The 121,896-nt window shown below is 36.9% G+C and overlaps 1 protein-coding gene across 1 annotated transcript; it reads left to right on the forward strand.

Moving 5' to 3' along the window:
* Nucleotides 1-36,692: 36,692 nt before the first annotated feature.
* Nucleotides 36,693-121,674, forward strand: Grm3 (glutamate metabotropic receptor 3). The gene is made up of 5 exons (XM_027932726.2): nt 36,693-37,160; nt 56,364-57,219; nt 96,815-97,881; nt 107,798-107,972; nt 121,601-121,674. The coding sequence occupies exons 1-5, from the start codon at nt 36,693-36,695 to the stop codon at nt 121,672-121,674; spliced, it is 2,640 nt and encodes an 879-aa protein (XP_027788527.1).
* Nucleotides 121,675-121,896: the final 222 nt, after the last annotated feature.

Here is a 121,896-nt window from a genome sequence, read left to right on the forward strand (position 1 = left end):
GAGATCATTTCAGATTTTTTTCTAAGTTGAAGAATGCTGATGGCCCTTAGAAAAAAAATCACAGTGTAATGGCTAAGAGCACAGACTACTAAGCAGGGCTGCCTGCTCAAATCCCAGCTCTGCTCACGCCAGCAAAGTAACATCTTCATCTCTCTCCATCTGTAAAGTGATACCAGTGTTTACTGCAGGAGAATGTTGGAAGGAGGAAGGGAGTTAATATATCTAATCCAACATTCTTAGAATAGTGCCTGACATATAACACTTGCCAATAGTACTATTTCTTACTATAGATCCATCTATATGTTTCTAGAGTACCCTTGTGATACATATTGTTCAGCACAGGAGTGATCCTGACCGACTAGTGGCAGAAAAATGCTTCAGACAGAAATACTGCTTTATTGTTCTGATTCCAAACACATTCTTTTCTGATATGGACAAAAGCTAAGATTTCTAAATTATTAACTTTACCCATTTTCCTTGAAAATACATCAGTGCACTTAAGGCTTGTACCTTGGTTATAACTGAAAGGAAAACTAACATTCTCATGTACATGAATGAAATAATATACCTTTCTAACTAAACCTGAGCAAATCATTTATATTTATTTCTGTAGAATAGAAATAATTTCAAAAATCACAGAATAATGTTTGTATTTCTCTATTCTTTGATTATATAAGATTTTCATTCTTTCAATAAGCCAGAATATCTAAGTTACTATGAAAATTAGCATTACTAGTAGCAATAGTAGGCACCTATTAAAAAGGGTGGAGGACTTCACTGGAAAGGATCTCCCAACAGTTCATCTCTGATAAGCTCATTTTCCTAGCATTGAACTTGTTACAACCTTCCATTCATCTTTTGCTCTTTCTTAAGGAAAAGTAGTGTTTGAGATCAGTCTCTCCGTCTCTCCTTTTAATAACTTTACAAAACTAATTTCTGATAAATTGGACAGAAAGGACAGGACCTTGACTCTTACTTGAGCATGCATCTATACACATTCAGGTAAATACACAGACATGTATACACACTCTGAAAATGACTTTCAAAATTAGTATTGGTCAGACCATATTTCCTCCAACAGTTTTAGATTCCTGATCTTTCAAGTGGGCCACTTTGTATGATAACCTACATTTCTTGCTTTTTTTTCCCTCTAGTATTACATCTTCCACTGGAATCACCATATGGGAGGAATGCTTCCCCTCTCCACCCGCCTCCCCCCCCAAAAAAAAAAAACACCTTTGAGGGTTACTTCTGGCTTTGCACTAGCCCAGTATTCACAAATGGCCTTTGCTCTTATCTTCACTGAATATACTAAGACAATTTGACAGTGTCAGTTTTCACTAGGTCTTGAGGAACTTGCATCTATGATGCTACTTCTCTGAATGCTCCCGCTGTGTCTTTGCCTGGCTGTATATGTTGCCCTGAAGTCTAGGCATTCTTAAGTTTCTGTCCTTCAGTGCCATCCTATACAATGCCATGTTTCTCAGTGAGATTATTAAATATTCTGATTTAAATCATTAATCTCTAAAAGCTTCACTCCATTCCCCACCTTTGTAAAGCTATAAACTATATTTTAGCTACCTATTGGATGCTTTCAATTACATACTGAGGCTGGCCTCAAACTTGTAATCCTCCTGCCTCAATCTCCCAAATCTCTGGTAAGTGTGTGCCACCAGTGGCAGCTCAAATCCCGAAACTAAACTCACCATGATGCCTTCTGTTCCCCAAGTAAGTCCTTATCCTAACAGCCTTCTTTCAATCTGTAACCTCATGTTTCCTTTAGTCACTTGGGTTTGAATCTTGAGAATCAGATTTTTTTCCCTCTCCTTACTCACTATGCAAAAATGAAAAGAGTCAAATAATTTTGATTCTTCTCATGAAATTCTTTATTACATCAGTTCCTTCAAGTTTCCAGAACTACCACCAACACTGACTAACTTCTGATCTTGATTCCTAACAGTTCCTAATCCTGGTCACTCTCCACACTGATTTGGTGTATTTACACATGCATGCCCACACATGTATGACTTCACATCAGCATCCTGCCTGGCTCAGAGCTTCCATATTGTTAGTCCAATAGCAGAAAAATCTCTCCAGGAGCTACCAAAAAACACAAGCTTTCAGAGTTTTTTTCTCCCCTCCCCCCAAATGCCCCATTACCTGGACCTAGTATTTCCACATTTATTCCCAATAATTTAGCCAGTGGTTCATACAAAATTCCCTTGGATAAACATGAGAATTTCTGCCAAATGCCATAGTCTTATTGAGTACCCTATTCCTATAAAACTATATCAATTTTTCTAATATCTACATTAAATTTTACTTCCTCCTCTATTCTTTCCAAAACTACAGATTCTATGTATATTAGATTGGACCATATGAAACTGACAATATTCAACTTGTTTTCATAAAAAATTGTTCATTTTACATACTTTAATCTAATATGATTCCTGATTATTTGATGTTATAGCAATGTGCCTTTCAAGTCTTTACTATTTACTTATATCATCTGGACAAATCACTTTGATCTGTGATTCTTAATTTCTTCATCTGAAAATATGGTTTAATCTGGTTTTCATATCTATCTCATAGAATTTCTGAATGTATATGAAATAGGTTGAGAATCTCAGAGGCCATCATATCAAGTATGCTAGAACATGAGCACCTTGGTAGGAAGACCCCAGGTCACACTCCAGTAATAACTGTTCTTCAGCTTCTCCATGAGCAGTATAACAGGTCCTTAAATATTAAATGACTGAATACTTGGCTGAATTAATACATCTAAGAATCTGAACTCACATATTTATTCTTTATCTTATATAGCCAAATGCAGTGCCCAAGTTTGTTTTTTTATTTATTATTACCAAAGCCTAATACAGTGACTAGTTTATAGTAGATAACTGATATATATGTTGATTTAGTTTAACTACATTTTTCTAAGTTATACAGGATTGGTAATAAATACATACTCAATGAAATTAACAGAAGTAAGAACTCTTATTTGTAATCACTACTTTGGTTTGAAGGGTTAAATTTTTAGAAAATATATATTCTGTATGGAGAAGCTTTCAATCAAAATACATGCATGAGGGCCTTCTATATTAGACATGAAAAGGTAAATGATGAGGTCTCCAGCTATAAAGAGACTATATGTTAGCAGAAGAAAAAAATGTATAAATAATTTTAAAGTATAACATGCTAAGTGTCTTAAAAATGGAAATATTAAGTCCTATAACATCAGAACTTAAGCATGCTCAAGTATGAGGCAGATTCAAACTACAGCAGAGGAAAATTCTGCAACAGATTAGAACTAGGGACTAGAACAGATTAGAACTAGGAAAATGAGCCTGGCTACAGAGGCCGTTGTCAGTGTTCAAAGAGCATGGCAAGTTCAGAAGAGATTCAGGAGATTTTAATACAGAGACAAATACAAGTACAATAGCAAAGTAACAACAATATTTGTAAGAACAGAAAAAATAACAGCTAGTATTTTTGAGGGTTTAATATGTGGGAGGCAATGTCCCAAGGCTTAACTAATTTCATCTTCAACAGTCCTATGACATAATTATTCATGCTATACCAACCTGAGACAATAAAAAGTTTTAATAAGTTTTCAGTTGTCACATGGGTAGTAAATAGTAGCATACATAACAGGTAGAGATTAGGAATTAAGTACCACTTGAAGATAGAGTTAATTATCATTTGAAGATCATCCTAGGTGATCATTTGTTTCACAGAAGAACAAAATGAAGTCACATCCAGCTCCATGTTTTAGTAGAGTGGGAAACTGGTGCAATCTATACCATTTCTATGGACTCTAAACATAGTGTTGGGATCCAAACCCAGAAGGAAACTAGAAGGCTAGGCAGTACATCAGAGGCAGAAAAGCACTATATATAAACAAACTCCATGGGGGAAGAAGTGTTGGGGAGACAATAAAGGCTGAGACTTAGAAGCTCACTCCCTAGAATATGGGGCTCCCAATAGGAAGAAGGGCTTAGTTCAAACTCAGAAAATGGAGCACTTGAGGTTCTTCTCATGCTTCTCCCTTGAAAGTACCATTAATTATACAGTCTGTATATTTTCCAAGCTCTTTGATCCCTCCATTGTACCTATTGCTCACTGATTTGGGGCATTATTGAATTAGTTCCTTTTCAAGAAAATATGTCCAGCAGGTAAAAAGCAACACTTAGTTCATCAGTTCTGCTATTTGTTAACAATTCTGCCATTTGAAACTGAGGGCTAAAATGAAATTAGGAGATCACTTTTGGATGCCATTTCTATTTCTGCTTATCAATAATATGGAATTAGTCATAAGCCGTAAACCTCTTCAAAGATGTATGAGGGTTAGGTAACTCAAATATTTACTTATAAAGAAAAAGAAGCTCATATTCCCATAAATGTCACACAGGAAATCTCTCAGCATGTATCCTCATTCCAGAACAAAGCCTTCTAACAACACAAATATCCTTCACAGACAAATATGCCCAGATACATTTCCGTTCCCTGCTAGCTTGGAATATTTGGTGAAACTCTTTTTTACTAGGCTCTTATTTCCTGTAACTTTTCCTCACTTGTCCTTTTGATTTGCATTTCCAATGAAAGTGCCCCTTTTCCCTCTCTCCTCCTCTTCCACTTTCCCACATCACTCATACCAGCTCAGTCAAATGGAGTCACATTCCTTTCTTTAAACACAAAAATTCATTTCCTTCTATTACCCTTAGCAGAGCAACATATGCTAATATTGTATTCACATATTGGGTAATATGTGAATATTTCCTTGAATTTAAAACATGTGAAGGCTTATTATTACTATTAGTAATGGACTCACACGTTTTGTTAAAATGGTTGCAGGGAAAGGATTAAATGGAGCAGGGAGGATAGCCTTTATTTGCATATGAAACCAGATAAAAGTTTAATGTGGTAGTTAGGCTTAATCTACAAGAGACCACAGGGATTTGAAGAAAAGCTATCCTAAAATAGCTCAATGGGAAAGAGCAGCTAGTCGTGTTTAATGATGATACAATCTTCCTGCTGTTAGCCTACCTCCTCAGATTTCAGTCCTCGTGTAACCAAGAGCAAATATACCTGGCTGTAAATTGCTGCACTGCTTGGAACAAATAAGCTCTTCATAAACCAAATTTATTCTTAGATAACTGCAAAGAATTCTTAACAAAATTTTAAGTCAGACCAAAGAGGGAAAAAAAATCTCACTAGTTGGCATTATGCTAAGATTTACCTGAGCAATTTACTGTGGCTTCCAATTTTTCATATTAGGTTTACCTGCTTCCTTATTTCTATTGTTAAATATTTACTAATATGCATATAATCAGTTATAAATTCTGGAAATACATGACCTGTAGAAAACCTTTCAATTATATCAATTATTATATCTGTCAGTGGCCAATTTGCACTCACCTGGTTTTCACAACTCTGCAAAGTGGGTATTATTATAAAAAGCCTAAATAAAACCAAATCATGAAGCTGTTAGTTCAGTGAATTACTAGTCCGTAAAACTAGTCAGAAATGGATGATAAAAGGATCAAATGAAGCCTTCTATTAACTTGTTTTAATCCACCGCAATGCCCTCCACAATGGTACTAAGTACCATCTTACTGTAAAGATTCCAATGTTCTCATTATTTTCTATGATAATTATAATGCCCTACAGTGTACTTTCTGATTCCTTAGAAATGCTATCATCAATCATATGCCCATGCTCAAAGCATCTGAGAAAGAGAAGCAGCACAGAAATCAGTTACGTTTTTACAGACATGGACCCTATGTTTAAGAGAAATATAGGCTTACTTGAGGCTACATAGTCCTTAAGCAGAGGAATCAAAATGAACTCCCTGGCCTGCCCAGCTTATTTTTCCCATTGTAGTCAAAGAAGATGACTTTGCAGTGTTGAGCTGAATAAAGTTTCAAATTGTCTGAACTGTACTGAATATTACATATGACGTAGTACTGAAGAATACAAATACAGTACGAAGGGTGGTGGGTGGAGACAGATCTGGATTGGTCCATGCTAACACCCAGGAAAGGCTTGTAAAGAACATCATGGGATAGGGGGAAGATAGGCAAATAAGGAAGGGATTCAAGGCAAAATAAGGAAGGGATTAAAGGCAATCTCCAGGAGCCAGATGCAGGCTCCCACTTGCAGCTGTTGAGCCTTAACTCATCAAGAGATGAAAAAGACAAGGAGCTAAAAGTTCATCTGACTGGCATAATTGGCAAAGTTTGTGAAATATTTCTATATAAGTTTGATGTACCAAACTAATCCCCAGATAAATAATATACAACACTAAAGTTATATTTTCCTCAAGTAAATTCCACTTAAGGATTTTTGATTGACAGGTGCCAATTCAAAGAGATTTAGGTACTTTTCATCTGTGACTCCGCACCATCCAATCATGGTTTCCAGGGTCACCCTGCTTGTCTTCAGTTCAACAAATAAAGGGAAACCATGGAAACCAAACTATGGTGAGGTTCATGTGGACCATATCCTGCTCTTACATCACTGGTAGAATTCAGTCAAGTGACCACATGTAGGTGTTGTGTCCACTTAAGAGGAGGAGGAGCCAGATTTAGTAAATATCTAACACATTCACAACTCTTCTGCACCCATATTGCTCTTTTGTAAACTAAAATTTTCATGTGTCCTTAAAATGAATATATCTAATGAAAATTGTCCAGGTAGGTTCATAAGAAAAAAGACATCTTTTTACATTATAACAGAAGCCCAAACTCAATGTTAATAGGTCCCTCAGTGAACAGAGGTCATCTGATTCTACTTGAAAAGTGATCGTTGCTGTAGTTCCTTCATCAATAGCCAAGCTCACCTGCTAGGTAAGATGTTAATTCAGCATGAAAAACAGAAATCAGCTTCAGCTTGGGCTTGAGACAAAGGACACACAACACAGAAACTGGTCTGAATCCCCGCAATGGCTTTATTCATCACAGTAATGTTTAAGAGATAACTTTCGAGGGCTAAGACCAGTGCTTGCACTTCACCACAAGTAACAGAGTGGATTTTATGAAGAAATTGGTTTACAGAGTTTGCTTCACTTGCTCAAGAACATAACAGGTTACAGAAATAGGACCTGATGGAATTACAAACCTAATGTAGTGCTCGCTCTGACACATACTAAGCCTCTCTGAACATCACCTACTACTTACTTCATTTGTAAAGAGGAATATAATACCTTCCTCTGAGTTCTTGAAAACTGTTAATGACCACATGCATGAAATGCATAATAGCACCAGGCACAAGTGAAATGCTTAGTTCATTAGTTATTAAAATATTAAACACCTGCTTTCTCAGGTGCTTAATAATGTGAACTTCAGTCTACTATAGTTTACTTTCTTCACTATCAAAAATACATCAAGAAACTAATAAAAATGTTCTTCATGACACATCCATTTTGGATACAGAAACCTCCAGAAAATTTACTGAGGGGCAGCTTTGCCAGCAGTTAATAAGGGTTCAAACAGCTTCTGCAGGGACAGGCCATAAAATAAATATTGTGTGTAGGGCAGCTATAGAAAAAAAAGGGAGATGAAATATAATGGCAAATTTGTAATGAAACAGCCCATCTATCAATCTATAAGCTAGCAGGCAAGAAGGATAAATACTCTCATTATGATTTCAGCATGCCCTGATTAGTTCTGTATGAAATCTATGGTGCACATTCTCCTTACCATTTAGATGCCCCTTGTCAGACTTGACCTAAGAACACTTCCCAGATTTAGAAAATATATTCTTCTGGGAATAATTTATAGGCAGCAGTGTGGCAGTGTAGTTAGTGAACCTGATTGAATGATAGGAAGAGAACGGCAGGAGGGGACCATGTATTTCTTTAGGATGCTCCATGCCCATCACAGGGCTGGACAGAGAATATTTCAGGAACTAGAGATTCAGGAAATAGAGATTCAGGATCTAGCAATTACAAGGTTTCACACTGACTCTGTTCCACAGTCATTTCCCCTCAATAGCCGACCTACTCTGAGAACAGAAAATCCAACTGTACTGGGAGATGCCAAATCCTCATATTTTTGGCTAAGTAAAAAGCATGAAAGCTCCCAAGTAAAGTCAAGGGGAACAGAATGGCATTTTCAAGCACCCAGAGGAAAAAAGTCTGACTGGAGAAGTCACTTTGGAGGATGTGAGATACAAAGATGAATCAATTGTGAGAGCCAGATAATGACAAAATTTGGAAGTCAAATATAAAGCCAGCATTTTACTCTTTACTATATAATCTCTAACTTTATTTAAACTTCACAACTTTCTTGTGAAACATATGTTCTTTTCCCCATTTTATAGATGAGGAAACTGACAGGGAAGTTAAGTGTGTATCCAAGATCACATACCTTGTGAGCAAAGCTCAAATAGTTTTTACTCTAAATCTAGTCTCCTAATGCAGTGGGTGTTGGGGTGCAATGGAAAGTTTGACTTGATGTACGATTGAACTCAATGTATAATGAGAATGAAATCAAAGTTTTAATTCCAGGCAATTTAATAGGCATTGCACAAGCATTTCATCTGTGGAAAGAGTTTTAATAGATGGTTTCTGATGCCATCTCAAATGCCTTGTGATTCATATAATATAGTACTAGAAGTATCCTAAAATACAGTATATACTCCCTCAGGGCTACAAAATTTACCCATGGTTTAAATAATATCACCATTTTCTGTCTTTACATTTATAAGATGGTGGAATTGTGGGGGAAACAGCAGTAATATTACTCAGGGAGATACAGCTGAGATTTTTCATCCAGCCATATACCCACCTTTTATATCAATGTTGCTTTTCCTCCTGTATTTCTGGTAGCTCAACTCCCAAGATTTCCATCTCCCTGGCCCTCTCATATCTTTCTTGAGCAATTCACAAAATAAGTCATTTAACTAACAGCAACTCAAAATTCTACCAAGCAACCCAATGTAATGGTGAGTCAGGAAGGGCTGGCTTTGATAAAAACTGACTACCAATAATGAGAATGCTCAATGAACAGAAAAACAAACAACAGAAAGGCTTCACATTATCACTTACTAGCAAAATCAGATCCACGCTACCCATAAACATCTGCCAAAACTAAGGGCTGTAACGAAAGAACTAGAAAATGGACAAGTTACACAGCAAGTTCCTTAGCTACTAGGATTAAATACCTCCCTTTAATTGATGGACTGTGGATTTTTGTGCCCAAGCACAGATGTGGAAGAATGAGTATTCTCAGGTCTCTAAAAGCATATGGTCTGTGGCCCATTCAGTCAAAGGCATCACTTAAATTTGAGAAAATAACCTTAGTATGAGAGTATCAACACAGGCCTCAGAAAGCTCAGAAATTTTTAATTATACATAACTTTGTTTCTTTGAGGAAAAAAAAAAGAATTCCTAAATTGATTGATATTATATATTAGCTTGTCATATTTGGATGAAATTAACTGTGTTGAAAGGTCTTACTTACCTTTACTTTAATCAGTGGTTCCCACAGAGATGTCCCAGACTAGCAGCAGCTATACAAACAGGCAATTTGTCAAAAATACCAACTTCTGAACCCTACAAGGTCTCCTTTATTAGAAACCCTGGGGGCGGAGCCTGCAACTCAAGGTTTACCCAGCCCTGCAGGTGATTCTGATGATGAGCACAGCCAACCAGGTAAACTAAATGCACCTTTAGGAAACATTAAAAAAAAAAAAAAACAGAGCCAAATGTACACCTAGAAGAAGACAGGTAGATTTATTACCCAACATACACAAATAAAAAATTAAGCTCTTCTACCAGTTTTGTGCTATTTAGCAACATATATAACATATATATCCTCATTTCCGTCTTCAGTTTCCTCTTCTCTAAAATGGGAATATCATCTAATTCACTAGGACATTGTGAGGACTAAAGAAAATATTGTTGATATTAATAAGACGAGGTTGATACTATTGCAAGCATTCAAAAGTATTAATGTTATAAATTCAAATTTACATGACTATAAAGCATACAAACCTCAACAAAAGGGATAATCAAAGGGATAATCAAATTTAAGCAAAACAAAATGTAATAGAAAAAAATTTACCCATCAGAAGAAAATGCAACCTAATGTAAATGATACAAACTGGGGGAAGATAAAACTCCAATTATAAAGTAATAGGAGTGGTAGGTAAGATTTGACGATCATTCCACAGTTCACCTTCCATTCTGGGGAGGAACAAGTGAACGTAAAGTGTCCTTAGAATAACTCATTCTGAGGGTAACTCATGCTCTCTTAACCTGGAAAGTTGAGACTTGAAAGCAAAAGATGAAATGATAATACATCCCTCAGCAATTTCTCTTGGTTCAAAGATGGAAACTAACACATTTAAGAGGCAAGATTTGACAAAAGAAAAAATTTCAAACAACAAGCTCTATTACCAGTAAAAAATAAATGTAAAAAAACAAAACCTAACCAGAATTAAAAAGATAAATCTCCCTTTCAATTCAAAATCAAATATCAAGAAAATATTTATGCATTATTTTTTTAAACTTAGTGCCTCACTGTTGCTGAGGCTGTTTTTTTTTTTTTGTTTGTTTGTTTGTTTTGGGTGATGCTGGGGATTGAACCCAAGGCCTTGTGCATGCGAGGCAGGCACTCTACCAACTGAGCTATATCCCTACCTCCTCAAGAAAATATTTATGACCCCAAAATTAACTGAGTTCCAAAAGTAGTCCATAAGGAAATTTCATTAAAGATTTAACCTCAGATTATGGCAGAGACAGGCTGAGGTGATTTCTGTGAATCAAAGCCATCTTAAAAATATTTGGGTTTTGTTGTTGTTGTTGTTGTTGTTAATGTTGTTGTTGTTGTTGTTTTGTTTTGTTTTTTCAAAAATCAATATAAAAACTGACTGAAGACTCAGAAAGCAGAAAGAGGTCCATTGCAAGGACTTCTGATTCCTTATTTTCATTTCATCCAGAACATACCCTTTGTTGACCTGCCACCTTCCAGATAATGGAAAGACTTTCAGCACAATCCCATTTTCATGTGGCCCCTTGGTGGAGCTGGTCAATAGAGGTGCACAGATCAACCTGTACACTTCATTCTAGCTTCATGCTTGCAGGAAGATGAAGGAAGCAGTGTGTGTGTGTGTGTGTGTGTGTGTGTGTGTGTGTGTGTATTGACCCTGACAGTCAGGCAAAAACACCTCCACCTGTTTCCCATCCTTCAGTGTTTCTTGGGGCCTTTTCACCCAGACATCATGAAAGCATAGAAATATTTTATTCACTTGAAAAATTAGATTCTGTGTTGTGGAGCAGAGATAAATGTACTACAGAGTTGCCTTGAAGAACAGGGGATACAGGAAGTTAATATCCCTAGTCAACTATGCTGAGTTATCTAAATAAAGGTGTTTTAGAAGACAAGCCAGTTCGAGAGACAAAGGATTTGAGTTCCAGTTTCAACTCTGATTTGCTTTAGTACCTAAAATAAGTTCCCTTCCTGCCTCTGGTCCTACTTTTGCCTCTTTAAGGATAGAAGAGTAAACCGTATGATTGGTTTCCAAGTCTAAATCTTTACCAGAAGGCTTTTCTGGGCACCACCCCAGACCTTTTCATGAAAATCTCAAGAAGCAGGGTCCAGGATATCTATTTTCATCTCCTTCAGCTGTGGGATGGTTTGTAAATTGCTGGATTCCATCACCAAGGACCATTTTTGTTGTATATGTTATATGCTCAGCGTTGATGGGTTCTCCACATAAAGGACAGACAGAATATGGTTTTTGACCTCAAAAAACTTAAATGTAAATGGGGAGTAGTAGTCCCCAGCTGTTCTGATTATCAAACTATCCCCAAACTTAATCTCTAACATGATGAGTACTCAACATACATTTTTCTTATGAACCTGTGATTCAGGCAGGCTGCCTTCACCAGGTCTGGGTAGAAATAATTCATCTCTCCCCCACTCATCATCACCTAGGGAAGCTCAACCCTACTGGCTAGAATCACCTGGACACTTGTTCCCTAACACTCTCGTAGTTACTGCTATATGTCTGCTGGTACACTTAGATGTGTCTCTCTATGTAACTGTTTGGCTTCTTCATTAAAAGGTGTTTGGTTCTAAAGGTGAGCATCTCTAGAAAGAGAGCAGCCACAATAGGAACCTCATCAGCTAGTGTCACAGGTCACACTCATTTGGCACTTCTACTTCCTTTTATTCAACATGAGGAATAAAAAATCTGCCCAGTTTCAGGGGAGGGGAAATAAACTTCACCTCCTTTTAAAAAACCTTGTCAAAGTGTAGCTGACAATTTAAACTCATGTATGTGTTAGTTGTATAAAATCTTCTCCACCTGAGGACAGAACAGCAAGGTTCTGGAAAAGAAAGTAGGACCAGAAATATTTGGGGAAATACAATCTCCCATGACAATGAATAAAATAGAACATAAAAGAAAAATAGTGGAGGGCAATAAGATATTGAGTTGTTCAGGTACAGTATACAACATTACCAAAGAACTTGAGAGTTAGACAGAAAGGTATAGACATGTTAAGGTAGGAAATTGAGCAAAGGATTTGAGCAAAGATTTCTTTGTGAAACAAATTTTTATTATCTATCTCAATAAGAGACATGTATTGTGATTAAATGTGACCTTTGCAAAGCACTTTAGGGAAAGCATTTTATAGGCCCAGAGAAAAAGGCCTTCATTCTTCTCTTGACAGGTCCACAACCCTAGCCCTTTTAAATATTTTATTTAGAAACAGGTGCCTCTGAGTTGCTTAAGGACTAAGTTGCAGAAGCTGTCTTTAAACTTGTGATTCTCCTGTCTCAGCTTCCCTAACAGCTGAGATTATAGGCATGCACCACTGTGCCTGTTCAGGAACACACTTTCTGAAGAACCAAAAGAAAACCACAATAAAGTTGGAAAAACTTTGTGAAGATTTTATTATCCTTCATTCTTCCCTTTCTGTTTAAGAACACTTATCTATAAATATAATCCTCTCCGTTGAAGCTGCATATATTGTTCATGCTCTGAGATTCAATCTGAAATCCTAATTCCAGTCTATCTCTGCAACCAGGAAAAAATCAGAAGATTTGACATTTGTTTTTAGAACTTTCATAGCAACCACTTACCTGAGGCATCAAAATGTCCTCTATTAGATTAAAAGAAAGAAAGAAAGAAAGAAAGAAAGAAAGAAAGAAAGAAAGAAAGAAAGAAAGAAAGAAAGAAAGAAAGAAAGAGAAAAGAAAAGAAAAAGACTGTGTTATCATTCTTGCCAGGGAAATTCATATTATAATAAGAGACATGGTGTATAAAGAATAATAGAATTATAGGCCTCATGAGAAACCAGGGATCAGGATCTCTGTGAACTGGGAGGGAGAGATTAGCCCCTCCTCCAAATCTATCAAATATATAATATACTAGTTAATTTCAAGTCTGACCCAAACTTCTTCCAGAAGTAATTCCTCAAGAAGGGAGCTGTCTCAGAAAGTGATAAGATGGTCCACTAAAAGGTCTTTTATCACTTACAAAGCACATTCATGAGCATAATCTCATTTAGGGTCACAAGTAACACTCTGGGGCAGATGCTATCAGGCTCATCTTACAGATAAGAAAATTGAGACACAGAGTTATTTAAGATTGGAAGAAAATTCACAAGATTGGCTCTCCAATCTTGCTCTTCTTCATAGGTCCACTACAAATGTATCTCTCCACTCAGTTCTGGGCAACATCTGGCCATCAGCATAACTCACACCCCTTCTTTCCTTGCTAAGAGGATGTCTGTGGTGGAATCTGTCCAAAGCACTGTACTAGAGTATGCTAAACTTTCCTTGAAGGGGTACAATAGCAGACACGCAGCGCCAGGCATTCTTTCCCTCTAGAGCAGCTTGATGTACAATTGGTGTCTCTCTCAGATTTTCTTTTTTTTTTTTCCTTTTAAAAAATATTTTATTTTACTTTTTCTCCCAGGTTTTCTAGGGCCCTAGAAAACAATGTAGAGGGCTATGTTGTTGACTTTACCCTGTAATGGAGAACATAACTTTCTACTTTGGAGCCCCACCAAGAGGAACCTGAGGCCCAGAGGCAGAAACAGCCAATTTCCAACAGATCATATTCCATGGAGGGTATCAGGGAAGTTTCCAAACTCCTGTTCCCATATCTGCAACATAAGACTGGTGTGAATTGAGTGCCAGTCTCAGAGGTAAAGGACAAATTCATGCCATGGGCCAGGCAGTGTGTCAGTATTGTGATGCACAAACTCGAAAAAGGAGCTGAATACATAATTAAGGAACTCATAAGAACTGTAGTGTGAGGGGCTGGGGATGTGGCTCAAATGGTAGCGCACTCGCCTGGCATGCACGCGGCTCTGGGTTCGATCCTCAGCACCACATACAAATAAAATAAAGATGTTGTGTCTGCCGAAAACTAAAAAATAGATATTAAAAAATTCTCTCTCTCTCTCTCTCTCTCTCTCTCTCTCTCTCTTTTAAAAAAAGAACTATAGTGTGGTGATTAAAATAAGTGCTGAGATGGACTTTCTACCACACAAAATATGACGCCTCTTATAAAAGTACTCTCCAAAGTATACAGAATGGTGATCCGCAGAGACAGAAATGGACTTGGCTTTATTGCTCATTCCCTGGCCTTGGATTCCTAGCCAAACTGTCCATGCCGGTTCCCTTTTCTGCCGCCATATTTGGGTACCTTGGCTCTCTTGGCATTTCCTGGGCCAATGTGATAGTAGCTGATTTATGATGAGAAGGAAAGCCAGGATTTCCATTTGCATATTTTACCTTATAGAAATATTCCTTCCACCTCTAGTACCTTCCAGTGCTGGCGTGTGGGTCATTTTCCTTCTGTAGAACAGCAGCAAAATGTTTGGGCATTTAGCCACAGCAGAGGGGCATGCAATGCTTGACTGAGATAAAGTCTATTTGACTTGGCACATGAGCCCAAAGCCCTTAAGGACAGAGGGAGGTATGTTTTATCTAATTATTCTTAGCTGAGCTGCTGGGTGGAATGTGGCATTGGCCAACAGATAGAGTGAGGCTTCTCTTATCTTAGCATTATCCCACCTTGGAGAAGGCAGGCCCCAGTTTAGAACACCACTGTCCAAACATGAAAACTTGGCACCAAAAAATCTGATTAAACAGAAAGGCAAAAACAACATAACTAGAACTGCAGAGCCCTGCAGTCACCTTGGATCAGGGGCTCACTGCCACCTCATGCTATGACCTTAGAGAAGTCACTTAGTCTCACTAAGCCTCCAATTAGAATATGATGTCAATGCCTCACTGCATATCTGCTTACCCTGAGCTAAGGATACTGAGAAATTGGGCCTTTAGAATAGGATTTTTTTAAATGGAACATACTATATCATCATTATAGTAAAAAGTATACATATCCAATCTTTCTATCCTTTATAGTTAGGAGAAATTTCTAAAAGTAGGGAGATATTTCAGATTTTCTAAACACAATCTGTAGTTTTACAAAAATATAGGAACTTCTTTTGTGTAAAGTTGAGTATATAGTATGTAGATGATTAAATGTCTCACTGAGGACAAAGACCATGTCTGTCTTCACCTCAGCATCTTGGGTGCTTAGAATTTAAGTGCACAAATCAATATTTGTTTTAGGAAGTGAATGGTGAAGAGGACAGAATCAGAACCAAATAGATGTGTCTAGTACCATGCTCAGAACAAAATAGGCTCTCAAGTATTTTCATTTTCCTTTTTCCCCTCCTTTTCTTTCAACTTCACCAAAGTTTCTTGCAAGTGAGCAACAAGCATTAAATCTCTCACTAGCAATGAGTTTCTGTTTCAGTTAGCTTTTTCATCACCCTGACTAAAAGAATTGATAAGAATGACATAGAGGAGGAAAAGTTTATTTTAGCTCACAGATTCAAAGTTTCAGTCCATGATCGGCTGACTTCATAGATCTGGGTCCAAGGTGAGGCAGAACATCATGGCAGAAGTAAGCAGTATACCACAAGCCACAGGAATCAGAGATGAAAGAAAGAGGTAGGTGGGGGTGGGAATGCACTCTGCTCACCAGGACAAAATATAAATCCCAAAGGCACGCCCCAAGTGACCTAACTTCTCTAGCCATTTCCTACTTGCATACAGTTTCCACCCAATTAATCCATCAGAAGATTAATCCACTGATTAGGATCAACCTCTCATAATCTAATCATTTTAATTTAGAAGATTCTTGCACTGTCTCACAGGTGAGCTTTGGGGGCTACCACATATCTAATCCATACCAGTTCCCCAGAATATTTTTCTAATGTATTCTTTTTTAATTTATTTTTTTACTTGTAACTGGACACAATAATCTGGCTCATTAATCCTTATTTTGTGACTATTTCATTTGTGTACCATCCTAGAGGAGAGATACAAGGCAGTGGATAAGAGAAAGAGTGGCAACTTTCAGCCAAATATATCCTTATAACCGGAAAATAGAACCAAATATGTGACTAATATGTAATAGACACACACAAATACTATAAAACATATATGTGAAATATATGTGTGTGTGATCTCCAAAACACTTCAATAGAAACCTGTGCTAGAGAGAGGATAAAGCAGATAAACTAAGAGAATTCCAAAAATATCTGTCAATACTTAAAATGGAAAATGCAGAAGTTAGAGTATGCCTTACAGATCATTTAGTTCAATCTGTTTATTCAAAAATATGAAAAACTAAAAACTCAAGAGACTTTCCAAGGCCACATAACTCATCAGAATCCAGCCATGGCTGTCATCACCTCTGTGTCACCTTCTAAACCAGAATAAATTCCTAGCCTGAAGCATTTGCTAGTGCCAGAATTCAGGAGAGCTGATTTCACAAGGCATATATCATTTTACTCCAAAGAAATATTGGACAGAGATCCATTTTTAGTAATTTCTGAGTAAAGCAGATCATTTGGAATAAGCTTCTTTGAATGATAAGGTTGGCAAACATCACCCAACTTAGACTGGATATAAAGTGGAAGGATCCAAGTGTCTCATACTGACTTCAAATTCTCATGTCAACTCTGCACTAATTTTGCAGCTTGTGTGTAGTGAAGACAACTAACAGCTTTTGGTATGGACATCATATTCAAAGAGGATTTGGGAGTCATAAACCTGGTTCTAGTCCTAGCTCTAAGAAGTGAGTTAATATTGTGACAAGACCATTCACAGCTCCAGGACCTCATAGAAGTTGGAAGAGCCATTCTACAAGTTCACTTCCACACATAAGTATTCCATTATCCTGCAAAAAATTTAAGCAGGGAACCCTTGAGCTATGCTGTGAAAAGTTAGCTGCCACATCAGCTTAACTAAGTTTCAGTATTCTCAACAAAATACTGGTATAGCCATAAAATATGCTCTCCATAAAATGTTTAGCTTCTAAACCCTCACTGACATATCAAAACAGAAATAAGAATGGATCATCTAATGTTTTAGGAGTAAAAAGAAAAAAATTCAAAGCCATTATTTTAGGAGAAAATTGACAGAATTTATTCTTAACATTTTGATTCCTGTTTTCTAAGAGCTCATTTTATTTTATTAAAAAAAAGCTATTACAAGGACAAACATGATGTTTAATATCGTTTAAAATATTCCACATAAATCCAAGATTCTGTTCTCCTTATCAGGTTGATATGCTTTCTGAGCTATCACTGGTCTACATCATCAAGTATTGAATAGTTTTAGTCTAAACCACATTCAAGAGTTCAAGTATAATATTCACCAGACATGCATAAATGGATGAATAAAAATCTCAGAAAGACTCTATTGCAATACTTTGGTACCACCAACTCTGACTGTCTATTCAACTTAACCCATTTCCTGCTTCTTCATCCCACATTGGTAAAGATCATAAACAGTTAAGATGTAAAATACCGACACAGCAAATATAATGATAATCAACTGTTTTTATTAATGATTTCTTCAAGAACATATTACAGTCCAATAAACATGGAGTTGTTCAATGTGGTTGTTCTAAAAGCAGCTAATAGCAGGATGTAATCTGAATCAGCTTCGGCTCACTTACAAAACCCTTGCTCTGTTAATTGTGATTTCACACCCCACTAAACAGCACAGCCTGCAGCTAATGTTTGTGTGGGGAACAGTTAGTGTTCTGTAGTTTGTCCTCTATGCTGCTGCTGCTTCTCCTGTCTCCCTGTGGTTAACTTCTTTTTCAAAAGCTCTGTAGACTGCAGTAGGTGCCTTCCACAAGGAAACATTCCCTTTTTGTTCCTCACCTAGCAGGAGATAGCCTGTGGATACACCTATTATTTTGTTTCTTGCTTTTGTTTTAACCTTTCACCATTGTTCTCTAAGCACAAGTACAGGGCCAACACACACTTCATGTTTCCTTCAGCTGGCTGCCATGAATCCCTGTTTTTAAACATAGAATATTTCTGCCTTGGCTCATCTACACTAGTACTCTTGTCTCTTTATCCAACTGTCCTCTCAGGAAAGGATACTATTGTATAATGGAAGAAATATGTCAGTAGGAATTCCAAATCATTTGGAGGAAAATAATAGGTCTCTAGCTAAATGGAGAACATATACTGGAAGAACAAAACACAGTATGTTACAATCACAGATGCTCTAAAATATGTGCCACGCATAGACTAGACTGTATGCTGGGCAAGAGCACTTAAGTAAGTTTTTAGGCAAGACTCTAGCAACTAAGATTCTTCAGATGATAAATGAGAGTCTGAATGATCAGCCTGGATGATTTCTGAGGCTTCCTTACTAAAACATTTTATAATCTATAAATAGTCAGATCTTAAAAGCAAGAGCACACTTTAGTTGTGGTACAGGGATAATGACAGTAGAAAATTACAGTGAAACTAGTAAATTAAGAGGTATACTTTGGTGGGGGAGGTGGATATTGTGAAATTTTTCATAGAATTAGGCTACTGTCTTATTATTCACTGATTGTCATAAAATCAACTCAGAACCCCCAAAAGAATGCATATCTTTCCCTTTGGCTTACCCATGTTGAAGATAGTGTCATTGTTCTGACATCCCATATGCCGAGCTTCCATAGATAGTAATAATACATTCCAGAAGAGCAGCCAAGTGCAAACATTGAAGAATTTGTTTGGATCAACACACAAAGATTATTCAAAACACACTCATGCAAACATGCTAGCATGGGATTTCATTCAAAGTCTGGGCAACATCCATAATATTTAAGAAAACATTTTTACTCATATTTTGTACAGTTGAAAATAAAATATATGGTGATACTTCACATTTAAAAATCAGGGTCTATTTTCTAGTTCTTAATATCATTAGTTTTTCTACCTAATAAAGAATTAATGTTTTAGACAAAAATCTGCTTTCCTCATGGTATTTAGTTCTCCTCTGGGTGTCATATGAAATGCCATCCTTCAAGTGACATCTCGTGGACCCATTACAGTCATATAAGTGGCAGCCCTCCCATTGTGAAGTGGGTCACTGGGTGTCTGTGGAGGGAGATGCTTCATTAGTTCAGCATCCATACCACTGGGGTAACTTTGCATACAATTTTACTGGGATTGCAGCTCAGGACTCTTGAAATTCCCCAAGGTTATTACCCCATATGTGTGCTAAACAGCAAGGTGTAAATATCTTGTGCTAAGAAAAAAGTTAAAGAAACATCTGCACAGTCAATGAAATTGGCTCCAAAAATGGCCTTGATGAGAAGGCTAATGGATGCCAGATGTGGAAACAAATTCACATTCAAAGGTCTCTTCCCTAGGCAGGATCATATCCAAGTGTTGTGGCCTAGAAGAAAAGTCTCCTGAAATTAAACTGGAACGTGTATAGACTTGAGACTGGAATTTAAGTGAAGTCATCACAGATATTTTAAGGGTGGGATGGGGATGTGGCTCAGTGATACAGTACTTGCCTAGCTTGTGTGATGCCCTGGGATTAATCCCTGGTACTGCAAGAAACAAAAATATGCTTAAGGTAAAAGAAGCACACACACACAAAAAAAAAAAAAAAACATGAAGGTGCCTCATGTGTCAAATTTTCTTATCTTCTTTTCAGTGTGCCCTGGGATGTTAGAATTCTCAAAGGACTCATAGGAAATTCAAAGGGCTGGGAATCAAACAGATGCATTCTACTGCTCAGCCTCTGGAAGGTCCTGATAAAGTAGGACTTAAGGTTGCCCTTAAGGTAGTTTTATGTGTCTATTTACAACAGAAATCTTGGAAACAGTAAATAAGCATATGTAAAGCAACTTGCATATGAGTTCAAAAAAATGTTAGTCAATTTTCTCATTCAGGAATGAAGAAAATAGGAAAAATGAAAGCTGACATTTACTGTAAAGTGTGAAACAAAAGGATAAAATGGTCATTCATTTAGTCAACAAATATTTATTGTATACCTACTGTATGCCTGGCAAAACATTATCCATCACAAATAAGATTATCCTCACCTGTACAGATCTGCAGGAATGTAAAAGTATAGCCATAATCACTAGTTTGTGCCAAGCTTTCCAGACAATTTGTACTGCAGTTCACTTTATGACTAATGATATGTTTTTGTACAATAGATGATGACCAAAAGTGTAACAAGTTTTCTCTAAGATAATACAACATAGACAAATCAAGTGATGTAGACTATAATAACCTAACCATCTGAACTAATTTGTTCAAACTTGGAAAAGTACACTGAGTTAGAAGTAGAAAGTAAATGGATAAAGAGTTGTCCTTGTACTTCCTAGGAATTAAACAAAATGGGCTGTTAAAGAGAAAAAAAAAGAAATAAACGGAGAAAAATCATTGAAACTAGCATGCTAAGACTAAATTTAGAGTGATGAGATATTTGAATCTGCTCAAGTGACCACAGGTAAATTCAAGTTTAGAGAGGTGCCTTGAACAGACTGAAATAGCAGAAAGATGTATGAAATCAAACAGAAAGCTGCAGCACACAGAAACAAAGATCAATAAAAGAATGATGTTATCTAACAGCAACAGAAAGGAGAAGACAAATTTGGAGCTACTGTGAGCAAAACAGCAACCTGGACTTGGTGAAAGCTTGAATACAAGAGAAAAGAATGTGAGCTAAAAGGTTGGGATAGCAAGAATAACTAAAAATAACTTTCAAAATAAATATTTGTGAACATTTTAAATATAAGAGTCTACTGTAACCAGAAATATGGAGAACACGGAAAATAATAGAAGCAAATGTCTGGGATCTACTCTCCAGATTGTTACCTATTGATATTTTGATCTTAGACCAAAAGTTTGTCTCTGTTGACAACAGTTTCCCAGTTGTATAAAATAGCATCAGGCATCATAATGGGCCAGATAGTCAGACTCAAAGGTCAACCTCATCTGAAAAGAGAAACAGTAATCTGAAGCCTTTGTGTTAGTCAGCCTTCCATACTGTAACAAAATACTTTAGATAATCAACTTAAAAAGAAGGAAAAAATATATCTTGGCTCGCAGTTTGGAAGGTTTCAGTTCATGGTTGGTAGCTTTGGGACCTGTGGCATGGCAGTACATCATGGTGGGGAGCACATGGTGGAGCCATTCAACTCATGGCACAGATGCAAAACAGAGAAAAAGGAAGGGGTTGAGGTCCCAATATCCCTTTCAATGGCATACCTTCAGTGACTGGATGACCTTCTACCAGGCTCCACCTCTTAAAGGTTCCACCACCTCCAAATAGTGCCATGGGCTGGGGATCAAGCCTTTCTCACCAGGGCCCTTGGGAGACATTGACCACTAAGACTATAAATTTAGTCTTAGCATGCCACAGCACCTGTAGACTTTAGCTATAACAGCTTGTCTATCCAACTTAAAGTGGTAACCTGCCAAACTATAGGGTAGAAGCACCCAACTATGGCAAGGATGGGGAAACCTTTGACTCTCCTCCCACTTGTCACCCTAGAGTGGACTGACAAAGTAAATTGGAGTTGTATTTTCTATTTAGCTTCTGACAGTTATCAGAGTCCCAAGAAACCATATTTTTACTATATGTAGCGTCCATGCTGTCCTATTCATCCCTGTAGTCTTAGAACCTACCAGAGGGTAGAAGAGGCTTCTGCATGGCCATTGCTCACTCACAGTGACTTAAGATACTTTACTTTACACTAGGGCTTCCACCAGGCATTAGGGGATCCTTTCATCAGGGCGAGTGCTGCTAATAAGCCACAGGGGAAAGTTACTGTCAATACCCCAGTGGCCAGTTTGTGATATAAATCCAAGTTTTAAAACTACACAGCTGTGCTTGCCATTCCTTGTCACTTCAGCCCTGTTTTCTCATTTTAAATGTCACTGAAGTATAATATACATACAGAAAAATGCTCATATCCTAACTGTGCAGTTTGATGAACTTTCACAAACTGAACACCCTCATGAAACAAGAATCCACATCAAGAAACAGAAATCTATCAAAGCTTGAGAAGCCCTCATGCTGCCTTCAATCACTAACTTTCCACACACCCAAGAGTAAAATCCAACCAGACTTCTAACACCATAGATTACTTCCACTTGGTTTAAGCTTTTATATAAACATATTCATGCAGTATCCACTCTTCTGTGTCTAGCCCTCCATTTGTCACCTGGGGAAATGGTCCCTTGTGTAACACAGGAGTGCCATAATTCCATGCTGATAGCTTGGGTGTAATACAAAGAAAGGGAAGCAAACCTTGAGGCTCTGTTATAGAGGGTTTTGTGTTATACCGCCTCTTTTCAAAGCACAGGTAAAATCAGAATCACTTTAAACAGTTCAAAGCTATACAAGAGACACACAGGTCCTGATAGCTAAAACATTATGTCTAAAGTTACAGCTATACCATTGGGAACTTCCTACATTTGAACATGTACTGAGATAGTAAAGATCAGTCCTCCATAAAACCCATATAGGGAGTGGATAGGAGGGGAGAAGGGAACCCAAACTCATGGACACAGGCACAGTAGTTGTGATGAAAGTTAAAGGCTACTAAATGCTATAGTATTTGCCATGGAATTGGAAGACTAGCAATTGTTATAGAGGGCCCAAGCTCTTTGTAGTTAAGGCCCCTAATGCCTGTGGCAATGAAGATGAAGTCAGAGACAGTTTGGCTGGTACAACCTTAGGGAATATTCTGCTTTTGGAACAGGAGTCCATTAATGTCTTAGCCCAGACTGACTCAGAACAAGAAGTTCCCAGTGCCCCCGCAGCAAAACTCTGTACAATAGGAGTGGATCAAAGGAGCAGGGATGAAAACATTTTCTAAAGAAATAGAATAAATTAAATTGCTGTGAGCACCTTGAAACTTTTCTTTTTGTGTTGGCGGGGGTGGGGGGGTGTCTCTTTCCATCTGCTCCTGGCATTTTATGATATTAAGCACCCATTAAACACTGAAAAATCCAGAATTTACTGGACACTTTGGAGCTTAGGTCCCCCTGGCATCATTCAGGCAACCAGCAATTTCTCAGGATCACATCTTCCAGAGAGGAGCTGCAGAATTATCACCAGGTGGTTCTGCTCACTAAATGAAGAAATAAAGGCTAGATGGTTAGGGTTGTCCAGCCCTGGAACAACAGTGGCTTTGGACTATCGCAATTATGTGGTAAATTCAGAATACCCCTCCTAATTTCACCAGAGCTACTGGCAACTATCCTCACTACCACAAATTCTAATAATAGGTACTAGTTATTGAGCTATTATCTATTGCTTCATTTAAAAATAATCTCATGCAATAGATATTATTGTTGTCTTCACTTTACAAACATGTAAGACAAGGAACAGAGATGCAGCCAAATCATGGGGTCATAAAGTAGATTTAAACCATTGACTACAGAGCATGTATTCTCAAGCAGTAGTTTTTCAACAGAGATTGTAACTCAGTGGTAGAGTGCTTGCATAGTAGGGTTAGGCCCTGGGTTTAATTCTTAGCACCACAAAAATAAATAAACTGAAAGTTAAAGAAGTGACTTGTGAAGTGTTTGTTTCATTTTTTTACCACAACCCAGTGAGAAATTATTTCACAATTTAACACAGAACAAATAGTTATATACAGACATATAAATGCCTAAAGAAGATTTTAGAAAACAATATTCGTACTTTCTACATAAATGTTTTAGTTAAATATTTCTATATTATCAGTATTTCCTTTAAAATGTTCATTGTGATTTACGAATATAGATCATGATGCATAAATAGGGTGCGAAAATTTGATGTGCAGTAGAAAAGCACTGTTCTAAGGTGCTATGCTATATTGCTTTCTCAGGATCTTCCTACTTGATTCTCTAGGAATGGAATTTAAGGGCACACTATGTAATTAACCACTAGTAACTGTTTAACACCCAGATCTTGGGAACTGTATGGGGACTGATTTTTAGTGGCTGTTGATTTTTTTGATATAAATATTCCCACCATGGCCAGTTGTTTGCTCCCAACACGATGCCACCAAATACAGATTTAAGAAGAGATACACATTATAAACTCTTGAGAGCTTGTCCCAGCTGACTGTGGCACAAGAATGATTTGCCCCAGAATTTTTCAGCAAAGCAGAATTGAAAAATGTATATTTAAGGTCATTTTAATAACCAGAATAGCCTCCCCTTGCCAGAAATAACTTTTAATGGTATTTAATCACCTACTTGATGAAGTATGATTTTAATCTGAAATCTTATAGAAGTTGGCTTATAATTAAGCACAGAGTTCATAGGTGCTATGACTTGAAAACATTTTAAAAACCCCTATTCTTAACTATCTGTACTCTAAGATATCTAAAATTCCATGAATAAAATGTTTCTCTAACTTTTAAGCCAGTATTTGGTCCACTTAAAAGTTGATTATCCCTGAATGGGTAAAAAATAAATTTGCATTTCTGTGATGAAAACTAATTGCTTATTATATAAGATGATTTTTCATCTGTTTTTTGTTACTATAAGAGAATTCCTGAGACTGAGTAATTTATAAAGAAAGCAGTTTGGGCTCACAATTCTGTAGGCTGGAAAGTCTAAGATCCAGTGGCCACATCTGGAGAGAGAGATGTGCTGCGTCAACTCACTGGAAAGCAAAAGGGCAAGTGGGTACATGTGGAGATAAAGCAAGAGAAATGACCTGACCTATGAAAAGTAACACAAATGAGAAATTAGAATTCTGATATCAGCATGAAGGATGATGTTGGAGTACTATATTTTAGAAAGACCCATCATAAATAAGGTAGCACATTAGGAGCCATCATGAAGCCTGGGACCATCTAAGAGTTAAGATAGCATCAGGAATCTACAGAAAAGCATAACCAGGAAAACAGTTGTGGAATTAAAAAATTATCAATGAAGAATAATTTTAGTTTTAGCACATAGCATGTGCTTAATAAACTTTACTGTCATTAATGGAAAGGGACTGGGAAAGCAGAGAGATGCTATTTTGGAATTGTTTAGAGGCAAGTTACAAAAAAAAATTCAAACTGACTTAAGTTTAAAACAGGAATTTATTCTCTTATGTAACCAGGAAATCTTAGTTGGATTAAGCAGCATATATAATATTGTTAGGTATTTTTTTTATATTTTCTCATAACTTGGCTCTCCATTTCTCTGAGTTTATTCTCAGAAAAGTTCTTGTCTCATGATGGTAAGATGGCCAAAAACAGCTCCCAAGTTTATGTCCATTATTCTGAGCTTCTCTGAAAGAAATTACCCTGATGGTTCTTTATTTTTTTTTCTTACATTAGCCTGGTTGGTGATAATTTAACCATAGGCTCATCCCTGAAGCAGTGGCTACACCTAGACACTCTGGATATTCAGGTATGTCACAAGCTACCTGTCAAGCCCCAGGAGTGGATTTGCCTCACCTTAGAAGCATATGTTTTGGTTCCCAACGGAAAACTATACTGTAGCTTCCAGAAAAATAGATAATAGATTCCAATCAGTCAGACTACAAAGGAAAAACCAGTTGTGTTTCAGCTAATGAGGATTTTGCTTAAAAGTAAAACTTTCCCCAAATCTCCAACATCATATCCAGCAAGTCAATTCAGGGCTAGTATTCAAAAGGCATAACAACTAGTAGCAAGTTAATAAAATGGAGAGGAACCATAACGTTGAAGTTGGAATCCAAAGATACTAGTGTGCCTGAATTTAATACTTGAATTTCCAGATCATGAAGAAATTCAAGGTGTAGGTGAGAGATTCTGGAGGACACAAGAGACATAAGAACAGCCAGAAAAGTGGAGGAATGCTCCAAGGACTTGGAGGATTGGCCATTTGCCAACTTGACAGAAGTATTTCAACATTTGAACAAGTAGTACAATTGTACAGTGTGTACCAGCTAGATTTCAGCCTTGATTCAATCTAACAGTAGCTATAAAATTAAAGAAGGATGTGGTATTAAATGCTACATTCAGAAGCAAAGATTTTGAATTATGGTATCATTCTTTTAACAGAAGGACTCTAAAAGGCCCCAAAGAGTTTCTAACAGGAAATATTCAAACCTATACATATAGAAAGAATAAAATCAAACAACAAAATTGCCAAAGTGGTAATGGAACTCATCTTTTCTTACTGTTTTTTATTTCAGAAAATTTAGTTTCCATGAAACTATTCTAACAATGCTTAGTGAGTAGACTCACAGATATTCTTCAGTATTTATCCACACATCAAACATTTCAGTGATCTTCATTCCTTCTTATAGGTTTGGTTTTTCTTTGATGTTCTTTTCTGTTAGTTTGATGTAATTCCTTTAGCATTTTTCATGATGTAAGTGTACTGATTATGAAATCTCTCAGCTTTAGTTGCCATATATATATATATATGTGTGTGTGTGTGTGTGTGTGTGTGTGTGTGTGTGTGTGTGTATAGGGTTAGGGTTAATCCTAACCTAACACTAACCCTAACTATATATATATATATATATATATATATATATATATATATATACACATACACACACACACACACACACACACACACACACACCTATATACACTGAACTATAGTTTATCTGGAAATAGAATTATGTGATGCTTGATCATTTTTCCCCCTTAGAACTTTAAAGATGTCCTCCCATTGGTTTATGGCTAACATTGTTTCTGCTAATAAGTTGATTGTCATTCATATGGTTTTTGTGCATATATGTGTTGTTTTACCCTGAATGTTTCCTAAGTTTTCCCTTTACCTTTTATGTTATCAACTTAACTTTAATTTGCAAATAAATTATTTTATTTGTAGTTTTCCTGCTTAGGGTTTGCTGATTTTCTTGGTATTATAGTCTTGTTAACAACCAAATTTGGGGAATTTTTATGCATTATTTCTTAAATTTTTTTTTTCCTTCCATATTCTCTCCTCTCCTTCTGAAATTCTAATTACACTTAAATTAGACTACTTAATATTTCTAAGCAAAAAACTGAAGCTTTGTTCAATTTCTTCTCAATCTTTTTTCTCTCTGGTCAGATTGGATACTTTTTCTTATTAAATATATCTTCTAAGTTCATAATTTTTTCAGTTCTAATCTGTTACCTTCCTCCCATGAAATTTTTGTTTTAGATATTTTACTTTTGAATTAAAGAATTATAGTACAATGTTTTTTGTAGTTTCCCCTTTCTGCTGAGTTTATTTAATTGTTTTAGCATTTGTAATAGTCAATTTAAAGTCCTCATGTATTGATTACAAATTGTAAGTCATTTCAGGGCTTATTGCTAATGGTGTTTTCTCTCTTTGGGTGACACTTTTTAAATTTTCCTATATATCAAAGAATTTTTATTGCATGTTAGTCACTATGAAAGATATGTTTGTAGGCAGTTTAATTATGTCATTTTCCTTTAAGAGTTTTGTTTTAGGGGCTAGGTAAACAATAGGTGGATCATTTTAGTTTTGTTACATTAGTTGTAGTCTTTATTAGGGTAAGTCTGCTCTGTACTTCTTCCTATGACATGCCCTTTATTCCAGAGCTTAGCCTTCATAGAGTACTGCCTTTCTGGGGTTTTAATGAAAAGTATAAAGTTGCCTAGTTTGATCTCTGCCTTCCAGCTGGGTTGGATCTCTCACATCACTCAGATATGCAGTCAAAACTGCATATTCATATGTTCTCCATCTGTGCATTCCACCAATTACATTTACAAAATAGGAAAAATTTCTAGAAAATTCCAAAAAGCAAAATTTTAATTTGCCACATGTTGAGCATTAATCTGAACCCACATGAGTGACATGAAACATAGACATACCCTGCTGTAGCCTCCTGGCAGTTCACAGATCCACAGTCTCTCTCCAGATTCATTGTTTCAGCACTATTTCTTTCTTATCTTTGTTATGTACTATGATTGAAGTGTCTGTAATGAACACATACAGACATTTATTTAATAAACAATACAATATAACAACTATTTCCATAGCACTTATATTGTACAAGGTATTATAAATAACATAGAGATTATCTGAAGTCTATGGAAGGACGCAGGTAGGTTAGGTGTAAATACTAGAGCATTTTATTTAAGAAACTTAAACATCTGAGGATTTTATTATTTTCAGGGAATATTAGAACCAAGTCCCTTCAAGGTGCTGAGGCACAATTGTACATAGCCTCCGATATCAACATTTATCTCTCAACCCTAATGCAGACAGGTGCTATCTGTTAGATTTCACCGAGTCGTGCCAAATAACCAGACAAATACTTACACCACCCCATCTCCACTCAGCTCTCTGCTCTGAAAGTTGCAATCACTTTAATAGCCCAGACTCTAATCTTTTATCTGTTTAGGCCAGTAAGACTTCCACTGCTTCAGGGTAGGAAAGTGTCCCCATGCATAATACTAAAGAAATCAGAGGGTAATTATGGGAGATTTATTGGGTGATTCTCTTGGTAATCATAGTTTGTTTATGTATTTTGTTCAATTTTATAGCTATTTCCAGCAGAATGGCAAATCCAATACCAGTTACTATGACATAGCAATAAGCAGAAGCTACAGATATTCTAAAGACATCATTTGGTACTAGGCAAAGATGGTGCTTTTTTAAACATTTTACCAATCATACACTAAAGAAAATTTGAAAGTCAGAAGTGATACTTTGGTGGAAACATGTGCATGTTTTCTTTTGTGGACTTGGGCCATAATGCTGAAGTTTCCCTGAACGCTAATCCTAGTTACATGCTTACAACTTACAGTCACCTTGAACAATTTGTTCTACTTTCTTTCCCTCTCTTTCTCACCTTAACAACAAATAATGTAATTCGTTCTCACCAGAATCAGTAAGAGTCAATTTTCTGTGAGAACACTTCATAATCATGCAAGAACAGAAACTATATATTCCTAGGTATTATTAATAATGGCCATTTGATGGGCCATATTGCCCATCGGTAAAGAATCCTATAAAGGTATTCCTCCATTTCACTCCTTCACCATTTTGTCCAGAAGCAAAGGGAAAGCTTTTGACAAACCTAGTTTTTAAACTCTCTGTTCATGCTGACAAACCTGTAACTTCTATTAGACTTGGCAGCTTCTAAGAGAATGAGACCAAAGGTAAACCACAGGGAGTTTAGGGAGGCTCCAACTCAAAGATTTGTACTGGGGTTAGGAAACTTGAGGATATTAAAAAAAAAAAAAAAAAAAAAAAAAAACAGGATAAATGGTAACACACAACATGTGTGAACAAACACACACACAAGAGAAAATACTGTGCACTTTGATGTTTAGGGAAATAAAGATTTATTGAAGGGAAGTGAGCAGATCTTTCATGTATTTTTATATTGAGTGACCCAACCAAGTTCCTATTGATTAGAATTATATAAGAGCCAAAATTTAGCACAACTGTAAATCTGTTTCCCTACATCATAAAGACACTTTCCTCTAAATTCAAAAGATAAAGGAAAACAATGTGTGATTTTTAAGTTTTAAATTTTATTTTGGTCCAAGGCCAAATAGCAAAATGGGCCTCTCTAAGGAACATCAATATTCCTTTTTTGGCTCCATTATCTCATCTGGCAGTATTGTCCTCTTCAGTGTAGTCCTCCAGAGTTCTTGGGCCACTTTCATCTTCTCTATGAATACAATAGGCTCATAGGAAAGGGTCTCCTTAAAGAATGCCCACTATTCAACCTAATTTCTTAATTATTTAAAGTGTTACATACATTATAGGATTTCAAACAGCCTTAAATTCAAACAGAGGAAAAGCTAAGCTCTTCTCCCTAACTTCAAATCTTTGTCTATAGGCCTGGTCTACACTATGCTATTCTGCCCCATCCTTCATACTTTCAATGGACTTTACCTTTCATTAGATGCTTTACTGTTTTTAATTTTTATTATTATTTATTTTTGTGGTGCTGGAGTTTGCACCTAAGGCCTCACACATGCTAGGCAACTCCTTTCCCACTGAGCTATATCACCAGCCCTGGTGCATTACTTTATATTCCTTCCAATCGCTGTCGGATCAACAATATGTATTTTATTTCTAGTTTCTCCAAATGCTCTCAACTTTCCCAGTTTTATTATACATTTTTTCCTCTAAAAAATCGACCAACTGTTCAATATTAAAATGTCAGTTCACTTTAATATTATACATTTCTCTGTAATATTTTAATATTTTAATATTACAGATTTCTCTGTAATATCATTTTTAAAATGACCTTCTTTGAGTGATTTTCTTCATTCTCTGGATGGGCTTTCCATATGATTTTTCAAATCTCTTGATCAGACTCTCTCAAAAACTTAAATGCTACTTGGAATTTATCATGTACCCAACATTTGACAACTGAGTGTGAGACACTGTGGGAAACACAAAGCATTTAATACATTGTCCTTGGTCCATAGTGTCTTACCATCTAACAGGAAACAGGAACAATTTTCAATGTAAAAAAAAAAAACAGTGCAAATAAAGCATAAAACAAAATATGAGCCCCATGACAAATACAACAGGGTATGTAGTAATGCATCAAATGGAGGGACCCCTCACTGCAGGAAAAATGAGGAAGGTTAAAAAGACCTGCTAAAAGTGATTGAGTTTCAAACAGTCAGCTATTCATAATAGCTTCTTAAATGTGTCCAGGAAAAAAAATATACCTTTTTTCTTAGTAAGAATTGAGGAATTAAATCATGTAATGATTTATTCTATCATTAAAAATAGAGGTGCAACAAAGCCCCTGTTTACTCAGTTGAAAATGGCAGTCTAAGAGCAATGGTTATGCCCTTTGTTGCCTATAATTCTGACAGTTAATAAATTATAAAGTCACACTCATATTATATATGGTAGGAATAAGCTCAACTTTGCTCCAGATGGTTGAGTGAGCAGATTTTGAGCACACACAGAAATGCTTCAGCAACTTAAAGGTTTATTTCCAGGAAAAAAAAGGAGCATGGTTTCTGACATTATCTATCCCAAATAGACCCTCTCTCTTTTCCCTGGATAACTACTTATTCATTAAGTTGAAGTGGATTTTGTTTCCAACACTAAGTCCCTGAGCAAAGTCAAGAGAGGAAGAAAAATACATGTTAGCATATGCAGAATATAGAAATGTTTCCTGCCCACATATTCCAGGGGTTATGGTCACAGCAAATTCTGAGATTCTATTAGTGCACTGATTAATAAAACATTGGTGAGCAGGTTGCCTACCAAGGGCTACACATGCTTGTTTATAGTGACACACCACTCTTCATCCCTGAATGGAGAACTTTGACTGTAGAGCTGCAATTCTCCAGCTGCATATGAATGTGGCTGCAGGAGGGAGTCTGTTTATCTGGGGAATGTGCTGCCAGCTGATTTATAATGAAAGGAACCTGAAAAGAAGTGGTTGGTGCCCTTTTCCACAATCTGATAAGCTATTACACAGAGATAAACAATGGCATTGAATTAGGCATATTTGTCTATTTTTTTCAATGTTAAATTTTAATTTTTTCTTCTTTCAGTTTCTTAGGGCTTCATTTTAAATACTACTAAATATTTCTAAATTATGTATAGTCCTGCAGTCTTAATCATTATAAATTCTACTTTAAGGAAAAGGTAAATAAGAAAATACTAAGACAGTATAGTTAAATATTACTCTAATTGATTTTTGATTTGTAATTCTGTAAGACTACATTAAACATTACTTGAAGATAGCCCTGTCAGAAGGTTTAAAAAATGTTACATGACATTGTTATCAGTCATAATAACAATGTTTTATGGCCAATATATCTAGTTTTTTAATATTTATTTTTTAGTTATAGATGGACACAATATTTTGATTTATTTTATTTTCATGTGGTGCTGAGGATTGAACCCAGTGCTTCACGTAGGGTAAGCAAGTGTTCTACCTCTGAGCCACAATCCCAGCCCCAAGCATATCTAATTTCTAAATTTATTTAATATATGTTGTATGAATGGATTGCTTTTTTAGTCAAGCTCTTAATAACAGTAAATCCATGGTATACTTACTTTCAAATATTTCAAAAATCAGGTAATTATTTGAACACTTTTCCATCACTCTATATAAAAAATGTCTAAGCATTTAGAATGTTATTTAACATTAGGGATAATGCTTATTTGTCTATAATTGAAGTGTATATTCTTGGTATCTAGCTCATGGCCTAGCACACATATAGGAGGAATTCAATAAATATTTGATGAATGAATGTATCTCTGAGGCTTTGAGATAAGATATTATGCATTTTTTTAATTTAGTATTCTCCTGACCAAAATCACAGATGTAAATGTAGGCCAGTTCTCAGCCACATACCTTGTAGCTTCACAGGAACTTAACCTCAAATGCAATTTCCAAAATCAGAGGAAGAATTTTCTTTTCCATGTATACAGGTTGAAAACCCTTATCAGAAATGGTTGAAACTAGAATTGTTCAGATTTCAGATTTTTTAAATTTATTATACATATAATACATACAAAACGAGATCTCTTCAGAATAGGACCCAAGTCTAAACATGAAATTCATTTATGTTTCACATACACCTTACGCATGTACCCTGAAAGTAATTTTACATAATGTTTAGTGTGCCTGCACTTTGAGTGTGGCCCATTTCATGTGGTCAGGTTTGTAATTTTCTTTTGTGCTACCATGTCAGATTTTGCAGGATATCACATTACAGATTTTCAGATTAAGGATGCTCAACTGCTACAATATTACTTTCTAAATATTTACCTGTTGGCACTCTCCATCAAAGAACACAATAAAGAAATATCATCTGGGGCAATTAGGTGTGTAATGAGATAAAAACAACCCATTTCCCTTCTTTAATCTCCCATTTCCCAAGCCAGGAATTAAATAGTAAAGAGTTATTTGCAGACGTAATTATCATTGATATCTACTTTCAAGAAACATTTGTTGAATATCTTCTGGATTGCAGCCACTATGCCAGCTCCGAGGTATATAGAGATAAATAAGCACAGACCCCACCTGTAAGACAGATAGATCAATATATACTTCTACCATTACTGTAATGCAGCACTTCATTTCAAGTCTTCTTTGACTTAAGGCATTTTCCTAACAGAGAAATAAGTTTACTATAGATTATCAGGTCATCTTTACTCTATGAATAGTCAGAATAGTCAAACTTTCTTCATATTCAAGAGATGCCTATATTTTTAATAAACATACATGGTAAGCCCTGAGTTATTGACTTTCTTCCAGTTAACTGTTCTCTGTTATTAGGCAAATAAAACAATGATTTTGTAGAGCAATTTCTGCATCTTTATCATTAGCAATAATGATCAGTATCTTTTGCCTTCCATCCAAGGCTGTTTCACTTCAAAGGGAATTGTACATAAAGATCAAAGAGAGACCAGAAATTGATACAAGACCAAAAAAAAAAAAAAAAAAAGTGAAAAAGAAAAAGTAAAAAAGGTGCTGCAGTATCAACTTCTTAAAAAATTATTATTATTAGACTTCCTGGTGTCCTGTGGCAGGAATCCTAGAGATGCCCTGAGTTAACATTGAGCATTCCAAGGACTGCAGCCGCCCTCAGTGCCAAGATTCACACCTAAATAAATAAACAAAGCAAAGCCCAGCTGACTGTGTGTCTCAAGAAAACAACTCATCATTTGTTCCACATGAAAGGAACAGAAAGCAAGTGGAAAGCTGGGTTTTAAAGGGCACTGCTAACATGAGAAGGGAGAAATGTCAAAAATGTTGAAGTAAACAGTGGACTAGTACCTGTCTCAATTTTTTTTCATTGAGAGTTTTTGTTCTTGGTACCTAAATAATCCTAAATGCTGTGACATTTCATTTATTCCCACAAGCACGTACAGGAAACAATATGAATTATAATGCAATAGCAGATATTTCTTGAAGGAGCTACAGCAGGAATATAAAGCAGGAAATAAACAATTTATCTGGGGAAGAGAGAGGAAAGAATACTTAGACTTTCTTGGCAGAGACTTCTGAGTCCTACATGACAAGTAGGTGTTTGCCAACAAATGAGTATAGAAGGGCATTCCTAGCAAAGGCAACAGCATGGGTGGGAGCAAGGGGTCATCAGCTCATGAGCATCCACTGAAGTCTACACAGTTCTATGTCTGGAACTGGGGATTTAAAGGCAGAGGGGTGACAAGGCTGATGAGCACAATGAGCAGTAAGGCTTGACAGCTGGCCAGGAACAAGCTCATGGAGCACTGAGAAATGCTTACAAGAAGTCAATTCTTAAACCTGTAGGCAAGGAAAGATCGGTAGAGTCTGACAGGGAATGGGCCACTCTAAGCAGTAATTAAGACTGTGCATTAGAGCGGCTCCTCCAATGGGACTCTATTCAGATTGTTAACATTGGCTAATTCATCTGGGAGCATACAAGTGGTGGTGTGGCTTCCAGGATCCTGATTGAGTCTGGAAGCAGATAGGAGAGGCCCTTTCTTCCTAAAGCCCCAACAATATACAATCACACATAAAAGTAGGAGAAAAGACAGGCCAACTGGACCACACACTCAGGGACAGGTGGCTGCACCCTCTCAGGAGAATGCTCCAGAAATCACAGGCTGACACACCTCTCACATGACTCTGAAAACAGTAAGCACATTTCACCTTGCAGGAGGGAGGAAAGAGTGTGAACTGACCAAAAGTTTGCTCTAGTGCTAGGGAGCTGGGTGTCTGAGAATACCATGGCTTCATGGGTTCATGTGCACATGGAATTGGCCAGCTCCAGTGTTTTGGAAAGCTCCATGAGAAGACCCCAACTACTCTCAAAAGCATGATCTTCACAGCACAGCTTAGCCTAATACACAGTGGATACATACATTCTACCCTGTCCCAAGCTACAACCTACTTTGCAAACCCCAGCACTAGCACTTATTGCATATCTTGAAATGTGAGGCCACACCAGGAACTGCCTGTGACACTGGCTACATGACCAGCAATCATACTTCATCATCTATAGCTGTACCATAAATTTAAAAATTGTACCTGAAAAAGTGATATCTTAATTCATAAAAACAGTGCTTTGTTGGGCTGCCAGCAGCTCTATAGAATCTATTGCCATGATCCTGATAAGAGCCTGGCATCATGAGGATAGGGAAGAGGCAATGGCTTTGGCAGAGGTTAAACAGGCAGACTCTTCAGGGATTAGTGGCCAATAGGAAGAGGGTAGAAGAAGGTGAAATGGAGAGGATGCTGGAGTGTGGATTTTTGACTTGAGAGCCTGGACACAGAGAAGATCCATTCTCAGAGATAAGGGAGAGTTTATGACATGTGGACCTTGAGGTGTCCTAAGGATGTGTGGGTAAAACTGTTTAGCAAGCAGATGACCAAGGAATTTGGAACTCATTTAAGTGGGTGGTGAAACTATAAAAAAAATGAGTTAGACCAGCATAGGGAGTTGAGAGAAAAGGGGAGGGCAGCTGTTCAGCAATGGAATTTGAGATGTACCCAGAAATGAAGCATGAGAACAGAAATCTAGGAGTTGTAACATGTAGACAATAATCAAGATTTCCATAAAGCCCAGGTAAAATGAAGAGTAGAGTGGGTTTTTTTTTTTCAATGTAGAATCTAGTTGAATAGTAGCTTTTTCCAAAACCATTTTATTATAGCAGTAGGAACAGAATCTTTTATCTTTTTTTTTTTTTTTAACCACTGAGAAGTTGTTGGGATTATAGGTATGCACCACCTCACCTGGCTGAAGACAGAACATTGAATACAGAGGGCTGAGAGCATCTAGGATGAGAGGAAGCAGAGCAACACCACAAAGATTGCTTTGGAGAGCTCATGTATGAAGAGGGGAAGAGGGATGTGGTGGTAAAAGTGCTGACTTGGTAACAGAGTTAATTTTGTGTTTTGTTTCCAAATAGAAAGGCCAAGAGTCCACAAAAGGGGCAAGTTTACACATGAAGCTGAATGAGAGGGGATACAGGTTGTTGTCCTACCAAAATGAAAGTAAATGACTGAGTAGGGTACTGGACTTGGCATTAGAACAAGAGTCTGAACCCTATCTCCAATCTAAGTACATTGGCCAAATCACTTTACCTCTTTAGTCCTCTCCAGCCACTTCTGTGAGATGGGACCACTAAAGTCCACCCCATCATGTATTATGAGGACCTGGTAGGCATACCTGTGGGACAGTGTCTGGGCCATGGTGAAGTGTGTGTTTGGGTATGGCAATTTGAGTCGTTAGTCCATCAAACTTCTGATGGGAGATCATCAATGTAATCATTGTTGCTTTCTTTACCATATTTGTTCATATAATTTTTATCTCTTTAGGAATTTGGTGACAGGCGCTGTTAGTCTGATCCTCCCTTACATGAAGGCCAAGACAAAGATCCAGTTTGGAAATGAGAAAGGAGAACTAGTGGGCGACGTTGGCTCTATCTCTTGATATCTCCCAGAGGCGCAGAAAAAGGATTCATGAAGATGTGGACAAGACTTCAAGTTCTTACTTTAGCTTTATTTTCAAAGGGATTTTTACTCTCTTTAGGGGATCATAACTTTATGAGGAGGGAGATTAAAATAGAAGGTGACCTTGTTTTGGGGGGCCTATTTCCTATTAATGAAAAAGGCACTGGAACTGAAGACTGTGGGCGAATCAATGAAGATCGAGGGATCCAACGCCTGGAAGCTATGTTGTTTGCTATTGATGAAATCAACAAAGACAATTACCTTCTACCCGGAGTGAAATTGGGTGTTCATATTCTGGATACATGTTCAAGGGATACCTATGCTTTAGAGCAATCACTGGAGTTTGTCAGGGCATCTTTGACTAAAGTGGATGAAGCTGAGTATATGTGTCCTGACGGATCGTATGCCATTCAAGAAAATATCCCTCTGCTCATTGCAGGGGTCATTGGTGGCTCTTACAGCAGTGTTTCCATACAGGTAAGACTGGCATATATTCCTGCTAAAAGCTGTGTCTCTTTGCTTTTATGTCTTGGGGGCAACAAAAGAAGGCTATCCTAATAATTTCATCAATGGATGATGTCATATTTCTATCAGTATTTGATAACACAGGTAGCTATTGCAGCATAACACAATGCCCTGAAATTCAATTGTTTGACCCAATTACTTATTAGTTTACAAGCCTGAAGTAATGACTTCACTCCTTTACAGTAAGCCAGTGGTGACTAGGCTTAGCAGTGGGTGGTTTTGCCCAGGTTGTCTCCTAGAATCAATGCTCTAGCCCATGGAAGTTCTCAGAGTGATGGCAGGGGTGTGAGGGAATGCAAACTCAACTGTATAATTCCTCTTCAAGCTCCTGCTTGTGTCATATCTGCTAGTATCCCATTAGCTGAAGCAATTCCACGGGGCTCAGCTCAGAGTCAAGAAGCAGGAAAGAATGGCCTGCCCACAGTAAATAATAGTGCTACATAATTCCATAATAGAGTATCCATAGAAGATAAAATAAGAATTTCAAGCCATGGATAAAAGCAATCACAGGAAGGTACAATATCCCTGAATTCACACACATTTTTTACTAAAACATCATTTTGTTTAGACACAAAATAAAGAACTTCTCAGTATATAAACTTTAAAATGTATGCAGAGAAGCCAGATAATTAACCCTCTCCTCAAAAAACAAAAAGACTTAGCACATAAAGTAGATACAAAGCTGATAAGTGATTCTCAGGTTTTGTTAGAAAAAAAGAAACATTCAAATTCTTGCAGTGCTTATGTACATGATCATAGAGTTCAGAGACAGAACAGAACTGAGAAATCATGCAGCTCAACCTTCTCATTTTCCCAATTCCCAAAGAGATGTTGGTCTCAAGAAAACTCCCATTGGTAGGAAGCACAAACTCTAGGATTCAGATCTTTTGTACTTTTCTGCTTTTTCAGCTACCACGTGTGATTTCAGTACTTAAAGTTCAATTTGTTTTCTGGTGAGAACACTATTGTCACAGTATTAAAAGTCCATGATTCTAAGAGTAATACACTTTGCCTCCTACCAAATTACTGTAATCAAAGCCCAAGCATTAAAGATACTCACATTGTCTTTGTATGTCACAAACCCACTTCAAGTGGCTCTATTTGCATTGGAATAGCCTTATTTCTATATCCCAGATTTGCAGCACTTAAAATTCTACGTGTTATTCTGTGTTGTTCTAAATGAGCTATTTCAAATTTCTTTCCCTCTTTAGAGCACACAGTCATATTATAAGTAATTAGGATAATTGGTTTTTCATAAACACCCTTTGACTTCATTAGATGAATAGAAAATATTGCACATCTCAAAGCACAGCATGTTAATTTTGTCACTATTTCTATACTTGGGTCAGTAGAGGTAGAATTTGTTATTGGAGAAAAGAGAAAATTTAAGATGTATACCCACCATACTTTAATAACAATTTCATCTGTGAATGTCAATCATTTCACAAATATTTATATTATACCCAATGTTACTGTTAGTAAGGAACAGGAATATATGCTTTTTCTGACATTAATGCATCCCAACATAGTAAATAGCACTATTCCAGAGCAGATGTGTCATAATGATTTATCCAAAGTATTTAACAAGCTATATATTGCAAAATAAATTTTTTACCTAATTTTACTCTTTTGATATCTCAAAAGAGTGAGACTGGTTTAAGGGGGGAAAAATGTAGGCTTCTAAAACTCTTTACTGGTCCTCAAGGGAGGAAATCACTAATCTTACTCATCAAAGGACCTGGCTTTTTATTTCATTTATCTAGTCAATACACCATAAAGTCACAAATGCTGATATGGTTTTTGTCTCCTCCACTATAAATAAACAAAAACTAGTATATAAAAATGAGTATAGATTTGGACATCAGAAAGACCTGGGTGTCAAGTCCAACATTGCCATTTGCTGGTTAGTTGTAAAATGAGCAAAAGAGAATCTACCTCAAAAAGGTGTGGAAAGGAGAAATTGAGAAAATTCATGAAAAATTCTTCACCCAAAAAATAAGATTCATTAAATGGTTACTATTGTGTTCCCAAAATTATAGGAAAAGTCAGCTGAGAAGCTACATTTAAAACCAATTCTGTGGCCTTTGTAGTGGCCAGGCAATCTAATGAGATCATGGGCTGGTCCCCCAGCAGGTCAGTCTGGATAAAGAGCCTAATGTGTGCTCTGCACTGTGACAGGGTTAGAGAGAATACTAAAGTCATATAGAACACGTTCTTGACTTCAAGGCATTTAAAGCCTGGCTGGGGGTTCAGTACAACTGTGAAATAGCAATTACTCTAATTCAGTAATTAGATGACAGAATGAAAGTTGCATTAGACAAAGGTTGATAGGGCCACAGTGAGAAGTAGATACTGGATCTGAGGATATTGAACATAAATTTGTGGTAAATGTTTATGGGGAAGGGGACAGGACTTTGGCAAGAGTAAGGAGGTGAGCTAAAGAGAAAGGGACAGAGTAGGGATCTCCATTCCCTCCTGACTACTCAGGCTCTGATTAGGCCACACCCCAGAACAAAGTAAACCTGGGAGATGGAACAAATGGTCTCTAAACAGTGACCTCCAGGCACCCTTCCAAGGAAACTTTCTACATCAGACCTTCCTTTAGCAAAGCATCATGAATGAAAAGAGGTCCAAAGAGGCCTTTACACAGCTAAGAATTGAAGTATGTTATCCTTGCAAACATATTTGTCCTTTAATAAGAATTCTTAAAAGTATCCTTAGTGTCAATCCAAAGTAGTAGGCTCCTAATGGTGAATGTACTCTTGTACATTAATGAGGGAGACACTATAGAAGATTTGTGTGGGTATCGTTCTTACTCACCCTCTTCAGTTTCCATGAATGATTCTCATCATGCACCTGGTGTCTGATGACCATGAGGATAGCATGTGCCTGGTTGTCCTGCCATCCTCTCTTTTCTCCTTTCAACTTCCTCAATATATCCCGGAAAGTGTTTCTGCTTGAACTGAATTAGGTCAGGGAAGAGGATGAAACTGTAAAAGCAAATGAGTACAAATCTATAATTTAAAAAATGTCTGTCATTCAATTGTCACTAACTGAAGCCCAGAATTTTCAGTAACAAAATTGCCCATTGGGAGAGAATTTTAGACATTCATATTTGTGCATCTTCTTTCTGTGGCTGGGTCAGTTGTTTAGATGTTGTAAACTCTGGGTTGCTTTATTGGCCATATTGCCTCAGGGGGTACTTTCTCTACAGCCTCCTTTTCTTCCAACTAAAGGAGAGGAATTCTTAGGAATACAGCAAAGGAGACATCTCCTGCTGTGTTATAGGAGAGGGCTTTGAATGGAAGAGAGGGTTCTTAAGATTTGCTGGGTTAAGCCAATCACCATTGATGAAGACCTAGATAATTATTTTCCTAATGTTCTAATTAAGGATGACAACCACTCTGTGGTGGTCCCTTCACAAAGCAACGCTATTTATTTTTTAATTGAGTATTCAATAAAAGCAAGCATCAAAATCCTTCTATATTAGCAAATGGAGTTGGGGGGTCTATTCACCCCTCTGGTAAGTTCTTTTTCAAAGCATTTTAATACTATATCCTAATCTTCTCTATAAGCCTGCAAACCCCTCACTTCAGGGAAAATAGTATTTCTTCAAGAAGCGAATCAGGTTGGTTGCCTTTAGCTAGGCAACTGTCTTTGTGGTTCTTATATAGAAGCAATATTCATGCTTGTGCTTTTCAAATAGGCTGTAGTTAGTTCCTAAGTGGTTCAGTCAAAAATGTTCCTTGAAATGTGCCCAAAATGTTCCTGACTCTTTTTGGAGGATGTAACATTTTCTCATTCTTTCTTGCCTAAGTAGAACAAATTTTCAATGGAACATGCAAGTATAAGTTACCCAGTCATTGTTTCGTCTATGAATATTAAAGTGACCCAAGCAACAAATGAGGATTTGGGTTAAATGGCATCTAAAAGTTTAGCTCATAGAAAAGTCAGAGGTTTGTCTTGAATCTCCTTTTCATCGCTGATATAGTTATACCCTTTTTCAAGATTTCTAGTACAATCTACAGCCCAGGAACTCTAACTCTGAGCAGCAGTTTTTATGACATAGTTTATCATGACATGACTTTGGACATACGATGCATTTCTCAGATTATATCCCTGGGAAGAATTACTCTTTAAACCAAATTCTTTGCAATACATTTTGTAGATTTTAGTTACATGGGGGAAAGGAGAAAGAGACCGTTTTATTTTACTTCTTCCACCCAATTCCATAGTGCTGGTAGATTTTGTGAACCACCACTGGTCAATTTGTACCAAGCATTGCTGTACTTTAATAATTTATTCCTCATTCCCCCTCAAATGATTTTGGGAAGGTCATACATTAATTGCTACTCTTATAGGAAAATTGAAAAAATAGTCCAAGAATACAAAAGCCTTCACAGAGTTAGCTGTCTCCAAGTTCTGAAAGGCTGCTAATGGAAACAGTTACATTTTCTCTGTGGATAAATAGATTGAATCTAGAGCAAAGTTTCTCAACCTTGACAGTATTGACATTTTTGTCTGGAAAACTCTTTGATATGTGAGGTCATATATTATTGTAGAATGTTTAGGAGCATCCTAGTCTCTACCCATAAGGTGCCAGCAGCCCAAGTTGTGACACCCAAAAGTATTTCCATACATTACCAAGTTACAAAACTAACTCCTTTTCTCAACGAGAATCTCCAATCTAGAGGAAGGCATATTTGGAGCCAATAGAAAAATGAGTTCTGAGAAATGAAATTGCCTATAAGTGAGGGACAAGAAAGAATAATGTCCTCTGTTACCAAAGTTGTTCAAACAAAAACCAACCGTTTATTAAAAATAGCAAAATATCAGATTAGTATTTGAATTATATGGCACTAAAGGATGTTGCTTAATTTTATAATTGTATGTGGTTAATCAAAACATTCTATTAGGGCCTAAGTGATTGCAAAGGAAGTATCTAAAACAATGCAAAATAAATAATAAGTACTTTTCTATCAGGATCATTTTGAAGCAGCAGTCTAATTATTTTTTTTTTACTAGATTGTGGAAGTATTTTGTGAATATGATGACTTAAGCACCTAAATTACCTATATATTCCAACTAAGGAGTATATATAAAATTATTTTTCATCAGAACATTGCTTTTACTAAGCAGATATATTTTAGACACATCAAAAACTGTTGTGTAGTGTCTAAATGACATGGAGCAGAAAGAATGTAAAATAAAACTCAAAAATAGCAAAGCATCTTACAAGCCTCTGAGGCATGTAAAAGCAAATTAGAAAATGTCAATAAACAGGTGCAAGTGTAGGACCTGGCAATTGACAACATAAGTACTAGGAGACCAGGAAGAATAACAGAATGAGCAGAAAGGAATGAAGTTGAACAGGAAAAAGATATTTAGTTCTGTTTAAACAGAAAACCTACCTCTGAAGTCTCCCTAGGAAGTTGCTTTCTTATAGTATAAAGAGGGGTGTCTTGATAGACCTCCAAAAAGAAAACAGTGTTTCTTATAATGGTAATACAATATGCTTTAGCTATCCTACACTATCAATCCTCAGCTGAAAACCTGTTTTGGAGTAGCCTTTCCCAAGCTCCTACATAAAAACACACCTCTATTACTACCTTATTAACTCAATATAATTTTTCATATTTATTTTTTCAATATATATATATTTTTTCCTCCAAACTATAAAGCCACTTGAGTTTAGGAACCACATCCATATATATTTGTTTTATTGGCTCCAAGGATAATGGCTCTACCAGGTAAGAAGTGGAAAGGTTTCAAATGAATTGAAAGAAGTAATATATTATAAACTGCTGCATGTCCAAACTGCTGAAAATCCCCAAATGAATCTTGGATTGGGGTCATGACAATGACCAACCTATTGTACATCAGTCTGGATGTTTATAAATAAGAAAAAAAACATTTTCCTACAGTGGAAAAGTGAGTTTGACATAACAAACAGTTGATGTAGAAAGATGAGCATGTGAAACAAAATTACCTCCATCCCCTCCTCACTGTCTGCATCTATGCCACAAGATGCCTTGACTTGAGAACAGCTCAAGGAACTCCAATCCATTGGTCCTTAGAGCAACTCTTTCAGAGAAGACTGTTTTAGTCAGTTTTCTCACTGCTGTGGGTAAAGGATCTGACCTGAAAACAAGTGTAGAGAAGGAAAAGTTTATTTGAGGGCTCACAGTTTCAGAGGTCTCATTCCATAGAAGCCTGGCTGTGCTCCTCAGACTTGAGGTGAGGCTGAACATCATGGCAGGAGAGGGTGGCAGAGGAAAGCAACTCACATCATGGTGATCAAAATGCAGAGAGAAAGATTCAACTCTCCAGATACAAATATATATACAAAACCAAACCCCAGTTCCCACCTCCTTCAGCCACACCCTACCACTTCAGTTACCATTCAGTTAATCCCTCCCAGGGGATTAAATTATCATTGGGTTAAAACTCTTTCAACCCAATCATTTCTCCTCTGAACCTTCTTGCATTGTCTTACTTCTGAGTTTTGGGGGGACACCTCACATCCAAATCAAAACACTATCCAAGACTCAAAACAACTGGATACTAAGAACCATTACAGATAAGCTTGGAGCCCCATCCTTATCCTAATCTGGCTCTATGCAATCTTTCTGCAGAAAGAACATGAAGAGTGCCTGTGCTCCTAGCTAACACTGTGCTCCTAGCTAACACAAAGGAAAAGGGAACAGCATTATGTCCTAAAGTAGAGCAGAATGAAAGCACTCAAAATGTATTTATTAACCTATTATCAGTGTCTATCACTAAAAAAGTAAAAGTGATAGATGTATTTGGTGTGTTCAATGTTGCAAATAAAGCGATTACAGTGAATCATTTTATTTATTTATAAAAGAAATAAGTGAAAACCTACACATAAATTTTTTAGAGTACCTTTCTCAAAAATTTTAACACTGTAATTAAAAACTCTAGGACTAGGACTTACTCAACCCCTTATTGCTGTTTACTCATGTCTAAGATGAAGATAATAATAATAATATCTGCTTTAGTCAGCTTTTTCACCACTGTGACTAAAAGATCTGATCAGAACAATTTTAGGAGAAAAAGCTTATTTAGGGGTTCACAGTTTAGAGGTCCAAATCAATAATACAGCCAGCTCCATCCCCCCAGAGACTCCAGGTGAGGCTGAACATCATGGCTGAAGAGTGTGCAGAGGGAAACAGCTCCCATGATGACAGAAAACAGACAGATCCATCTCCACTAGCCAAATAGGAATACATACCTCAAAGTTACTCCCCCAGTGCTCCACCTCCTCCAGCCACACCCTACCTGCCTTCAATTACCAATTAATCCCATCAGGTGATAAATTCACTGATTGGGTTAATACTCTTGTAACCCAACCATTTCTTCTCTAAACCTTCTTACATTGTCTCACAAATAAGCTTTTGTGGACCACCTCACATTTAAACCATAACAATATCCCTTTCATTGAATTATCATGGGAATTAAATAAGAAAATAACATAAAAAGCAACAAAAATAATGCTTTAGCTAATAAGCATTCAACATTTTAGCAGATATTATTATCTGTTCATTTTTCATTTTGTTTTGTTGGTTTCTTTTAACATCTCCAGACTAAGTGGAACAATTTCAAAAATAATTGAGACTCACAAAGGTTAAGTACCAACCTCAAGTTTCTATCAGTTTACAAGTAGTGAGATCCTTCGAATCTAGATAGCTTGCCACCCACACTGCTGTCCACATCACTCCCTCACATCATCTAAGCTTCAGAAAACTTTACTCAAAAGTTATCTCAGAATTTTAAAATTTATTTTCTTCCCAGACTTTTCATTGTAAAGCAATTTCATAAAAGCTGTTATGAAACTTCCCTCCGTTGCTCTTGCTTTGCCTCCTGCAAGGAAGGGCAATGATGTTCAAGGACTTCATCACAGTGTGGGAGGAACCAAAACCAGCAATTAAAAATGCTTCTGCTAACATAGTTTCATTGTAGAAATTTCTCATCAGAAGTAATTGTCTAAGATATATTATTTTCCCCCTTTGCTTTGGAGTTAATTTGTTCCTTAATTAATTCCCCTTCTGTCATGTATTTATTTAGAAACTAGTGAAAGACAAGAGGTTACCGTCAGGACCACTCTTCACAGGTCATCAATTCACAGGGCAATAGAAGGACCTATGAACCAGGCTTATGCTGCAGATCTCATATCCATCATGGAAGCCATGGATTGAAAAGCAAGGGATATAGACATTCTTAACATATTAGCAAGGCTTTTATGGTTAGCGATTAATAGATAAACTAATTGAAATAAGATTTTCTGTTAATTAAGACATGATTTGACTTTAATGACACCAAGTTCTCTTTTCAAATTGCTATTAAATATGTGCCTTTTAATGGATCAACATGTACAAGGTTCACTATTTCAATATAGAAAGAGCCAATTCTTAGCAGTTGATAATAATGAAAGTCCAGTTATTTAATGTAGTAGAAGTGCTTCTACTGATCTATGAAAACATGCAGTTGAAAACTCACAGAGTGTTTTTCCAATTAGTAGACTTTGGGAATTTAAGCACAGTGTTCCAGAAACACCTGCAGGTAAATTCTAAGCAAACAGTGATACTCCAAGCAGTATATCAGTAGGACTTGAAACACTAAAATTGTGATGTTGCTATTTTTGACACCACCACCTGGTATATTATGGAAATCCCTCTGTTACTAGTGACAAAGTCTTAATTCTTGCCAGCTCTTTGACTTTACATTCCAACAGAGGGAAGTACAACACGAGAAAATACAATCAAAATGATACTTTCAAAAATTATCTTCCAGGGCTAGGGTTGAGCAGTTGCCTGGCATGTGTGAGGCACTGGGTTCCATCCTCAGCACCACATAAAAATAAACAAAATAAAGGTATTGTGTCCATCTCCAACTAAAAAAAGAAATTTTAAATTATCTTCCAAATAATGATCAGATTTCCTTGCCAGGTGGTTAGAATGGCAAAGCATGTTGAGAAATATGCCATCATTTAACAGGATTGAATTTGCAAGGTGTACATCCCAGGGACTAGTTGATTCCTTCCAGGAACTATGCCTCCAATTTGGATGGATGTCACAGGTTTACAGTGGGGCTTCTTAGAAGATAAACCAGGTAATGAAGCTGTCCCAATGTGGAACATATTTAGTGGCATGTGATGTACAATTTGTCCAGAAACTTTCTATAAAAAGTAACTTTCCAACAATATTTAACAGATTCATTAAATATATATTGTTCATGCTTACATAGTTGTCTTAGATATATAACTCATATAAGATTTGAAGAAAGGCAATGATAATGTAGATTGTTGTCACCAGGCAAATTTCAACAGCTATAATGTCTATTTGCCTCTCAGCTCTTATTTCTACACTAAAGAAAGTCTTTGTGTTATCTTTTCTGTGATGCTTTCAGAAAGTTAAAAATTCTTGAGCCTTTCTACAGTTTTCAACAACTATAAAAATTTATGACCTGCTTCCTTCCAAGGATTCAAGCTATCCTATAATGGCACAAATTAAAACCTGAGCACCTGAATAATGACTATCAACCAATAAAATAGTTTAGGCAGACTCAAGTTTTTTCTAAACCCCCAATACTGGTATTTCTATTATTAACTTTTTCAGTGTTATTGGAAATATGAGGTTCCTGCCTTCAAGAACTCATAGTCTAAATGAGAATAAATCTTTAATCTGTCTACTGATCCTTTCCAGACTTTTTCTTTCCAAGTTGGATGTCATCCACTGTAGTCTTTTTAAAATATAATTTTGTTCATGTCATTCCCTTCCCTAAAAAATGTTCATGGCTCTTTATCTCTTAAATAATAAAGATCAAAATACTTATAATGGCACATAAAATATGTTGGCAATGTAACCACAATCCTATGCTTCCTTGCCTTCTACTAATCCCTGGGAGGTACTGGGTACCGTGATGACACAGAAGGATCTGGTACTATTAAGCAGTGTGAATGTCTCTCTGTGTTGTCTCCTCTACCTAAAAACTTCCTTTTCCCTTTCTCTGCTTATAAGACTTCCACTTATTTTTCAGAATCGTGCCTAAATGTTATGGCCATATCTTACCTGAGTGTAATTAGTTGCTCTTTCACCTGAGTTTTACATGAGCTTGTATACATATATCTCAAAATTTTATCTTTGGCTGGTTTTTTTTTTTGTATCCTAGAAAATGATAACCTCCTTGAGGACAATGAAGGCACAATGCCCTCATTTTAAAAGAATATCTTGTATAATAGGCATCAATCAAAGTTGGCTGAATGAGTGACTGAGTTAGACATTGTCATCTTCTCTATCACTTTTATAGTCAATGAGTTAAGGGATTCTTATACATTATAATTTAAACCTCATATAACTTCCTAAGCCAGGAATTACTATTCTCTTTGTACAGATGAAGAAACTGAAGTACATGGAGTTAAAATAAGTGGCCTAAGGCCACACAGCTAGTGAAGGAAGAAGCTAGGGTTCTAATGCTGGCCTGTGGCTTGTCTGATTCCAGCTCTATGCACTCAGCCATGACACTTTTTTCCTTTTAAGCCTGACAGCTCTGTTGAATTAATGAATAGTTAACAAAGAAATCATTCCAAATGTCATAGTTTTGTTTGCCACAAACAGTGTATATCTCTGTGCTCTAAATTACCATGGGACTTCTTTAGTAAATAATGAGCACTTAAGGAAACAGGCTACAGCCTTCAGCTCCCATGTTTGTATTCTTTAAACCACCAAGAAGGATTGCAATGCCTCTTTTTTATTGATAAAGCTGTCTTTGTCATATTATTGTTATTACAAGTGAGTTCAGGGGTCATATAAATACGATTGCATCAACTTGTAACTATGTTAAATCTTCAAGGGACATTGTCAAAAATCAATACCTAAGGCACTAAGGGACATGTTTTTGACAAGTCTGTTGGTGTCAAGTCGCCCTGGGAGTTATCTTTCACAGGTACTGCTGGCTAGCACAAACACTCTGGGTGAGACATGACATAGACCTTTTGACCCCATCATCAGTGTCCAGAACCCAAGCCAGTTCAGTTCCATGTTTTCTCTTGCAATTAATCATGGGGGAAAAAGAGGAGCAAAGAGAGATAAAGACTGTTCCAGTGGGCAAAATGCCTCCTTTTCTTTCTTCTAAGTACCTGCTGAGTCTGAATTAAAAAAAAAAAAAAAAAAAAAAGGTTATTTCTGAGATAATTTCTTGTTAGCATGGGAGCAAGACAGACCCTTGTTGAATGTGGAGTGGCATTGTCATGGTGAAAACCCTGTCAGGACTTAAAATGCTTGTCTTCTGCACTAATGTGATTCGAGGAATCCTTCTTGGTCTGTGTGGCATTTCAGTCTCAATGATGAGCCATGAGAATACCAAAATAGATAACCTCACTATTCATGAATCCCTTAGTTTCAAATGAAGAAGAAAATGTAAAGTACATGACAATCTAGATTGCACACCACAGGTTTTGAGTGCAATTGTTTCAGGAAAGATTTGGGACACAAATCATGGTAGCTGTGAACCATTTTTCAGGTTTCTGCTTCTATTAAGGAGTTCTTTGTTTGGAATACTCATGGAACATGACTGAGACTGAGTCATGCTATTGAATGGGAATGGCAATATGGAACTTTGACCCATGAATTTTGGGGGGTCCTGGAATGTAGAGTTGATGACTTTTGCAGATTCTACTAAGTAAACTGACATTTGCTATATTTCATTAAATGATTAAATCAAGATTAATCCCTGACCTTAACACATGAACTGTAGTCAACTTATTTCAATGGAAAATGTTTCCAGATGTGATGCAGATATGGCCCAAAAAAGTGACTAATCCTTCCTACAATAACAATATGATTGGCATCCTCTATGAGCAGAAAACTTATGTGATGTGAACAGCTTGAATTCCTCAGGCAGTTTCTCAACTATCTACCACCTCCAGTTCCACTTTAAAATACAAGCCAATCTGGGATTTTGTATGGTTAATAGTTTGACTTGATCATTCTAAATAGAAAGGGCACTGAGGATTCCTAGCATCAAAATTTCTAGAATTTTTTTTTATATGATAACTTGGGCTACAAGGTAACAGATGGTTCAAAGGGTTGCCCTCAATGGTTCTCTTCCAGGCTCAAATATAAGCATTTAACTGAAAGAACAAAACAAAACATTCAGCACAGTCATGTGTGACAAAACAATTAAAGGTGTAGGCTTATTCTTAGAGAACAGCCCCAAAGAGAGATGAACTGTGAACAGCACAGAATACAAAGGCAAATCCATGGAGGTTATTATCAAGTCTCCAGATTCTTAAGACAGCAGCAACACCAACTTTTAAAAAATGTATATAGTTCAGCTCTGTAAATAGCATTTTTCTTGGAAGTAAGCACTTGATGCCTCTTTGCCATCTGGAATTTTTGTAGCTGAGCATAGGTCCACATAAAAACCAGTTGTTGCTGTTCCCTTTAATGTATTAGCACAAGACTCAGAAGCCCATAACTTTTGAGAGTAAGGAAAATTTCTTTAGTGAAAACTCTTTTTAAAGTCTAGTGACTATAAATGTGCATAATCCTTTTTGTTTTCTATTAGAAATAGTTGGCATTGTCACGACAGAAGGCACAAAACTCATGTTTGAAATGGGCATATCATGGACATCCTGAATAGGAAGAGTGACCATAGGACTGATGTGCGTGCTCACAGTTGACTCTGAAATTTTCCATCTGACATTCTCTTTTTTCACAACATGAAAAGAATAGAGGACTGCCTGAGGTCCTTCTCAGAGTTCACACCCTTTTGCTCTCATGATCACAGGATCACTGAAATAAAGCATGGCACTTGAAATCCTAAAAAGAAGAATCCTTGTGACTTGCTTAAAAATTGTCAAGAGAAGTAAAACTCTCAAATAAATTGGTGTGCAACTCATAATTCCCCATCAGTAAACAGTAGGGTTTGGATGCCTAAAAGAGCAATTGGGTAAAATTTGGCACAATCCTAAAGTAAGAATAATGTGTGAGCAACTGATGCAAGCTCGAGTATTTGGCTGCTTCTATATCCTATACAAGATGCATTTCTCTCCAGAAAAAAAAACCCTGCTTTACCAGTAGGCCTTAGTGTCAGTTCATTGGGCAAAGCCTACCTGAAGTATATATCTATTTGAATCTTACTTTAGGTCTACATGGTTTGAGAACCAAGGCTTTATGATAAGGCCTTAGTTTGTTTTCCTCAGAACAAAAATGCATTTTTCAGTCTAAAGAGAATTAGTATAATGGCCAGATCCAGTTGACATAATATTGACTTCCTTTTGTATATTCCTAGTTTATACAGAGATAATTTAGAGAAATTGGTTTTAAATTTAGGAAGGTGAAGCCCATCCTAAACCACCCCAGCTTACAACTATAAATATGGAAAAATGACAAAAACACTTATTTTAGAACATAGCATCTGCTGGAAAACATAATAATCACTGATTAGCATCCCAAACATGTCTTCTTCAGTTAAAAAGAAAAGTCAATATATTTGTGACTTGATATGCTACAATGAAAACATTGCAATTCCTAGTCCTGGACAAGTTCAAACCACCAAGAAAATGGCTAACCCAAAGTACTTGAATATTGAATATAAAACAATAATATACAACTACACATGGAAAGGGCTCTGATAAATGTCATTTACCTGCATAGAGCCTCACAGGCCCTAAGAAATAATGGGCTATGCTATAAGGTCATGGTGCTTCTCATATAAATGATAAAGTCAAACTCAATGGTGATATTTATGGCTCGAAACTTTCATCCTCCCAGTGGAAATTTCCCAGTAGATTCTTAGAGGATCACTATTATCTCCATTGATGGTCAGTCAGTAAATGGCATTTATGGAGCCACCAAGAAGCACAGACTGAAAACTGAAAAAATACACTTTTGATAACAAGAAATGACAGTTTGCTGTCCTCAAATAAAGGAGTTTATGGTTTCAGAAATAAAGATAGACAAGTATGTTATACCTTGAAGTGTATCATCACAACTTTATTGTGAGATGAATCAGTTATGAGCTTGGGTAGCAAAGTGGACTGAGTTAATCTGGGAAAAGGGAGTACAGTAGGTAGTCTCAGAATTCATGGGATCAAATCCTTCCTCTAACTCCTTGAAGTTTCCAGTAAAATCCTGAGGCATGTTGTACCTCAGTTCTTCAATCTGTAAAATTGAATAATGATAGATTCCTAGCCCATAAGATCATTACAAGAATTAAGGAGACAACACATCTACAACAGGTAAAATAGTAGCTGGCACAAAAATATTAGGACTATTAAAAATATCAGAGATTTTTAAAAAGGTTTCTCAAAAAGAATATCCAAGAACAGGAACTTAGATAATGGGAAGGCTGAAATAGATCTACTCTGTCCACTTTTGAGAAATTCCACATTGAAATCTAAAGTGATTTCTTGGACATGCCAAACTTCAACATTCAACTTTTCATTTGTAAGTTCATTTTCCCTAGTTTTCTTCTTATCTCATCACTTGTGTGATTTTTTCTCTTAAATCTGGAAACTTGTATCTCATCCTATGTAATATCACCTGGATTCCAAAGAGAGAGCCTTGTCCTTTGGGGAAATCAAATGGCGAGACCCCAATTTTAGCTTTTCTACCCTTGGTTATAAAAATTTAGTAAAGACATTTTACCCTGGAAACTTCTACTTCCTTCCCTACAAAGCAAAAGACTTAAATTATCTTTTTTGGTTTCTTCCAGCTTTAAAATGTAATACCTTGGAACTTATTTATATGTTCTCCAACAGCATTGATAAAACAATCAATCTTACTGGACCACCATATACAGCTTTCTTCAAAGCTGCTCTCTTTGAATATATTTAACTTAGTTATCCAACTCCTATAACTTTTCATTTCACCCACAAATCCAAGTAACGTCACCAATACTTTGTTGAAGACATGGTCCTCCTAGCTACAATTCTTGCCTAAAGGGTTCAATGAATGTTGAAAAGAAGTCTTTCTGAAAGAATTCACTCTCAGTGAACCCTTGCTGACTCCTAAAAATTGCCTGATTCATTTCTAAGTGTTTATATGTTCTCAGAAAATTCAGTGCTAGGAAAACATATCATGCTCGTTGACTTATACTTATTTTTGATTTATATTTTCTGAGTTTTCCCTTCTTCACCCCCTTTTATCCTCAGTCATCCTGTCATTGATTTCTCAATGACTGTTTATAATGATTCCATGATTTAACCTAAAATTTCTTCCAAAACTCCTTGCTAAAGACAAACACAATATGATTAGGAACTTTTCTTGTGGTTTTTCTCCTACCTTAGTGTGAGTTAGCCTTTTCATACTACTTATATTACTATTTCTATGTTAGATTCATCCTTAATGGGGAGAATGAGAAAGCAAGAGGGTCTGAACAGTGACTTTCTTTTACTGATATAGAATCAACTTTCCTATCCATTAGTTCTATTTCTTCCTACACATCTTCTTCTGAAACATAATTTCAAAAGATAATGACAACAACAAAAAATTTGTTCCATTTCCACATTCTATGCTTTTGTGCCTCTCTTTCTCACAGGTTCATGCTGGTCTTTTATATTGTGCATGGGGATGACCCCAACATATCTACCATCTCCAGTCACTAGTTGTTTTCACAATCAAATGTCCCAGTGCAAGCCAACAACCCAGCATATTTTTTGGAGCTCTTATCCTCTATGTCTTGTTAAAACTATTCTGTATTATATGAATTATTTTTTAAATCTTCCTCTCTCTTATGCTATATTCGTTTTTAGAATCTGTGTCTATATGAAGCATATCTCTTCTTTTAAAATGTGTTTTTTCTAAAACAGCTATAACTAGATCCTGGTTTTCCTTCCTCCTCTCCTACTAATAATAACATGTTGGGTAACTTTCTTTCAAGATTTCACATTACTTCCCTATCATAAAATGATTCTTCCTTTACCATTCAAAGTAATGTCCAGTGTGTAGGAGTTTCCCTTATTTCTTCATGCTTTCTCAAATAAACCATATGGACAGTAATGAATGTTTTAAATGCTCAACTTTTAGACAAATAGAACAGAGGACTCAGCTGACAACTGCCTGGACACCCCCTCCCAAACCTAATTTAAAATTTTACATTAAAAAGAAAGCTCCTACTTATAGCAGTTAAGCAATTTATGGTATGTATCATGACATTGCTCTCTTGTTCTTCCCATCTGCCTGTCTTTCTGGGCTTTAAGTCTCAGGTGATGGTCACACAGTATAGGGACAAGAAGAAGTTGTAAAGGGGTGACCATGGTACTTGAAGTCAAAAGACTTGGTTTTATATCTTAATCTGCTTCCATATTCTAGCCAAACAACTATGAAATGTTTCCTCACCTTGTAGAACTCAGTTTTTACATATTAAAATAGAGATAATAATATCCACCACAAAGGGATGTTATAAATATCAAAGAAGACAATATATACACATACTCAATACATTGGTAACTGGTTTTACAACAGAACAAACACATTTTTAAAATGTATTAAACAAACTATGAACATTGTTCTTCTCTAGAAATCAGGTTGGTATAAGGTGAGGGAGGGGAAGGAAGGAAAGAAAAGACATTAATAATCTACTGCCTTCTACCTTCTGTAGTATTTATTTTTAAATTAATCATGTTTATTCTTATAATCTAAAGAAATTAATTTTAAAAGGAACAACTCACTATGATAAAAGTAGTTCTATGATGCTTGGCTTGATTACTTATTTGTATTAAATGTATTTTTAATGTAAGTCTGAATATCATAACTTTGAACTATGTTATTGGCCCATGCTATTCATATAGGTGATCCAATTGAGATTATACATATTTATTAGAGTTCCATCTTAATGTTTTAATTCACCAAACATGTCTTCTTTTCCTAGAGTTGGTTGTAGTCTCCTCATTAAACACACATGCACAAAGTTATATATAACTTTCCTAATGATGGCAATGATTGCGGTTTTATTCTAGCCCACAGTCTTCCTATACAGGCTTCAGTTCATTGTGCACTTTTCCATGTTGTCATTATATCTCAAGTTCGTTGTCAAACTCATTTTCCTGTGTATTCTTCGTTGATTGTGAATTGTTCTTAGAAGTCCCAGAGAGGTAGACATGAAGCCATAGTATTCTAGCAGTCAAAAGACAAGAACATGTTTTCTTTATCAACTTCATTACTCCAGCCTTTCTGGGAGAAGAAAGTTCCAGCCATTTAGAATCTTTTCACTGTGGTTCCTACCTGTCAGAAAATAATGTCTCTGTGTATTTTATACTCTGTCTCCCTAAAAAGTTCAGTTCCTGATGAATATACTTCAAGATGAATAAAGTACCTATATTGCATTAAGAGATGGTCTCTCCAGTGCTACCAAGAGAGTCCATAATGAAGTCAAATCTCTGCACAGATAGGGCTTTATCACCAAGCCTGTCAAAGTGGCACATTAATCCAATGGCAACCAGGTACTCATTCTAGAATAAATGATAGTACTGTCTCAGTGCCACCTGCCACTTCAATCAGGCTGAGTAAACAAGTAATACTACTGTTTTCAAATGAGTCAGTATAGGTCATTTTTTCCCCCAGATTGTAAGAAAAGAATAAATACGTGGCATACTAGGTTTCGTCCACCCATTCACCTCCATTCTCCCAAATTTTCCCATATTCTGAAATGCCAAATGCAAAAAAAAATATTTTGAATTCTAATTTTTCATTATGTTGTGTGTCAAGCTCTCGATTGTCTGGCTATTCAATCTGTGATTAAGTGAGAAATACCAGGATTTGAAAAGATACGGAAAACATTTTGATAGCTCTGGGCTATATCAAGTGTTAGTTTTAATAGCAGGCCAGATCTTCAATAACATGCTGTGTAGCTATGTATGAACTTGGTTGCTGGTTTCCTTTGTCACATGAAATGATGATTAATCAGGACTCAGATGTCAGTTGTTTTATGTTGCTTATGCTCTTTGCTAACAGCTGCCTATTTCAAGCTGTGCTCCCTACATGTCAAATATAAATGTGAAACCACAATTTCCAGAAGGAAAATTTCAAAGCACTCATTTCAATGCACTTAAAGTACATTAAAATATTCAAGTTGTTTCTGATTAACATCCACTTAGAATATTATATATTTTAACTAAAGTAGGTATAGAAACAAAAGTTTTCAGAAGACTGGGAGAATAAAAACACATTATTATTTTGTATTCGTAATTATATATTTCTATAAATGCTCTATGCAATCCTCCTCATTAAACTAGTGTCACTTTCCTTTTCATTTTTACAATTAATACATTAAAATACTGTTGACAGCTGATTTTTAAGATACTTAAATTTTGATTCAGAATAAGCTTTAAACATTTTTAAGAAGGAGGTTCATTTTTGACAATGTCCTCAATGCTTCTTTGATTTATAATTTTAAAAATACTGTAAGAATAGCATATTTGTATGTTTTCCCTTCACATAGTCCAAACGGAATCAATTTTTAAGAAAATGAAAACAGAAGAAGTTGGTCAAGTTTTTCAAAAGTTTAGAACAGTGTATGCCGAAGTTTTTGAGTGGACCAAATAGAATTTCAGTATAATTGATTTTTTTCTTTTGCTTAACCTAGATAATAAATGTCTAATTTGGACTGTCCATGTGGCACATAGTTCCCAAATTAAACTCTTTCAGAGACTGCCGTTTTTAGCAAAAGAGGGGGAAGTGAGAATTAAACACCCTGGCTCTTTCTATACAACTGCAGCCAAGTTGTCTAAAAACTGAATTTGGCCAATTCACTGTAGTTCATTGTTTGAGCTCTAGCAGGACCCCAGAAACTTATAACAACCACACTGAAGGCATCTGAACAGTTTTTCCTAGTCTAGGGTTTACCATAGTCTAGAAAACTCTACCAGGTGGTGCCCTTCTCATTTAGTACTATGCACTTTCCCAGAGCAAGCACTACCTGCTTTGGATCACCTTCCTAATATCCAAGTAGAGTATCCAGGGAAGGGTCTGATATACTCTCAAGAACTGATTTAAAAAAAAAAAAAGTGTGCTGATCTAGAGATGAAAGGGTACTGGTCAAAGGTAAGGCAGGTGTTATCAGTTTTCATGTTCATTCATTTAATTTCCTCGAAGTTTTAAAGAAAGAACTCCCTCTCTCTCCTTCTCCCAGGTGGCAAACCTGCTGAGGCTCTTCCAGATCCCTCAGATAAGCTATGCGTCCACCAGTGCCAAACTCAGCGACAAATCACGCTATGATTACTTTGCCAGGACCGTGCCCCCCGACTTCTACCAAGCCAAAGCCATGGCCGAGATCTTGCGCTTCTTCAACTGGACCTACGTGTCTACTGTGGCCTCTGAGGGCGACTACGGAGAGACTGGGATTGAGGCCTTTGAGCAAGAAGCCCGCCTGCGCAATATCTGCATCGCGACCGCAGAGAAGGTGGGCCGCTCCAACATCCGCAAGTCCTATGACAGTGTGATACGCGAGCTGCTGCAGAAGCCCAATGCGCGAGTCGTGGTCCTCTTCATGCGCAGTGACGATTCACGCGAGCTCATTGCCGCAGCCAGCCGCGTCAATGCTTCCTTCACCTGGGTAGCCAGCGATGGCTGGGGCGCACAGGAAAGCATTGTCAAAGGCAGCGAGCATGTGGCATATGGTGCCATCACTCTGGAGTTGGCCTCGCATCCTGTCCGCCAGTTCGACCGCTATTTCCAGAGTCTCAACCCTTACAACAATCATCGCAACCCCTGGTTTCGGGACTTCTGGGAACAGAAGTTCCAGTGTAGCCTCCAGAACAAGAGAAACCACAGGCGGGTTTGCGACAAGCACCTGGCCATTGACAGCAACAACTATGAGCAAGAATCCAAGATCATGTTTGTGGTGAATGCTGTCTATGCCATGGCCCATGCCCTGCACAAAATGCAGCGCACCCTCTGTCCTAACACTACCAAGCTCTGCGATGCAATGAAGATCCTGGATGGAAAGAAGCTGTACAAGGATTACTTGCTGAAAATCAATTTCACAGGTAAGCAAGGCACCTTTAATCATCTTCTATGGTGCAAACAGGTGGAATCATACAGGAACTAATACCTTTGTCCCCAACCAGAAATCCTTGTTTCAGAGCCAGAAAAATTCAAACTGTTGAACATATATTCAAGGTACAATATGAAGGCTTTTTGAGGTTTTTACTTATTTTTAAGTAATCTTAGTTGATTTAGTATATGAGAATCAAAGGTCCCCTAGACTGATGGCCCCACTGTGGTAGCTGCCCGGATGTGGGCCATGCTACATTTGCTCTTTCTCATTGTTAGCTGCAGGATATGACACATGTGACATGGCCATTTAATCTCCTTTAGCAGAATTGGCAACTGTCTAAGGAACATGAACTTCCAAGCCTTCCTTGTGGGAGACTGAGCAAAAGAATCTCATAACTTTCACAGTGGGTGAGAGAGAAAAAAAGTCACTTTTCCCAGTGCTTAATTAAGGGCAAAACTGAAAAGATACCCAGAGATTGTAGTTTATTTCTTCTGTTATACAGAAAACTTTCCCTATAGGTTTTAAGAGTTGTGGTTTTTCTCGATTTATGGTGTTCAGTGAAACTTTTTCTGAGAGTTTTAATATATATAATCAAATTGAGATTAATGGAAGTCATTTTGATCAGTAGTGACCATGCAAAGTACACTCTAAGACACTTTTGCTGCCTCTTCTTTTATTTCTAAATATGGTCTGAGTATTTCTAAATATAGTAATTTGTTTTGTTATCTATCTATCTATCTATCTATCTATCTATCTATCGATTTATACTGGGGATTGAACACAGGGGTGCTTTACCACTGGGATACATCCCTAGACCTTTTTACTTTTTATTTTAAGACAGGGTCTTGCTAAGTTGTTTGGCCTCACTAAATTGCTGAGGCTGGCCTTGAATTTGTAATCCTCCAGCTTTAGCTTCCCAAATTGCTGAGATTACAGGCATGCACTACTCTGCCCAGCTGTATTTTATTTTAATGCATCTTTAACATATAAAAGAAAAATCTTTAGGTTTGCATTCTGTACTAAGATATCGTTTCATTAAGGGACTAGTTCCGGGAACTCAGGCTTAATGCAAATCATAAAATGGTAATTAATATTAGACACAAACAAAAATGATACAATACTTGCATTTGCCTAAATTGCTAATAATCTTTCATGCTTTAGGGAATCATTCAAGACTACATAGTCTTTATCAATTTATTTATCATCTAAGACCTGAAAATGTATACACATATATGTTACTATCATTGAAGCAAAACTGGAAGGTGTCACATCCATATTAAAGGTGGTGCCTCAGAAGTACAGTGGTCTGGGCTGGGGTTGTGGCTCTGCAGTAGAGTGCTTGCCTAGCATATGTGAGGTGCTGGGTTTAATCCTCAGCACCACATAAAAATAAATAAATAAAATAAAGATATTATGTCCAACTACAACTAAAAATATAAAAATTTTAAAAAATAAAGAAGTACAGTGGTCTGCAAAAATTGCTGGCAGTAGGCAAGAGAAGTCTGTGAACATTAGCTCCTATTCTGGAATTCTCACCCACAGGCAGCCTTGAAAATAAACACAAATAATGCCATCATGCATTTTTTTGCATAACTTGTTTTCTTCACTCTCCCCAAAGGGAGACAAAAGCAATACAAATCCATACTGTCACTCTTCCCTCTTATTCATCTGATAGAAATAACCTCTTACCATTAGAATGATTATTAAAAGTTGTCGTAAATTTTTGCATTCTGCATTCCCACATGTGTATTGATTCATATAGAAACAATAACATATATACACATATAAATATAAATAGTACTAAATAAACATTCATCTCAAAATTCCAGATCACTTCTGATTGACATATCCAGAAGATAAATGAATCTTAGAGTCATTAAAAAAGAATTCCTTTACTCTAAAAGTAAATGAACTCTGGGTTATCCAAAATTAGCATCTACAATGCATTTAATTCTTAAGATAATTCAATACTAACACCTTCAAACTACTCTTGAGATAACCATTTATCTTTATTCATCACATTTATTAATTAACTTTGTTTTTCTAGTTTGCTCATTAATCCTTTGATGAAAATAGACAAATATATCCACTTATCAACACGAAAGCTCAAGATTTCAGAGAGCCTTTGCAAGGTGATTTATGTAACCAAAACATTTTCCTTCATCTGACTGCTTGGTTTTTAAAAGCCAAAGAAAAGTGAAGAAATAATGCCATTATTAAGATAAATAAAACAAAAGTATCTTCTTTTTTGTCTGTCTTGTTCAATTACTAGCTCTAGTTCAACAACTCAGTTTGGCTATGCATACCTGACCACAAAGTGCTGCTTTAACCTTTTCAATTTGCCATACATTACCAGTCCCTCTCCATCTCTGAAGAGAGCAACAAGATGAAAAGCAGGTTAAAACTATAGAAAATACAGGAAATGTATATCGGCTACAAGGTGAATATGCTTAGCAATAAGAATTAGACAAGATGATTCATAATTAATGGGAGGGTACCAAGATATTAAATTAGCTGAATAGTAGATTTTTTTCAAAAGATGAAGATTGACTGTAAGAACCTAGCACTTTACTAGGAGGTACATAAATAGAAGAGAATGGAGGTCATAGTATGACAATTTGAGTTCATAGTAACCTGTATATGACTAAATATATACATATTTTTAATTTAGATATAGATTAAAGATTATAAGCATAAATGTCATATTACTGACTTATGATTGAAAAAGTATCAAGTTTCTTTTCTTTGTCAACTGTTGCAAAACAGGTGCTTGGCATTTTTTTATGATATGTTATCTCTATTTTTCTAACTTGAATATTGATGCAATGGACTAGGCACATAGTAAACACTTAACAGACACTAAATCTGCTCAGTTGGGCCAAAAAAGTTCTTTCAGCCATCTGCCTGTTCCAAATGCATTTACTCCAAGATTCTTCTGAAAAGGGACAGTGGTAACCAATTCTCTAATAACTCTCACCTTTACAGGATGAAAAAGCTAGGCCTCCTGAGTATTTTAACCACAGAGTTTAAAATATTCTCTGATGTTTGGTGTTTTCTTACTAGGTAATACAAGCATTGGTCAACATGAGTTTTGTTTAAAGTTAACACAGTTTAAATATTCCTTTTGCAAAATAGATTTTGAAGAGCTATGCCTTATTAAATTTCTTCTAAATAGTGAGTTTTCTGACATGGATTGGATCCCATGTATACCCCACATTCACTCTTCTTTCCACTGAAACTACATGTAGTTCCCCCAGATATGTTTGTTATGCCTTTGTTTTGCCTTCCTACCATCTGAACATATCAGTTCTTCCACCTAGAACACTCTAGCCCTGTTCCCATCTGCCATATCTGCCTCTATTCTTATGTGTCTTCAATAGTCAATTTACTTGATATTTGCTAAGGAAACTTAACTTGAACTTCTAAACTGAATTAAGTGCCCCTCCTCATTTTCCCGCATTGTTCTGGCATTTTGCTTTCCCTCATACCTTCCATCCAATCTGCCAAAATATCCTGTTGGCTCCACCTTCAACATGGATCCAGGATCTGATCCCTTCTCATCATCGCAATGGCTACGACCACCACCATGGTCCCAGCCACCAACACCTCTAGTCTACATTTCCGTATTATCCTTCCAATTAAGCCTACCTCCAACCAGCCTCCACAATCTATTCTCTACCTGACAGCCAGAATGCCCTTTAAAAATGTAAGGCACAGCAAGTCTCTCCTCTGCTCACACCCTCCAAGGAGTTCTCAGGCTTCACATGATCCGTCAGGCCTGAGAGGCCCTGCTGGACCTGCCCCCGCCCCTCAGCTCTGTTGGTGTCCCATAAGCTCCCTCTTTCTCACTGCACACCATCAAGCACTGTTTGTACCCCAGGGCTTTTTTTTTTTTTTTTTTCAGACAGTTCTCTGACTATAGTGCTCTTCCCCACATATCCCTGGGCTAATCAGCTCCCTTGCTTGCCTCTTGTCTTTATTTATATATTACCTCCTCTGCCGGAAAACTCCAGGGCGTCCCTCCCACCACAGTTGCCCCCTTTTCCCTTTAACCTGCTCTTCTTTCTTTTGATCTCATGGTTTTTTCATCTCCTGCTACACACATCATTTATTACTTTCGTGTTTATTCTTTATTGTTTGATCCTCACATTAGCATTTTGGCTTCAGGAAAACAGAAGTCATTACTGATTTTGTTCACTCGTGTGTTCCCAGCATAATAGGTGCTCAGTAAATATTTATTTACTATGAACAGCATTTCACAACCAAACTAGGATTTTCTTCTCATCTCTATTGCCAGAACTGTGAGCTCTTCCAAGGGACAGAACATATATATCATCTCTTATCTCAAATACCTAACAGTTTCGGGCATAGAAGAGGCATTATATAAATGTTTACTGAAGGAATGAGGAACGAAAAAAAATCAATCAACAGATTTATAAGGTGATTCTTTCATGAAAATTTAATGTATATGTTTTATTTATTAACAAGTGAATTTCAAGAAAGAAAAGTGTACTATATGACTTCTGGAAATGGCTTGCTTTTACCTAAGCACTCTCCTTCAGTTATGTTCTATCGTTTCCTTTGAGATAAATGTAAAACCAAATACCATTAGAGCTTGAAGATATTCATCACCATCTTGTAGAGGCAACTCCCCAAAATGAAACCCATTTTCCTATGGTCATACATCTGGTTAGTGGCAGGGCCATGATTGAAATCTAGTTTACCAAATCTAGTGTTGCTTTTAGACATACACAAAGGCTCTGGGGATAGGATGTCTTTGATGTCAAACACTGAACTGAACACAACTTCTGGCACATACTAGATATTAAGGAAATGCTTATCAAAAGGTTTAAGATATGCTTCTTTTTGTGTTCCATTTTATTATCCCTTCAATGCTCCTGGGCCACTTGCTCAACTAATTGGAACAAAGTGGTGCATCCAACACTCGAACTTTGGAAGGTGGAACTTAAATCCCAAACCTTAGAATATGATGTTTGAAAGCAAATTTTTAATTAAATAAATTTTCTATGTGAAAGAGTCATGGTATCCCAACTTTCAAAAGTAAATATTTAAATGAGAATTATGTTTCATGTCATGTGACTTTTCAAAGTGATTCTGAGTAAAATTTTGCCTGTGCAGCATATAAAAGGAAAACATAAACTACCTCAGACAGTTAAGAACAGAGGAAATAGAGAGGCCTATTAAACATTTAAAGAAATGCAATGTCACTGTCACTCTGTTCACGGTGCAGTACAATCTCTCTCACTTTTCATTCTCAGATCAGTCCTAGAAAGTAGAACAGAATAAAATCATAGAGTTACAAAGGACCTTCCTGAATGATGAGCTTTGTGCCTACTCCTCACTTGTCAGAGGTGGAAATTTAGGATGTCAGCATTATTATCTTCACTTACTAAAGCACACAAAAGTGGACTCAACTGTCAGGGTGACGTGGCAAGTAGAATACACTCAATTCAAAAGAAAAAAAGAGTAACCATTTATTGAACATACTACCAGAAGCACCCAATACATATCCAGTTTCAAGTGGACACTATCTCAGGACTCATTCTTAACATTCCCCTGTGTGATTCTCAAGGGTGGGCTACCTACCATCTTTGAGAATAGAGAAATCAAATATTTGATTTCAGAGGAAATTTGTCCAAGATCACATAATAAATAGAAGATACAACAAAGCCCTGATTTAATCATTCATTCCACAGATATTTAAATGTGTGCCAGGGCCCTAGGGACCCAGCAATAAACAAGAAAGATGCAGTCCCTATGTACTGGAAGGTACACCAGCCTCTAGTCTCCAGAATAACTCCAAACTATAGAAGCAGGATCATTGGGAGCAACACTATTGGGGCATTGCCCTTTGCTTTTTGTGCTGTTTTGGCTTTGGTTTTACTTTTGGTTTGGGATTGGAAAATTTTTGTGTAGCTTTTTTACAGAATAGATCTAAATTCCATGAACAAATCCAAATCCCAGAGCTTGACTTAACAGTGAAGAGAGCAATCCCCTGTTACTGGTGACCAAAGCAGGACTAAATAGGATGCACAGCTATGACAGATTTTGTTTGTTTGTTTATTTAATTGCTTGATTTCCCCAGCCTCCACTCACCTCTTAGTACCATAAAGCAGCTGCCTACAGAGATCATAGACCTAGCACCTGGTGGATAGGACCCAACTTTGATCTTATGTTTACAATTCTCCATACCTGGAAGAGCAGCAGATGCAGAAAATGGGTAGTCCAGGCTTGCTGCCCCATTCACCTCTGCGCCTGACTCATCCAATAGGAGTGAGGATCAAGCCTGGTTGGGACTATAATCACAAAGCACAGGCCAGGCAGGGCAGATTTTCTAGGACACTGCACTCCAAGGAATACATTTTAGCTGGCCCCAACCCAGCAAGGCTTTCCTCTTGAAAAGTACAGGGCCATCCAAGGCACAGCGAGGAAGCCAAAATGGTAATGGCCACATCTTTAGATGAATGGGCTTTGAAGTCCCTGAAAGAGCAAACTGCTCTTGATCTTGCTTCCTCCACTGGAACATTTGTAGTTCCCACAAAAGCACAGAAACTTGTTCCAGCTCTCCTGATCAAAAGCATTTCGAAAACGTAAAGATAAATATCCTGTACTTCTTTCTTCCCCTTTCTCTCTGGTCAGCTTCCTAGGGTTACAAGAATAAGATTTAAACCCTCTAAGGGCACCACTAATGTGCTCACTTATTTGTTTATGCACTGTGCATCTGTTCTTTGGTGTCTTAGGAGCTTGAGAAATGGTTCTAATTTTAAGGTCATGCAGTGGACGCCTAGTTGTGGACTTTGGTCTGTGCTTTCTGCTGCTGTTTGCTATTACTATTATTATAGTTACTATTATTATTACTATTTTATAAAGCCTAATTTTATCTTAATTTATTCAAATTCTTCTGTGAAACAGAAAAAAATAAGTCCTCATCATCCCCAAAGAAGTATGAAAGAAATAGATCTACCCCTTTGCTAATCAGAAGAAAAAAGTATAATAAATACATGATTTCCTCTGTCTTTCCATACTTTTAAACACTGTGGCATATTTACAGGACTATCATTCACAAAAGAATATGAAGGTTGGAGAAAATGTTTTGAGTATTTTTAATGCAACTAATATACCATTTAAAAATCAGTCACCCTATATTCCTGACCTTTCTGACATCCTATGTAATCCCCAAACAACCTAGTCCTTAAGGGTTTCTAATCTGAAAACATTGTCATGGTCAAGTTGAAAACCCATATTTTTCCTACTTTCATATACTTTTATGCTACCCCTCTTCTTCAATGGGACACTGAAAAACCAACATAGAGAAAGGAAGTATTTTCAGTGGGCTCAACAAAACATTCCTGACCCGGACAGCAACCACACACTGAAATGGGGGAATTTTTTTCTACAGGATCATCATCTAATGAAATAGGAAGGTATGGGAAGTTCTTCCCAGAGTTTAATTTGGTTATCCTCCCAGGGACTTACCATAATTTTTATTGTGCCTGAGCACTGGACCCAACTTCTGAAGATTAGGGATGCTGACACAACATCCCGAGAAATAGGCATTGAGAGGATGTCTACAGACCTTGACAACTGTCCACCATTTCTATTTCCCTCTCACTTTAGACATTTAACAAGTGTGTGCAGTGCTCCTTAGTTACTTTATATGATATTAGCAGGAAAGTTTACATGTCACTAACCCCTAATACTGGACCTGGGGCAATGTAGGCACTCCACTTATGTCTGACTTATTCTACAACTATGGTAGTCAAAGGATTCCTCCCACTGTCTAAAGTAAAATAAATTTGGCAGAGCCCTCAGAAGTTATAGTAATAGCATCTCAGAATATTTAAATATGTAATTCTATTTAAAAAACAGTTTATCTAGCAGAGAGCTATATTAAATCCTTAAACTAATATTTCAACTACAAAAGTTAAGTCATACACACATGAGCCCACTGAGCCAAGTATAACTACATGTCTAAGATTGACCATGAATATTAACCTGCTATTTGTCCATTAATTCAGTCATTCTTCTTCAAGAAGTAACCAAATTTTCCGAATATAACAATTTGTCAATATAGTGTATTAATTAGTTAGCCAACTCAGAAAATATTATTATTTCTGTTTTAGTTGTAGAATGGGTTTATCACATACAAAACCCAAGTGTAGGAGAATAATTTGAGAACCATTGGTCCAAGTTATTAAGATTCTTTGTTGAGCCAGGCACAGTATAATCCCAGCAGCTCAGGAAGCTAAGACAGGAGGATCATGAGTTCAAAGCCAGCCTCAACAAAAGGAAGGTGCTAAGCAACTCAGTGAGACCCTGCCTCTAAATAAAATACAAAACAGGGCTTGGGATGTGGTTCAGTGGTCAAGTGCCCCTGAGTTCAATCCCTGGTACTCTCTGCCCTGCCCAAAAAAGAAGATTCTTTGTTGAAACAAGATCACACTTTCTATTCCTATAGTAAACAGTTGGTTAGCTATAGGTCTCACCTTTTATCATAGCAAACTTCTTAAAAATTTGTTCTTCATGATAAAGCAAAGACAGAATTGGAAATTTAATGTTATGAATTGAGTCCTTTTATAATATTCTTTAAAAGATGGAGGGAGGGGGTTGGGGTTGGGGCTCAGTGGTAGAGTGCTCTCCTAGCGTTTATGAGGTGCTGGGATCCATCCTCAACAACACAAAATAAATAAATAAATAAAATAAACATATTGTGTCCAACTACAACTAAAAACATATTTTTAAAAATGAAGCGAATTTGTGGGCAACAGTGACATGCATATAATGAAGACAGAACATCATGATATCATTATGAAACTTTCAGTGTTTCATGGGTATCAGTAACAGGCACTAAGAAGAATGAAAAACAAAGAGTAAAAAAGTTATTTCAGCCCTCAAGTAGCTTTGCAACTAGCAAGTGTAATAAAAGAATATAAATATAACTTATACACACTACCCCAGTTCACTGTTGGCACCTTGAGAGGGGTAAGTTCACAGTATGTACACAAAAAGGAGAAATCACAGTGATAGAGGGTCAGAAAACATTTCCTAAAAGATTAACACTGAGTAGGACTGTGACTTTTTTAGAAAAAAGGGTGCAATGTCAATGCCATTTGGTTCAGCTTATGGACAATAGCAGTAATAATATACGATCACCTAACATTCATTATCCAAAAATGTATTTGTTAACTCTTTCATTAATTGCCATAATGATGTCTTCAGTAAAGAATGACTCATAGCATAGACCTCCAATTATATATTTCACTCCTTCCTCTGAGAGCATCAAATTGCACCAGATCAATGTTTGCAATATCATACCATTATTTCCGAGAATCAATAGTAAATCACAGGAAAAAAAAGTAATCACTGTCTTAAATGCTATTTAAGACTACATTTTTCTTCCCTATCACCCCATTCTCTTGCTCTAATTACAAACCTCCATATTTAATTAAAAGCAAATTGATAAAAGAAAGGAAAAAAATACTAAGTCTGAAACTCTTACAGAATTTCTATGCACAACCATTATAGTTTTGTGGGTTTTCTCAGTGTGTCTGTGCATTTTTCTCATTGAGTTCATTGTTATCAGCAGATTGTGGTAGTTTGTCACAACTCAGTTTTTATTTCTAAAAGAGTTAAATACCATAGATTCATTCTTAAATTGGAACTTAAGAATTCCCTGTTGAAAATTTTTGTTTATAGGTTACTTGATCACTGATAACTACATGGTAGCACTATACCAGCTTTTCTGGGTTCTTATAAAAAGACATCTCTGTTCCTAAAATGCTTGTATGTCTAATAAAAAATGAAACTTTGATAACCTCAATTTTAATAAAAGTGAAAAAAACAAGGCATTTATAATGAAACTATTCATCTCCTCATTTTTAGTCACTAAGAACTCTGTCTTCTTTAGACATATTTAAACAGTAAATTATAAATAAAATATTTCTAATAGAAAAACAAACATGTCAGCTTCCTAACATGGGTCACTTGACTGATTTTGCCTGATTAAGTTCTTCCTAAAAACTTGTTCTGTGGTTAATTTCTTTTCAGTTAAATTTCTTCCTTTTCCCTGGGGAAATTTACATGTTCTTCTTCTGCCTTTTGTCTTGCAAGGATCTTTTGTTTGTTTTTGTTTTATGGTGCTGGGAATGGAACTCAGGGCCTCATAAGTGCTAGGCAAGTTCATCTTGCAGGGTTTTGTTCTTTTTGTTTTTATTTTGGTACTGGGGATTGAACCTAGCTGTGCTTTACCACTGAGTTTCATCCCCAGGGAAGAGACAGGGTCTCAGACTGGCCTTGAGTTTGCCATCCTTCTGCCTTAGCCTTCTGAGTGGCTGGAATTACAGACATTTGCCACTGCATCTGGCTTTGCAGGAGTTTCTTGAGGCTGAATTAATCCGTTTGCTAAATAGCATGGAAAAGAAAGTATACTTTATATTTCTTCTCTTGGGAAAATTATATCATAATATTTAAAATACCGTGGCAATATATAGGATTCTGACAGACACTTTTAAAATCCAACTAAAATTAACTAATTAATATAACAACAGAACTGAGAAAGCAAAGGCCTGTATCCCAGCCTCCTACTTTTTTCTTTTCCCTGCCATTTACAGTTTAAATTTGCTCATTCAAGCTACTAGACCAGAGAGATTGAATTAATTAACTCAATCCCCTGAGTGTGCAGGTCCATCCCCTTTTCCCATATCCCAAGCTGCATTTTGGCAAGGAGTTTATTTACATGTCCCTCATGCTCGATGGCCCATTACAAGAACTCAGGCAAGAAGATAAAACAAAAACATTGCCAAGAATTCAAAATTCTAAGATGCTAGTACTTGTTATGATGAGATATGCCCACTTGGCACTTCATCATTTCTAAATCACTTTAAACACACTGTCATTTCAACCTTACCACAGCTCTGTGAACTAGGTGGGACAAGTCAATATTATTTACCATTTTCTAGATGAGAATGTAAAGGATGGGAGAGGCGAGGTCACTTACCCAAGGTCAAAGAGAAAGAACTCTTCCTAGAATAGAATTTACATCTTTTGATCATTATCCAGTAATATGTCCCCTTGACTTCCAAGATAACAGGGAGCACAGTGATTTCTATGTGATAAAGGAGGAAAAAAAAATGTAACTGGAGGCCAAAAGTACTCTGGTTATGGTTATTGCTAAAGAATCTTAAGAAAATACTAACACCAAAAAGAGTAAAAGACACTGAATCATGGCCCTGTGGATTGCAGCAAGTCACAAAGCCAGTTCAGGTTTCCTCTGTTAATGGTTTAGAAACATAACAGATACACCAAACAGACCTAGTGAATATGGCATGTTTGTCCTTACCTTTCATAGTATCAAGACATGTCTGTTTCTGAGAGAATGAGAATTACTGGTTGTATTTAAAGAAGATGGTAATATATTCTCCACTCATACTGGAAGAATCCTAAAGGAAATGGACTAGAGACAGACTTTGAAGAAACAGGGAAATTTCATGTAGTCATTCCGCACTTATTGCAGATCTTCTTTGCATCAGTCCCAGCCTTAGACCCTGGGAATTAAGCAGTGTGTGTGTGTGTCAGGTAGTGGTGATGATGGTGGATTTACTATTTTATATAAGGTTGGTAAAAGATATCTCACTGACAGTTTGATTTATGAGCAGAGACTTGAAGGAAATGAGAGAGAGGCATTGCTGCAAAGAGCATTTCCAGTAAGGGAATAACAAAGTCTGAGGTGAGAGCCTCCTGGATGTGTTTGAGGCGAAGCAAAAGGACCAGTGTGGCTGGATGAAATTAGCATGGAAGAAGAGGTGAGGTCAGAGAGGTAGTAGGGTCCAGATCTTGTACAAGTTTTTAAGTTTTTTGACTTTAATTCTGCGATTAGAAGCAGTGGAGGCTCTGAGAAGTGACAGGAGAAATATCACAGAGTTGGAATAAGACACATTTTAAAATTATAGTTACATATCAAAAAAAAGCCAATAGATAAACCTAAAGAGACCAATCAATGTTGAGATCCTAATATATATATATATATATATATATATATATATATATATATATATATATATATAGTATAAATACCAAGTATTCTCAGCTATTTTAATTTCCCAGGAAGAAGCCATTTATTAAAATCCCAAGGCACTTGGCTAAAAACCAGAGTCAATTCTTTCTGATGTACAATACCAATTAAGCTCAGATGAGTTTACCTCTCATGAAATTGTAATTTTTATCTTCAAGACCTAAGACGAGATTCAAGCACTTACCAAAATGTCATGTATTTCAATAGAAATCTGTACATTTCCCATTCAGACTTCCTATCATACAATTGCTGATCATGTCTAAAGAAGAAATAAAATCTCCAAGTGACGTTCGCCTAGTCCTGAATGTTGGGACAAAAGGGTTTTCTTCTCTGAAAAAGAATACCTCTAGTCTAATTGTGTGACTTCAAGCTATCCTCAGGTTGCTCTGACCTCTTCATGTTCTTTCCATTATAGGAAGAGCAAGGTGGTTACTCCCATCCCCACATAATGTATTATTAATTATAAGAGCATCATAAAATATTGTGAGCTTTATTGACCAACGTGTTATGTCATTTCTGCAACAATTATTGAAGCATTTTTCTTTTGTCTGACACTGGAAAGGGGACAAAGGAAAAGCATGCTGAGGTAAACCTGTCTCCTGGGAAAGGCAAGGGTACATCTTGAAACACAGCATGAGGCAGTCTGCATTGACAGCTGTAATAGAAGTATTAGGGCAATAAAATCAGCCATTTGATACCGTAGGCTTAAAAACATACTTTCCAATACAGCATTTCATTTGATCTTTATACCGATCCCAAGCAAATGATGCTTCTTAAATATAGTTAAAGGGAATACAAATTCTAACCAGGGATTGAGGAAAGGGCAAGAATTAACTCAAAGAAGAATTCTTGAGAGGCAACTGAAGGGTAAACCATTGAAAAATTGCATAAATATTTGCATGAATCTGATGGGTAGGACATGATCCTCAAGGTTAGCACCACAGTCTTTTCTCTCTGTGGTAGGATCTTCTCTTCTATGGTTTGTGACAACATTAGTTTTTTTTTTTTTTTTTTTTCATTTATAAATAAAACCACATAGATTCTGGCCTGTAATAGTTTATTCAATACCATCCTTGTCAAAAAGTCAATAAACTAAAAATGTCTCCTCAATATTATGGAAGAAAATATTGAAGCCCCTTATACAATTGGGGCTATTATTAACATGTGGGAACATGGAAAACACAAAATTTGTGTTCAAGATGGTCACAAATCTAATCTGAAATGAAAAGATGGCATTCTGCTAGTAATTCACTGATAATTACTGCTTTCATTCTGAAGAACAACCAGGCTAATAAATACCATATCATTAGAAGTTTCATACTTTGGTTCCATTTCACCAAAAACAGCAACGTAATCTTCCTTGGTTCCTCTGAATTGGAAACCAATTCAGATAATATATTAACTGAAAACATTCCCTCTGTGAGTCCAGAAACATCTTCTTTTTTAAATTTTATCTTTTCCTGGAGGTTAACTCTAATTAGAGGGTAACTCTAATTCAAAGTAATTTTCATGCAACCACATATAGTGATATAAATAAAATACAATGCACTCAGAATCAAGAAGTGTGAGGCTTGCCCAAGTCATGCCATTAACCAGCTATGTGGCCTTGAGCAAGTCAATCAAGCTCTTTGGGCTTCAGTTATGTCATATATTAAATGACAGATTAGTTTTTGAGAAGAACTTTTTTTTCCATAACATATTCATTTGTGACAAATACATTCACATACACACACAATACATTTAAATATACCCACTGGAATAAGTTCTCATGTGTTTTTTTCATAAAATTACCACGAAATAGTTTCTTCAGCTTATCTTTCAGTACCACTGAAACAGTGGATCATTCTTCCCACTTCATCAAAATTTCATCTAGTCAATACTGTTTCTTGTCCTGTGGGAGCATCTTCTATCAACATGAACCAAAGTGTCATTTTTCCTGTTTGTTTGGAGCTCATACAAAAATTGGCCAGAACATGTATTTTCCTTTTTCACCATAAGGGAGAAACATCAGGTAAAAATTAGGGAAAGGAGAGAGAAAATGACAGCAACACATCTGACCCATAAATTTTTTGTTTATAGCACATGAGGTGCCATCCAACTGCTCATAAGCTATTAGCAGAGTAAAAGTTCATGATAAGTGACAGCAATAAAGGGTTGCTGAAGGGCTAGAAAAAAACATTCAGCTTGATGTCTTTTCACATTTTTTTTTCAGATTGCTAATAGAATCAACTTTTGAACTTTAAGCCATGTTTTATCCTGGTCCTAAAAAAAGCAATAAAATAACTAAATCACTCCATGGAGCATTTTTGTTTCTCCATCCCAGTGAACGATTTTCTCTTCCTGCAATGACTCTACTCACCGGGAACTGTCATCTCTGGTGACCGTTCAGGGCAGATGAATAGAGACTCAGCAGTTTGGATGACACTCTTACCCACCTGATATAGTCATGGCAAATCTCCTCCAAACCCTAAATGGTGACTTGCTGCTCCCTCACATCAATCTGAGCCTGCACTGAAGGCTTCCACAGAGTTCCTCATTGGAAAAACCAGAAGGGTAACTTAGTCTATGTTTTCAAGTTTTAAATCTTCTCCCCCTTTTCAGCTCATTATACTCAATTATTAAATGAGGAAACCAGAGGTGTATTTCTATGTAATAGAAAGTTTATATAATAGTTACAACTGTCTATTGACATATAGTATAAAATTTATACATAATGGAAATTACATAATAGATAGTACTCTCCTTATAGACATAAACTACTAATTTATCTTCAAATTAGCAAAGCTATCACCAACAAAAAAAATTGCACACATTCTACCTAAACATATGAGGGTGTAAGCATTATATGTAGCTATCATGTTTACAACTGCTACAGAGTTTCAGTTTGAAATGTTTTTATGATAATTATTTACCCCATTTTTGAAAGGTTCAAGTAAAGGAAATAAGTACAAGTAAGAAGGTATATGTGATTACAAAAGAAAAGAGAGGTGAAGAGAGGTGAAATAAGTTTTGCAAGTGTTTAAGAAAAGTGATTCACTTTGCAGTGCCATGTGAGATGAAGAATTTGGAGAGTGTAGGTGATTCTCCAAGTTAGAGATTGCCTCATACTACTTGGGACACATCAATATGACTGTACTTATGTGGTTGTACATCAACACCCAAGGAAACACAACTGAGAAAAGGGTGGGGGGAGCTTTGGAGTCCATGATTAGACAATCACTGTTTACCTCCGATGCCTGATAGCCATTTGTTCATTCAAAAGGGGATGAGAATTAAGTTTAAGAACTTAAAACCTACTCTCAGTGAAAATGTTACTGCTGAAATTCTTTTTCAAGCTGCAGATGGTTCAATGGCATCAGGGCCCATTAGAATCTAAACAGAATCTAAGTGAGCATCAAGGTTGTGAAGGAGAAAATGCTGCTGAGAAACTCCTGAGGTCATTTGCAGGGGACATCAAGGGTAATTCTATCTCAGCAGATTTTTGATGAGGAAAATTTTGTCTCTTTGGGAAGAGAATAATATGTCCATTTCACCACTTCAAGTGTTTAGTGGAAAGGAAGGGATGGCTAGCAAATCTCCTTGCCATCACTTTGGACTTAGTAGCAAAGGGATTTATGAACAGCTTTTTGCAGTGTGGTTCATTCGTATGTAGAGAACCAGTTTTCTCTATATAATGAGCAACTAAACTTCTCTGGAACACCACAAGTCTCTTATCTTGAATGAATTGGTCTATCTGGAGGGCTTTAAACTGCTTCAATTTTAATTTTCCTTTGGCAGTACAATGTGGCTGAGAGAATGATGTCTTATCACAGTGCCCTTCATTATTATCAGGACTTCTGGAATTATTTCAGAGTTCAAGATTATTTTTCTCTTTTTTTCTCTAATTTAAAAATACAACATAAAAATAAATTGTATTGTGTTTCAAGTAATAAAATCTATACTCATCTGCTAAATGTGCAAAATTCTTCCTATAAAGCTAATTAACTAGATAAAAGGTCTGTATCAGGCTGTAAGCAGTTCCTGTCTCTAAGGACCTAATTCAGTAATTAATTATATTTCTGAGAACCTCTGAAAACACTTTTCTAGCTTCATAGGTCTTTAGAAATGAAACATCTTAGGCATCATGCAAAATATTTTAATCTCTCAATCTGTTTAGAATTGAGTCAAATTCCTACAAGGAAGCGGAATTAAATGTCTTTAAAATCAGGCCTATATATTCTCATTTAATCAGTTATTTACCTCAGAGTTCAGATAATACCAGTTGCATTTTTAATCAACCTCATTTTTAAAGAATTGTTAACATCAGAGTAACCATTTATTTGGGATCAGCTTAGGATATTGGTTTGACTGAAATCAGAGTTATTAATGAAGCACAAGTTAAAAACTGAAGGAAGTTTTATAGTGGAAGTATATATATTGCTACGCAGATGTGGGGTTACCCAAGGTCACACCTTGGTTCCTATTAAAGTTCCAGATATTAGGTAGGATATGTATGGTCACATCATGGTGGCCAGGACTTATAGGCAAAATCACCAGCAACGTGATCTTGTTAGTTTCATTTCTCCATTTAAGAAAATAACTTGCAATTTAAGACCTCTCAAAGGACATGTCTTTTTATCATCCTAATAGAACATGACTTGCTCAGGGCATTATCCTGAGGAACCACCACAGAGAAGAGCTCTGGAGGAATTGGCACCCAGGATGAAGAAGAAAGTTTAAGATAATCTTTTCACACTATATCATTTTGCCTAGTCCCCTACTTGGGTTTCCTCCTCTTTCAATTTTCTAGCATGGACAGTTCTTTAAAAATCCTTAGGGAACAGTAACCTTCTAGGAATGATCAAAAGATGGACCCAGACAACTCTGATTCTTTATAGAGCCTCTGCCTTGGAGTTAGCACTCCAAATTATATGGCTAAGTCACTGTCACAGCCTGAACATACTCATCTTGAAAATTCTTCATGTTATTCCTAAAAATACGAATAGTATCAATTGAAAAAATAAAAGTAGAAGACAGATAGACAATATCAGAAGAAATGCACCCCCTTGAAGACATAAAACTACCTCCCTAAGATTCCTGGAAATGAGGCTCCTTCCCTTTCCCTTGAGATTTTAGTGTCACCCTAACAAAGCTGAAGAGGTTTGAAATTTTTAATTACAGGTTTCCTTTAATTACAGGCCCACTCTTTCTCTGTTTACCAAACAGCTAGTAGCCCTGAGGGTGGAGTTATATTCTTTAAAGCCATGTTTTAATCTCCTTTGTAATTGCAATTTGATTGTGGTGTAAATTACCTAGTAGACTCCCACCTTCAGTGCCAGCCATTTCCCAGAGTGCATAATTTTAAATTAAAAGGCTGATATCCATCCAAAAGTTTCCCAGAATGTTTCATGGACTGAGTGAATTATGCATTAAACAGAATTCTTTAAAAAGAAGGCAAGAGGTTCCTTTGAAGTCAGCTGGGGTTTTTCATCATATTATGGACTATTAATTTCTAGACTCTTTTAGAGGTGGTTTCTTAAAATCTATGTTCAGCTTAGGACTGATTACTGATCTTTCTCTAACCTTTATATTTTATTTTAACGGCATCATATGTCACCCTGAATGAGGCAGGTTCTGGCAGAAACCTGGTGGTTAATTTCCAAGGAGGGGGTGGGATTGGAGAGAACAATTTGCTGCAAACACTCCATCTGCTGGACAGAATGTATATATACTTATAGGAACTTCACATCAGAAAAATGCTTCTTCTAAAGCCCAGTCAGGGAGCAGAGATATCTGTGGGATCTCCTTACATCCCCACGTCATACCTGAATGCCAATACCTCCATGGATGACTTGTCAACTCTCATAAGAGATGGCTTTTGGTTGGTATGTTCAACTCTAAGCCATGGTCACTCTCCAAATATAACATCAGAGATCACTAAGAAAATAAACTCCTCTATGTAAAAGGAAATATGGGTAGTCAATTTTCTGCCATCATATACAAATACAAATTCTGGGGGAAATTACTTACATTATGCACAATTTTATGTAACTGTTCTTTTCTGTACATGAATAACTTTAAAATGTATCAAGGGCTGTGATTTCTACACTCATAGATTCACCTTACAGATTAGGCAAACATACACTTGATCATCCTTGTGCATAATTATGCAAGAACATGCACACACCAGGACTGTCTTGAACAAACCAGGATAAAAATGTCTATTTATAGGTAGGCAAATCTCCTCATAAACAAAAACCATCTCTCCTGTGTCTCTCTACTGCCAACTTACATTACAGAAGAACAAACATAAAACCATGAAACAATCCAGTGATAGTAAAAACATTCCATACTGGGGCAGTGAAGAGAAGGACTTATTCTATAGCACTGGAATGATCTGAATCTATTGTTCTTGTGTTAATTCATCCTTGGCTAAGTAACAGAAAAAAGGTCTGATGAAGTTTCATGAGTACCTGGAAGGTTTAAATCACTTCTAGCTGAAAGGATATACTGTTTCATCACCACAAAGGTGACATTTGAATTAAGTGTCTGAAGAAAGGGTTTGGGGTGGGGGCACTCTAGCAAAGTAAAAGCATTCAATAATAAAATGGGCAACTTATCCTGGGCGCAGTAGCACATGCCTGTAATCCCAGCAGCTTGGGAGGCTGAGGCAGGAGGATCGTGAGTTCAAAGCCAGCCTCACTAATGTCAAAGTGCTAAGCAACCTCAGTGAGACCCTGTCTCTAAATACAACATAGAGCTGGAGATGTGGCTCAATGAGTGCCCCTGAATTCAATCCCCAGTAACCTCCCGCCACTAAAAAAGTTGTCACATTAGGAGAAATACAGTGCTGTTCACTCTTATCATTGTTATTGCCTTTCTGCAAACATTTCTTGGGGGATAAACATCAAGTACTTTTTGATACAATCATGGATAAAATAGATGTCAATTCCTATCTTCAAGAATTCACAATCTGGTAAGCAATAGGATTTGAGAATACATATTTCAGGGGCTGCTTCTGAATTAGAGAGGTTTGGAAGTCATCAGCATATTTAAAATGACAATAAATAAAGGCAGATCACTTAGGGAAGAGATGAAAAGAGGGAAGAGAAAAAAAATCATAGACCAGAACACTGAGTTATCCCAATATTTAGAAAAAAAGATGAAGAATATTTAGAAATATTCTTATTTAGAAATAATATGAAGAATTTTTAACCAAAGACAATAGGGCAGGGGGAGTTGGTAGAGGAAGAATCAAACAACCACAACAAAAGTCTTATTCTTTTCCCAGTTTGGGAATAAAGGCAGAGCTCCGAAGAAATGAAGCTTGTCAAGGTGTAGATCAGATGTAATTTTAATCTTCCTCATTATCCAATAATTATCACCATAATTTTAAAATTATGAATAGCTTTCTCCAAGGAACCGTAAATGCTTTATATGTCCCTTCTAATATATCTCCCTAGGATTCTTATTAAATTATAAAATGATACATTATTGAAAGTTACGCAAAAGCACCATTACCATCTATGCTGTATTCAGTTTTAGATTTCCTTTGGGGAAAGACTCAGTTCTCTCTTTTAGCTTTCAATGAGGTGAATCAAAGCAGAGCTATAAATCCAATCTTATTTATGAATATAAAATTAGCTGAAAATATAGTTCATTCTTCCCAGTTCCCTCTTGTACAGTGTGCTCTGTCCAGCTATCCATCATTTTTTAAAGAATGCTATTCGGTGAGCTGTTTGGGGCCTACTTTTGATCACCTATTTTTATGTCACTTATTAGAGAAAATTTAAAGTACAATTTAACCTGGAGGTCAGTGCAAGAACAGGAAAATTTCTCAGATTTTCTGAACGTGGTCAAGTTCAGCAGTCATTGTACCAGACTTTGGAATGCATTTATTTATCAGTTCAGCTGGTAAATACTTATCAAGCACCTACTATGTGTTAGGCCCTTTATCTATACACTGAGGCTAGAAAGGTTATCTTCCCACATCACCATCATTTAAATAAAATCTATGTTATCTTTATTATGTTCAATCTCTGCCTTCAAGGAAATTAGAATCTACCAGAGAGTACACGGGTAAAAGAGTGAATACAACACAGTGTAATAAATCTAACCCACATGGGGCCCAGATGATTATTGACTTTTTTATTCTTCCTTATTTAGGACTCCGCGGCTTCTGCTCCTTTTCATCACACTGTGGTCTTCCACTAATATCCTCGATTCCACACTCTTTTTCCTTTCTCACTGGCCCTTCTCTCTCAGTCCTCCTTCTCGTTCTGTGTGCAAACTCTAAATGATGGGATGTCCTAAAGCTTCATCTGTCTACCATATCTGTGTACTTGCCTCCTAGAAACCCTGATATCAACTTGAGATAATCATAAGTCCATGAGATAATCATATTTTTTCTTCTCTCCCTGTTCTTTCTGCTGCATCTAGATTGTATATTTACTGATGTTTGACATCCCATCTTAGATATCTAAAAAAATACCACAAAGTTAGCATATCCAAATTAAAATTCTGTGTTTTCATTTCTCTTCTTCCCTCCCCCTGTCCTTCCACCTCTAAGCCCCACAACTCAATTGTTCCTCTATATATCATTCCCACACCACCATTATCCACTCATTTAAAGAAATCTATACTTTGAGTACTCTCTTTTCCTCCACTTCCAATGTTCAGTTCATGAGCACTGCTCAAACGATATCCAAAACGTGACCACATCTTACCATCTGTATTCCTCCTGCAAGACATCCATCTTTATCTCTTACTTCCACTTCTGAAAGTTACTGGTTTTCCTTATGTTTCTAGAGTTCATTCTCCACATGGAAACTAGGATGAGCTGTAAAATTTTCAAATTGAATCAGAACCCCTGAAAACTTTTCATGAATGAGAAAGTAATATCTAAGTACATTACTGAAGTCTGTATGACCTCTTATGATCCGGTCCCTTGCCTGACACTACACCTTCATGTCTTGCCTCCTTTTCTCTGAATTCCCTGTGCATCAACTACATTGACTTCTGTGGTTCACCAAGCACATCAAGCATGTTCAAACCTTAAAAAGTCTGTATTTGTTCTTCCTTCCATCTAGAACTTTCTTTCCTCCAGACCTTCAGATGGCTGGCTTCTTATCTTTGAGTTCAAATACTACTTCCCTAAAGAAAATTTCTTGCATCACTGGATCTAAAGAATCCTCTCTGCTTCCTGCCACCATCCATCACTCTCCACACCCTTATTCTAGGTTTCATGATAGCACTGGTCAGAATTTGACATTGTATTGCTTGTTTGCAGCCCACCAGGCCAACTTCCATGAAGGTCAGGATCATGGGTGTGTCATTCCCTCATTTAGCTCTAGATCTACCAGATGCTAGATGCATGAGGTTAGATCAAGTACTATGGGGAAACAGAGGAGTATATGCATTCTAATTTTGGAAGGCCAACGAAAAGTAATTAATGTCTCAAGACATAGATAAGAATTTGTCAGGTGAACAGGGACACAGGCAAAGGAAATCCCATGCATAAAGGAGGGAATAAGGTGGTGCAGAGACAAGTGTTAAGGAACAAGAAGGCTAGGAGGCAGCAGTTAAGCCTTTGTTAGAGAGGTAAGAGAGTCCTTATCAAGGACAGCAAGAGTGTTGAGAATTTCTTTTCATAAAGGCAAAAACCTATTGAAGAGTTTTATTCATTTTTCTCCTGTGCTGAGAATTATACCTAGGGCCTCATACATTCTAGGCAAGTGCTCTATCCTTTGGCTACATCCCCAACCCTCATTAGAGGGCTTTGATCAAGAGAGTGACATAGCAAATGCAGTTTTAGGAATATTGTTCTGACCAAAATATGAACAATGGATTAAGGTAGGAGTTCAGGAATCTCAACTAAAGCTGGAACATCAGTTACTATGCTAAAAACAAAAATCTACTTTTCTGGAAGTATTTAAATGTAGGCTTTCTGAGCTATTTTAGTAAATGGAATAGTAGTGAAATCTACCTCAAGAGGTTGACACTAAAAATAAAAGAATATGTGTGAATTAAGAAAAAGGAGAAAATTTAGGGACTTTTCATTTTTTCAAATTTCCCCCTTCCTCCTAATTAAAGAGACAATTCTTTTTGATTGCCCAAATTAAATGTGTTTTAATTTAATGTCTCCAAAAATAACTCACAAATACAGTGTCAAAAGTTATCCTCAATAAATTAGATGCTCAAAACAATAACATTAAACTTACCCAGAAGCCATTTGTATCACAAAAGTAACTATCAAATGTGTAATCTAGTGCTAGCAGATGAATTTGAATCTACTGAAGTAGATCATGTCTCACACACACACACACACACACACACACACACACACACACACACATGCTGAGCCTACCTTCTTAGATGTTATCTCATATTGCAGACCAGGACATTCCTTCTAGTGTAAATCGCTACTTTTATTGGTGACAGCAGAAAAATGAATTCCTTCTCAAGGACCTGTTTATAGAAATCCTCACATCACACTGTGAAGGTGATTTTGATTGCAAGAGAAGCCCTGCTTGTCATTCCTAGTTGGAGTTTCACTAAGCACTCGTTGCTATGCTTACAAGGTGCCCCTTATGCTATATCATAAGGAGGAACAAGACAGGTTTCTGTCTTCTAGACAGCTAAATCAGCAGGTGACAATGACTATAGCAGATAAATTCAGTGCCTTGGGAAGCACTAGCAACACATATGTAAATAAGACCAAAGAACCTAAGAATCAGAGTAGGCTAGGGCAGGGCACATCAGAGTTAAAATACAAGGCTAGAGCCCTGCCTCCTTGATTTGGTCCTGGGCTTTCCCTTACTCATTATATGACTGGAGCTCTTTCATACAAGGTCTCCTCCTCTGCAAATTGTCAATATGAACCCACATATTGGGTTAAATGCAATGGGCTGATACATAGTAGGTACACAAACAGGTACCTGTGCAACAACAATCATACGTAGTCTGTGATTTCTTCCTCATTTGGTTAAAAGAAGGAACTGAGGAGAAGGTACACAATGGACTTCGCCAAGTACATTATTCAATAAAGTGAGCAGATATGCCAAATGCCTCCATGTCCAATCCATGCTTGCAATCTTATCCAAACCAGCAGCTCACAAAACTCCAGAAACTGAATACAATTAGCAATGAAAGAAGATGTGATTCCACAATGCCTCGAAGAGGTGTATCAACTTTCTTGCGTGCAAATGCGCCCTAGTGACCATACCTCACTGAATACACCTCTGATCAAAACAGGTCAAAAAAGCCTTAGAGTCTTCATACAATGACCCCTAACATCTACCTCAGACACCTCTGTTACAAGATGTATCAGTGTGTAAAACACATCCCCACCAGCCTGCTCAAAACAGTTCCAACTACTCCACTTGAAAGAGTGCTTCACTTTACACCGCAATTATCACAGCTGGAGATGCTGATGCTATTTGCTGAATTCCTGGGATGAAAATGAAAATGAAAGAAATAGCTGTCATTGTATGTCTTTATGCATGTGTGGGAAGCAGTAAATCTAAGAAAAAAATAGTTTTTCACCTTTCCCCTTTATTCTGCAACAATTTTTGCAAATTTCTTCCTTCTAAAAATTACACATTATCAAGCAAAGCTTTGGTGGAAAAAAAGGAACTTTATATTTGTTCCAATTGCTACCTCAAAAATACTATCGCTTGTGCTTCAAATGAGTTACCATATAGCGCCTTCAAGAAAGACTGTCGCAAATCCTAAAGCCAACAAAAGAAATGCTCCAAGGACAATTTTGAAACTGTTTGAAGAACAATATAGAAAACTGACCACTGCAGCAGCAACAATCAGAGATGGAGAGGCAGAGTTGAGGCTATTTCTACATGGCCCAGCAGGCCTGGGGGTATAAACACATTGAAACTGCTGTGATCAACAAACAAAGAATGAACTTGCCTGAAAACTGCAATTTCTGTAGTGTAATTACTCAGGGGCACTTGATCCAAGATGTAGAACGTTCTAACCCTTGAATGCCAAAATCACAGGCATCTCCACCACCTCTCAAAGTCATTCTCTTACTAGCTGTAAAGTGGAAAGCACTTGCTAGAGTAAAAAAAAAAAAAAAAAAAAAAAGTCAAAAAATGCCTTCTGGTCTACATAAGGTACTCTAAGATCAAAACAAAATGGGAATAGAAGGTACATGTGTAAAGTGATATCCACCAAATTTCAGATGAGCCTGGAGGTGGAGCAAATTCCCTGATACCCTCAAGTGTTTTCTTTCCACCATTCCAAAAATTATCTGTTCCCAGGTGACCATATTAATTTTAATTACTAGAGAAAATATCTTATTTTCTACAATGTAAATTCAACTTTTACAAAATGAACCTATGAAAGAATTCTTACAGTGATTTAACTTTGTATTCTGGTTTCTATAACCAATAATCACACCTTTTCCTGGTTGATGTGAAGAAGAGATCTGGCTCATAACATATTGAGAGTATAAATGATGTGAAAAGGAGACTGGGTAATTAAAACTCAAGCATTTGATGGTTTTGCCTGGAAGTTGTCTATGAGCATGCCCGTGGTGATTGTACTAGGACCAGACTTGCATTTACAGAATGGCAGGGTATAGCCTGGGACTTGCATCAGAATCTCAATCATGGCACTTGGGAAGAGAGGCAATGTAATATTGATGCCTCTAAATCATTATTTAAAAATAAATAATATAAATTAGTATCTTGAAGCTATTCAATACCTTGAATAAGCAATCTATTTCCAAATATTTTTCAATTTTAGGGCTGAAGATGGAGCTCAGTGGTAGAGCACTTACCTGTGTGTGTAGCAGGCCTTGGGTTCAATCCCCAGCACTTGAAAAAAAAATAATAATAATAAATGATAATAATAATAATAATAGATGTCCCTTGTGTTTTTCAATTTTCAGACAAAAGATTTGAAGTTTTAACTCCAGGTATACAAGGATCTTTCCCAGTGCTTTTACCATGTAATAATATAAGCATTATAGGATTATAAGAATTTTATCAACATGGAATATCAGCAGATATTTAGGGAGGTTCCTTGCTTATGCCTCATATTTTTCATTCTTTGTTCCCTAATTCATTTATCCATTCCTCCTGCACACATTTAGTGCTAAGGTTAGAACATAATAAGGCAAATTCCAGCTTTCAAAAATCTTATAGTTTCTCTGAAAGAAAAGATCCGGTAGAAAAGCATGTCTATGCATCTACAGACCAGAACTAACTCTGCAAAGTAAGGACTTTCAGTCTCCTAAGCGCCTTTCCTGTCCAACTGCACCCAATGCCCATCTTCCAGCAAAGATGTCCCTAAAGGTAAAGGGGGCAAAGTCACATGTTCTTGCTTCCTCATTTCCATAGCCAAGATTATTTCCTGCAAAGGGTTTAACATTACTTCACTGCCTCTAGCTTTTTGAGTCAGTCTCTCTCTCTCTCTCTCTCTCTCTCTCTCTCTGTGTGTGTGTGTGTGTGTGTGTGTGTGTGTGTGTGTGTTTGGTGTTAACACCCAACTCTAGCAGAAGTAATCAGGCAAGATTTCAGGGTAGGGTGAAACTAAGCTAATTCACACGTGATTTGCAAAGGTGGAAAATAGGGCAATACTGCATATAATATGCTCTGAAAAAAAGGGTGGAGTTTTTTAGAAAAAATAAAATGTCATACATCTATAGGTGGTTTAGTCTAATTTAGGTAAATGAAGTCTGTGATCTGAATTGCAATGATTCTTGTAGTAATCAAGCCATTTAACCAAAACTCAGAAAAACAGCTGACTGATAACACAGTGGTTCCATAGTGGACACAGATTGACTCATTCATTCAAAAAATGTTAACTGAATACCTACTGGATGGCAGGTACTCTACCATTCAAGGCAATAGTTACAGAATACTTTCTACACATTAGACACTACACTAAGCACTCTCCATTAAATGTTCACAATAGCCCTCTGAGATGCACATAAAAAAGTAAAGTGACCAGTAAATAGTGAAGCTGAGACTCCAACTACACAGTCAGACTCCAGGGAATAGTGACACATTGTAGCCCCAGATCTTGGAACTTAGTCTAGACAATGAATCCGAACAAATAAATATGTTGAGGGTGAATCATATTCTAGTAGAGATACACATACAAGTGTTCTGGACTCCAGTACAGGGGTCATTTATCATCAAACATAAGTTATTTATTTACATCCTCTACCACCTCACTTCTTTAATCAAACTTAATAATATAATATAATAGTCTGTCACTCCATAATTTTTTTTTCTAACAAAGGGTCTTTTTTCCTTCTCCCTTGATATTTTTGAGATAATTACATCTGACTTAAAACAACCATTTTTAGAGCCTATTCTAAATGACATTGCTTAAAGGGATGAAAATTCAACTATGTCATTAGGCAGATTAGTCTGTTCAGGTGGGGGCCAGGCAAACTAAAATGCTCTGCAGTTGTGGCTGTGATCAACAAAGGCCCAGAGGCACCAGATCAGTCCCTGTTTCAAGAGAAGAGAAAAATCTAAATTTTTCTCTCAACATTTTACTATTGGATACTGACTCAGAGTTTAGTAAATACCGAGTTTACTAAAAGACACCGAAAACACAGTGCAGGCCAAACAAAACATTTCTTAGGCTAAATTTAAACTGTAGATCTCACTATAATTCCTATTTAAAGATTATAATGTTTAGTTCACACCACTAAGGAGCTCACAACATAGGCCTAGTAATATAGCAATGAAAGATAGGCAAAGAACAATGATTACAATGTGTAAAAAAAGATGAAAAATTCCAAAGAAAAGGAATGAGATACCTAGCATCACAGAGGAATTAGCACTTTCAACTGAGAAACAAACAACAAGGACAGTAGAAGTAATATTTGTGTTGTCATTAAAGGCTATTTTACAGGTGTGACAGGGAAGGAAGGTGATATCAAGTACAAGAAAAATTTGAATAAAGCTGCACAGGTAGAGAATTATGAGTTGTATATGGGCAACAAATAAGGGAGTGATTAGGTTCTATTGTGGATTATGAAGGGTTAGGGTGAAAGATGTGAAGGGCAAAGCAACCATATTGTGTAGAACTGAGAAATTTATAGCAGTACTTTATTCTGTAGGGTGTTGCTCCATGTCATACCAATTCACTAGAGGTTAGTTATCCTTAAATAAAGTAAATTAATCAAAATAAAACTTGATAATAAAATAATTGTAGTAAGTGTATATACTATTTTAATTTCTGGATGGTTCTCAAAGCAGATTCACCAATACTAAGAACTAACCCCTATGTCTAGTCATAAAAAATGCTTAACCTAATCCAGCTTGTTTGATTACAAAACTATTTTTTATTAGAATATTCCTATAAGTATTGCTGGATGCAACAGGAAAGTCATTTAAGCCTTCATTCAATGGAGTAATGGGATACTGGTGATTGTGGAAAGAAGAAGAGTGAACCAAAAAAGGAGGAGATGGGGTACAGAAAACAGCAGAAGGCTATGAAAATAGGCTAGGGTGGTAATTATGGCTTCGTATCACATAGCACTCTCTAAATACTGGACACCATTTGAAGTGCAGCTCGTACTCTACATTTCCTAATGAGGACTAAACTGGGATAATAGCAGAAACCAATATCTAATTGAAAGGCAAAGGTGGACAAGCCAGCATTCACCACCATGCCTTCAACCCTCCCAGTTTCCTCTCACTTTTCTACTGTCCCTGACTTTTTTTTATCTAGCACTGGTACAAAATTCGCCCCTCAACTTCAGTTTGAAAGAAAACAAGCTTTTGAAATTTGAATGATGCTACTAAATAACTTTTGTTCAATGGAGCTTCATCCCCTTCTCCTTAGTGTTCTCTGTCCCTTTTTAAAACATATGTTACTAGCTAGACTAACAGAAATTTTGTGGTTAATAGCATGGAGCTAGTAGGGGGTATGTAATGTAGGATGAGACTTAGTGCCCAAATCCCACTATCCCTTTTTCCTTTCCTAGGTTCTAAACACATAAGGGCCAAGAGTAAATAAATTTCAATTTCTGTTAATAACTGAGCAAGTACCTGATCTTTTCTCCCATCATCTTCCTTCAAAAAGACTTATCTAATATTACAGCTGGGCCTAGGGCCAGAAGACAAAATGTTTTGGTTTCTCACAACGGTCATCTCAATGGCTTGATCTTGAGAGCAGATTTCAAGCCTACTATCTAAACATCCATGTGTGTGAGTGAGTGGCAGGTCTCCCTTCCCCATCTGCAGGTGGAACAGAGAACCCAGGGCAGGGTGAGAACTGCTGAGGCAAGTCCCAATGGTCTGTAGAGCCTGGAGACTGGAAGTACAAAGGTGGGCATAAAGATGGCCAGGGCCAGTACTAAAAAATTAGCCTCTCCATCATTTAGCCACTGGAGTAGAAGAACTCCTGCTCATGAGGGCTATTTTAAATGCTATCATCCTGTCCCTTGGGGAACAAGGTCCTGTAAATGTCAAACTTCACCAATTGAACCTGCAGTTCTCCTCCTCTGCAGAGGAAAATAAAATGGTGGGAAAGGATGGAAACCAGGGAACAAAAGTTCCTTTTTTCCTGGAGCTAAGGCTAAAACATAATCTGAGAACAAAAATGTATTTTTCTCTAAAGTATATCATTTTAGGAAAGCTGGACAAACCTCCTATCCAAATTTCTTTCTCCACTAACATATCAGATTCCATCATTACTAATTTATTCATTATGGGGTTTGATATTGCCTTTAACTGGGATCTCTTGAACTGACAGTCCCTGAAGGGGTAAGACACACAGTGTCCAGTGCGTGGATGAGAATTGGCTTTGCTTGAGCCTACACAGTGGAGTGGATATTAGAAACAAAGAATGATGAGAACAAAAGGGGAAGGGGAAAAGGAAGGAGAAAAGCCTGAAGAAGAAATTGCATTAACTCCCTACTAACACCTGGTTGGATGCTGACATGTGAGTACCATGATTCTCACATTTACTACTAACTGCTGACTTCCTCCATCTGTTTAAAAGAGACTGTTGAGTGAAGATCTGGATGTTGGAAATGCCACCTTCCCTTGTTTTACAGCAAAAACATGGGATAGGAAAAGTGGGAGTTTATGCAAGAAAGACATGGAGATATACATACATAATTTTTAAGCATATGGGATATGTAGGTCACCACAACCAGTTAAACTAATCTACTTTATTCAGTTAAATTAATCTACTTTATTAATTTAACACAATATGGAGAAGAGCAGAAATGGGACTCAAAAGGACCGAATGGAATTCTGGGGTTGATCAATTTCCAAGAGTATTTTCTAAAAAGGGAACAAGATAACCAGATTTATGATTCCCTTTATACCATTATTTTCAGAATGATTCAAAATAGAAATTGTGGCATGAGGAAGAGGAGAAATTTTTAAAATCGTAACTTTTCACTTTGTCACTTTAATTATTTCCTGTAGGACAGAAACTCTTTCAAGATGATGTAGGCTTGGAACTTCTTAGCAATGTGTGGATATGCTTGATGACCTGACAAGGTCGCTTGAAATCTTATGGTTCAATAATGCAACCCCTCTCTGTAAAAAGAGAAGTCTAAGCGATGCTATGGTAGTTTGGGAAGCACATGACAACTTAACAATAGACCAGTGAGCAGGCAGGAGAAGTAATTTATTTTCCCTTGTATTCTCTTTACATGATACTACACAGGGAGTCAAATACATGTCTATGCATGCATCAGGCAAAAGAATAGAAATTAATTTGTTTCACCCATGGAAATTTCAGTGACTGCATGCTAAGCCTCTGTGCTTATCTTTGGCACGTTCATCCTCAGAGACTGAATAGAATTTCTGCTGTTCTGCTTTTTATATAAAGAAGTCTATTGTTTGCTTAAAAATGGGAAAGCTCGTTTTATTAAGTATTCTCGTTACTGTGATTGCTTTCTTCAGACTATTAGCTGTGCTACCGACTTTCAAATCCTTTCTTCGTAGTTTGCACTGCTGACTTACTGGAGCATCTCTGAATGGGATTTTCTCAGCCGTTTTCACCTTCTGTCCGTATCACATTTCACTCTTCTGCACACTTAAGTCTATAGTACGGCAGGTGGAGAAGCAATTTAAGGACAGAACAAAGTTAAACATATGCCTCCTTCTTAAAAAAAAAAAAAAGTATGGATATGTATTTCTATCCAATTTTAACTTGGGGAAACCCTTCTGTTTTTCCCCCTCTTCATTTTTATTTATGCTCTGCTCCATGACCCTAGTCACATTCAGAAACAAGAGGACAGATTGACTTTGTCTTCAGAATTCACAATTTCTCTTTACAAATTGAAATCCTTGGTAAGTGTTGCAAAGTCACATAGTATTCTTGGACATTCAGGTTTGTGCTGGGGCTAGAAATCAAATGGAGAGACTTCCCACAGAGACCCCACTTAACTCTTACTCACCACAGGTATTCTTGCTGTGAGTTGGCTCTAAAAGGCTGTATATCTCCTACTCCTGCTACAGATAAGAATGTGCTTTTTCCTGGAAGGTGATTGACAAGAAGGAGATGTCCATGGTTTTACAAAAGATAGATAAAGGGGAACTTTGAAGATCTGGGCAAAATGAGGTCTGTGGTCAAGACAGGATTAAGGGGCACTGAAGCTCCTGTGAGGCTGCTCATGAATGGGGAAAGGAGATTCCTGCAAAGGAGAATATCAAAGGAAGTGTGTAAGCTGGAAATGACTGGAGGGGGTGGAAAAGACAGGTAACAGTAACGTGAGATGGGAAGACCATAAAGAATTCATCTGGTATAGGCACTTTCCATTTACAAAGGGGATTGAGATTTTTGAAATATATCTAGAAGTTCAAAGCAAGCATTTCTCAAATTCAGCATTGGTGACTCTGTGGGTCAGGCATTCATTTATTCTGAGGGTATGTCTTGTGCTTTGTGGGATGTTCAGCTGAATGCCACTGTTATACTCCTGCCCACCAGTCACTCTCAACTTTGGCTATATAATAGGATATCAAAATTTGTCTCAAGACTCATTTCCTTTAAGGCTCATATTTGACTGGTCTGTGTTTATGTTTATCAGGCATTAGTATGATTTCTAAGTTCCTGAGATGATTCTAATAAATCTAATGATCTATTTAGGAAACAATTACTAAAAACCTACTATGTGCCCAGCACTGATTTCGAAGAGAGAACAAAGATGTCATTATCCCTGTTGTAGGCTTAGGATTTGATGAGAAAGGCACACAGTGGATACTCTTCAAATGTACTACCATGAATTCCCTTAAAGTTAAATGCACATCACACCATCAGCACAGAGAAAGATCTTTGTTCATGGATTAATGACACACTGTTGTTTTGAAATCTGAGAACCTCAGATTTTAGAGTTACATGTTCATAATCTTAGAGTAGACAAAAAATAACAGAGTAAGAAAGATACTAATCAAAAAGTGAAAAATTGATAAATTGGAAACTGGACATAAAATTAATAATTTATTGGGTATTAAAATTAATAATATGAGTTTATTGGACAACACTACCAAGCAAGTGAAAAGACAAGCCAGAGAGTGGGAACAGAGAGTTGCAACACATATTTGAAAAGGCTTGTTTCCAGAATATATAAAAAATTCTGCCAAATTTTAAAAGTCAGAAAATCAATGAAGGTGAGATTTGAAAAGGCACTTTATAAAAAAATACTTCCAACTATGTAATTAACTTGTGAAAGAGTACTCAACATTAAGTATAAGGAAAGCACGATTACCAACCCCACCCCCCAGTGATATGGTAGATACCACATTTCCATCAGAATGTCTAAAATGACTAACATTAAGAATATGAAGCAACTGGAACTCAAAATCTTACAACTCTATTATATGTGTGTGTGTATTATATGTGTGTAACTCATACATGTGTAAACTAGTAGATGAATAAAAAAATGATCATTGCAGCATGTAGCAGATGTCAGTATATCACCCATATCTCCTTACCTATCACATTCCTGCATTCTCATTCATGCTAATAGTCTTTAAACAAAAGTATCTGTGATTCTCTGCTTGGGACATTTGTTTGGCCACAGGAGCTCTACCTATAACTAGAAAATGCCAGAAGTCCCCTAAAGTTAACACTCCTGGAGCAGCCATCAACCAATGACAAATAAGGGTTGTCTCATCCATGCTGGTGCGTAAGTTGGGGTATTATAAGAAAGGCACACGATGGATACTCTTCTAATGTACTGGCATTACATTACCCCAACTCCCATTCTACACTGCCTCCCAATGGGCCACAGTAAGCCAGATATCTACCTGCCCTCACTTATCAATGCATGCTTTATTGGATTTGGATTCCTTCTGACCTATGTCTTCATTTTTTACTTTCCTTACCTCCCAAATCAATAGCTCAAGCTCAAATTTAGTTTAGAGGCTTGCTTCTGGGATAATCCAACTAAAGACAGAACATTATTTGTACAAGCTAATAGAAAATTTTTGAAAGAAGTGTCCACCAACAGAACAATAAAAAAATAAATTTGGCACATCTTAATTAAATGCTATGCATCATTAAAAATTAACCAACTAGAGCGTCTCATTACTACATGAATAAATCTCACAACACTTCATTTTGAACAAAAGATGTGAGATACAAAACAAGACCTACTTTATGGTTACATTAGTATAAAACTTCGACATCAGGCAAGAGTAGTACATGATTGGTATGGGAGTAATTATATCCTTTCCATAAAGACATTGTGTTTGTGAAGCAATAGCCCTGACAACTCAGAATGTGACTTTATTGGGAATAGATTCTTCACAGAAATAACCAAATTAAAGAGTTCATTCATGTGGGCCCTAATCCAGTATCACTAGTGTCCTTATAAAATGGGGAAAATTGGACACACAGACAGGGAGCTCACCTCCTAAAGGTGGAAAATTGTAGTGATGCATCTGTCAGCCAAGGGACACAAAAGATTGCTGACAACCACTTTATGATGAAGGTGGTTAATTATTCCATGTTTATCTTCTGATAAACATGGAACAGATTCCCACACACACTCTCAGAGGACACAACCCGGCCAACACTGTGATTTTTGATACAGAACTGTGAGACAACAAATCTCCGTCGTTTTAAGTCACCCAGTTTATGGTACTTTGTTATGACAGTCCTAATGTACTAATCACTAGTAGTGTATTAGCCCCAGGTTAACTCTGTAAGGGAATGGAAGAGAGCTCTTTTCAAAAGTCATAGCACTTTAAAAAAAATACAATGCACTTTTTTGTATCTTTTCTCAAAAACTCACCTTACCTGTGCATATTACGTTCTTTTCAAGTACCTAAGGCTTCTAAGTGATGTTCTGTTCCAAATGCTGCACTTGGTCAATAACTGAGAAATGCTTCAGCCATTTTGTTCCTAATTAGTATGGAAATTACTGCCAGCCAGGGATTCACTCTTATTTCCTATTTTCTTGCTGCATAATGTTTGTAAAACAAAGGATTTTGGTTTCATACCTCTAAACCTCTAATGTGGTCTTTCAAGGGAGATGCCATCTTCTGTCTTTTCACCTACATGTTTATTACATTTCTTCAGATTAGTTCACACTTTAGTGAGGCCCCAGTTGTCCAACTGGAGCCATGTTGCTGCTAGTAGATTTTGCAGTCTTCATTAGTACTTACAAGTGTGACCCCTGGCAGTGGAGGCAATGGTCCCATTGCTGAAGGCCTCTTATGAGCCACATTATTGTCTTACCTTAATTGGACTTTGTCTGAGAAAAAAAAAAATATAAAGAACCAATTTAAGTTTGTCCTGCCATTGACCTATGATATTTCTAAGAAATAGTTTTGACTCATCTCTACGCAATGGGTCCTAGGAGGGCTGGTCATCTTGGTATTAAAAGTTTAAAATAAATTCATTCAATGCTGAGATTGGAACTAATTGGATAATGAGCTACACTGAGAAATCTTTCCCTTGACCCGAGGCCAAAACAGGTACCTTCTGAAAGTGAGGTCCTCATTTCGAGGCATTAGAGTGATAAGGGACTTGGAATCTGATTTTGGAGAATTTGTAAATTCTTTTTTAAAGAAAATCTACCATTTTCTGATTGTTCTTTCTTCCCCCTTTTAGTGCGGGCTCTTTCATGCTACTGTAATACCAGTGAAAGGTGAAGTGATTTGTTTTTCCATTCTGAATAATGCTTGTTCTCTTGGTGAGACCCAAGTTGAGAAATAGCAAACTCCCCAGAGTTTTCTCACACACACAAAAAAGCTGTATGACTGCTGGAGAATCATGGTTCCAGTTCACTGACCTTAGCCATTTTCCTAGTGAGTCATTTAACAGGGAGGCAACTCTAAATGCATCAGGAAGGCAATGGGATCAGTACAGCAGGGCCTCTGCTCTGCCACTTGAAGTCACTCCAGAGACACCCAAGAGTTTGCCAAGAGCACCCAAAGCCAGTGTGTGTTTGTGATCACCGTTCAAGAACAGAACTATTCTCACTTGTAGAGTATTTGACAGATATGGTTCACCTTTTCCATTCTAGTGTAGATACTTGCAACCCTGTATTCCAAACTAAGAATCGGGGCACTTCTTTTGGCAATGAATTTTGCTTAGAATTTGTAATGGGTTCATTTGAAGTATTTTAATGTATTTATATATATATATATATATATATATATATATATATATATATATATATATATATAATTTATTTATTTTTGCATTGCAATTCTTTTTTTTTGTGATTACTTCTTCCACTTTATTTTTTAAAATTTATTTTTGCATTATAATTCTTAAGATACCATTATACCATAATTTATCATATCTCTGATTATGTATGTTGACACCAAATTCACATCTTCATACATGTATTTTATATAATGATGAGAGTCTCCTTTCAGCATCCATGCTATTCCCTTTCTCTCTTTCCCTCTCACCCCTATTCCCTATCTAGAGGTAATCTTCCTCCCTTGCTCTCTGTCTCAACCCCATTTTGAGTCACCCCCCTTATATCAGAGAAGACATTCGGCATTTGTTTTTGGGGGGATTAGCTAACTTCACTTAGCATAATCTTCTCTAATGCTATCCATTTCCCTGCGAATGCCATGATCTTATTCTTTTTTATTGCTGAGTAATATTCCATTGTGTATAAATGCCACTTTTTTTTTATCCATTCATCTACTGAAGGGCATCTAGGTTGGCTCCACAGTTTAGCTATTGTGAATTGTGCTGCTATATACATTGATGTGGCTGTGTCCTAAAGGATTTAGACACTGGACCACATTTTGTTACATATTTTACAATTCAACCAAATAAATTTCATGATGGGTAAACATTTATTAAACAATAACATTCCACCCAAAGTACTATTTATTTATTCATCACAAAATGATATTGTATCACAAATGCTTCTCAAGCATTATTATAATTTTCAAGCAATTGTTATATTTGCAGCAGTATTATTTTCGTGATTTATGTACTTTATAAACTGTTCTGCCTGACCTTACTCAATGATTCTATTTTAACCTTATTTTTTTTTTTTTTTGTAAAATAAGACATGGACATGATTTTTACTAACATAAGACATTTTAGAGAAAGAAAAGTCTTTTGCCTCACCTTTCCCCAAACCATGTCCACTGCCCACCAGGTGCCTTTTGACTCTTGAACTATCCTCTGTGTTCTCTTTCTGTTGATTCAATGCTGAAATTCCAGTGTGATCCTTTTCCTATTATATTTTCTAATTTGTTCCAAGAATTTTGTTCAAAGTTCAAGAGTTTGCTCATATTAATCTTTCAATCCTTATATGAAATTTCTGTTTTTGCTATGTCATTTCCAAAAGCTCATTCTTATTCTCTATACCTCTTTGAGATGATCCTGCACCTATCTCAGAGACATAATCTCTTTATTCTTCTCTCTGGATATATTAATGTTTTAAAGGCTTTGTCTTTCCTCCCTGCATCTTCTCTATTTTCTCCAAGTTTCTTCTCTGTTTTGCTTTGGATATTTTTTCCCCGTCTCTCTCTTTCAGATTAGAAGTCTGCTAAAGTGCCTGGTTATATTTGTCCATTTAAGTTTTCCTTTTAATTATTTAATTTTTGAGTAGATAAAATATCTGAATGCTTTAAGATGCAGAAAGTATGAGAGGACATTCACTAAAGTTTCTCTCCTATCTTTGCTTCACTACCCTGTTACTTATAAATATATTTTTCTTACAAGGAAGCCTGTCTGCTCCCCCCATCTCTTTCCTGTAGGTAACCACTAATCTTAGGCATGCTTCCAGAATTCCTTTATACATAGAAAAGAAGAATATATTGTTTTCCCTATTTATTTAATACATAACAAACTGAACACCTGTGTTTTTTTGTTGTTGTTGTTTTGTTTTGTTTTGTTTTTGTTACCCGTAGCAATGTGACTTTTAGGTTTTTTATCATGTCCATACTTCACAACACAGAACACTTCCTCATTTCTTTTCATACCTAGGTAATGTTCTGCTGTATTTATTATGAATGCAATCTGTTGATAAACAACTGGGCCATTTGCAACTTTTTTTCTATTACAAACAGTACTTCAGTAAACAACATTATAAAACATCATTCACACATAGGCAAATCTATGAAATACATATCACAAATTAAAATTACTGAGTCAAAAGCTAAAGCATCTGTCATTTTGAAAATCTTGTCAATATCCTCAGGTAGAGGTGAACAAATTTATACACCCAAGAGCAGGGTAAGAGTTCCTGCTTCACTATAGTCTAATTAATAGAACACATGTTGCAAATGCAAAATAGTTCTACTGCATATTAGTTTCCTATAGCTGCTGTGACAAATTGCTACAAAGTTGGTGGGTTAAAGAAACATACACTTACTATTTAACATTTCTGGAGGTTAGAAGTCCAGAATGGTTGTTACTGGGCTGAAAAGCAAAGTTCCCACAGGGCTGCATTCCTTCTTGAGGGCCCAAGTGCAGAATCCCATTTTTTCTGTCTTTCCATTTCTATCAGCTGCCCATATACAAAGACCCTTCTATATTCAAAGCCAGCAAGGTCAATCTAGCCCTCCTCCTATTCATCACTCTGACACTGGCACTTCTGCCTATTTCTTTCATATTTAGGGATCCTGATTCATTACATTGGGTTTATCCAGATAAAACAAAATAATCTACCTACTGTGAGTCAGCTGATTTGCAACCTTAATTCCATCTGCAACCTAAATTCTTTATTGTTGGCTAGCATAACATTCTCAGGCTCTGGAAGATAAGAACATGGGCATCTTTGAAGGACTATTATTTTGCCTCTGACAGTTTGATTTTCTATATTTTGACTACTGTTAAGCATAGTCTCATGTTTAAGAATGACTTGATTATCCTTCTTATGAAATATGTTTTCATATCCTTTGATAATTTTTCTATTGTGTTATCATAATCCATCATATATTAGAAACTTACCCATTTTCTTCAATATGAGTTGTAATTTGTTCTCTCTGTTATGTTTGTTGTTAATTGGGATTTTTTAAACTTATATGGTTACGTTTTGTAATGTTTCTGCACTTTTGGTAGTAGTTAAAAAGAATTTCTCCCACTCTGATGTTAATTCGCCTGTTTTATTTCTAGAAGTTTATAATGGTTTTATTTTTCACATATAAAACTGTGATCCTTTCAGAACTAATTTGGGTATAAGGTAGGAGATACCAATTCAATTTTTTTTGCAATTCACCAAACAGTTGCCTAATATTGTGTATTAAATTTCTTGTTTGAGATGCCACCTTTATCATATGCAAAATTCTAGCATGTACTGGGTCAACTTATAAATATCTTGTTGTTACTCTGTCGGTTTCTCCATGTATTCACGAGGGAGTATCACCTTGACAAACCTGTCCTAACTATGTGTGTCTAAATACCACAGAAACTGGCACAATTCCTCTTCTAAGTCCCAGGAAAGAGTAAAGACAGGCAGTGTGAAATAGTAAGCACACAGTGGATCAGAGTAGGTGGCATAAAAATAAGTGATCACAGACTCACAGACTGGACCTCAGCCAAATGGAAAGCTTCAGGCACATCATGAAGCTTTACACACTAATAACCACAACCTAGCATCCATAGTTGGGAAGTCAGCAGGCTAACTCAGAAACTGACATATTAAATGAAACTTCCCTTCTGAGTCAATGTCTTTCTCTAGAGCTCTATTACTTGAGTGTAACATTTCTATGACACTTAATACATGCAAACTAAGATGTACTAAGAATAAATTGTACTAGAGAAACTTAAACAAAATGTGATCAAGGCCAGATGTGCTGCACACACATGTAATCCCAGCGACCTGAGAGGCTGAGGCAGGAGGGTTAAATGTTTGAGGCTGGCCTCAGCAACTTAGCAAGGACCTGTCTCAAAATAAAAAAGCAGGTTGGGGATGTAGCTCAGTGGTTAAGTGCCCCTGGGTTCAAATCCCAGTACAAAAAAAGGTTATCAAGGTGGCAACACATGTCAGCGAGAGAGACATGACAAACTGCAACAGAAGAGAAGTGTTCTGCTGCTCTGAAGGACTTGCAGGGAAATATAGGAAAGGGACAGCATTGAGAGTGGACCAATTTATAGATTGCTGCTGACCCTTCCCACTAAGGAATAAACTTTAACCTAGATATTTACCTAGATCCTACATACTGTTGGTAACTTTAAGATATCTAGGTGTTTATGTAGAAGGGAATATGCTATATATAGATACATACAAATATATTCCAAAACAATAAATATAACATTTTACTGTTTTGGACAAATATACTCTAAAACAGTAAAATATTAGGGTTGAAGAATTCCTAGTGTGTGTCAATTTTTTTCTCTGTGTTTCATCTGAACTTTTTAAAAGAATTATATCATACATCTATAATGAGAAAATTTTTCCTAAATTATTCTGAAATTCTATTAATTTTATAGTTTTATGCAAATATTTAAGATGTGAGATATTTTGTGTGTGGGGGGGGAGGTGTACTGAGGATTGAATCCAGGACACTCCACCATTGAGTATGCCATAGGTCCTTTTTAATTTTTATTTTGAAACAAGGTCTTGGCTAAGTGGCTGAGCCTAGCCTCAAACTTGTGGTCCTCCTGCCTCAGTCTTCCCAGTCACTGGGATTGTAGGCATGCTCCACCATACCCCACAAGGATTAGAAACATTTGGATAGCTATACATAAATATATAATGAGACATGAAATTATATCCTATTCCCATTGAGAAATATTTCAAGAAAAGAATATTTGCACACCACACAGAGGATGACGACCTGTTTGCCAGTTCCTCTGTTACACAATAAGCTCCTCTGAAGGCAGCACTGTATTGTACAGATTTTTATCACTGGCATTTGGCACCCACTAGACACTCAGTAATGTTAAGTGAATTTATGAATGCATAAGTACTCTAGTAGCTTTTGATGTGTAATTTTCAATGTTAACTCATGAATTATGTCAGCCTTGGAGTCTCTGTTCTGTTACTGCAACTTTGCTAAGTGTGTGACATAAAGCAATTGACTGATCACATATAAGACACCTAAACAAGTGTTCCTTTTTTTCTCTTTCATTCTACCTATCACAGCTCCATTCAACCCAAATAAAGGTGCAGATAGCATCGTCAAGTTTGACACTTTTGGAGATGGAATGGGACGATACAACGTGTTCAATTTCCAGTTTGTGGGTGGAAAGTATTCCTACTTGAAGGTTGGTCACTGGGCAGAAACCTTATCATTAGATGTTGACTCTATCCACTGGTCCCGGAACTCAATCCCCACTTCCCAGTGCAGCGACCCCTGTGCCCCCAATGAAATGAAGAACATGCAACCAGGGGATGTCTGCTGCTGGATTTGCATCCCATGTGAGCCTTACGAATACCTGATTGATGAGTTTACCTGTATGGACTGTGGGCCTGGGCAGTGGCCCACTGCAGACCTATCTGGATGCTTTGATCTTCCTGAGGACTACATCAGATGGGAAGATGCCTGGGCCATTGGCCCAGTCTCCATTGCCTGCCTGGGGTTTATGTGTACGTGCATGGTTGTAACTGTGTTTATCAAGCACAACAACACACCCTTGGTCAAAGCATCAGGCCGGGAACTCTGCTACATCTTGCTGTTTGGGGTTAGCCTGTCATATTGCATGACATTCTTCTTCATTGCCAAACCATCACCTGTCATTTGTGCTTTGCGCCGGCTGGGGCTGGGGACTTCCTTTGCTGTCTGTTATTCAGCCCTGCTGACCAAGACAAACTGCATCGCCCGTATCTTCGATGGGGTCAAGAATGGCGCTCAGAGGCCCAAATTCATTAGCCCCAGTTCACAGGTTTTCATCTGCCTGGGTCTGATACTGGTGCAAATTATAGTAGTGTCTGTGTGGCTCATCCTGGAGGCTCCAGGCACCAGGAGGTATACTCTTCCAGAGAAGCGGGAAACAGTCATCTTAAAATGCAATGTCAGAGATTCCAGCATGCTGATCTCTCTTACCTATGATGTGATCCTGGTGATTCTATGCACTGTGTATGCCTTCAAAACAAGGAAGTGCCCGGAAAACTTCAATGAAGCCAAGTTCATAGGTTTTACCATGTACACCACCTGCATCATCTGGTTGGCCTTCCTCCCTATATTTTATGTGACATCGAGTGACTATAGAGTAAGTTATTGATTGCTTTTTTTCTTTTCTTTGTTTTAACTAGTTTCTTCATTCCTTTGTTGTTTTACCTTTTCAATGTTGCAGAGTGTAGAAGTGAAAATAGAACGTTTTTTATTTCATCTCAGGAGTAAATTGAATAAATGCAAATGCCAAGATGAACCTTGAGATTATATGTAACACTTAATCAAGTATGTTTTTAAAGTATTTCATTAGAATGTGTCTTGTTCAGAGCACTGTGCTAGGCACAGTGGAGAAAATAAATGTAAATGCTATCATTCAAGCAATTCATAATTTAGTAGTAAAGGAAATGTAATACATACACATGAATTTTTTAAATTAAATTTTAAAAGCAATTTATAAGAAAATAAGACATAATCACTAAGAACTTAATGAGAATCCTTCAATTAGACAGAAAAGAACTTAGCTACAAATTAAAAACACACTTGTGACATTAATACAGAACCAGTTTAAAGATTGAAACATTTTATTATGCTTTATTACTTCTCTAAAACAGATTAATATGTAATGTTAATTTGCTATGCCTTTTCTAAAACTTTAGTTTCACATACAAATATGTTATGTGTGTATAATAGAGACCAAGAATCCATGAAATACTCAAATATTTTACTGTGCATATACAAGTTACCTAAGTAAGTCATACAGTTTAAATTTCTGGACTCCCATATAATTACTACCTCTTCTAAAAGTAAATTCATCATTCCATCATAATTTCTCAAACTGTTTAAACCATTCATTAGTTATTTTTAACATTGAAAATTCTGACTTTAGTATCTTACATTGGGTAAGTATAAGAATTTTTTCTCCTTGGGCAACTGGTTTTTATTCACTATATTTTTTAAGTCCTCAGAGATTAAAATTTTCTAGAAGCATACTAGTTTCCTAGTTATACCATGAGTTCACAAAATGAAATGCCCCATAGGTATAATAACCCCCAAATCTTCTGTTTGCCAGCAATTCTTACATTGCCAAAACCTAGAAAATTGCATCCCAAAAGGAAGACAAAGCAGATATAAAATTTCAGATAGGAAGGAAAAAATTCAAAATATTATGGTGGCTACAGTTAATAACATCCTTAGTAAATCACTAAGAGACTGAGATTTTAGGTGTTCTCAACACACACACACACACACACACACACACACACAATGATAAGTATGTGAGACACTGCATATCAATTAACATGATTTAACCCTTCTTCAGTATATGCATACTTGAACACATCATATTGTATGTGATATACATATACAATTTTTGTCAATTAAAATATTTTTTAAAAAAGAAAAATCAAAAGAAAATGACAAAGGAAGAAAAATCTATTCAAAGCATTGGATCAAGAAGTTGGCAAAACTTAACCTATATAGTTTATTTAAATTATTCACAACTATGTGAATCAAACCTGTGGAGTGCACTAATGAATGAATGATAAAAATTGAGACCCTAAGTTCATCATTGGAGTAATGGCCAAGCATTTTAAGACTAACCATAAAAAATTTGAAAATCTTTAAGAGGTAACATTTGTACTGGATCAGCAAAATCAAAGGAAAGAATATATGAACCACAGGAGAGTTTGAACTTTCAGAGTTTGAGGATTAAAAGACTACCATTAATGTATTTTAATGACCTATCCCATCTTTGGTCTTTACACACTCATTCATGCCTATAGATCTTCAGGAATATACATTTCATATATGCTGAAGAGACCAAGCATGAAATAATTTGGGATTAACATAGAATAGTTTATAATTAAACTGGTGATACAAACTCAATATCTCTGGATTTCAAAAAACAGATCATTAAGAGCTTAGTCTCTCCAGGGATACTTCTTGAAGATGTAGGATTTTACCCCATACCTTGGTGGACAGGTACAATTAAGGAAGGCTGAGACATGACAGGAATAAATCAAACCAGAAGGCAGTTATATTTTTCCTACTCATTGGAAAATGAGTTGCGGGGAGGGTGGGTCTAGTGAAAACTGAATGGGAACTGTCAATTTGGCCAGATTATACCAGCAGGGAATTTCATTTAGATAATGATTAAGGGCTTTGAATCTTGAGTTCTTAAAAATTTTTCTTGCTTTCTTTTGGTTGGTTGATACTTAGACAAAAAGAGACATGATGAAAGGTAAGAGAGCAAGTATTCACAATTCCTTCCTTCCTGATCAACTTACTCTGTTGGGTGCTTTGCATACATGAGCTCACTTATCCTCATTAACACCCTGGAAAGCAAATTTTATTATCCATCAGAGAAATGAGTAAACAAACTCAGAGGATAATTAACTTCCCAGGTGGCACAGTTAAGAAATAATAGGACGAGTTTTTTCTGATCCAAATCCATGCCCTTGATACTGTACCACAAACTTATCTATCTTAAACGTGAAGGACAGATTTGAAGAAGAATCTAGAACTAGTGCAGGCATCCAAGACAGAGCAAGTAAGAATTCAGTAAAAAGGCAAAAATTCAAAGGCTCTTTGAAAAATTTCCCAAGTCATCTCCTGCTATATTACAACCAAAACTTTTCAGGTTAAGAATCAAACACTGAGTCATTGGGAATCCAGTACATTCTTTAAATTGCATAAATAAAACCTAGGCTATGTTTATGTGGGAAAATGATCCATAAAGGAATCACTAAGAGTAATTACTGAGTATTTTGTTCATTCACACTTTCCAAAAGTATTTGTACTCTTATAGACCTTGGAGATACAGCTCTTCATGTAGATAAGTCCCTCCTTTTTTGGTAATTTACTGTCTAGTGGGAAATAGAAATGAAAAGTAAATATTGAATGAATGAAAATGCAGGCCAACTCATGCAGTGGTGAGCAATGGGATTTTAAAAAATTTTGTCTTGAAAAAGGAGTTACCACAGTGTGTCTCAAACATTAATGTGAGTACAAATCATGTGGAGGATATTGTAAAAATAAAGATTCTAATATAGTAAGAAGGAAAGGGTTCCACAATTCTGGATTTCTAACAAGCTCTGGGAATGCAGTCCTGCTAGACAAAGAGCCATACTTTCAGTATTGGGTTTGGGCAGGTAAAGCACTTTACCTATAGTAGGCAGAGACCTTGGAAGTCACTCTAGAATTGTAACAAGGTTCAAGTAACTTATAGTAAAATTCCAATTTACTCACTTGAGTATTTTGAAGACTTTTTTTTCTTTTTTGGTGCAGGGGATTGAACTCAGGCCCTTGTGCATGCAAGGCAAGCATTCTACCAACTGAGCTATATCCCCAGCCCTATTTTAACGATTTTTAAAAGTGTATCAAGTCTCAAATTCTTTCCAAAAAAAAAAATTAAAATGTCTGTCACCCCTACTTTGCTTTTGCCCATCTCATAATACTTCTTTAGTGGAATATTTGAACACTTGTAAACCTTGGTGATGGAGCTATCAGCATAGAAAAGTCCCTCCTCTTTTGTTACTTACAGTCTGGTGGGGAGTAGGGAAGGATAGAAATGGAAGTTAATAATAAATGAGTGAAAATGGAGGCTAACTCATGTCACAGTTGGAATTCTATGTGCTAAGCAGAAGAAACAGCAAGTACAAACACACTATTGCAAAATGTCTTAGAAAAGAAAGGCACTCACAGCCACAGTTTTATGAGCAACTGGAAGAATGATTTGATATGAGAGGTAGGCACAGGAGCTAGATCATGTAGGACTTCACAGGCCGTAGAAAAAGATTTAAATTTTACTTTATATGGAAAAGGAAACCATTTAAAATTTTTCAAGCCAAGGTGACTCTGAGATTACATTTTAGGGAAAAAAAAAAACATCAAGGGGCTATAAAGACTGTTTGTATGACAGAAAGGAAAACAAAAGGCAGGAATAGGGAGACTGGTTAGCCTGCTTTGGTAGGAAAGAGCCTTTAGCAGCTAGGGCATGATGTTAACAAGGGAATGACTGAAACTGGAGCTAGAACCCCTTAAAAACTATGAAATGGCTTTCAGTTTTTGGATTTGGTTTTGGTTTTGGGTACTGGGGATTGAACACAAGGGTGCTTTCCCCCGAGCTACATCCCCAGCTCTTTTCTTTTTCTTGTTCTTTTTTCTTTTCTTTCTTTCTTTCTTTTTTTTTTTTTTTTTTTTTAGACACGGTCTTGCTAAGTTGCCAAGGCTGACCTCAAACTTGTGATCCTCCTGCCTTACCTTCCTGAGTCACTGGGATTACAGGTGTGCACCACTATACCCTACTATGAACAGTTCTTTTTCTATGTGCAATCCCATAGGGTTAGACTGCCACATAGTTACAGGAAGGCTGGAAGAAGATATTTTTAAAACCACAGCAATAGTGATAGTGTCAGTATTTGTGTTGATTCCCTTAGTCCCAATTTCCACAAAGCAATGTAAAGTGAACTAGGGGACACCTGCATACTCAGTAATCAAGATAAGGTCAGAATTACTTTATGTTTCTTTTTGCATTAGGATTGAATATATCATGGTGTGGCACTATTACTGATCCAATTCTTATTTAAAGTATTCATATTGTGTTCATCATGGATTTTACCATTAATTTTTAAAAACTACATTAAAATAATGTGGGTTTTTTTTTTTTTAAGTTTTTGTGTCCCAGTAAATTTGCATCTTAAACAAGTGCCTCACATACCTTCCCATTGTCCCAGCCCTGCCTTCCCTATGACAGGTCTAGTAGGGGAATGATCCGGGTGTCCATACCAAATGCAGAATAAAAACTTGAATTCCTCCCACCTCAAGTTTGCCAGTCGACTTGGTCTTGTGTACATAGAATTCAACCATCCTTCCTAATGGAGAAACCTTAGTCCTAACCTTTAAGCATCTTTCTCCTAAAGCAGCTAAAATCAGAGTGGATAGTGAGGGTGGAGTAGGTGAGGGAAGAGGACAGCTCCAAGACAGTAAGCAAGACACATTTGCTTCAGTTTTCAGCACTGAACAGCTACTTGTGGCTCCTCTAACCAAGATTCAAATGTTTTTGTGGAACCAAAAGCCTAAACTGGATGATACGATCATTATTACTGTCACTATTCATTTCAACTTCGGCATACATTGACTCAGAAGCCAGGATCTATAGCTTTCTGCCTAGGACTCATAGCTTGTGATCTTCAACTAAACTGACCTTGGTCCACACAGCAATAACTGAATGTTTAAAGATATCCACTTTAATCCAGGGCATTTGCTATTTTATCATAATAATAGCTCTTAGAGTCTTGCCTGTTTTTAATATAAAGGTTAAGGAAGTTTTTCAGAGCGCCAGTTGATAGCAAGAATTTATCTAGATTTCTTTGCATCTGTTTCTCATTCTTCAATACAGCATCTTTGCCACTACTGTAAACCCAATCCAGATATGTAAGTGCCCCAATACTAATTGCTATCTCACCTATGATTCCCCCCCCCCCAGAGTTTTCTTGCCTTTGGAAAGTCTCACCATAAGAACTGAAGCTCCTTTTCTATAACCAGGTTGCACTGAAAAAGCTCTGAGACCTTCAACTATATCTTGGAATGAATCTAAGCTTGCCCTGTGAAGTTACAGGAGAGGATGCACCCTGAGAGGGCTCAGTGTGCCCATTCTTCCTCAATGTTTTATGTTCCCTGTCCTCTCAGCTTCCCCAGGAAACCAGCCAAAGTGCAAACGATTCACTGGCTTTCTGTCTTCTCTGAAGATATTTCTTTCCAGGCTCAGCATAGGTGCACACCTCTGCAACTTTAATATGAAAGGGAGTGAAACTTTGTGCCCACTCAGGAGAAATTTTCTGAATTCTACTGAGGAAGAATTAACTCCACACTTCCTCCCAGAGGGGAATTGGTGACAGGGTGCTGTTCCAGCAGCTATCTTTGAACTTACATCTTATTACTCTGCCTTTAACCCCATCCTCAAATCTTCATTAGTAGGCAGAAAAATGGAACATTATTTATCCCTGGCTGACCATACAGTTGTATCAACATGTTTGCTACTGATTCTCATGGACTTCCCTAAAATCCTATTAATCAGCCCTTGAACCCCTCATACTTTCTTTTTTACAAAGCCATCTATTGGCATTCCATGCTCATTGCAAAAATTATCAAAGGCTGCCTAGGATTTTACTCTACTTATAAGGTGACAAGTTAGCTTGAAAATTTTTATATAACAATAACCAGTGTCAGCCTTTGCAGTGGTCCTGAACTCTAATGCTCACACAGTCATATGATGGCCCTTGGCAATAGAGGTGGGCACTATCTCCATCTTCAAATGCTCTTTCTATACAAGTATCCTTGCAAAGAATGTTCAGAACATAGTCAAAGCCTCTGTTTGCAAGATATATGGAAACATGAGTCACCAACAGAGAATTACCTCCCAACAGAACTAACAGAACTTGCTGTTGTATTTGATTTGTGGGTGTCAGGGCAATGGCAAAAATCAAAGATGATTCCAGGTTTTGACTTGTACAGTCAGGTGGCATTTTGTGTCATTTACTCAAATAGGGACATTTGAGGAAGGGAATCAAATTTTGCTTCCATATTAATCGTATAAGCTTATTATATATCCAAAAGAACATGAACAACAGAGGATCAGCCTGAACTAGTAATAAGCTAGTAATAAATATTTGGATATAATTACTCTAGCAAGTATTTAAGTCATGGAATATAATGAGATAAAAAAGAGAATCCAAAACTGAGGTCTGTGACACTCCAATACTTAAAAGAAATAACTAAAACAAGGAACAGCCAGTGAGAGAAGATGATGTGACTAGGGAGCAAAAAGAGACCAGATGAACCAATGTTGCTGGGAGTTAAGGGCCATAAAAATAGAGTAGTTTGGACTTCCAGTGTACAAAGAGTCAGGACATAGAATTGTGGATAAATACAGACTGTAAATAATGTAATTTACTGAAGGAACTGGACAACTGAAACTATGAGGCTGATACTTGGGCTTTGTAAAATAAATAAATAAAGACTTCAAATTTACAACAGTCATATTGAGTAAATATGGCACACAAACTATGATCAAAACACACCTTTGGTTCTGCCTCACCTCATCCCTTTAGTATTTAGTGAGGATAATCATGCCCTTCCCCTGAATGGAAATTCGTAGATATATTAGGTACCGCTCTGATGCTAGGGAGAGAACAGTGAATGAAAACACTACCTTGGTAGATCTATGAATTTGTAGGCTCTTAGGTAATACAAGTTCCTATAATCATTTTCTACTGGAAATCATCTCTATTAATAAATTAAAATATCTAGGCCTATGTAATTACTGAAATTATATCTTAACATAAATTTGCATTTCCTCCTGAGGTCTGGTCTGCATTGAGGTAATAGCCTTCATTGGTTGACTTCTCCTTTTTTGTATTTCCCAATTCACCAATTGCTGTTTCCTTCTTGACCCTGATTAAAGAAGGAACAAGTAGGACAATTCTTACATAGCTGATGGCTTTATCAGGCTTTATCATCTCAAAATCCACAAGTGGTTAAAGATACATACTTAGGATGGCTGGAAGATAAATTAAGGGTATTTTCTCATGATTTTCCAAGTTTCCCTTCTAGCCTTTTTCTCCTGAAGGTCATTGAGTGAGTTGACTGGTAATTCTCTAGTCTGAGAAGTCTCTTATGGCTCCTTCCTCAATCCCAAGGCATCTAGCTGTATACCGTTAGCCTTTTTCTGTGAAAGTTTCTAGGCTCCTCCACATTTGGCCCAGGACTACCCAGGATGGCTCTTGTGTTGCCCATTTTGTCCATGTGTTCCTCCTACATATCTTTTCTTTTAATAAATTCTTACAGTAATTCAATATTGCAGTACAGTAGCAAGTCTCTCTGCAATTTGACTAAGGTGATTAGCATTTTTTCACCGTCTGGATTTCCAAAGCAGAAATTCAGTACCAATCCAGGGCATCTCCTCCTGTAGAGACACCAGATTCTTCCTGGAATGGCCACCCCTCACTCAGCTTTAAGTGTGGGCATAGAATTCATAGTGCAGTTTTTCCCAAGATCTTCTCCTAAAGGCCTCTCCTCTCCTTTTTATAATGTCTTTTGTTGTAGGACAGGTGCTAGGAATAGACCGAGGGCCTCATGGATGCTAGGCAAACATTCTACCACTGAGCTATGTACCCTCAACCTCCAGCTCCTTATAATATCTTAAAGTGTGAGAACTTTGAATGGTTATAGAAACATGTTTAAAAAGGTTCGCCTTCAAAATTTGCATATTTGGATTTTTTCTCCCCCACCATGACATGTGCTGTCTCTTATATTAGCTTTACAGTCAAAACTGAGGTAAAAGAAGTATAATTCTAAAATCCTTATTACACATATATGTAAAATGAAACAAATTATAACAAATTTATCAAGGTTTTATATCATAGAATTGAATAATAGCCTCCTTTCTGAGAAGCAGGCAAAAGGGAAAGGACCCTAAATGTGGGGACCCAAAATTAGAGGGCACTGGGATAATTAAGGAAGACAATGACATAGATGAATTATGCTTTCAGCATTTAAAATGAAACTAGGGTCTGAAGAAATATACTATAAGCTGGGGTGTAGCTCAGTGATAGAGTACTTGCCTTGCATGTTCAAGGCCCTGGGCTAGAGCCCCAGCATCATCACTCCCAATATACACACAAATGAATGCACGCACACACCTATACTTGCACACATACATACCAAAAACATAACCCAAGTCTTTTTATTTCTTTTTATTTAAATAAAAACCAGGCTGGGCATGGTGGCGCACACCTGTAATCCCAGTGGCTCAGGAGGCTGAGGTAGGAGGATCATGTGTTCAAAGCTAGCCTCAGCAAAAGAGAGGCACTAAACAACTCTGTAAGACCCTATCTCTAAATAAAATACAAGATTGGGCTGGGGATGTGGCTCATTAGTTCAACCCCCAATATCTCCCCCCCAAAAATAAGTAAATACCAGAATGAAGCCTCCTAAATGTATGTGCCTTCTCCAATTAATTGCCCAGTCTTCAGTTCAGCTTTTCTTGATTAGAAATGAAGATCATAGACTTTAGGACACTAAAAATTATGCTATTTGATAATAACATTTGCCTTAGGAGGAAAAAAAGTAAATCCAAAATTATGCTAGAATAACAAGGAACCTCTGAGTATATGTGGTAAATATTCACAAAACTAGCAGAAGAAGTCATTAATTGATCACTTTTCAATACTGAAGGTGATAAAATAAGTGGGGTACAATGCATAATTTTTCAGTAGATCTATGGGAATAGAAACCAAGAGAAATGATAAAATCAGAGAAGAGAGCAAAATAATAAGAAGAGATGCTAGGTCCCACTCCAAGGTATACTTCCAGAGGAAGCAAAGAGGAAGAGAATTAAACATTCTGTAAAGGATGGAGTATAGAAGCCTAGAGAACACAAAGATTTATGGCGAATACCTGAAGTACCAAAATTCAGAAAGATGCCAACAAAATATATAAAAGAAATACTAGCACACAAAGAAGTTGACAGCTTCTCCCAATATGGTTGATAGGCGGAACTCCCAGCAGGAAAGGAGGATGGGAAAATATTAAAGTCCAAATTGATTCATAATGTAGTGAAATTTAAGTAAGCCAAGTTCATTGACAGAAACTGTGGGAAATCTGGCCACTTCATCATAGAATATTTATGTTTTACTATTGAAGATTTTTACTTCAATGGTTCTGCATAAATATCTTTATAGATAAAAAAGAAAAGAAAATCCATGTTAAGACTTGGCAACCATTCAGGAGCAACCCACACAAAGGAAGTTTGCTTATAAATAAGTCCTCAGCCATGTTTCCATATCACAAACACAGAAGATCCAATATAATTACTACATAGTTTTAACTAAAATAAGAATACAACTATGGCTGATTCTGGTTTCTCTCTTTGGTCTCTGTAGTCCTGTCTGTAGGTAGTGACCAGCTTGAATTTGCAGCATACATTTACTAGCCAACCCTTTCTTGTCTTGTAGGTGCAGACGACAACCATGTGCATCTCTGTTAGCCTGAGTGGCTTTGTGGTCTTGGGCTGTTTGTTTGCACCCAAGGTGCACATCATCCTGTTCCAACCCCAGAAGAATGTGGTCACACACAGACTGCACCTCAACAGGTTCAGTGTCAGTGGAACGGGAACCACATATTCTCAGTGTAAGTATGGACTCAAAACCGACTCTTTCTTACATAGAGCATCAAAGTAGAGACCAGGCTGGCAGGAACAGGCAACTTATGTCTGCCCCCATGAGCACTCTCAATTCAATCTTAGTAAGTACTAATTATCACCATACCTGTGTGTCAGATACTTTCTTAAGAGTTGAATATATGGTGGAGAGCAGGAGAGTCAAACTTTCTGTTTGAGCACTATGTACAGACTAAGAGAGAAGGACCTTTAACCTATAATTGTGATTAGGGTTTTTGACCCTGTTGTGGAGCCAAATAACCTGACCTCTGATCTTGTTCAGTGATCACTTTAATACCTTATGCAAGATATTGTATTGCCCCTGCCTCAGTTTACTCATTGGACTGGAGTGTTGGACAAGTTTGGTGCTTGTAAAGTATATCCAATGTCACACAGATGGTGAGGGTGCTTCCTGCAAAATGAAAGGGGAAAATAATAAAATAAAATGGAAAAATGCTACAGCCTAAATACCCTCTTAAAAGTTTAAAGTACTCTCTTTACCATGAGCCTGTTAAAAGCTTTGAGAAACTTCTACAGCAAGAAAACGTTTCATTCACAATGTTATTCAGAGTTTCTTAAAAGTATTTGACCACACTAAAACCAATGCACTTCCCATGGAAGACACCTTGCAAAATGCTGGAATAAATTTTCCTATTTCAATGACACAATGTTTTTTCAGCTGAGAGCCAGCTGAGAAGGCAGTGTGAACTGAAGGACCCCAGGACATCTCCCCAGTCCAAAGATCCCTCTCCTACTGGCCGGCAGATGTCTGAAACACTATCCTTCGAGAATCAGTGACTTAATTCTTTTATAGAGTTTTCTAAAGCACAAATGTACCTGAAGGGGACAGCCTTTTAAACCACTTTCAGCTAATTTATGGTATTTGGTAAGAGAATTGCACTGACAGACAGGAGAGGAGGAGAAAGAAGGGGAGTGGAGCCAGGAGGAGGGAGGGAGGATTAGAAGTGACAGAGACAAATGACTACTTCACCATTTTGCCTCAAGTCAATTAGAAAGGATACTTCAAAATAGCTCAGCATCACAGGGTGAGCAATCACATCAGTGCCCCAATTTCTTCAACAAAGTACAGAATTTCACAGAGCAACCCTCCCCCAGCAAACAGAGGGAAGACTGGCAGACTGAGCACATGTGTTCAGTGATACACTGTATCTACCATAGCTCCTTAGCTGCCATGGGTGGGGACTTACTGTCTTTCCAGTTAAATCCCCAGGTTTCACAATGGTTGAATCCCAGGATATGGTAAGACCTGTAAAATAAAGAAACATGCTTATTTCTTCAGCAAAATGTCTTCCTTTGTAGCCCAATTGTAACAACTAGCTAGTCCAGACAAGAAAGAACTGGCAATAAACAATAACAAAGTCTAACAGGAACTATCATGTACTGAGTATTTTCTATGTGTTGGGAACTTTGTTAAATATGGTGTGTGTGTGTGTGTGTGTGTGTGTGTGTGTACTATATATTTTATTTAATGTTCATAACTCTTTGAGGTAAAGAAACCCAGTTAGGCTCACACATTTTAAAAGTGGCTGAACCTGATTTTAGGGTCAAAAACCTCTGATTTCAAAGCCAGCGACCTGACTACAGTATCATGTAACCTCTCTCAGAGAGCAAGCTGGGAGAGTTCTCATGATGCTAGGTTGTTGGTAGACTTTACAGGGAGGGTGAAGGGAGGTTCCCTGTGGAGGATGAGTTACCTCTGGTCTCTGTTGATATCTCAAATCTCTAGGTTGTTGCTGGAATAAGTCAGCAAAGTCCTTAAGTCTCCCACAGACTTTGTTCAGAATCTCATATATCCAGACCAATAATTCAAAAATGGCAGCATTTTCTAATATATATGTGAATGAACAAATTCCTAAAGGAACAACAAGGGCCCTTTACCCAGTCAAGTCTCTCTTCAGAAATTTAGAAATTTCCATTTACACAAAAACAAGGACCTGCCTAAGCTGTTCTCAGTATGCTAACCTGATATGATCCAATTAGTGCTTCCAGGTTGGTATCTGCCCAACCCAACATTTTTAGGCTATTTTATTACTTAATGATACTTTAAATAAATTTCCTTCCTCTTAAAAGGTCTAAATTCATATTTCAAGTGTTTCAGGAGTATTACCCTAATTAATTAATCCAAACCAGTGTAGTCGTACTATGTAACAAAATGAAAATTTTATATAATGTGCCTATGCATTCCAAAGTAAGTAACAAATGCATTCATCTGTTATTTGTGATTCTATATCTCTTATTCAAGATAGATTTGCATTTATGGAGTCATTTTCTCCTCATGAATACCAGATATCACAAGTTCTATTTTGTAGGTAAAGAAAATTGAGATTTGAAGTTATTCCTCAAGGATACACAATGATTTAAGATTCAGGAGTTGACCTTGGATTTCCTGACTTGCAGTTATAATCATTTCCATTTTAATAAGTTGGAACTATTATCATGAAATTTATATTTTTTATTAAATTCTTGAGTACATATTATATACCAGAAATTTCTAAGCACTGTGTATACCAAATGACTAGGACAGAGTCCCTGGCCGCATGAAGCTTAACATCTAGGGCAGTGCTTTTGCATGCTATGGAGTGTACCTATTAATGGATCATGAACTTTCTTTAGTGTGTTTGGTTGGTGCTTTTAAGTAGAAAATAGGATTAGTTGTGTGAAATTGCTATAATTCCCTAAAAAGAGTATAGGCCTGGATTGAGTTAGGATTCAGGGAATGTGACATAATAAAAATGAACCCAGACTCTTTAAAAGTCAATATATCTCTCTCCCCTTAAATCTGGAAAACTTCTACCATAGCTTTGATGAATAAATATAGCACCAGTCATATTGTACCAGTGTACTGCCAGACCAATTTCTACTTCCTCTTTTATGGAGCATGTCTCTGGTAGACAACATAAAGAAACTTCCTACCAAGTTGCAAAAGAATAAGAGTGAAACATCATGGATCCTCCAGATCAGCTCAGTCTCAGCAGAAACAGTAGAAGGATCCCAGGCAAGGCCTTATAAAGCAGGGGAAGTGCCCAGCCAAGCCCTACCTGAATTCCTGACCCACAAAACCATGTGTAATAATAAAAGAGTGGTTGTTTTAAGACATTTAAGCTATGAGAAGTTTGTTATGCAGGAATAAATTACTCAATGTGGAGAGGACAGAGGATAACTCTGCTTCAATACCAATTTATTCTCATCCATATGTGGAGTATTTTCTTTCATCTCTGGAGAAAATAAGTCCAAAATCAGCAGCAATATCAATAACATTCAATATAAAGTACATTCATCCCTTGGTATCTGTGAAGGATTAGTTTCAGGATACTATCCTCACCACCTGCCCAAAGATACCAAAATCCTTTATACAAAATGGTACAGTATTTGTCTATTACCTATTCACACCCTCCCATATACTTTAAACCTTCTTTGGATTACTTACGATACCTCATAAAATATTGTGTAAAAAGTTGTTATAATATTCTTTAGAGAGTAATGAAAAGGAAAATGCATGTGCATATTCAGTACAGATACAATTCTTTCCAAATATTTTTGATCTGCAGTTGGTTGAATCTGTATGTGCAATCTGAATAAAATGCATGTTCTTCATAATGATACCAAGAAGTCTCCCAGACTTGAAGGTACAGCCACATTAATTGCCAGTTAGTTCTCTGACAGGAAAATGGTAAATATACCACAATTCTCTGTAATCTAGGTCAGCCTTTTGACAGTGACTAAAGTGGTTAATACAGAAATATTATTGTATTGGGTTATTAAGGTAAAAAATCTCCCCCCCCAAAAAATGGTAAGTATGACCAAACTGAGAAGCAGGCATGGAAGAAAGAATATGGTTAAGGACATCTTAGAAAATGCACCATTTGAGAAATGTTTCACATATTACTATTTGCAAAAGAGAACAATTCAATTTGTATCTATTAATTATATACTCTGGAAGTCAGAATAAATATAAATGAAACTTTAACTCTTCTCCATTAACCATAGGTCAATGGTTCCCAAACATCTGTGTAAAAAAAAAAAAAAAAAAACCTCTTTGAAATGGAGATTCTCTGGCCCCACCCATGGATATACCAGTTCCTGTGGTTGGGGTAAAGGCCAGAAATCTGGTTTGTAACAGATAACCCAGCTGCTTCAGTGGAAGTGGTCCAGGAGAAAATATTTTGAGAACCCCAACATGAAACATCCTTGTTTACTTTATCCATTAATATCAGTGCAACACAAGGAGGTCATCTTAAATGAGCTTTAGAGAAGAAGCAGGCATTGGGTTCAAAGAGAGAGAGAGAGTGGTGTTCTCTCTTCCCTGGCCTCATGATGTCAGTGGTCACATACCCATTCAGTTATTTCCTAAACTTTCTCCAGGCCCCTCGAGGATAGAAGCACCTAAAAGTGGACATCTCCTTCCAGTGGCAGTATAACTCAGAGACCTTGGCATCCTGAATGCATCCTTTCAATGCTGCTCCCACACCCACACACATAAGCAAACATCCTTTGTATTTGGATAAAAAAGAAAAGAGGTCATTCTTTATTCTGTTCTGCTCACAACCTTTTCCCAAAGACAGACAATCAAAATTGCATCCTGGAAATGTTAAGTGGAACTGCAAAATATTGAAGGAGACAAACTGGATCTATACATGAGGTTATGCAATGTAAAACCCTATAGGAGCTGTGCAGATTAGAATGTTGACATCAATATGCTTTCTTTCGTATCAGCATAGATTAGGAAGAGAGGTGGAAATGAAGTGAGTCCCATACTATTCAGAGCTATTTTGTACTCACATTTGGTGCTACAGGCATATGCATTTCTCTTGCTCATGGTGATTATTTAGATGTATGTGTGTCATTATCATTACAATTAGTCAAGAGGCTTCTGTTAACTAGCAATGCCCAGATTTGGGTCCCTGAGGAGCTGTAGGCACATAGAAATTGTTTTCCTCTGCCAAAACCTTATTCAGAAAGTCACCTGTCAGGATGGTAATGTATGAACTGCTCCAATTAATAGAGTTATTCTTTATTACAAAGTATTTTCACATTAGAAAATGAAAGTATAATAAAAAGATCAAATGAACAGTCTTCTAGAATCATAGCATAATTTTCCTCAGAACTATAACAACTGAAAGCAAATGTATGAGGAGGAGACTTTGTACTTATCAATGGCTGAGCCTTTGAAGATGCTCTAGTTAGCAGGGGGCAAAGCCATTGTTGAAGCCTGAATACAACTTTATAAAAGAAAAAAAAAGTACCATGATAACACCCAAGTTTCTTCTCTATGTTGCAGTTTTAGAGAAACAGCAGCTATACCTAGGCACTCTAAGTTTAGGGAGTCCCCTTGTGACAAATTGACAAATGAACTAGCCTGACCAGGCTAATTGGCAAGTTATCTGTTAACACAGACTGAATGAACCATCTTCGTCAACACAGACATGAATATATTATAAATACACATCTTCAGTGGGCAATTCAGGGGGAGCCTAGAGCAGTCCACAGGTTAAGCCATCTGCTTCCAGGTAGAAGAACATAGTACATCCAATATAAATAGGTGTCAATCAGTTTTTCTTCTTGAAAAGTCCACTGCATTCCTGAAAACATCATCCCATTCCATTCTGCTTCCTCCCTAACTGAGCACAGAAGAAAAGAGTCTCCAGGTATAATAGAATATCCCGCTTGTATTCAAGAGTTCATGTCTAGACCTCTCTTTATTCTATTCAACAATACCATTGTTTTTTCTCATCGCTGCTCTTTTCCAACCGTTAAATTACTTTCTCTTTACCTTTAATATTTTGCTAGGATTTGCTTTTTTCCTTAAGCAAATATAGTCTACTTTCTATAATAACAGTGACCACAGATTTGGGGGCTGGAAAGGCTGCTAAGAATCATTTATTCTAATAACTACATTGCCAGATGAGAAAAACCAGGACCCTATCTATTTGATACTTTAAGGAATTTGGCAACTGAAATCATAAACAAAACTCTCAAGAGCTGTTTTATTGCTGCTCTTGCCTCCCCAAATTTTCTGCCTCGGCCCAGCTACAAAATTCACCTCAGAGTCTATTTTGACAATGAGAATCTTAGCCTCTACAAATTCATTTCTCACTTTTTTTAAGTTAAGAGTTCTCGTTTCAGCTCTACACCTGACAGCATCTTGTTCAGTACAGATTTAGATCCCCTCAAAAGCCCCATGCCAGGGAGTTCCACAGCACATATCAAGTCCATTGGAGACCCCACGGCTCCACATGAGCACACTGCACATGGAAAAGGGAAGACCTTCCAGAGGGGATGCCCACAAAGCTTTTCAGACAATGTGATCCGATGAAGACCAATAAAAGAATATGATTAGCCAGTACTGACTGGCTGTTTATGTCAAAGACATGATTTGTCATTTAATGGTCTTTTTAAAGCGAGTATCCAATCTTGAATTCCACTGCATATTTCCCCCTTCTGTTTTGTGCATTTGAACTGGGTTTAGGGAACTCATAAACCAGAGAGCTCAACAGTGTACAAGAGATTAACTATAATCAAACATATTTTCATGTAACTTCAGAATTATTAAATGTCTTTGGGAAAATATCATTATCACAACTATATAGATACTAGCTTTAAAAAGAAAATATGTATATAATTAACTATTGACCATCTGTATTTTAGAACAAGGCAAGCAAAAGATAACACTGATTTATCATACCCGATTTCTCTTTCCTACTTCTTTTTTACTTTAAGTGAAATTTCTTGAGAACATCCCTACATGGAGAGCCTTGGGTACCTAGACACCATGAAAAATAGGCTACACTTATTTTTCATACATTTTTTTTACCCTACAGATGTGAAAAATATGGGGAGCAAGATGGAAGGTCTGCCTTACCTGGTATAATTTCAGAGGCTTTTGGAGAGGGTCCCATTACCAAGTAAATGTAAGAATCTGATATGACTCATCTTCAATTCACTCATTCGCTGAGGAAACACTTTCAGCCTGGGTTCAGTTCTAGGCACTGGGTATAGAGTAATGAACACAATTGACAAGTTCTACACTCATGCTATGTACTGTTCTATTGGACCAGATGAGGGGCACAGACAGATAAAATAATAACATGTATCAGCTGTTGATAAGTGATGTGAAGAAATGAATTTTTTTTTTGGTGGGGGATGGACAAAGAAGCCATGATGGAGACACAGAGAGCTATTTATTTATTTGTGCATTTGAGTGACCAGGGAAGGCCTCTTGGATAAAATGACATTTGAGCAGACATGAAGGAAACAAAGGAAATGAGTCATGCTCACATCTGAAGGAATGACATTCCAGGCCCAGTAGAGCAGTGAATGCAAAGGCCCAAAGTTGGGAAATTACCAAAGAGGCCAAGGTCACCACAGGAAAACCTACAGGGTGGTGAACATGAGAGGAGATGAGGACAGACAGGGAGCAAATCATTTAGGACTTCAGAGGCCATTGTAAGGACTTTTGCTTTTTCTATTGAAAGAAATGAGAAAGCACTAGAAGAGTTTCCTCAGAGGTGTGGCATGACCTGGCCTTAAAAGCATTGTTTTGGCTGTGTCTTAGATTATAACATAGGGGGCAGGCAGAGAAATCATTTAGGAAACTGTAGGCATGATGTAACATGTGGGGCATGTTGCATCAGAAAAGAGGAAACCTAACTTGCTGGAAGCTACCTGCTTCCGGGTCCTGGGGCCACATGTAGCTAAGATAGCACCTGGCCATCAGCCAGAATGCGTTGCGGTGGGTTGTGAGGAAAAATCGGACCACCTCTAGGATAGGCTCAGAACCTTTCCGCCCTTGTGAACAGCTCATGTCTCCCATTACTGCCTGTAGGATGGGTGTACACGTGAACTCTCCCCACGCTGCTTTATCCTGATTGGCTCCTGTACATTATATTAGCTGAGTGTGTTTTCTCATTAAACGAGATCCTGCTTTGACTGGTCTCCCTGACAGGTCTGATTGTCCTCCAGAGAGGGAGGGCTGGGTGCAGGCAGTCAGTTGGCCCTCTCCTTTCTTGGCTCGTCCTGGTCGCGGCATGCTCTCCCCATCTCTCCCGCAGGTCAGGAGGGAACAAGGGCTAAAAACCCCGACAGGAAACTACTTCATGGCCCAAATGTTGGTGGCTCAGATAGGGTGATGGCAGGGGAATCGAATAAAGTGTTTAGATACTGTATATAATTTGAAGTTGAAACTAACAGGATTAGCTCCACTAGAAAAAGGACCCGGGCCTGTCATAATTTTATTACTGTTTAACACTTTCATCTTCAGACTTTGATCCCTAGGCATAGTAGCATATGCAGCATACATTGATTTATTGAGCCTCTGGGTGAATGAGCTTCTGATCTTTGAATGACTTTCTATCCATATTTGAATAGAAAAGGGGATGTTGGGCAACTAAGAGGTGCTTAGAAAAATGCAGAATCAGAAAAACAGTGCATCAATTTATGGAGTTCTTTCATTTACCAATTACTTACCAGACATTCACTTTGTACTTCTTGGGGGAGGGAGCAGAGAATAAAAGAGCATGACTGGAAAAACAACATGATGCAGCAACAATAGTGTGACGTAGTTAGTTCAAAACCAAGTGAAATTTCTGCTGATGTGGTAATTAAATTGAATTGTGGATCCTAAAAACGGTACACAACATATTGTCTCTTTCTGTGAATCTTATAAGACAAGAATCCTGGGATGAAGAAAGAAGTCTTTGCTTTCATACAGTTCCAACTCCACATTTGGAAACTAAATCTTGGGTTTGTAAATTTTTACCCCACATCATAATGATTTCATTTTAACCTGCTGTTAATAGTTCAAAACCATTACTTAGATCATAAAGAGGAAACACTTCCTGAGATATCAGTCTGTGATTCTAAATAGTGCCTTCTCTATCTTCTACTGTGAAATCTCTGATAAGATAAGACAAACCACCCTGTAGCTAATGGCGTCCTCATCTTCCCAGACAACATGTGATCATCAGCAGATGAACTTCTTCTGGAACAGGTCAAGTAAACTAAAGGTGACCAGTAAGAAAACAGACTCAATAACAAAGCAGAAGACAAGGCAACCAATGGCTGATGGAAAGTAGATTCCATGACCATAACATTACAACATCTAAACAAGCAGTTATCCTGGGAAAAATTATTTGGGGTCACAGGGAACAAGGAAACGGAACAGATGGGGACAAACTGGAATGTCTGTTCTGTTGAAATATTTGTTTTGTTTTCTTCTGACTGTGATGTACTACAGAGTTATAGTAAGACATTAATTCTCAGGAACCGGTCTCAGTCACTGAATTGACTAACAGACTTGGTATCCATAAGAATCTATTAAGTAAATATGTTTAGCATTGATTGGGGGACCAGTTACCTGAAAAAAGTCGTCCTTTTCCACAAAGCCCAGCCAGCCCATGCGTTACGAGTGGATTTCACAGAGCGAGATAAAGCTGCCACTTGGCTGCATTGATCTCCAATGTTTCACCAAGTTTGTGAAGCAAATTATGCCTTTTGATGGGTATAAATTGCCCTTTTGTGATCAATAGTGAAGCTTATGAGGTCTTTTTCAGCTGCCTTCAGTTTTCTCTTTGAATGGCAAAAAGCACCACCTTAGCCTACAGTAACTAACAGCTGTTGCTCACCCCAAGTCCCAGAAAAGCCAAAAATAGGCCTGCTAGCCTCTTATTTCTGGCAGGATGATTACAGAAATCTGCTTAACCACACTTAAGAAAATGGGCTAAAGTTACACCATTAAAAATCTTCTGAGAATTTCATCAGAACAATAGCAAAAGCTCATCACAAACACACACAAAAATGATAATACTCTGTTCTTCCACATATTTTACTACCTTGGGGAATAACAGATGAGCTAATATGGGAGGCACATGTAAAATATTTATGAAAGGCAAAGTAATTGAGATAGTAAACTCATAAAACAATAATTCCTCTACTATATTCAGCACCATGTGCAAAAATGAGAATTTTTTCTTACATAATAAAATGTACTGCAAAAGCTACAGATGAAACAGTAAAGGAGAAGCAGAAAAATACAAGGCAGAGTTTCCTTCAAGAGGCTACAAAGAATTTAGGGGAAAAAATATCTGCAGGAGATGTCTTGTGGATGTTTTTGCTGGTGTTATTTCTTATAAGAATTTGTATTATCTTCCTCACAAAGAGTGTAAATATTCTGGCTTCAGGCATTCCTTTTACTGTCCCTATAGAGCAGGATGAGTACTCAAAATTCTTCTATAAACTCCAAATGATGTCCATGGGGTGTATAATAGAAGAGTATTTTCAACCATGCAGCTACTAGCTTTTGCAGCCCCTGTATTTCCTACCTAGTCAAAACACATCTGATGATTAAGTAATTAGAGGCACTAAACAAACTGACTTCAAAAAAAAGTCACATCAAGTTTAATTGGGAGTTCAAAGTAGGTTTCTGATACAACCTCAATAAATGTGGGCGTGGGGGGGCGGGGTATTAGGCAAGTCCAGGGTAGAGAGGGGCATTTGTACACCAGTCCTTTGCTCTCCTTGGCTTACCCTCATGACACATCATTCCTCTTCAATCTTGAAAAATGAAAATCCTGTACAGAAATAATAAAACCTGATCCTGGGAAAGATAAAGGGATTAGTCAAAATGTCAAAGGCAGCATGCTTGCTACAGAGAGCTCACAGCCTGAGCCAGTTCTCTTTGCAAGGGTAGATGACGGTTATTAGCACAGTGTGGTTTGAGAAACAGAAAGGCCCACCTGTCTCCAAACAAGGTTTCTCAGAGGCCTCACATGTGTAGCCAATTGCCTTCTTAAAATTTTCATTCGTTGTCTCATTCTTTGCATATAAATGCAAACAGTTATATGATCATTCAGGAACTTTTTATAGAGGCTATTCATGGTCCTCATCAGAGATAAATAAATGATGAAACAGACAAGCAAAGTTCCCATATATTTTCTGGTCAAAAGTATAGATAATAATAATAACAGCAACAAAGAGAAATAATAATCATAGAAAAAAACAGGTAAAAACAATGGGGCTAGCCTGTTTTAAAACCAGTTGATGTGACAGAGTAACTGGATGCTGTAGATTATGTGACCTGATAACAGCCTTTCTGGGGAGTGATATGTCAGATGCGAATGACAAGAAGGAGCCAGACAAGATCATCAGAGAGGAATGTTCCTGGCAGAGGCAACAGTTACTGCAAAGGCACAAAGTTGAGAAACAGATTTGCTGTGCTGGAAAACAAAAACAAAAAGGCAGAGAAAACATGTGGAATGAGGTGAACACAGAAAGAGAGGCATAGACCAAATCGTACTGGTATTTATAAGCCAGAGTAGGGAGTTAACGTACAAAAAAAAAAAAAAAAAAAGCCCTTGGAGGTGTGTAGGTAGGGGGCTTGTGTTTAAAAATACAGTCATTCCCCAGTATCAAGGGGGATTGGTATCAGGAGTCCACAAGTATACAAAGCCATGGATGCTCAAGTCGTTCATATAAAAAGGCATAATATTTGCACATAACATATGTACATCCTCCAGTATACTTTATATTACCTCTAAATTACTTATAATTACTAATACAATATAAATTCTGTATAAATAATTGTTATATTGTACTCTTTAGGGAATGCCAAAAAATCTGAACATGAACAAAAATATTTTTTCCAGAATATTTTCAATCTATAGTTGGTTGAATCAAAGAATGCAGAACAAAGGATACAGAGGGCTAACTATATTCTTACTGCTCTGTAGAAAACATATCACCAGGAGACAAGAGAAAAAACAGGAATGTCAGTGATACAGTTACTGCCATACTCAGATGACAGACAATGGTGGTTTCAAACAATGGGCTACATATGTGAGGTCTCTGAGCAGCATGGTTTGGGGATGGGTGGGCCTTTCTGTTTTTTCTTGACAAGGGTAGTGGGTGCAGAGAGAAAAATAGTCAGGTGTTCAAATAGAGTTGATAGGATCTTGTAATAGGTTTGATGTGGGATGTACAATGAAAAAAACCATAAATTTTAGACATTTGGTCTGGGTAAGATGGTGAGACCATTTACTGAAGACAGGAAGGCTAAATAGGGACAGGTTACAGAATCAAGAGTTCTTCTTTGGACACTGATTTTGAAATTTTCATGAAATATACACATGAAGATGTCAAGCAGGTGGTTAGATACAAGGGGGCTCCAGAAGGAGCACATTTTCAATGACCTGGAGTACTCCCCTAAGTTTCCAGGGACCTGGGTTTTAAAGTTTGCCTCATGCTTTCTCTTACCTTCTCTAGCTTTGTTGCTGGAAATAAAGAATATGAAAATACTTTGCAAATAATAAAATAAGGCCCTTACATTTTGAATTACAATCACTGCCCATCAAACATTTGTCTGGTATACACTCTGTTAAAAATATCTTCATTGTAGAAGCTTCAGGAGATGTAGGTTGTGCAATCCCTATCCTGAAAGATATATAGCTGTAATGGACTCACATCGTAATGAAAATTGAACCTTGTCCTAACAATAATAAAAGGAAAAATATCTCTAAGATTTAGTATGCCACATGACTCCACTATGAATTTAGGCAACCACACAGACTTGACTTTAGAGGTTTTCTCATATACCTACCCAAGTTATCAATGCAAAATTGAGAGACTTTAGTTTTTCTAGTGGTGGACTGGCCAAAAGATTTTGGGGCCCCACATATGATAAACATGATCCCACAGAATGCCACATATCCCAAAGTTCACAGTTACTCCTTTATGTTTAAAGAAATTTCTATGTGAAATGCAATTTTCCAGGGCAAGAACATATCCACTATCAGACATGAACACTTTAGCATGATATTAGTTCATATATCCTTAAAGGATGGGACAGATGACTGGTCAATTTGATCTGGGCTGTCGTCAGATGGCCTGCAGGACCAGCCCCTGCTGTTCAGGGTATGTACAAACAGATAAACCAATGAACTGGACATACAGAGACCTCAAAGGTAGGGTAGGGCCATTTCTCTAAACTACTCTATTGGCAATATGGTTTCCTCCCATGGGGAAGGAGGATACTTGTTTTTGTCCTCATTCAGTGAAAAGGAAAAGCACAAAGGGTGAAATAGGTAAAACTTTTCTGTACTTAGATTTCTTATTTAAAAAATGCAAAACGAGCAATGAAAATATATCACCCCTCCCCTAAGGCAGTGTGATTACAGATGACTCATGGGGCCCTGCAAGAGTCACCCCTTACCAGAGATAACAAAACTAGTTAAAGATTTTGAAAATAGTAAATAACAAACTATAAGAAAATTGATTGAATCTTTTGATTTTGTGCATTGTATTTCCACCCGTTTATAGATTATCAAAGTTAATTTTCAACACACAAAACTTCTTTCAGCAATGATTATGCTTATAGATTCTCTCTACAGGAGGTATGCTGTGTGAAGGTATGTTCCAAGATACAAACTCATTTTAAACAGAACATATTTGCAAGTTGACCTACTACAGCATTAAGCCAAAGCCAAGTTAAAATGAGTTTTAACTTAATTTTAATGTAGTGTCTGTGATAATCCATGCATTGCCTATGTGACCTACTTAACCGAGTTTTCTGTCCCACTTTGTTTTGCAGCCTCTGCAAGCACATATGTCCCGACGGTGTGCAATGGGCGGGAAGTCCTAGACTCCACCACCTCGTCTCTGTGATTGTGATTTGCAGTTCAGTTATTGTGTTTTTAGACTGTTAGACAAATGTGCTCATGTGCAGCTCCAGAATGGAAACAGAGCAAAAGAACAATTCTAGTACCTTTTTTTAGAAACAGTACAATAAATTATTTTTGAGGACTGTACAGTATATAGTGATGTGCTAGAACTTTCTAGGATGATTTTAGTGCCCCTATTATTAACAATTCCCCAGAACATGAAAAT

This window comes from Marmota flaviventris, chromosome 1, assembly GCF_047511675.1.
Source record: "Marmota flaviventris isolate mMarFla1 chromosome 1, mMarFla1.hap1, whole genome shotgun sequence".
Lineage (NCBI taxonomy): Eukaryota > Metazoa > Chordata > Mammalia > Rodentia > Sciuridae > Marmota > Marmota flaviventris.

Coding starts and splice junctions, on each gene's coding strand:
- Grm3 (XM_027932726.2), top strand. CDS start 36,693: ATGAAGATGTGGACAAGACTTCAAGTTCTTACTTTAGCTTTATTTTCA. Junction 57,220..96,814: donor GCTGAAAATCAATTTCACAG/GTAAGCAAGGCA, acceptor TACCTATCACAG/CTCCATTCAACCCAAATAAA. Junction 107,973..121,600: donor GGGAACCACATATTCTCAGT/GTAAGTATGGAC, acceptor TTTGTTTTGCAG/CCTCTGCAAGCACATATGTC.